Here is a 144,179-nt window from a genome sequence, read left to right on the forward strand (position 1 = left end):
ATAAAGAGAAATGAACGGATGGCAAAAAGAAAAAACAATTAACAGGGGCTATAACCATCCCTTACTCTATCCAAAATGGGAAAAAAAAGTGTTGCCTATAGTTCTACTTTAAGCACAAATTTCTGCTAAATTTATGGAGGACTAAGAGGATATAACCATGCTAGTATTGCAGCAGAAAACATGTAGCACAGTGATGGAGGTACAGTATGTGGTCCAGGCAGTGAGCAAAGGAAGGATCGGGGGTCAGGAACAAATAAATCCATCTGTTTATTTTTCTCATCAGCAATCAACAGAAATAAAATTAGGATTCCCCAGTATGTACAACTGACACAAGCAAAGGATTGCAGGCGAGTCCTACTACCTACCTGCCAGGTTTAGGTGACTCTGTCAGTGTCCCTTGTGTTTGCACCATCCCTATCATACTGGCAGAAGTGTGGCTGCTTTATGGGGGCACCAGACCGATTTGTCTTTGTGGCCCAGTCCACCTCATAAGACTAGCGCTGCACTAAAAGTGTATTGCAAGCCGGCGGGGACTCTTTTCATACTGCCCCCCTGTAAAGTCCAGCCCTAGGCCTGGGCCTTGTTGGCCTAGGGCCAAGATACAGCAGGTGCAGTCAGCTGTGGAAGAGGAAGAAGCTCTGTAGATATATTGGGCCAAATTCTCAAAAGAGATACGCAGGCGGAACTGCTGTTCAGTCTGTGCCTAACTTTGGAAACGATCCTCAAAAGGCTTTTTCCAAAGTTAGGCAGAAAATCTGACATTTAGACGGTCAGATCTTAGGATGCAGTACCGCATCCGCCGCTGGGGGCATTTCTCATTGAAATGCCGCTTTGAGTATGCAAATGAGGACTTAAGCAGATCCACAACGCTTTTCAGCATTATGATTTCTGCGTAAGTTCCGATTTGCTTGCGCAAAACTAGGGCTGGTTTTACAATGTGTAAAATTAGTCACACCTTGTAAAAGCCCATTCAAGCGACGGCATTTGGTATGCATTCCCGAGGGAGAACTCCACAGCAATTTGTAAAATCAAAACCGGCATGGGTTCCCCCCCCAGGAGCATACCAGGCCCTTAGGTCTGGTATGGGTTGTAAGGAGACCCCCCCTACGCCGAAAAATCGACGTAGGGGGTCCCCCTACAATCCATACCAGACCCGTATCCAAAGCACGCTACCCGGCCGGTCAGGAAAGGGAGTGGGGACGAGCAAACGCCCCCCCCCTCCTGAGCCGTGCCAGGCCGCATGCCCTCAACATGGGGGGGTTGGGTGCTCTGGGGCAGGGGGGCGCACTGCGGGCCCCCCCACCCCAGAGCACCCTGTCCCCATGTTGATGAGGACAGGACCTCTTCCCGACAACCCTTGCCGTTGGTTGTCGGGGTCTGCGGGCGGGGGCTTATCGGAATCTGGGAGTCCCCTCAAATAAGGGGGCCCCCAGATACCGGCCCCCCACCCTAAGTGAATGGATATGGGGTACATCGTACCCCTACCCATTCACCTGGAGGCAAAAAGTTAAAGTTATTAAACACACAACACAAGGGTTTTTAAAATAATTTATTAGTCTGCTCCGGAGGCCCCCCCTGTCTTCTTTATTAGCTCTAATACCAGGGGGGGCTTCTTCTTCCGCTCTCCGGGGGGGGCTTCTCCGCTCTCCGGGGGGGGTTTCTTCTTCCGCTCTCCGGGGGGGGGTCTTCTCCGCTCTCCGGGGGTCTTCTCCGCTCTCCGGGGGTCTTCTTCTATCTTCGCCGCTCTCCGCTGTTGACTCGGCCCACCCCGGTTCTCCGGTAGGTATCCACGTGGTGGGTGCCTACCCACGTGCACCCACCACGTGGGTACCTACCGGAGCATGATGGGACGGTGATGCCTATATAAATGGGATGAAAGGCGCGCTTCCATCATTGCAATGAGAAGAGGCGACGTGTCAACATCGGAAGAAGGGAGAAGAAGAACATGACGTCACAGAAGACCGCGCTGGCTGCCTGTTAGTAATTGAGCTAACACACGAAGATAGCAGGCAGCCAGCGCTGAAGAAGAAGGCACCGGACAGCTGCAGAAGAACCGGGGTGCGCCGAGTCAACAGCGGAGAGCGGCGAAGATAGAAGAAGACCCCCGGAGAGCGGAGAAGGCCCCCCCCCGGAGAGCGGAAGAAGAAACCCCCCCCGGAGAGCGGAGAAGACCCCCGGAGAGTGGAAGAAGAAGCCCCCCCTGGTATTAGAGCTAATAAAGAAGACAGGGGGGCCTCCGGAGCAGACTAATAAATTATTTTAAAAACCCTTGTGTTGTGTGTTTAATAACTTTAACTTTTTGCCTCCAGGTGAATGGTAGGGGTACGATGTACCCCATATCCATTCACTTAGGGTGGGGGGCCGGTATCTGGGGGCCTCCTATTTGAGGGGACTCCCAGATTCCGATAAGCCCCCGCCCGCAGACCCCGACAACCAACGGCAAGAGTTGTCGGGAAGAGGTCCTGTCCTCATCAACATGGGGACAGGGTGCTCTGGGGTGGGGGGGCCCGCAGTGCGCCCCCCTGCCCCAGAGCACCCAACCCCCCCATGTTGAGGGCATGCGGCCTGGCACGGCTCAGGAGGGGGGGGGGCGCTCGCTCGTCCCCACTCCCTTTCCTGACCGGCCGGGTAGCGTGCTTTGGATACGGGTCTGGTATGGATTGTAGGGGGACCCCCTACATCAATTTTTCAGCGTAGGGGGGGTCTCCTTACAACCCATACCAGACCTAAGGGCCTGGTATGCTCCTGGGGGGGGGGACCCATGCCGGTTTTTTCTTTGAAAATTGGCATGGAGTTCTCCCTCTCAGGAATGCATGCCGAGCGACGCTGTCAATTTTTTTTTTAATTATTTGTTTTCCCGGCGCGTATATTTTTTTTCAGCCGTCGCAACTTTAGTGTCCCGTCGCAATCCACAAAGCCCGGCGTAAATTACGTTCGCGCGCTGCACGTCGGGAAAATTACGTCACACGCATGCGCAGTACGGCCGGCGCGGGAGCGCGCCTCATTTAAATTTTAAACGCCCCCCTGGAGAGGAGGACCGCCTTGCGACGGAGGCACTTAAGTTACACGGCGTGTAATTTCTAGGTAAGTGCTTTGTGGATCAGGCACTTAGGTAGAAATTTTAAGTCAGTGTAACTTAACTGCTGAAAGTTAAGTTAGGCAGCTTTTTTGGGAATTTGGCCCCTAATGTGGAGAACAGCAATGCTCATCTGAGTGCATTATATTAAAATGATTAATGATGAGTTCATCAAGATAAAAATTTAAATAAGAATTAACTTACAGGGTAAGGGTTAAAGGCTAGTCACAAGGGGAGGCTCACTGTGTAGTCCTGATCCAGATAGCTGGCAGAGTCATCTCAGCCTGAAGAAAGAGCATGCATGCTCCAAATGCGCGCCTGTGACGTCAAAGCCGATGGGGAGATGACTGCCAGCTTGACTTGGAGCCTTGGAAACTCCTGCAGCTAGAGAGACAGCAGCAGCACCCCACACTGCCGGCTTTCTGGATCAGGACTACACAGAGAGCCTCCCCTTGTGACTAACCTTTTTAACCCTTACCCTGTGCATATCAGGTTGAGATCAGGACTCTGTGGAGGCCAGTCACGTTTTTTTTGGCGGGGGAGCGGGTACCCGGCGGACATCGCGGTCGCCAGGTACACGCATCGGCTTCCCAGCGATGCGCCGGGACAGTGTTTACCCGCTGCCCGCCCCCCCTGCGGCGCATGCGGGTAATGTAAACAATAGGACGTCTAAAGACGTCCACTCGGCACTTCAGGTCCGCGCTGCAGACGTCTTTTGTCTATAGTGCGGATCTGTAGTGGTTAAAGGAGGTGAGCGAGCATTGCATGAGGTGGTGGGAGCACTCCGTTCATGAAGGTTGTTTGAAGACATCACAAAAGCTTGTTTTTGTTTTGTGTTTGTTTGCACAACGTGGATTCATTAATTTTATGTTTCTGGACTTTTTTCTTATTATTGCAATATCAGTGTTTATCACCATAATTGTTTATTTCACTTTTACAGCGCTGTCACACCCTTAGAGTCGGTTCACACAGCAGCGGCACGACTTCGGGGGCGACTCTGCAAGTTGTCCTGAGGACGACTTCAGAGGCGATTTGCAAAACGTCTTCTGTATAGAAGTCAATGCAGGTCGCCCCGAGCCACCCCCGAGGTCGTACAGGAACCTTTTTCTAACTCGGAGCGACTTGCGTCGCTCCTATTAGAACGGTTCCATTGCATTGAATGGAACGCGACACGTCAGGCGGCTGAGCCGCCTGTCGTGTCGCCCCAGTGTGAACCGGGTCTTATTGTTTTTTATTGATTTCTGTGGGAGCACATTAGTGACAGCTGCAGTAAAAAGTTATCACCACTATAAGTTTTACATTGCATACCATATTAGCACGCAACTACCTCTATTTTCATTTGCACTCTTTACCTTGTTTTGTGTGTTACTTACTCCTGACCTCTGCACTCTACACTTAATGTTGTACTTTTCATAGTCCTGACCAAAGTGTTCATTGTCCAGGGGCCGACTGACTATTGGGACTCTCGGGCACTGCCCGAGGGCCCCATGCCACTAGGGGGCCCCATCAGGGTTGCCAGGCTCAATAAAACCAGGGACAGTATGTAAAAATCTGTGTTTTTTACATCTGTCCCTGATATGTCCAAAACCCACATGCTTTTGATGTGAAAATTCTGAGATTTTAGCTGCCCCGCCTATGCAATGCCTCCTGGCGTGGTGGCCATCTGTAAGCCTGGGGGCCCCATAATCTTCTATTGCCCGGGGGCCCCATGAGTTGTCAGTCCGCCCCTGTCATTGTCCCAACATTTGCTGGTTATATTTGAAGTTCTTCTTTAAGGTAGGCTCAGACAAAGGGGGAGATTTACTAAAACTGGTAGTAGTAACCAATCAGCTTATAACTTCAGCTTTGACAATAAAACCTGGAAGCTGATTGGTTACTATGTACAGTTGCATCTGCATTTTCTCATTTGTGATTTCTATTACAAAACAGCAAATAATTGCTGTCTAGTGTACCCAGTAACAGGGAGAAGAACGAAAAATAATAGCTAATTACTAAAGTGTGTATAAACAATAAAGTTTTGGTGATTTGTACCTTGAATTTTCTTGTCCCTGGAACTGCTAATACTTTGCTCTAAGCAAATAAGGGGAATGTGTATAGTCCCACTGGTACTCAGGAACGGGGTGCTGGCTAAAAACATCACCATCCAGTAGTGTATTGCATACTTAGAAAAAGCGCTGCTCAACCCAATCCAGTCTATGTGGTAAACGTGTGTAAGATGGCCTCAGCCTTGCACCACTCCACAAGCCATACCCTTTGACATGTTTTTCCCTACCCACTGGGGCTTAGTCATAAAAGAAGACTTCTATGACTAAGCCCCGGTGGGTGGGGTGAAACATGTCAGAGGGTATGGCTTGTGGAGTGGTGCAAGGCTGAGGCCATCTTACACCCATTTACCACATAGACTGGATTGGGTTAAGCGACAAACTTTTTAAGTATTCTTGTCCCTGGATTTTTTCTCAATTAAGTTATGGCTTTTTGGAAAATTACATGAAATTCTTACCTCATTTTGAGTTGCACTAGCCCTGACTATGGTATAAGGCCAGATTCACATATTCGTGGTGCAATGCTGCATGCTTGCTATTTATTGTGCCTTTGTAAAACTCAGATGGGGTACACACACACGGTCGGAATATCTGATGAAAAAATTCCATCTGAATTTTTCCATTGGAAATTCCGATCGTGTGTACAAGGCATTAGGGAATAAACCCCTGTGTCGCAAGAAAATGCACTGAAAGACTATGAATCCTCTTCTCCTCTCCATAACGTAAAATTGAGGTAATTTTAGTCCACAGAGAGAACTGGGAACAATGCTAAATGATAACATCTATCAGTCATCTTTTCTGAACTTATCAGATATAACAAAAAACGTAGGGTTTATTTAACAGATGAAAACGGAGCAAATAAGGAAAATTAGGGTTCATATACATTGTAATGGCTACAAAAGTTTATCTTGAAATTATAGGGTATGAACAGAGAGGGGCTGTTTACGGTTCTGTTGGAGCAGAACCCATAATTCTGTAAGAAGTTGTGAATTTATCTACTGTATTCTATATTTTAAACAGGTCTGAATTGATATAGAGCCTGTCATCTGAGGCCTATGGCTTGCTTATGAATGATTTCATTGTTTTTTTACGTCAGTAAAACCTTTACTAGAATAAATATTTTCTTATCGTGTGCTGAGGCTGTTGCTTGCTTGCAGTGATAACATATCAGTAATAACTGGTTGGGTGATATGAGAACAAAGACTTTTGAAAAGTCTGCTGCCCAGAAAAATCACACAATAAAAAGCTTTTTTTTTCTCTATAGTGTACTTTTAAAAGGCTGACCACAAATGGAGATACTGTATGTCTTAACAACTTAGAGTGGTTGTACCCTAAAAATAAAAAGATCCTGTTCCTTTAAGGCATGACTATAGCACAGTACCGGTGCTGTGTTATTTTTCCCTTTCTATGTTGTAATATACCTGGTTGATCCTGTCTGTTCTTGTGTCTCCCTGTGTGTGCTGACCATGGTAATCATGGCTGCTGAGCCATGATACCATGGTCAATTTATGTGCTTCTGTCATCCCGCTCTTTGTGCTAGTTTCTCCCCCTTCCTGCCTGTAAGTGTGAGAGCTGATCTCCCGCCAGCAAATAGAGACAATAATAGATAATAGACAAAAGAAACCACACCTAGCCACCTGAGACTCAGATCGAGGTTTTGTTTATTTTGTCTATTATATAAGCGGTGAGTCAGCATGCCACCCATACCCCAGGACAACGTCAGCTTGTGATGAAACACGCCAGGCCGAGAGACGTGCTGACGTCACCACTTTGCTACGATCCTGAAAGGATGGGTGGTCTATGCGAGCCGGCCGGCTTTTTACTAATGCTCTTTATTGTACTCACAGTTAAGGGCTTACTGAAAAGTCAAACCACTACTGTATATCAATGGCAACTTATTGAAGAATGTATATTTTACTGATTGAACATCAGCAATTTGGAATCTGATTGGTTATAGTGGGTTCTACACTATTCATGCAACACTATTACTGCCCATTAAAACATTTATCCTAAAAATCTTATTTTTCTGTTAAAACCCCAGAAGGCTATTTTTATTAAAAAAATAAAAAGTATTGTCAATATTTAAAGTGTGATAGTACTAAAATAATTGTAGTCAGAACAGTGAAAATGTATTTATTTTGACTGGCTCATACAGATTACTGGCCTTCTTTTAGTGATTTTTGCCTTATTCAAGCAGAGTTCCACCCAAGCGAAAGCTCTGCTTATCTGTCTCCTCACCCTCCCCCCTTCCGATGCCACATCTGTTTTTGACAGGCCCCTCTTTTTCCTCCTTCCCCCCGCTGTCAGGCCAGTAAGAGAGCGCAGCGTGCTCCTTGCATGCACAGTAGGGAACCGGCTGTGAAGCCGCAAGGCTTCACTGCCGGTTTCCCCAACCGGCTATAGCGGTGGCAGCACCCCAGAGCCGATGGAAACATCAGCTGGGGTGCCAACATCGCTGGATTTAGGAATTTAGGTAAGTGTCCTATTATTAAAAGTCAGTATGTGTAACTGCTGACTTTAAATTTTTTCGTGCGGGGACAGAACACCACTTTAAGTAGTCCAAACTGTGTTTTGATGGGCTTTAATCAAAATGCTGTAAAGGAGAGCCACAGATAGGCCATTTCTGTATTTCGTCCAAGACGCAAACAATCATTATGTAATAATTGAATGATTTCTCAAAAGTCATTAATCATGCTGATCATACTGAATGTGCAACTCATGTAACATGTTTTACTTCCCAGCAATTCTATTTCTTACCACTCTTTCTATGTTTGTAAAAAAGAAAAAAAAACATCCCATTTAATGTAAAGCCTAATGTACTGTATCAGAATAATTGAACTAATGTATATAAAAAAAAATAAAGCAGCATCGTGTTTTTTTTTGTTATTTTTTTTTTAGGAAATGTGTATAATACAGATTATACTGCAAACATGTCAGCCATGCGTGGAAGACACAAAGGGATACCTGAAAATGGTGGTGAAAAGGCGAAAGCTTTTACAACAAAACAAGAAAAGAGACAGCAATAGACTGTTTTGACAGTTCAAAAAGAAATTCCACATTTTTATACAGAGGTAACATTGTTCTCTTGTTGGGGGCTAGAATGTATCCTTCCTTTTCTTACATTGTTTTTTTTTAACAGTGAAGGGTTTCATGTCAACCGTCACCAACAGTGTTATTTGAAATGATCCATTTCTTGTAAACTCAGCTACTTCCTTTGGTTGAAGAAAAATAAAGAAGTAGAATAATCCAGTAGTGACTACATGTAATCTTAGGCAGACAAGAAGAATAGAGGGCCACATGTATGGCGCGTTGGTAATATTTGTGACCTCATTTAGGAAAAGCTCCTGCGGACTTCCCTTTTTATTAATGTTCTTCTCCAATTGTAGGTGACCCTGAAAGACATACAAGTTACTAATAAATTGCATGAAAAAACAGTTATCATCTACATCACAATTCAATTAATTTGCTTGTAAAATCTGTTTCTTGGAGTACAGTACAGGACACAGAGTCATATGCCGCGTACAGACGGTTGTTTTTTGTGATGAAAAAAAAACGACGTTTTAAAAAACGTCATTTAAAATGATCGTGTGTGGGCAAAACGTCGTTTTATGTCTTCAAAAAAACGACCAAAAAAAAAATTCGAACATGCTTGAATTTTTTGTGTCGTTTTTCAAAACGTTGTTTTTTGTTTCACAGAAATTGACCGTGTGTAGCAAAAAACGACATTTAAAACAACGTTTTTAAACCCGCGCATGCGCAGAAGCTAGTTATGAAGCGAGCTTCAATGGAAAAAAGTGGTGAACGTAACCTCGCTTTGCTAGAGCATTGTGAAAAAACGATGGTGTGTAGACATCGTCGTTTTTGAAAATGAAGTTTCAAAAACTTCGTTTTATTTCATGATTTAAAACGTCGTTTTTTTTCATCACAAAAAACGACCGTCTGTACGCGGCATTAGACGATTGGGTTATTTGATCACACCTGGAAGTGATTGGACACTGGAAAAGCAGGATCTGGGCTTCAACAGCAAAGCTGACAGCTAGTGACTTGTGCCCCGTACACACGATCCGAAAATCGCACGAAAAATGCCGCTTTCGAAACGATCGTACGATAATCGGATCGTTAGTACAGAGCTTCCGAGAGCTGATCAGGACAGTTCATCCGATTTTATTCTATCGGAGATGCACGGAATTTTTTTTCGTACGATGCCAGATCGTACGATTTTTGTTTAATCAGTACAGCTGTCGTTCGAAAATGCAATACAAATGCATTACAACACATGACATCACTTCCGATTTTTTATTCTGCCGTACGAGAATTTTCGTGACTTTAGTAAACTCATCAGATTCGACGTGAGATTAGCATACAAAAAAAAAAACGATCATTCGTCCGATAATCGGATCGTGTGTACCAGGCATAAGTAACAATATGGAGGACCAGTCTTGCGACAGAAGATCTAGGAAGTCCAAAAGCAGCAGCACAGTGTCAGGATATAAGTTAGATCTGAGTATCGCACTTTTTTGAGCCGAATTTGGGCCACGAAGATCACTGGAAAGCCCTCACATAGATCCCTGGACCTAGTTTGGTGTTGAACCAGGATGCTAGAAGGCCAATGTCCACCATTCCCACCTGTAACAGAGGTCTTGCAACACCCTGAAGTGATGGAACCACTCCCCTGGGACCAGCCAATGTCAGTTGAGATATAAATTCATGAATGTGCATGGCAGTCAGGGCTGAAACATGTTGTGTTGCCTAGGTCAAAATCAGATCTGCCTCAGTTTAAGCTGTGCAACTTCTGGTGCTTTGGTGGTGGTTGACGAAGGCAGTGTGAAGTCTGCCTTCATCCTCATTGGGAGCCCTTAAAGCTTAGGCACCTGACATTAAAGGGATAGTTAAATAGCAAGAGTTCAGCAGAGGAACTAGATTGTATCTGGAGGAAGAAAGACCCAAGCCTAGTTTGTGTACTATAAACAGGCTGCAGTACAAAGTCTGGAAAGTTTTTCTCGATGGGTACAGAAACAATGACCCCAAAGGCAAGAAGCTGTTGCAACGCAGTTGGCTGGTCTCCTAGCCACTACAGGGAAGAGGGCAGACTGGATGCCAAAAAACAGGGTGGAGAAAGAGAACAAACTCCAGCTTGTACCCCTAGGAGATGACTTTCTGAACCTAAAGTTCCAGGATGTCTCAGACCCAGAAAGCTGCAAATGATGACAGATGTCCCCTACTTGAAGAAGTTGGGGCACCCCATCACTGTGAGGGAGGCTTAGAGCTGAACTTAGCTAGCTTGAAAGCCCAGTGTTTGTGACAAGACTGGGTGTCAGAGACTGGACCAGAGGCAGTACTTAGAAGTAGAGACTGCGACATTGCGGTGGGCAGATCGGACACTTTTTTGGGACCAGTGACATTTATACAGCGATCAGTGCTATAAAAATGCACTGATAACTGTATAAATGACATTGGCAGGGAAGGGGTTAACACTAGGGGTGATCAAGGGGTTAAATGTGTTCCCTGAGAGGTGTTTCTAATGCTGCGGGGAGGGGACTGACTGGGAGTATAGAGAGATCGCTGTTCCTAATCACTAGGAACATACGATCACTCTGTACTTCCCTGTCAGAACAGGGATCTGTTTGTTTACATTGACAGATCCCTGTTCGGGCTCTCTGTGGAGCGATTGTGGGTGACCGGCAGACATTGTGGCCTCCGGCCACGTGCATAAGCTCTTCCCTGGTGCATTGGCGTGCGCGCGCCTAGCTGTTAAAGGGACCGGCGTACAGCTGCGGCGATTTGCGGGAACGAGCCGACCTGTCACAGTATAATGATGGCAGCTGGTCTGCAAGCGGTTAAAATATGTTTTCCTCCTTTTTCCACTTTCAATACAGTTTTCTCTACTGGTACAGATAAATAATGGCACACCCATCATCATAGGTGAACTAAATCACTCTTGCAGTTCTAATGAACTAAAACTAGAGGAGAAAAAACTTTTTGGGTGGAGTTGAACTTTAGAAACCACAAATGTATCGTATCAGGCACCAATAGTATCAGTTACCTAGGATGTTGTTCTCCGTGCTATCACCTGCCACAAGTGCAGTTCGCTCTCGGCTGCCACAATCGGTTGTTGGTTATGTAAGTGGTAGGAAATTAAATGACTGATACTCTCAAAGAGCACATCTTTGGTCCGGACCTGCAAAACACCAGAAAATGAATGGTGTAAATTTTCAGTTCTTGACAAGTGTGACAAAATACAAATAAAACTGTTACAATACATTGTTATTTAGCACTACACTATTAAAATTACCAAAAACTATTTTGGGGTAGATTTTTCGGCTCCCATGCCAGGACAAGGTGGATAAATGAGAAAGTACCTGTACTGTAGTCTTATTCCTACCAATCTTGTCACTCTCCTGTTAATCAAAAACACGCAATCAATCACAGTATTGCCAAGTGCCATTGACAATAACAGCAGATGGCCTTTTTTCTCCAGAAAAAAAATTATACTACGTGGTTGCTTTACTAAATGTAAATATGCTTTTCATTTTGCAAGGGAAATTTCAATTAGCTTAGTGAATGTAGTGAAAATGTGTTTTGCAAAGAATACCCAATGACATGCAAGAAAAAATAAAGTATTTTGCTTGCACATGATTGGAATATGGAAGTCAACCAATCCTCAGCTCAAATTAAAATTCATACAGTCAGGGCATAAGCTAAATTTCCAGTTTGGTTTATGTGTACATTAAAGTGTTTACATATTCTAAACAAGCCGTAAAATAGGATTTTTTAATACAGCTTACCTGTAAAATCATTTTCTTGGGAATACATCACGGAACACAAAGCCTTAATTACTTAATGGGTTATGTAGTCACTACACGTGATTGGACACTGGTTAACCCAATTAAAATTGAGTTCCTCCCCTATATAACCCCTCTCAAATGGAGAGTACCTCAGTTTTGTAGCAAAGCAATACGTTTTCCATGTTTAACTCCGAAGAGGGGCGGGAGCTCTGTGTCCCGTGATGTATTCCCAAGAAAAGGATTTTACAGGTAAGCTGTATTAAAAAATCCTATTTTCTTGATCATACATCACGGCACACAGAGCCTTAATTACTTAATGGGATGTCCCATAGCAATGCTAAATTTGAGGGGAGGGAGACACAGATCAGAAATAACACCGCCATCGGGCCAGAGGATGTATACTGCTGCCTGCAGCACACTACGCGCGAAGGCGGCATCCTTATACCCTCTCACATCTACCTGGAAGAACTTAGTAAATGTATGGACTCAAGACCAGCAGCCTTACAGATCTGAGCCCTGGAGGCCTGGTGATGCACTGCCCATGAAGCATTAACTGCTCTAGTCGAGTGCGCCTTCACCTAAAAAGGAGGAATCTTCTTTTCTAACCATAGGCCTGAGTATTGACTTGTCGAATCCAACATGCAATAGTAGATTTTGACGCTGCCTGGCCATTCCGTATGCCCTGGCAGAATAAACAGACAATCAGTCTTTCGTATCTGAGCCGTAGCTTGCAGATAAACTTCCACCGCTCTTACAACATCTAGAGAGTGTAGACCTTCTTCCTCTGCAGACTGCGGATCTGGAAAAAACAAAAAAGAAAAAAAAACGGTAGGACTATCTTGATTCGGGTAAAATCCTGAAACCACCTTAGGTAAAAAAGTTGGGTGAGGACTCAGCACCACCCTGTCATCATGAATAATCATATACGCTTCTTTACATGTAAAAGCCGGCAATTCCGATACCCTCCTTGCCGAGAATATGGCTACAAGAAAAAACTTTCTTTGTCAAAAGACTTAAGAAGCATGATGTAATGGTTCAAAAGGTAGCTTCTGTAAAACAGATAATACCAAATTCAAATCCCATTGGCACACGGGAGACTTAACCAGTGGAATTCAAGCGCAGTGCTACCTGAACAAGGCCTGCACTAGGGAATGAGAGGCAATCGGTTTTTGAAAGAATACCGACAAGGCCGAGATCTGGCCCTTGATAGTGCTCAAGGCCAACTTCATATTTAAGCCCAACTGAAGAAGGGCAAGAATTCTATTAATGGCATACTTCCTAGGATGCCCCCTTCTGGGTTCACAGCATGAAAAATATGCCTTCCAGATTCTTTAGTAGATGAGCCTGGAGGCTGGCTTCCTAGCATTAACCAGTGGATAGGACTGGACCTGAGAGCCCACGTTTCATCAGAATGTGGGTCTCAACAGCCAAACCGTCAAATTTAGACTTTGTAAGGCAGGATGGAATATTGGACCCTGTGATAGTAGGTCCGAGCGCAGTGGGAGAACCCAAGGTCTACCTACTGCCATCATTACGATTTCTACGTACCAGGGTCTCCTGGGCCAAGCTGGGGGGATCAAAATCACTGCCTTTCCTTCTCTGTTGATTCTCTGAAGGAACCGTGGGAGAAGCAGAACTGGAGGGAATGCATAATCAGAGAATAACGATCCAATGAGATTGTCAGGGCATCTGACCCTTGTCCAGCTTTGCGTTGAACTGGGAAGCCAACAGGTCCGCATTTGGGGTACCCCATTTTTGACATATGATTTGAAATATGTCGGGGTGTAGAGACCATTCTCCTGGACTCAGCTGCTGGTGGGTTAAAAAATCCGCCTGCCAATTTTCTGCCCCTGGGATGAAGACTGCAGACAGGCGAGGAATATGCCTTTCTGCCCAGGCTAGGATGTGATTCACCTATCTTTGGGCATCCATACTTCTGGTGCCTCCTTGGTGATTGATATAGGCCACGGCTGTAGCATTGTTGGACTGAATCTGAACAGGCCAACCCTGCAGTCTGTAAGACCAAACTCTGAGGGCCAGATGAATTGCCTGAATCTCCAGAATGTTGATTAGTAGGAGCTTTTCAGCCCTGGACCACTCCCCCTGGGCAGATGCTTCTTCTAGAACTGCCCCCCCCCCCCCCAGCCAAGAAGGCTGGTGTCTGTGGTTACCAATTTCCAGATAACCAGAGTGAAAGATTTTCCTTCTGACAGACTTCGGGGGAGCAACCACCAATTGAGTCTCTGGTGAACCTTTGGAGATAAGATCATAGGAAGGTCCAGGGCCTGAACATCTTTGTTCCAAGCTGACAGAATTCTGCCCTGTAACGGCCTTGAGTGAAACTGGGCGTAAGGAACAGTCTCTGTAATCTATAATGTATGTCTATAATCATGCCCAAGTACTCCAGCCTTCCAGGCTGCAAGGAGGATTTTTCCAGATTAAGGACCCAGCCTAAATATTCTAAACATTCCACTGTGCTGTGCACATTGTGGCCCAAGCATGCAGCGGACTGATCTATGATCAACAGATCATCCAGATAGGCTGTTACTGCTATGCCCCCTGCCCTTAGCCTTGCCAGGGTCGGGGCCAGTATTTTTGTGAACACTTGAGGTGCTGTAGCCAGCCCGAAAAGGAAGGGCCACAAACTGAAAGTGGCGCTGATCCACCGCAAACCTTAGAAACTTTTGGTGAGCGGGAAATATTGGCATATGCATTTCTGATGTCTATTGATGCCAGAAACTCTCCTCCCTGAAGGATGGAAACAACTGAATGGACAGACTCCATGTGAAAGGAGAGAATGTTCAGAAACTGATTCAGGCCTTTCAGATCCAGGATAGGTCTGACATCCCCGTTTGGTTTTGGAACTGTGAAAAGTAAAACCCTGATCTCTGATGCTCTGGGGCTAACTCCATGATTACCCCTTGGGACAACAGGAGTTCCAAGGCCAACAGCAAAAGCATTATTTTTCCTGGATTTTTGGCAACTCTTGATCTCAGAAAACGGGGTGGCGGAAGTTCTGAATTCTAGCTTGTAGCCCGAGAACAACGTGGAGATGAACCACTTGTCCTGAACTTTGTTCCGCCAGGCGTTTGCAAATTGCAGCAGCCTTCCCCCCACTCTTTTAACCGGCAACAGAGTAGACTTTTGGATGTATTTATCCAGGTCATCCCCAAACAGGCGTCTTCCGCCAAGGGGGAGTGCTGCCAAATATCTTTTACAAGAAACCTCGGCCTCCCAATGTTTTAACCAAAGGGACCTGCGCATGTGTACCTGCAGGAAATTCAAGCGGGATGCTTGTTGAACATAATCGCAGTCCACAGTCCATAATCGCATCAATCGCAAAACACAAGGCCTTAAGAAGGTCCTCATGAACCTCAATCTCCTCTGTAGGGAGGAGGTTAACCATCTGCTTATTTTTTTCCTTGAGGAACTGACATACATCAATAGTTGCAACTGCAGGTTGTACTACAGCCCCAGCCATGGAGCAGGAGGCTTTCAATAGGGTCTCCAGCTTTTTATCAGTTGGATTCTTAAACCCTGAATATTGTCTAAAGGACAGGTCAGGCTTTTGTTTGCACAAGAAATATCTGCATAAATAGCAGGTACCCCCCATTTCTTAATGAAACCTTCCTCCATAGGATAAAGGAGGGACAACTGTTTAGGAGGAGAAAACTGTTTATCTGGGTAAACCCAGTCATCATACATCAGTTTATCCAGCAAGGGATGAACTGGAAAGGAGCATGCAGCCTGCAGGGACTTCCGAGATCCCAAAGAGGAAACAAAGGACAAGTGGCACGCACCTTGCACCTGCATCTTTAGCGACTGAGAGGTAGCAAGAATCCTCTCATCGTCTGAGTCCTCAGACTGCACATGATCCTCATCTCCAGAGAAGGATTTTTCACCCTCAGAAGGCTCATCTGATGAGAGAGCCAGAGCAGATGAAGGGGATCTACCCCGTTTTCTGCTATCTTTCAAGGAGGATGCGATTATAGTCGCAATCCTTCCTTCTAAGCCATCCAAAGCAACTTCTAAATTGTCCTCAGTGACGCATACAGGATCTGCATAGGAGAAGCTGCAGAACCAGACAGGGGCTCATCCTGTGAGGCTGCTATCAGGCTGACAGAGGGGGATGGTAAACTGCAGGCAAGCTCAGATTTCTTAGCCATAAGCGGGGATCTTCTGCTGCCTCTTTACCTTACCAGCCCTTGTCCTCTTCTCTGGGACATAGTCCTTACTGTAAGCAAAGGTACTATCCACAAAAAATGCAATTACTGTTGTGTTATAGTCTTACAATACACATATATTAGCTCACTGTACAACCTGATGCCGAGTAGGAGTCTTGGTTTGCCTGGTTCAAAACCACAGGGATGCTTACAGCCCACAGCTCTGTGTCCGCTTACAGAAGGCTTCTGGCGTGCTGGATTTTAAATCAGCCTCTTGGCGCCTGCACACAGGTGTGCTGTGTCTGCGCACGGGCACGCGCAACCACGGCTCCCCCCCTCTCCATCTACCCATTAGACAGCATAAAGCGCACTCCTGGTGCGCGTGCGCACACGCCACTGTCATGGTGGTGCCCAGGGCGATTAGGAAAAGGGGGAGAGATTACTGGGGCATCATCGGGGGACCCCTGTATGCATTTTGTGGCAGAGCCTGCAGCGGATGAGTGAGTGGCGTTTTTTATTTGACCGACTTCCCTGAGCTTGTTCCTGGATGGCTATGTAAGAATACACCAGGTATACACTTACTTCCTCCAGTGGTGAAAACCAGGAAAGACATCCTACTCACAGAAGATAATACAAAATAAATTATCCTCTTCTTACCTTATCCACGCCGCAGGAAAAACTACTAAAAGTAGTTCCAGCATTCACCCATCACGGCGGGCAAGTTGTGCCAACCTTCAGGTTTACCAAGGGTTCCATTAGAGAAACCTCATACCTGGACCTGTAGAAGACTCTGTCAGAAACTTTTCGTGCCACAGATTTATTAGTACACCAAAGTCTGGATCCCAGAACCCAGACCTCCGCAGAGAGACATTACAGGCAAACCTTGTTTCTTCTTTACACGAGGCCCGGGTATCAGCCATCTTAGGCTTTTGATATCGGCCCGAGGTATGGATCCAGTTATAGCTCCTAGGTCTCCGCAGCCAGACCATCAAAAGAGCATTTTTCTTCTTAGCACATGTTGAACGTGATCAACTGGCGAAAAAACTGCACTCTCCATTTGGGAGGGGTTATATAGGGGAGGAACTCAATTGTAATTGAGTTAACCAGTGTCCAATCACCTGTGGTGACTATATAACCCATTAAGTAATTAAGGCTCTGTGTCCTGTGATGTATGATCAAGAAAGGTACTTTAAAATAAGCCTTATTCACATCTGTAGCTAGAGGCATTGTGGAGAAAAGTATCTTTAAAATCATAACTGAAGCACCGAAAGCTTTAGCTTTTTTCCTATTACTGTGTACTGCACCAGAATCTTGTCCGTTTGCCAGCCTTTATTGTCACCACATTCTAGACCACAGATGTCAAACACAAGACCCGCCAGGCCATTTCATGTGGCCCTCGCAGCTCCAGCCCTCCTCTGGTCCTCCTCCAGACCCCTTTTTTCTGCTTTCAAGAAATGCATCCAGCTTCTTCCCAGCAGCAGCATAAGGAAATGGATTGCACTGTGATGTAAGGGAGAGTGGGGGACTCAACTTCTGATGGTGGGGTGGCTCTTGACATCTAATGTAAAGGGGAGGGGAATGCGCTGGACATCTAATCATAGGCCCCGTACACACGTCCGAGAAACTCGACGGGCAAAACACATCGTTTTGCTCGTCGAGTTCCTTGTGAAGCCGCCGAGGATCTCGGCACGCCGAAATTTCCCATTGAACAACGAGGAAATAGAGAACATATTCTCTATTTGGCCCGACGAGATCTTCGACGGCTTCCTCGGCCAAAAGTGTACACACGACCGGGTTTCTCGGCAGAATACGGCTCCGATCGAGTTTCTGGCTGAATTCTGCCGAGAAATTTGGTCGTGTGTACGGGGCTTTACAGATACACCTTTTGAGGACAATCATAATGCTGATGCGGCCCACAATGAAATTAAGTTTGACACCCCTGTTCTAGACTTTCTAACAGTGTTTTTGTGATCTTTGTAGATTTTGAGAAGATTATGTAAATATATGTCCATAGTCTCAAGACAGGTGCACTTTAAGAAATATTTCTTAAATATATGTTAACCTTAGTAACCAAGTAGATTCCATCTTGTAAAGGTCTGATTTCAATGGTAGAGTTTGTATTATTTGCTCTGGGTTACTGGACTTAAAAATTACTATTATGCATAAGAACCCTTTAATTTACTGAGGCAAACAGAGTAACTGAGGGCGTATTGCAGGCGCTATAGCGTTGAAAATAGTGCCTACAATCCGCCCTCAAACAGCTGCACCATTGTCTCCAGTGTGAAAGCCCTCAGGATAAAACCGCCCACTAGCAGCCGAAATGCGCCGCAAATCCGCCCATAGCGTCGGCAGTAATAATAGCAGAGTTTTAACGCGGATGCTATGAGCGGCTCAGTGTGAAAAGGGGTCTTTGTGTATGCAACAGAAAATAGTTAAAAAATAAAAATAACTGGATTATATACGAATAATACTAAATAATCAATGATTGTTCACAGCAGTAACCACATATCACTAAAATATCAGTTTTGAATGAACTAACCCTTTAAAATCACAGCATCGGTTTGTCTTGACTGTGGAATTGTGTCAGTCTACCAAATGATACAGGAACTCTTCTTCGCAAGAATTATAGGTGTCAATAAAACACCAGTAAACACAGTGAGTGATAACCTTTTGCTATAACTGTTTCCAATACACTAACACACCCTAGTGACCAATTAGTGTTGGATATCACAAAATGATACTTACTAAAGTATATGACCATCATCCAACTGTTTCAAATATCAGTAGTTTGATTAACCTCTTGGCGCCGTCAGTATGTATATATGCAGCCTCTTGGCAGGTGGGCCTTAATGCTGAGGGGTTGCATATATGACAGCATATACCATTGCCACAAAAAGTATGTGAACCCTTTTAGAATGATATGGATTTCTGCACAAATTGGTCATTAAATGTAATCTGATCTTCATCTAAGTCACAACAATAGACAATCACAATCTGCTTAAACTAATAACACACAAATAATTAAATGTTACCATGTTTTTATTGAACACGCCATGTAAACATTTACAGTGCAGGCGGAGAAAGTATGTGAACCCCTAGACTAATGACATCTCCAAGAGCTAATTGGAGTGAGGTGTCAGCCAACTGGAGTCCAATCAATGAGATGAGATTGGAGGTGTTGGTTACAGCTGCCCTGCCCTATAAAAAATACATACCAGTTCTGGGTTTGCTTTTCACAAGAAGCATTGCCTGATGTGAACGATGCCTCGCACAAAAGAACACTCAGAAGACCTACAATTAAGAATTGTTGACTTGCATAAAGCTGGAAAGGGTTATTAAAGTATCTCCAAAAGCCTTGCTTTTCAACTGTCCACGGTAAGACAAATTGTCTATAAATGGAGAAAGTTCAGCACTGCTGTTTCTCTCCCTAGGAGTGGCCGTCCTGTAAAGATGACTTCAAGAGCACAGCGCAGACTGCTCAATGAGGTGAAGAAGAATCCTAGAGTGTCAGCTAAAGACAAAAGTCTCTGGCATATGCTAACATCCCTGTTAGCGAATCTACGATACGTAAAATACTAAACAAGAATGGATTTCATGGGAGGATACCACAGAGGAAGCCACTGCTGTCCAAAAAAACATTGCTGCATGTTTACAGTTTGCACAAGAGCACCTGGATGTTCCACAGCAGTACTGGCAAAATATTCTGTGGACAGATGAAACCAAAGTTGAGTTGTTTGGAAGAAACACACAACTCTATGTGTTGAGAAAATGAGGCACAGCACACCAACATTAAAACCTCATCCCAACTGTGAAGTATGGTGGTGGGGGCATCATGGTTTGGGGCTGCTTTGCTGCGTCAGGGCCTGGACGGATTGCTATCATTGAAGGAAAAATGAATTCCCAAGTTTATCAAGACGTTTTGCAGGAGAACTTAAAGGGGTTGTAAAGGTTCGTCTTTTATTTTCTAAATTGGTTCCTTTAAGCTAGTGCATTGTTGGTTCACTTACCTTTTCCTTCAATTTCCCTTCTAAATGTTTTTTTTCTTTGTTTTCTTTGTCTGAATTTCTCACTTCCTGTTCCTCCTCAGTATGCTGTTAAGTTAGCTGTTCTAAATGACTTTCCACCGCTCGGATGATGGTGGAAAGCTTACTAAAGTAGAAACAGGAAGTGAGAAATTCAAACAAAGAAAAAAAACATTTAGAAGGGAAATCAAAGGAAAAGGTAAGTGAACCAACAATGCACTAGCTTAAAGGAACCAATTTAGAAAATAAAAGACGAACCTTTACAACCCCTTTTAAGGCCATCTGTCCACCAGCTGAAGCTCAACAGAAGATGGGTGTTACAACAGGACAACAACCCTAAGAATAGACATAAATCAACAACAGAATGGCCTAAACAGAAGAAAATACGCCTTCTGGAGTGGCCCAGTCAGAGTCCTGACCTCAACCCGATTGAGATGCTGTGGCATGACCTCAAGAAAGCGATTCACACCAGACATCCCAAGAATATTGTAGAACTGAAACAGTTCTGTAAAGAGGAATGGTCAAGAATTACTCCTGACCGTTGTGCACGTCTGATCTGCAACTACAGGAAACGTTTGGTTGAAGTTATTGCTGCCAAAGGAGGTTCATCCAGTTATTAAATCCAAGGGTTCATATACTTTTTCCACCTGCACTGTGAATGTTTACATGGTGTGTTCAATAAAAACATGGTAAGGGCTCTTTCACACGTCCGTTCAGTTCGTCCGTTTTTTGGACGTCCGTTAACGGACCGCAATGCTTCCCTATGGGTTAACGTCCGTTAGCGGATGAGCATCCGCTAACGTCCGTTAGCATCCGTCTGCGTTAAGTTCCGTTTTTTTGGACGGAAGAAAACCCTATTTTTCTTCCGTCAAAAAAAACGGAACGGACGTTAGCGGATGATCCGTTTACCATCCGATCCGCTAACATCCGTTTTTCATCAAAATATGTAAAAAGCCCCCAAAAAAATAAATAAAAAAAGGATGAAAAAACGGATGGAAAAACTGATGGAAAAACTGATGAAAAACTGACGGAAAACGGACAAAAAACGGACGAAAAACTGATGGAAAAACGGATCAACTGATGAAAAAAAAACTCATCTAAAAAACTGAGCTGACGTGTGAAAGAGCCCTAACATTTAATTATTTGTGTGTTATTAGTTTAAGCAGACTGTGATTGTCTATTGTTGTGACTTAGATGAAGATCAGATCACATTTTATGACCAATTTGTGCAGAAATCCATATCATTCCAAAAGGTTTCACAAACTTTTTGTGGCAACTGTATGCTAACTGCACGCTCCCAGCACCGTCGCTATGCTCCCGATGCATACTTGCGATTGGGAGCTTTCCAATCATGTGATCGCTTTACTGTGAATTCAAGTCGCATTAAAGTCATTGGGGTTGATTTACTAAAGATACATAGACTATGCACTTTGCAAGCGCAGTAGCCCCAGAGCTTAATAAATGAGTACCATCATCCAATCATGTGCAAGCAAAAATTCATTTATTTTTTATTTTTTTGCACGTGATTGGGTATTCTTTGCAACATGAAGGTTTACCTCATTTACTAAGCTCTGTGAGCATCTGCACGTACAAATTGCACAGTCTATTTGCCTTTAGTAAACCAACCCCACTGTATAATAAAAGGCTTCATATCTCAATGATAATAGTAATATTTAACATTACAAAGAGTCTAGAAGCTTGGGAACTGTAGTTCCAACATATGTTCTAATCTCAATAAAGGTTCTTACCACTCCCTCTGGATCCACCAATAACAGATGTTTGGGCTGTCCATTGTGCATTCCTGTTAACACATATTGTCCTGGGTTGGTGATGCTGTCCCTCACTAGAAAGTCTCCATCTTTTTGAAGAAGTTTCTCTGCTTCCCTTCTGCTCATTTTTCCTTGGTACCATGGCTCTCCTTTGAGTTGCTCTTCTGTAGGTGCAACAGGAGCTCTTCTGGTTGGAGGACTTGGCCATTGATCCACCTTTTGGGTAACTGAGAGGCTGGACTCATGGAGTTTCAAAGCATCTTCAAATGGTCCTAACACCAAATGATATTAGTTAATTGCATACTGGCTGGATATTGTGTTTATCTACAGACCATATAGCCCTAGTCACACAGTTCAAACCTTGCTGACACTATCACATATTGCCACATTACACTGCACCGCATCTGCCCTTGTACAGTTGCCCTTGTTTACTGATGTTTTCATATTCTATTATGATATAGGAAAAGACACTGTGTTCAGTTATGTTATGTATGCACTAATAAATTGACATACAGTAAATGCAGATAGAAATGAAAGTTGCCTGGAGAAAATGTGAAACGGGGAAAATAAGTAGAATTTGTTTTATTCTGAAACTTGTGTTCCAGTGTTGTGCTGTAAATTGTCCTTAAACAATATTTTTATTTGTTTTACAAAGGCATTGAATTCATTCATATCTTGTGACAACTGTACTCTTTTTATGTGTACAACAACTGCTTTTTCACCTTTGTGTTTCCTGAGAAACTCCCTAGGTATATATATTGTACAATGAGATATGTGGCTAATGCCGATAATGAATAGTTATTTGCGCATTAGCTAAGGACGCAGTTACATTATAAGTGTATTGGCTGTTCCATTCTGTTTGTTTCAAAAGTAACACACACAGCACAATCATTTTCTAGTTGCATGTTACAGGCCATAAAGTTGTAAGTTTCAGAGCCATCATCTCAGTGGCCATATTCATCATTTCTAAATCCAATATTGTTAAGTGGAGGAAGCATCATATGAATAGAGTATAATAATATCACGTGGGCATCATCCCACTACATTTAACAAACAAAAGCAAAACCAAAACATGAGACTTTAATTAAGCATATGAGAAAACAATCACAAAAATGTTGCTAAAGGTATATTGTTTTTATAACAGCCATAATTTCTCTCATTGAAAATGCAGAGGGAGTTATAGAGCAAAGATGAACATAGGAAGGCATGTTTGAGGATGTTGCATAGACATGTTTCTAAGAGAAAATAAATAGGAAAAAATAAAAAGAAACACATGCAGCCACCCGGTCTAAGGACTGGTGAGCCGCAAGATTTTTTTTTTTTTATGGCGGGGGGGGTTTAAATACAGTTTAAGTTAGGGGTTGACAAATTTGCTTGGAATCTAGGAGCCAGCTAAAAAAGTTAGGAGCCAGAAAACACGCCCCGTCCCGACGAGCTTGCGCGCAGAAGCGAACACATACGTGAGCAGCGCCCGCATATGTAAACGGTGTTCAAACCACACATGTGAGGTATCGCCGCGATTGGTAGAGCGAGAGCAATAATTCTAGCCCTAGACCTCCTCTGTAACTCAAAACATGCAACCTGTAGAATTTTTTAAACAACGCCTATGGAGATTTTAAAGGGTAAAGGTTTGTCGCCATTCCACGAGCGGACGTAATTTTGAAGCGTGACATGTTGGGTATCAATTTACTCGGCGTAACATTATCTTTTATAATATTTAAAAAAATGGGGATAACTTTACTGTTGTCTTATTTTTTTATTTAAAAAAGTGTAATTTTTTCCCAAAAAAGTGCGCTTGTAAGACCGCTGCGCAAATACGGCGTGACAGAAAGTATTGCAACGATCGCCATTTTATTCTCTAGGGTGTTAGGATAAAATATATATATAATGTTTGGGGGTTCTAATTAGAGGGAAGAAGATGGCAGTGAAAATAGTGAAAAAATTACATTAGAATTGCTGTTTAACTTGTAATGCTTAACTTGTAATACCAACGGCCACCACCAGATGGCGCCAGCTCACAAAAAAAGCCAAGACGCCAGGACCCTATTTCTAGTCGCCATGGCGACCTGGCGACCGGGATTTGTCGAGCCCTGGTTTAAGTTATGAACTTGGTTCATCGAAATAACTACTGTATAGTTTAGTCTAATGTACACCCTAGAATACCGTACCAGGCCCAGGTTATTCATTTGCAATTAGTTTTGTGGTGAAAAAAGAAGGTAAGCTAACAGAATCAATTTTTTTTTTATTATATGCAATCATGCATGTATTATATAAACACGTTATCCGATTCTGGCCATACACAGAAAACCTATTCTCAATCCATTCGCAAAGCACCACATAAAAGGCTCATATTTTCAGTGCACACCAGCCTAAGGCAATCTATTTTCAACTGGGTGACTGCAATTTTTAAATGTTTTTGGACATTTAACACAGTTTTTACATGTGACACATTATTCCTAAAACATTATAGACTTTACATTTAGAAATAGCAGTAGCTGTATGCCTCCTTCAGACTGTATACCCCTTTCTCAGATTAAAACTTAGTGTTAAGCTGTTTCTCACAAGGAAGGGATGAGTCTTTAATCTGATTCTCTTTGTTTATAAATTTCATCTTAAAAGGGGTTGTAAAGGTAAAAAATGTTTCCCTAAATAGCTTCCTTTACCTTAGTGCAGTCCTCCTTCACTTACCTCATCCTTCCATTTTGCTTTTAAATGTCCTTATTTCTTCTGAGAAATCCTCACTTCCGGTTCTTCTGTCTGTAACTCCACACAGTAATGCAAGGCTTTCTCCCTGGTGTGGAGTGTCGTGCTCGCCCCCTCCCTTGGACTACAGGAGAGTCAGGACGCTCTTTATGTTGCAGATAGAGAAAGCAGCTGTGTGTTAGTGGGCGTCCTGACTCTCCTGTAGTCCAAGGGAGGGGGCGAGCACAACACTCCACACCAGGGAGAAAGCCTTGCATTACTGTGTGAAAATTGTACCTTTACAACCCCTTTAAGCTACTGAGCTCTGTAAACAGCAGGATTTTGTTAGCAAACATATTCAATAAGTATAGTAAAAATTAACTCAAGGCTCCACCTGCAGACTGCAAATGAGAAAAACTATTCATGTACAACATTTCATATTTACCTAATTGAAAACAATAAAATCATTTTTGAATTTGTACTTTTTAGCCCCGACCATGATAAATAAAATTATACAAAGTCATCCTACATTCCCTTTAAACATGTGGTGATCCACAGACAACTTTTATTTTTAATCTACATTTTTACAGTTATTGGACATCAATTTAAATTCCATAAGTTTACCTACTCATGTCAAACAGATCTTTCTTTGGACTGTCCTCTGGGATCATATAGGGCTCTTTGTCCACATTGAGTACATCGAAGCTCTGTGTATTGACATACATGTGTTCCTCATAGTCTCGAAGTCCCGGAGCACGTCCATTTGACCCTTGGAAAACATCATTAGCTGTTCCTGATACAGAAAAGTGATGTAAATCAGTAAATAAGTAGCCCATGCACCTCAAGGTTTTATTTACAGTTGCAATAAAAAGTATGTGAACCCTTTTGGAATGATATGGATTTCTGCACAAATTGGTCATAAAATGTGATCTGATCTTCATCTAAGTCACAACAATAGACAATCACAGTCTGCTTAAACTAATAACACACAAAGAATAAAATGTTACCATGTTTCTATTGAACACACCATGCAAACATTCACAGTGCAGGTGGAAAAAGTATGTGAACCCTTGGATTTAATAATTGTTGAACCTCCTTTGGCAGCAATAACTTCAACCAAACGTTTCCTGTAGTTGCAGATCAGACGTGCACAACGGTCAGGAGTAATTCTTGACCATTAGCATATGCCAGAGACTTTTGTAAGTCTTTAGCTGACACTCTAGGATTCTTCTTCACCGTATTGAGCAATCTGCGCTGGGCTCTTGCAGTCATCTTTACAGGATGGCCACTCCTAGGGAGAGTAGCAGCAGTGCTGAACTTTTTCCATTTATAGACAATTTGTCTTATGGTGGACTGATGAACAGCAAGGCTTTTGGAGATGCTTTTATAACCCTTTCCAGCTTTATGCAAATCAACAATTCTTAATCTTAGGTCTTCTGAGAGCTCTTTTGTGCGAGGCATCATTCACATCAGAGAAATATAAATATGAGTCTATTTGTGTATATCATGTGTGGTAAGTCAGTGTTTCAGTCCTTTGCTGCATATATATTGGAAGCATTCTGGTCAAAGAGGACCGAAAAAACAAGAAGGACTATTATGTGACATACACATCTATAACAATATACAATATAGATGTGTATGTCACAGTGTTAGTCTGATTAATACCCGCACGGGTTCAGATTTCACTGCAACTATTTTTAGCCCCTGTTCATAAATTTTCTTCCTATCATGTGTAATACATATATTTAATACATTTTGTACTTTTGGATAAACCATATAGTCAGTATATTCATAATAGTCCTTCTTGTTTTTTCGTTCCTCTTTGACCTGAATAATCAGGCAATGCTTCTTGTGAAAAGCAAACCCAGAACTGGTGTGTGTTTTTTATAGGGCAGGGCAGCTGTAACCAACACCTCCAATCTCATCTCATTGATTGGACTCCAGTTGGCTGACACCTCACTCCAATTAGCTCTTGGAGATGTCATTAGTCTAGGGGTTCACATACTTTTTCCACCTGTACTGTGAATGTTTACTTGGTATGTTCAATAAAAACATGGTAACATTTAATTCTTTGTGTGTTATTAGTTTAAGCAGACTGTGATTGCCTATTGTTGTGACTTAGATGAAGATCAGATCACATTTTATGACCAATTTGTGCAGAAATCCATATCATTCCAAAAGGGTTCACATACTTTTTATTGCAACTGTATATAATGCATTCTACCTTAAAGAAAACACATGCCCCAAACAAGGAAATTTCAATTCCTTTTCCAAATGTAAAAATGAAACATAAATGCCTTGAAGATAGTAGTATACTGCTCAAATTATTTTCCTCTTGGAACTTTATTACAGAACCATGTGCGTTTGATTTCCTCCAGGAGAGACAGGGGTGTGTGATAGATGTCAATAATTGGTAAACAAAAATATATAGCTAAATATATAACTCGCACTAGAAGTACATATAAAATGTAATAAAAAAAATTGAATGTGTGAGGCCTCGTACACACGACCGAGAAACTCGTCGTAAATGAAACATTGTTTTCCTCGACGAGTTCCTTGTCAGGCTTGTCGAGAATATTGTCAAGCTTTCTTTGCGTACACACTGTCAAGACAAAATCTCGTCGATCTCAAACGCGGTGACGTACAACACAAACAACGGCACTATAAAGGGGAAGTTTGATTCCACTGGCACAACCCTTGGGGCTGCTTTTGCTAATCTCATGTTACTGCGTGTTAAGTAAAAGTTTGGTAAGAGACGATTTGCACTTTTCAGTCTGTTACAGCGTGACGAATGTGCTATCTCCATTACGAACGCTACTTTTTCCGAAGGTGCGCTCCCGTCTCATACTTTGTTCTGAGCATGCGCGGGTTTCTAAGCATACACACAAACGTGTTTCTCATCGTAAACCAGCCCGACAAGAAACACGACAAGGAAATTGAGACTCCCGACGAGAAAAAAGAGAACTTGTTCTCTTTTTTTCTCGTCGAGTTCCACGACAGTTTTCTCGACGAAAAACATACACACAACCGTTTTCCTCTGCAAAAAAGCTCTGCCACCAAGTTTCTTGATGGATTCTGTTGAGGAAAACGGTCGTGTGTACGAGGCCTGACATGTGAAGTTGCAGCTGCTGCACACAAAGTGCTAACACTTGACAAATGGATAACTGAAAAGAATTATAGCGCTCGCAAATAAGTATATAAAATGCAGAAATCAAATGAAAACAATTCATAAAACAACCGATGAAAGTCCAGAAAAAAATTGTGAATGATGTGCTCCAATATTAAAGTGCAGTCGCGCTCCAAATCTCAAGGTGCGACACACTCCCTCCTGTGTCCCCACTCACCAGATGAAATGGACCCCTAGCTTTTCAGTTTGGGGGTTAAAAATAGGTATGGATTCAGCAACAGTTAAAAAACAGCAAGCAAACGCCGTCACTGCGCATTCCAACCGAAAACCGAAAGTGACGTCTCGTGGATTAGGAACTGTAAATTCCGTCAATGTTAAATGCTCAATCCATGCCTATTTTTAACCTACAGTTTGTAAGCACCTGTCCACTTGCGCAATAAATTCTTTGGTAAACAGTACTTCACTATGGTCCCTTTTATTTTTATTATTTTGGGCATCATGATCCACATGTAATGGTTATAAATACTGGAGATCTTCTTGGTACATTAATGAGACTCAGCCATCCCTGGCCAACATCTCAAAGCCTGAACGACCCCCAGGCTGAAAAGCTAGGGGTCCATTCCGTGAGTGGGGACACAGGAGGGAGTGTGACACACCTTGAGATTTGGAGTACGACTGCACTTTATTATTGAAGCACATCATTCACAATTTTTTTGGGGACTTTCACCAATTGTCTATGTACTGTTTTCATTTGATGTTTGCATTTTATTTACTTATTTGCGAACACTGGAATTCTTTTTAGTTATCCAGTTGTCAATCATTGCCCACACTCTCTACATCCCATATCTTGATTGTTTATAGCCCGAGTACCTGGAAGCGGTAGTAGTGACCATGTGCCTGGCATGGGTGAGGGGGCAAGGGGTATGATTGCGGGCAGAATTAAGTGGGTGGGTCAAAGTTTAATGTAAAGCTGGGTGGGACTGGCCTGTCAATCAAACCACGTTAAGTTAGTAGGTACTACACAGGTCAAACCATGAGTCTGAGACTCCTGGGTTCTCTAAATACAACGCACAGTGGTATATTTACATTGCTACTCATTTATGAATGTAAATACACAGAGGGTAGGATTTATCTGTGGTTGGATGGCTGCATAGAAATACATTAATATATTGCTGTAAGGTAAGAACTTACCTATCCAAATTTTTGGGGAAAAATGATGCCTAGGGTTCAGCTTTACTGTGTTTATGCATATCATTTACCTGTAAGGCCCCGTACACACGGCCGAGGAACTCGACGTGCCAAACACGTCGAGTTCCTCGGTGAGTTCAGGGATGAAGCCGCCGAGGAGCTCGGCGGGACGCCTTCTCCCATAGAACAACGAGAAAATAGAGAACATGTTCTCTATTTTCTCGACGAGTTCCTCGGCGGCTCCATCGGGCCAAAAGTGTACAGGCGACAGAGTTTCTCGGCAGAATCCGGGTTTGACCGAGTTTCTCTGTGAATTCTGCCGAGAAACTCTGTTGTGTGTACGAGGCCTGAAAGTCTCCATTTTGTAGGCATCCAAAAACCTTGAGACTGCTTCTGAACGTTGCCATCTTGGATGTCGGCAGACTCAGAGCTGTCATTGTAATGTTTCTTAAAATATGGGTAAGGACCCATGGTTTGTAATGGGTGACCACTCAACTGTGTAGCCTCACAGTCAGCAGCTACATAAAAATGATTGTAGGTAAGTGTGTGGAGGGGTGGAGGACTTGGGCTAGCACAAAGAGTAATTAGACACTACCAATAGAGAAGAGGGCTATTATGCAGGAAAAGGGAGTGGGCTATTGCATGGAAATTGACTCCTCCTAGGGTAGTCAAATTGTCTGGCAAGTTCAGTGGCACATTGCTGCAAGTAAGTATTTAAAGTGGTTGTAAACCCTCTTTTTAAACTTTATGCTACAGGTAAACCTATAATAAGGCTTACCTGTAGCTAACCAGGATATCTCCTATACCTGCACGGTTTAGGAGATATCCCCTGTCCCCTGCATGTGCTGATGACATTGGCACATGTGCACTAAAGCAAACTGACGCAATGGCACCTTTGTGCCGCTGCATCAGGCTTGCATGCTGTTACCGGCGTCTCCCCCAGATGTCTGCGGCCTGAGGGGGAGATGAGGACGGCTTCGGGGGCTTCGATCTAAGGTAAGTAATTCGTAATGAGCTAGTATGCTATGCATACTAGCTCATTATGCCCTTGTTTTTTTGTGTGTGGGGGGGGGGGGGGATAAAAAAGTTTACTTCCTCTTTAAGATAATGTTTAAGTGCTTTTACCTGCAATCTGATGACGAGGTCTCTTAAGTAAACACACAGCCAGAGCAGATCAATGTGTTCCCTTGTTCTACCCTCAGGGAGGGTGCATAAGACTATAAGAAGACAGATACATTTGCAGCATTACAGATAAAAGGGAAAGTGGGTGATATTAGCAGGTTAGGCAGAGAGAGTGACTTGAATTGAAGTTGCTCTGGCTGATAAATTACATATTGAATAACTTCTCTTGTTTCTGCATCGTTTGAAATCAGGGAGTGTTTGTTTGAGATGTACTTTTGTGCTTGTTAAATAAATGAAATGAGTTTGCCCGCTTGTTCACTTTAAGGCTAGAGACCTGCAGTATATTATGCTTACCTTGATCTTCTAGCTCCCACTGGGATCCTGAATGTGATACTGGTGGCCTTCTGGCAGGAGATCCCACCTACAAAGAGTACAATTTAAGTAATTTATAACATACCAAGAAGAACTATGGAAATTTTTTTGGTTATATAGAAAAGTGTCTAGAAATAAAACAATGACACCTAAAAGGTAAAACTAACTTGAGTCGTAAAGTTTAATGGGACCCCTAAAATAATGCCAGAATTCCTATCTCCCCCTACTTAGCCAATACCAGTTCGCCTGACCCTGAACTTCAACCTAACCGTAACCTTTAAAGATAGGAAAGTATATCATATTTTTATTTATTTTTTACAAACAAAGGGCTAGATTCAGGTACGGCGGCGCTTCTTTAGGTCGGCGTAGCGCATCCCCTTTGCACTACGCCGACGTAAGATAGTGAGGCAAGTACTGTATTCACAAAGCATTTGCCTCCTAAGTCACGTCGGTGTAGCGCAAATGGCCCGGCGTAACCCCGCCTAATTCAAAATAGGCAGGTAGGGGGCATGTTGTATAGTAATTAATTCATGATTCATTACCATACATGTAAATGAAGCGCCGATCGTATGGCGCATGCTCAGTATCACGTCGCAAATACTCAATGCTTTCGACGTGAACGTAACTTACACCCAGCCCCATTCACGGACGACTTACGCAAACGACGTAAAACGTGGAATATTCAACGCTGATCCGACGTCCATACTTAACATTGGCTGCGCCATCTTTTTGGTGGTTTATCTTTACGCCTGAAAATGCCTTACGTAAACGGCGTATCTTACATGCGACGGGCGTGCGTACGTTCGTGAATAGGTGTATCTTGATCATTTGCACATTCTCGGCGTAAATCGACGTACACGCCCCTAGCTGCCAGCGTAATAATGCAGCTAAGATACGACGGCGTAAGAGACTTACGCCGGTCGTATCTTAGCAAGATTTAAGCGTATCTCAGTTTGAGAATACGCTTAAAGATACGACGGCGCAGATTCGGACTTACGACGGCGTATCTGGTGATACGCCGTCGTAAGTCTTTGTGAATCTAGCCCAATCTCTTTATTTGAGAAGAGCATAGGTGAGACAGCATAACAAATATACAACATGATGTACACAATTACAAAAAAAAACAATCAAACGTAAAAACAAACAGAGGGGCACATGGAGCTCATAACATTCGATATATATAATATTCGATATATAGATTTACATATGTAAAAGGCACAAATGAAAAGGACACCCCAGGGTTCGCTAACTTGTACAGTCACCCAGAGCATTACAATAGTTATATCTATAGCATAACCATGAGCACCACACATGTGTCCTTCCTGTAGTAAATAAGATTTGTAGCAGTTTGTCTACACATCAGCACTATCCTGTCCCATATTTTGTTTAATTTGTCGGGGCACCCTCTGTGAGCATACAGTCATTTTTTGTAGGGTAAGGTGGCGTTAACAGCGGCCATCCATTCACGGATAGTCAGAGGCAATGCCTAAAACACTTTTGGGCAATTAACATTCTGCCCATGAATAGGGACTCTTGCAGAAAAATAGGTATAACATATTTACTTGTTTTAAACTTTTTTTTTGTTGTTTACATTTCTTCAGTTACTTTCTGATTTCTGATAACATACATCCCAGGAGTCTTCAGGAGCGCAGGAGAGAAGGAGGATTTTTCTCAGCTAAGCACACTCTCTTGAATACATGCTTGAGCTAAGGGCAGATGGGTTCCAGGAAGTAAATGCTACATGAATAATTTGCCCTTGCTCAAGATGGTCATGGCCTAGAAATGCTATGTTTTTTAAAGTGATTTTTGAACAAAATAAAGTAAAAAATGGAGAAATGGATGGATGTGGACGTTTGCTATTTAATTAATTAAATTGCGTTTTTGGTTTGTGGTGCTCAGATGCAGTGAAGATCTGCTTTAACCTAACTTAATTTAATCTAACTTTTAGCCCCAAGAATCCTAACTCTAAATGTAACTCCAAAAGAGCCATTTACATGACATCCATTGGGCATTGAGTTTTTGATCAACATAGGCCCAATGCAAGGACAGGCTGAAATCTATTTTTTCCAATTGGCACACTTGAATGCGCTGTTTATGTTTACTCACTGAAAATGATACATGCTGCATTTAAACACAGCAAAATACACTGCACCATACATTGAGAGCCGGTTCACACTGCGGCGGCACGACTTTGGGGGCGACTCTGCAAGTCGTCCTGAAGACGACTTCAGAGGCGATTAGCAAAATGACTTCTGTAAAGAAGTCAATGCAAATCGTCCCGAGCCGCCCCCAAAGTTGTACAGGAACCTTTTTCTAAGTCGGAGCGACTTGCGTCGCTCCTATTAGAACGGTTCTATTGCATAGAATGGGACGCGACTCGTCAGGCGGCTGAGCCGCCTGACGAGTCGCCACAGTGTGAACTGGCTCTTAGTCACAGTGGGCTGAAGTGCAGAAAAACAAAATAATGTATTTTGGCTTTGGCATTATAAAAAAAAAGTACATCAACGCAATGCTACAAGTATTAGCTCTGAATACCACCAGTCCCATGTTAAATAGTGTTGACACCGGGAGCCCAACAGTGTCTTACCTGTGCCCAATGTCCATTGGCAATCATCTGAGTGTTGGCATGGTTTATTGTACTTGGATCTCTCACCCTGCAGTCCTGTATCCCACCAAGAGGGGGCTCTTTGCCTGGGATACTATTGTAATAGTTGTGTTCTGAGTTGTGATCATCCTCAGCACCCCACGTAAGCTCTTCACTCCCAATAACCACCCTGTTGGAAAATAAAAGCAGAGAAAAAAATGTAGGTACACACAAACTGCGAACAAAAATATACAGTATCTCACAAAAGTGAGCACACCCCTCACATTTTTGTAAATATTTTATTATATCTTTTCATGTGACAACACTGAAGAAATGACACTTTGCTACAATGTAAAGTAGTGAGTGTACAGCTTGTGAAAACAGTGTACATTTGCTGTCCCCTCAAAATAACTCAACACACAGCCATTAATGTCTAAACCGCTGGCAACAAAAGTGAGTACACTCCTAAGTAAAAATGTCCAAATTGGGCACGATTAGCCATTTATCCTTCCCGGTGTCATGTGACTCGTTAGTGTTACAAGGTCCCAGGTGTGAATGGGGAGCAGGTGTGTTAAATTTGGTGTTATCGCTCTCACTCTTTCATACTGATCACTGGAAGTTCAACATGGCACCTCATGGCAAAGAACTCTCTGGGGATCTGAAAAAAATACTTTTTTCTCTACATAAATATGGCCTAGGCTATAAGAAGATTGCCAAGACCCTGAAACTGAGCTGCAGCATGATGGCCAAGACCATACAGCGGTTTAACAGGAGAGGTTCCACTCAGAACAGGCCTCGCCATGGTCTACCAAATAAGTTGAGTGCATGTGCTCAGTGTCATATCCAGAGGTTGTCTTTTGGGAAATAGATGTATGAGTGCTGCCAGCATTGCTGCAGAGATTGAGGGGGTCAGCCTGTCAGTGCTCAGTGCATCAAACATGGATGTCATCCCAGAATAAAGCCTCTTCTAAAGATGATGCAAGAAAGCCCACAAAAGTTTGCTGAAAACAAGCTGACTAAGGACATGGATTACTGGAACAATGTCCTGTGGTCTGATGAGACCAAGATAAAATTATTTGGTTCAGATGGTGTCAAGCATGTGTGGCAGCAACCAGGTGAGGAGTACAAAGACAAATGTCTATTGCCTACAGTCAAGCATGGTGGTGGGAGTGTCATGGTCCTGAGGCTGCATGATGCTACCAACACTGGGGAGCTACAGTTCATCGAAGGAACCATGAATACCAACATTTAGTGTAACATACTTAAGCAGAGCATGATCCCCTCCCTTCGGAGACTTGGCCACAGGGCAGTATTTCAACATGATAATGACCCCAAACACACTTCCAAGACGACCACTGTCTTGATAAAGAAGCTGAGGGTTAAGGTGATGGACTGGCCAAGAATGTCTCCAGACCTAAACCCAATTAAATATCTGTGGGTCATCCTCAAACGGAAGGTGGAGGAGTGCATGGTCTCTAACATCCACCAGCTCCGTGATGTCGTCATGGAGGAGTGGAAGAGGAATCCAGTGGTAACCTGTGAAGCTCTGGTGAACTTCATGCCCAAGAGGGCTAAGGCAGTGCTGGAAATAATGGTGACCACACAAAATATTGACACTTTTGGCCCAATTTGGACATTTTCACTTAGGGGTGTACTCACTTTTGTTTCCAGCGGCTTAGACATTAATGGCTGTGTGTTGAGTTATTTTGATGGGACAGCAAATTTACACTGTTATACAAGCTGTACACTCACTACTTTACATTGTAGCAAAGTGTAATTTCTTCAGTGTTGTCACATGAAAATATAGAATAAAATATTTACAAAAATGTGAGGGGTGAAATCACTTTTGTGAGACACTGTATATTTAATTTACATGATTAGAAACTGAAGAAATTCTGAAAGTTTGTTACAAATCTAAGGTAATATAATAAATGACATGCAAGTTATTTCTTAATGTGTAGTTGTTGTTTACTTAGCTATACTCTGGGGAGAATAAAATAGGATTGGAGGTGAAGGTCAGAAGCAACCAGCCAATACCTTCTTTATTTTCTTATGCTACTTAATAACAGCTTGGATATGACTGCTTTGGGGAACATAGATGTGTTCCTTTTTTTATAAATCATCTACAAATAATCTAAGCAATAATAGGTATCAGTGTAAAGACAGAGCCTTGCCTTTTTTCTAAATATTTCATTTTAATCTCTTTAAATCTCCAGTACAAGTATACCACCAAAATAATGTGATATGACTCTATGCAGAATAAGAACTCATTACATCTTTAAAATTCACAACAATGTTTGGTTTAAAGGCTAACATTAAAAAAAGTGAGTGGGTTAAGCTTTGTTCTCAGCATACCTGTCTGGGGGTGCTGCCACTTTGGGGGGGCTGTGCAGGAACTGTTTGAACCTCAACTCAAAGGCTTGTCCTACAGTGCTGATCACACTTTGGGCCAACCCTTCACAGCACTCCAGAATGTGACAGGCTGCGGATGATTTAGGGACACCATGGGAAAGATGGGAAGACAAGGATGGTTCAAAGTAGGACAGCAAGGGGTATAGCAAGAGACAAAAACACACATTAACACAAGAATGAAATCCACAAATGGTTTGAAGAATGAAAAAAGGAAAGGAATAATGGACAGACTTTTTAATGTTAACCATTATCAGTTTTTAGACCATATCAGATGAGCAGAATAACTAAATATACCATTATTTTTTTAACCCTCTCTTTCATGTAATTTTTTCTGATTACCTATCAGTCTCTGCAGCTATCTCTTTACAGTTGGGAGGCAGGAAATGTCTTTTTACATGAACGACTTCTAAAATATCGTCTAAATTTCACAAAAAAAAAAGGATAATTTTACGTAACAAGCACTCATTCTTTACATTGCCACTGCATTGATAAATAAACAGTTTATCAACAGTCATGGTTTCTGATGGAAAAGTATGTGAATCCTTATATTAGTTACCCTATGGAACTTTCCTTTTTAGCAATAACTACCATACTGTACCTACTAACTAGACTTCTAGAACTACGGATTAGACACGTGCAGAGGTTTCTTTTTTAGCACTACCTCTGTAGATTTTTCTATTTGTCTTTCTTAGAGAGCCTTCTTGAGGTCACCAAAATGAAACTGAAGTCATGACAAGGTCTTTCTAATGATAGAAGTTTTTTTAGTTTGAGCCTCCCTGTTGTTAATTTAATCCTGTGTGTTTTTTATCATCATTATGCTGCAGAAGCAAACTTATATTAATTTAAATCTTTGCAACCTTAGTATTCTGCTTTATAATTTCCCAATACAGCTTAATTATTGATTTCCTCAATAAATTCAAGTACTTTGTTCTATGGAGGCAGCAGGAAGTCCTCCACTGGTGAGGATTCACTTCTAAAGCCTCGTACACACGACCGAGTTTCTCGGCAAAAACCAGCAAGAAACTTGCTGGGAGATATTTTTTTGCCGAGAAAACCGGTCGTGTGTACATTTTCGTCAAGGAAACTGTCAAGAAACTCAACGAGCCAAAAAGAGAGCAAGTTCTGTATTTCTTCGACGGGAGTCTCAAATTGGCTCGTCAAATTCCTGGTCAGGCTGGTTTCCGACGAGAAACTCGAGCGTGTGTATGCTAAGAAACGCTCACATGCTCAGAATAAAGTATGAGACGGGAGTAAAAGTAGCATTTGCAATGGAGATGACACATTTTTCAAGCTGTAACAGACTGAAAAGTGTCTCTTAACAAACTTTTACTTAACACGCAAACACATGAGATTAGCAAAACCAGCCCCAAGAGTTTAGCCAGTGGAATCGAACTTCCCCTGCCGTTGTATGTGTTGTACGTCACCGCGTTTGAGAAAGAGGAGATTTTGTCTTGACAGTGTGTACGCAAAGCAAGCTTGTCGAGTTCCTCGACAAGCCTAACAAGGAACTCGACGAAGAAAACGATGTGTTTCGCCCGTCGAGTTCCTCGGTCGTGTGTACGAGGCTTAACACTGGTGCTGAATCTCTTCAACCAGTCAGAGATCTACCTGATTTCAGACTGATGGAGGCAAAAGTGTTTAAAAATGGGTGGGTAATGCTTCACAACTGCATGAGCTTTCAGAGACCCTTTTCTAACACCCTCTGAAATCTCTTTCAATGGGGTTCAGTGCTTTTATCATAGAGGATTCATGAACACACATAGCCCAGTAGGTGCCTACAGATCTTTAAGGCCCCGTACACACGACCGGATCTGTCTGCTGATATTTGTCCGGCGGACAGTTTCAGCGGACAGATCCGGTCGTGTGTAGGCCCGACCAGACAATTGTCCGGCGGATCGGACAGTTTCCAGCGGACTAAAATTTCCTAGCATGCTAAGAAATCTGTCCGCTGGAAACCTGTCCATCGGACGTGTTCGGTCGTCTGTACAGACTCACCGGACATGTCCGACCGACCGCCATCCCTCGTATGCGTCGTACTGATTCAACGCATGCGTGGAAGCTTTGAACTTCAAGGCCACCCACGTCGCCACGTCATCCTCACGGCGCGGCCACGTCCCCGCGTATTGTTTACGCGCGGATTTCTGTCTGATGGTGTGTACAACCATCAGACAGAAATCTCCGGGCGGACCGTTTTCAGCGGACTGTCCGTCCGTGTGTACGGGGCCTAAGGTTCCTTTCACATCTAGGTGTCCTGGACTTCCGGATCCCATGCAGAATTGCTGTGATTTTGCCCGCGATCCCCATCACTTCCAATGGCACCTCGATCATAATGCAATTTTGCCACGATTTGTCGCCCAACGAATCGTGGTAAAATCGATTTATACTTGTGGTCTGTTTACAGTATGTGTTGATTGCACCCGCATAGTGGCACTAGCAGCAGATATAGCAACCAACTTGGGGATTGTCCAATGAAGGCACCATAGTGTTGCTTTAAGTGGCTGTTGATTATGTGAACAGTAGTTGCCGTTAACAAATAAGAACGTTTTTGTTGAGCCCCTTCTCAAACTTTGTACCAAGACCCAACTGAGTATGCAAAGAAGAGAGTTTTGCATTATCTGCAGCAGTCACTGTGTAAACCCTAAGGACACTACTGGCTCTTTGCCCCCCCTACTCTACATTATTCTGCTGTCTTACATTCATCATTGGATCTCACCTCCTTATCCAGGCATGTGCTCGATCTCCATGCTCCCTTCCACAGTCTTTGATTAGCACTGCCATTGGAATTCCCCTTCTTCATCTGCTGCTCTCTGCACTACTCCCAGCATCTTCCTCTGAATTCACAGGAGCCGGAACTACAGAGGAGGCATGGGATATCAATGCACGCTGACAGTATTGACTGTCAGCGCACATTGAGAACAACACTGGAAACAACAGTGGGCGGTATACAATGTTGATTTGCGGCAGAACCCCTGGGGACCACCAACATTTTCTGGTGGACCATCAGTGGTACTTTTATACTTTTATACTCTCACCTTTTTTGCATCTTAGTGCTGCTCATCTCCTACATTCCTTTTCAACCACTCCCTGCCTACATGCATGAGCTCCAGTGATAGCTGCATATCTGATGGTAACAATGGTGGACCATGCCTGTGGTTTTCACATCAGCAAGCCACTACTAGTCTCTGAAGGAAGCACAATACAGGAGCACAATTAGGGGACAGGGAGGGACAGAGTGTTGTCACCGTATAACAGAAGGTGCTTGAACAAAAATCTTCAAGGCAGGATTATTAGATATTATTTTCATGAAAGCATTATATATATTGATATACAAATATTTAAAAAATTCCTTTTTAAATTACATTAACACGATGAAGATTATATGATATTTTAGTGATTAGGTGTACATCTACATTTAGGTTCACTTGTCATATGTATAAAACAGAACATATTTACAAGATGTTCCCTTTATAGTCTGCAAATAAGCACTACATCTTCATCTGTATGTGCTGTTTAATCTCAATGTATGGAACAGTTGCTGAGCTATAAATATTAATGAGTATAGAAGTTGGTATTCTGGCAGGAAAAGAGTGTTCCTCCTACAACAGGGATATGCAATTAGCGGACCTCCAGCTGTTGCAAAACTACAAGTCCCATCATGCCTCTACCTATAGGTGTCATGCTTGTGGCTGTCAGAGTCTTGCTATGCCTCATGGGATTTGTAGTTCTGCAATAGATGGAGGTCTGCCAATTGCATATCCCTATCCTACAACAATAAAGTGGCAGATTTTTATTGGTGGCTGCTTTGCGGTATTATAAAACAGTTTTGTGAACCAAAAATTAAAGAAAACCAGAGGTATATATCATAAAGGGATCTTTTCAAGAAGCTAGGTCCCCTACTAACCACAGCCATGACACAGCTTGCTCAACATGTTATCAAGTAATAATGTTCCCTGCTATCTGTTCTGTCCTCCATGGACCATGAAATGGTGATGCTGCAGCTTAGCCTAGAACCAGACTAGATGTTTCACTTTGCTACTGCGAATTATATCATCATCCAACTATTTTCTTAAAGTGGAACTTCACTCTCGCAATCAACATTGACTATTTTGAATCTATATGCTGCTAGCATTAGTAAAAATATAGAAAAGTATATCATATTTATTTGTTTTAAACTGTTTTTTTTTTACATTTCTTTAGTTACTTACTGGTTTCCATGCCTAGGCACATTATGTCATACATACCAGGAGTCTTCAAGAGGGTAAGTTAAACACACCTTCCTGCCTGCATGCCTGAATTATTGAGGGCAGATGGATTCCAGGAAGTAAATGCTACATGAATCCTTTGTCATTACTCAAGATGGCCACGGCCAGAAATGCAAGGGGTGTTTTTTTCAAACAAATATAGAATGGAGACATGGATGGATGGGGGAGATTGCTTTGGATATTAAAAATGAATGAAATAGCGCTTTTGGTTTGTAGTGCTCAGATACAGTGTAGATCCGCTTGGGTTGAAGTGCAACTTCAACCCAAACCTTTTTTATCAAGTTTAGGATAGAATGTGGGAGGGCTGGAAATTGTGTTGGTTATTTATGCTGTGGTCGCATTTGGAAGAATTCCCCATTACTTCATGTACCAGTGATACGAGTGAGAAAAAATGGCCAAGATTTAGCTGAAACCTTTGAGTTGTCATTGGAACGGTCACCACTGGCAAATACATTTTTCCCCTTTTCTAAAGTTGACCATATGAACATATCCAAAATTAAGGGAATCTCACTAAAAAGCCAACAGCATAGTTGCCAACAGTCCCAAATTTCCCGGGAAAAAATTCCGGTCTTACCAATACCCAGGAAATATCACTGGAAATTGTCGTTTCCCAATTTTGAAATGGATCTGCTTTTATTACCACCCAGGCTCCGCCTCTTGTGTCTTCCCTTCAGCTTCCACGAGAGCTTGTCTTCTGTAAATGGCACAGAGACCAAATCACCAATACAGAGCAGAATGGACTAGCTGCATCTGTGGTGACTAGTGCACTATATCTGAGGTGACAAGCTGTATCTGTGGTAAGAAGTGACAAGCTGTATCTGTGGTGACAAGTGACAAGCTGTATCTGTGGTGACAAGTGCGCTGCATCTGTGGTGACAAGTTACAAGCAGCATCTGTGGTAACAAGTTACAAGCAGCATCTGTGGTGACAAGTGACACGCTGTATCTGTGGTGACAAGCTGCATCTGTGGTGACAAATGTGCTGCATCTGTGGTGACAAGTGACAAGCTGTATCTGTGGTGACAAATGTGCTGCATCTGTGGTGACTAGTGCACTATATCTGAGGTGACAAGCTGTATCTGTGGTAAGAAGTGACAAGCTGTATCTGTGGTGACAAATGTGCTGCATCTGTGGTGACTAGTGCACTATATCTGAGGTGACAAGCTGTATCTGTGGTAAGAAGTGACAAGCTGTATCTGTGGTGACAAATGTGCTGCATCTGTGGTGACTAGTGCACTATATCTGAGGTGACAAGCTGTATCTGTGGTAAGAAGTGACAAGCTGTATCTGTGGTGACAAGTGACAAGCTGTATCTGTGGTGACAAGTGCGCTGCATCTGTGGTGACAAATTACAAGCAGCATCTGTGGTAACAAGTTACAAGCAGCATCTGTGGTGACAAGTTACACGCTGTATCTGTGGTGACAAGCTGCATCTGTGGTGACAAATGTGCTGCATCTGTGGTGACAAGCTGTATCTGTGGTGACAAATGTGCTGCATCTGTGGTGACAAGTGACAAGCTGTATCTGTGGTGACAAGTTGTATCTGTGGTGACACGTGACACACTGTATCTGTGGCAACAGGTGACACACTATATCTGTGGTGACAACTGCACTGCATCTGTGGTGACAAGTGACACGCTGCATATGTGTTGACAAGGGACATGCTGCATCTGTGGTGACATGCTGTATCTGTGGTGACAAGTGAGCGCTGCATCAGTGGTGACAAGTGACACGCTGTATCTGTGGTGACAAGTGAGCGCTGCATCTGTGGTGACAAGTGACACGCTGCATCTGGGGTGACAAGTGACACGCTGCATATGTGGTAACATGCTGTGTCTGTGGTGACAAGTGACACGCTGCATCGGTGGTGACCAATGACACAAACTGCATCTGGTGAAAATTGAGCCAAGCTGCATCTGGTAGCAGGCAACGTGGCAAGTGACACTGTCCCCTAATTATAATAAGACTCCGTCTACAGATGAAAAAGTGTCCCTATAAAGTTTTTGAGAATGTTGGCAACTATGCAACAGACAGTAAACAAAATAACTGGCAGAAGTAAAACCCATTCCCATTTTATTCAAAACAAATAAAGGTTAAAGCGGTGGTTCACCCTCCTTAACATCATTATACCATTACATTCGGCATCGTAGCACGAGCTACGGTATGCCGGTCTTAAATTTTTAATCCCCGTACTCACTGTGCTATCGATCATTGAAGTTTCCGACTCCCGCGGGGAATGGGCGTGCCTATGGAGAGGGAGGATGATTGACGGCCGGCTCTGGCACGTCACGCTCCCCGAAGACAGCCGGAGTAGGTCTCGGCTCTTCACGGCGCCTGCGCACAGGTTATGCGCAGGCGCCGTGAAGAGCCAAGCCTATTTCGGCTATTTCCGGAGGAGCGTGACGTGCCAGGGCCGGCCGTCAATCACCTTCTCTCACCATAGGAACGCCCATTCCCCGGAATCTTCAATGATCCATAGCACAGTGAGTACGGGGATAAAAAATGTAAGACCGGCATACTGTAGCTCGCGCTACGATGCCGAATGTAATGGTATAATAAAAAAAAAAAAAAACTTTAATAGGGTGAACCCCCGCTTTAAGCTAGACCCAATTTTGAAGAGATGGGGTTAATATAGCTATGCCAGAACACCAACCTGTAACTACAGATATAACAAAACACGGGTAAGAACAATACACAGTAATTCATAAAACCATAGTATACACAAAAGCCAATTTGTAATATACTGTATATATAATGGCCCCAAAGCTGAACTCCTGAAAATCATCTGAATACACTTTCAAACTGAGTCAGTGGTAGCTGTTATACCAGCTAAAGGATTTGTAGTTCTATGTAGACAGTCTTTTGCTCTAGACACCTCTGCCAGACAACAAAGCCAGATAATTTATCTCCACTACAGCACCAGCTTGGTTTGATCAAGAACTTAACCTCAGCTTGCTCATTGACCAATGAGGAAGCAATGGCACACTTGTGAAGGCTTCCCTCTGTTCATACTGCTTTTCTCTCTTTTCAGAATGTTCTTACACAGTGGTGGCTGGTGCTAAACTTTTTTTGGGGGGGTGGCAAATAAGCCCCCCCCCCAGGTCTGAACTCACCCCTCCACAGTCCCCCCGCACTTACCCCTCCATGGCACAGCCCCCCTGCACTCGCCTCTTCATGGCGCTGTCCCCCCGCACTCACCCATCCACTACGTGGGCCCCTCCGTACACTCAGCACCTTTGCGTCTACCTCAGCTTCTCCTCCCAGCCAACTCGATCGGCCTCCTATCCTGATTGGCCGGGAGGAGAAGCTGGAAGACAAGTGGGTGGGTGGGTGGGTGGGTTCACTGCACCCCGAGCCCAACCTTTTTCAACCAATTAGAGCCTCAGGATCTAATCTTGTGGATTAAGAAAAAAAACTCATACAAACCGCACCTGTTCCTACAGTTGATATGAATATGCCATTAGTGTTCACTACACTGTGCATGTTCCAAAGACAATGCACAAAATAACAATTTAGGAAAAATTGCATTTTTTTTTAAAGCTTTTTTCTACCCTTTATTTTTACATAGCGCTCCCGTGAGTATGTTGGTTATTTTTTAATATTAAACCAAGCTGTCCAGCAAAAGTGGAAGTTAGAGGGTTGAGGTAAACCATTTACCACTGGGGTTACAATGGTCAGCTTTTATTAATTTATGTAAAACCTTTATCCCCCCCAAAAAAAACAGTTTGCTGTAACTGCTTATCTGGAGTTTTGTTTTAAAGCGTATTTGTTACCCCAACACTTCATATTCCTGATATGTGCCTGCTGTACCATGTACTTATTTGAGAAAGTATCCTGTTCTCTTTATATTGCTTCCTTTATGAGAAATCCCTGGTGTTCCTGCCAGTCCCTATGCTTTCCTATTAAAAACTGACCACACTAAGCAGGAGAACACACTGTGGTCAGCTCTCTAGCTATGCTGGGAACTCAGCCTGTTCTCTTCCAATGATCAGACTTGTCCTGATATGCCCCCTTGCACAGCCATTTACTGAAAAGCTCAGTGTGCTGCTGCTTCTCCTCCCCCTAGCTCTTATGCAGCTGAGAACAGAGGGAATGTGATCACTTTAAAGAGAAAAAAGGGTAAAGTAGAACCTCAGATTGCGAGTAACGCGGTTAATGAGTGTTTCGCAATACCAGCACACTGTATTTTTAAAAATCGTAACTCGGTTTGCGATTGTTGTCTCGCAATATGAGCACGATTCAGGCCAAAGCGGTGTGCAGTAGGCTGCAATAAATTGAAGTTTTGTTTTTGGGTTTAATAGCACTTAGATCTAAATGCATCATAGAGCAACAATACAATCAAATACCTACCATAAAAATAGTTTGACATAAATATGTACACAGAAAACATTATATTATTGTTTAAGAACAGAAGAAAACTTTGGATTGTCACTGATTTTATTTACTGTATTTACTGTAATTGTTATAGTGTAAAAACAATTTATTATGTATGCCAGGCTACAGAAAAATGTGTAAAGTCGTGATATTCATTTGTACATTTCTAAATTCTTCACATATTTTTTTCAACAGGCTGGCTGGTAAACACAGTTGGGGCAGATCCACAAAGAGAGTACGCCGGTGTATCTACTGATACGCCGGAGTACTTTCAAATTTCCCACGTCATATCTTTGTTTTGAATCCTCAAAACAAGATACGACAGCATCTGGGTTAGATCCGACAGGCGTACGTCTTCGTACGCCTTCGGATCTTAGATGCAATACTTCGGCGTCCGCTGGGTGTCGTTCCCGTCGTTTTCCGCATCGAGTATGCAAATTAGATATTTCCGACAATCCACGAACGTACGAGCGGCCATCGCATTTTTTTACGTCGTCTCTAGTCGGCTTTTTTCGGCGTATAGTTAAAGCTGCTATTTGGTGGCATACTCAATGTTAAGTATGGCCGTCGTTCCCGCGTATAATTTAAAAAAAATAATTTTGTTTGCGTAAGTCGTCCGTGAAACGGGCTGGACGTAATTAACGTCCACGTAAAAAAAATGATGTCCTTGCGACGTCATTTAGCGCAATGCACGGCGGGAAATTTAGGAACAGAGCATGCGCAGTTTGTTCTAGGCGGGGACGCGCTTCATTTAAATGAAACACGCCCCCTACTCGCCGATTTGAATTCCGCGCCGTTACGCCGCGAGAGATACACTACACCGCCGTAACTTACAGCGCAAATTCTTTCTGGATTCGAAGCAACAAAAAGTAAGTTACAGCGGTGTAGCGTATCTCACATACGCTGCGCCCATCCAATTCTACGTGAATCTGCCCCAGTTGGATTTAGTGAGAGAAGCAGAGAGCAGAAATCTCTTTCCTGTGGCTGTTTATTGATTTATTTTACTAAAGTAGGAGTTACTTTTGCTCCATATATTAGAACTGTCAGGAGCATCAAAGATAAACAGGTACAGTAAATTCAATATTTCTAATCCAGCTTGTAGTTTACACAAAAATGGGGCTCTTGTGAACAACATTTAGACAAATAAAATGTTTATTCAGAAAGGATTGAGAAGATTTTAGAGATTCAATCTATCCCCAACTCTTAATAAATTACCAACATAAGTGGAGGATAAATTATAAGGGAGAGTAATCATTTACTGTTTTAAAGAAGAAATGTTCAGAGTTTTTGGACAAGTCCTTGCCAGTAATATTATTTCAAAATACGTTTAGCAGAAGAATCTCTGTATAATTCAAGGCTGGCTCTTGTCAAAGTTATCATCGATACAAAACACTTAAGTGCCTTATCCTAGGACAAAAAATGAAATAAAATTACCTCTCTGATTTATTGGGTCCTTGGCCACATATGCTACATAGTCTGCGGTGTCCTGTTAGAGAACAGAAAAGTATCACTGACCTTATTCATATTCTAACCCAGGAATGAGCAAAATATTAGTAAGCCTTACCACATCCCCTCCTGATGCAAAGGAGATAGCTTGCATGTGATGATTAGCGATAACCTGCACATAAAACATAATATACACATTGCAGTCATTTTACACATATCTACAAGGACATTATTGACAGATCTGTGCTTTCAGGCATACAAAAGTATAGGTTTACAATGCCAGATTAAGATGAAATTTAAATTAAATTAGATTTTATTAGATTAGATTAGAATTAGATTAAATTGCATATAGCAAGACTAATAGCATACATAATTGACACATCTGTGCATGGTGACAAATGGTGTAAATGCAGAAATGAACTGGTCTCTGGACATACAGAGAGAATTACAGTTTGCATCAGGAAGAATGCATAGATTCACATTTTGGCTTACACTTACTTGCCGGGTGGTTGGGATACTAAGATTGAGTCCTTCAATGGATATATTTACAGCGATACTAATTCCTGCAAAACGAAGGTTACTTCGACCCAAGATAGTTGCTAAGGGTTTATTTGGTGCCTAAGAAAAACAACAAACTATGATGAATATCAGGTTGTAGTACTGTGACTAGAATGTACAGTAGTAGAATGCATGAACTCAATGGCATTCTGATGCTTATTTGTTTATACAATCCCTGGCAAAAAGCATGGAATCACCACTCTTGGAAAATTGCTGGCTTTCTCTGGGCGCTGTTGCTGTGTTTGGTTTACCCTTTGGTAAGATGCTTTTCTGCGTTCAGGTATATTACTACTTTTTCTTCTCAAATCAATTTTTGAATGTCCCTTATTGAACTTTTACAGACTCGGAGTGCCTGGATTACATCCATATGGCTCTTATGTTTGGCGGCTGACTGAGGCACCTTTTTGAGCTCTTTTTCAGCTTGGGCTTATATAACCCCATATTGACTTTATACATATGTAAGTTTTTAGTTTTATTTTCACGTTATGTGTTACCTAAGTATTATGTTGATTCATTGAGAATCTTTATCTAACAAGCTTTAAATGAATTACGTTATTTAGATCTATTTGATCTGAATCATCATCACAGCGCCCCGTCTTGTTTAATTGCTTCACCACAGGTCCCCTGGTATGCATTTGAGACCTTTGGCCCTTTGATAAATATGTTGATATATAAAAACTCTCTTTTGGGCTCTTCCATTTCTCTGGGGCCCTTTGTCTCTGTATTTGATTTTGGTCTCTCTTGTCGCCCTCTACAGCCATGCTTTGGGCTTTACTGGTTTGACGCTCAACCCCCTTTGGGGGGGTCCATTGCTCCTCTGATTGACCCCGTCAGGGATTTGGGGTAGGTTTGAACTTAAAGTGATTGTAAACCCCCGGATATAACATTATTTAAAAAATTAGCACTTATCACAGGCAGCTGATCGCTGCCTGTGAAAGTGTACTCACTGCCGTCATAAGCTCTAAAATCTTATTTTTAGTTTTGATGACGTCACCGCGCTTGCGCATTGTAGCCCCGCAAAACCGGCATCTGAAGTTTGCCGGTTTTCATTTTCATTCTTTCCGGCACTGAAAGTGAGCTTCCCCTCTGTCCGCAGAGGAGAAGTCTTGCGATGTTATAGTCCTCCTGTTCCTGATACTCCCCCTCCCGTGTGACTGAACATTCATTGGCGTGTATCATGGTTGCTGCGGTAACAGCAATCGACATTGAGGCTTGGTTACGGCGCTACGACGCATGCGCGAGATTTAGAACAGGGAATCGGGAAGGGCGGAAGTGTCGTCAGATAAGAATTCACTCAGCAGCACTGAGGCCCCGTACACACGGTCGGACAAAACCGATGAGAATGGTCCGACGGACCGTTTTCATCGGTTCACCGCTGAAGTGGCCTGATGTGTGTACACACCATCGTTCCAAAAACCGATCGGGTCAGAACGCGGTGACGTCAAACACACGACGTGCTGAATAAAACAAATTTCAATGCTTCCAAGCATGTGTCGACTTGATTCTGAGCATGTTTTGAACCGATGCTTTTCTGTACTAACCATCGGTTTGGACCGATCGGGGAGCGGTCCATCGGTTCGGTTTTGAAGCATGTTTTAAAATTTTGGACCGAAGGAAAACAGACCGATGGGCTATACACACCGTCGGTTTGGACCGATGAAACTGAACCTCGGTCCATTCTCATCGGTTTTGTCCGACCGTGTGTACGGGGCCTTACAATGGCGATTTCTATGTCCGGAAGGAGAGAAAAAAACAACGGTTGATAAAAGGTATTTGCGGGCCTTGTTTTTCACAATCTTATATGTAATGTGCATTGCCATGCCCTTGTGCAACATACTATTTCAATAATAGAAAAAATATCGGCCAGGGTTTACTTCCTCTTTAATTACATTCTGTTAGGGGTTAAAACGCAGAGCATGCGTGTTGTGTCTCTGGGGGGGGGGGGGTGGATCCCCGGGATGTGCTTTTGGACGTTAGGCTTTACTGTCCAGCCATTTATCCTTGCCATATTATTTAAATATTAGAGGTATAATGTTTAACTCTGTTCTTTGTCACTCTATAGTTATACTCAAATTGGTCACGTCGTAATCCCCTGATGAAGCCAATGGTTTGGTGAAACTAGTCAGGAGGACTTGACCGCTACATATGAGACCTTTTGCTCCCTTACCAGTATTTTTATGAATCATCTATACTGTTTTGTATATGAATTTTAAACAATTTTTTCCTCTGTAATTAATAAATATGTTGTATGAATATTATCTTGGTACAATTTTTTCTGTGGCACCATGATAATCCAACTTCTCCTACCTCTTTCTGTGTGCCAGTGTATCCAGCTCTGTAGTTGTCTGTTTAGGTAAGTCAGAAGGTGGCAACCTGAGAGCATTCCTTCAAAAAAGCCTATCATCCATTGCAGCGTGCTCTGGTTAAAATCATCAGCTCCTGCTGGCCTCTGTGTCTCTATTGCCTTCTACCAATCTGTAGCCCTAGCCTGGAAGTGTCCCCTTAGTGACCCTCATGGAGCCCATATCTTTCGCTGTTTCCTGGACCCTGAGCCTCCTTGCAGCATCAGTTACAACCACCTTCCTGGTTAGACCTGGCAGACATGGACTCCCATGCATGACACACTCTTTATAATCTGGCTCCACAATCTCCTTTAGATTCTTTTAGACCAACAACTTTATAATGCAAGGACCTGCCTGATTGGATACATTTTAAATTCAGGGGAGTAACTTTAGAGGTCACAAAGGTGACCAGGCCCAATGCTCCAGGGGGGCACATGCTACTCCCCTGTACAACTGGATAGGAGGGGTGGCGGGGGCGGCATTTAGAGGAACCCATCCCCTCTATTTTCTTCCTGCAGCCACTAAAAGCTGCTTCTCCTCCACTCCCTCCTGCAGGAGGAAAATGGTGGCCGCCAGTTTGTGAATGAACACTAAGCTCTGTACAGAGCTGTTCCTGTCCATGCATTCTGTGCAGCTAAGGCTACAGAGAAAGAGGTTGAGGGCTGTATATTCAATCACCTTTCTCTGTCTCTAAGGTGAAACACCAGAGTTCTGTTTGAACCCCTGATATTTCACCAAAGCCCTTCAATGGCACACACCTAAAAATGTTTTTAAAATAAATAAAATTGTAAAAAAAAATAAAAAATACTAAAACTACCAAAGTCGAATAGGTCACACTTGCGACCGGCCCTGGCGTTTCACCACTGTGAGGGGCCCCAAGGCAGCAGGATGGGTGTCTGCTGCAGAACATGTCAAAGGGTCCTGCTGCAGGACCATAATAAAGGGCCCCATGATGGGAGTAAAGGGTCCCAGGCTTGGGAGGGAAGGGCCCCTTCATGATTTCTTGCACTGTGGTCCTAAAGGTTCTAGTTACGCCTTTGTTGAATGGATAATTTAGGTAGGTATATTACATAGTTTGATATATGGTATATATTTTTTTATAAATTCTGTATTTTAGTTTTTCTTTCACAAAGATATTAATACACCATTCATACAATAAATCTATACAACAGTTCTGTTATTTTAAGCATAACATCTTCTTTTCCTTAACATTAGTTACTCTTTCACCAACAATAACAGTTTTTCGGTTCTACTTCAACTATCTCATCATTTTAATCACACTTTTATATAGGTCTACTATAGTCCCATATCTTTGTTCTATTTTCATATTATCCTGTTCCCCACCCTAGTTATCCTCCAATACAAGAAGAAAGAGTATTATAGAAATTAAAACGTAGAACATAAATATAGAAAGATAAGAAAAAGAGAGAAAGGAAAAGTTATATTATCTGATGAGCTTTTGTCCCCTTCCTCACCTTTTTTTTCCAGGTTCCCCTTACTCCTGGGACAGCTTCATATAATCTGTTGATAGCCTCTCTGTTGCAAAAAAAAAGACAGAAGTCAATCAGTAGATCTAGTTCTGTACAACCAGGGTGCCCCTACATGGATTGAAAATGTTCCTGGTCCCTGCTGAACCAGGTGAATTTTGATCCATTTATGGCCACCTTAAGAGTAATTTAATGACATGTTTTGGAATGCTGTATCCTCTTTAGCCGGACACCTCCAATGCTTAAAGCGGGGGTTCACCCTAAAAAAAACTTCTAACATTGCATGGAGCGTGATTGACCTGCTTCCGACTGCGCATACTGCGCGTCACGAAAAGAAGCCGAACGCCGGTGCGGCTCTATACGGCGCCTGCGCACCGACGTTCAGCTTCTTTCGGCAACTCGTGACGCGCAGTATGCGCCGGTTGGAAGCACGTCAATCACAGCCTGTGATTAGGAACGCCCACTCCCGCGGGGAAGCCGGGGATGAAAATAGCCCTAAAATGGTATGTATGCAAGAAAAATAAAAAAAACAGCATACTGTCGGTCTCATAGGTCGGCTCCATGCAATGTTAGAATTTTTTTTTAGGGTGAACCCCCGCTTTAATTTCTTTTATTTTGAGGAATATATGTATATGGCAACTTATACCAAAAAAACTGTACCCAAATGTAATACATGTTTGTCACTCACCTTGTCACTTGGGTTCTTGTGTTAAAGTCCAGGGATCTCATGGAACGAAGAACCTCAATGCAACCCATGTACTGACATGTGAAAGAGAGATTAAGAAAGCACAATACAATTTCAGAAACCAGTAAAAAAATATCCATTACTTTAAATGAGAAAATTAAAAACTTGGCATAGTTGCCTGTAGGGATGAGCTTTGTGTTCGACTCGAACGTATGTTCAACTCGAACATTGTCTGTTCGTACGTTCGACGAAATTGGAACAAAATTGGTCGTTCCCGCCAAATTCGAGTGACGCGCAACGGCCCATAATTCACTGCGGCATTGCGCGCTGATGATTGGTCAAGCATGCACTATGACCCTGCATGCTTGGCCAATCACAGCGCGCAAAAAACGGAGAGCCATAATTGGCCAAAGCCAGGGTTGCTTTGGCCAATCATGGCTCAGGGGGTTAAGTACACGCCCCACACTATATAAGGCCGCCTGCAAGTCGGCCGCGTGTAGTGTGTTGCGGCGTTGTTAAAGAACAGATCAGGCAGTCAGTCAGTTAGAGAGAGAGAGAGAGAGAGACAGTGTCTTTTCTACTAGATAGATAGATAGATAGATAGATAGATAGATAGATAGATAGATAGATAGATAGATAGATAGAGCAGGCAGGCTAAAAAGTTTAGTTACATTTACAGTGTGTAGAGGATATATATTAGGGCTGTTACTGATTAAAATGTTCGTGTTTGATTAATGATTTTTTTTTTATCGATTAATCGACTAATTTTGATTAATTATAACGCACATACAGATCCAACTACTTTTAGCTGATCTCCTTGCATTGCAACTCTGCATTAGTCAGTGGTAAATGTGATATACGCTATATAAAATCACCCGACATTAGTTCGTTTCCACAATCCATGACTCTACTTCACAGTTTACACAAATACTTTTCAAATTCAAAATGTAGCACTGGCAAGTAATTTTTTCTTATTAAACTTTAAGAAAAACTTAGAACGTTAGTTTAACTTTAATTTTAAAACGTATCTAGTATATTGACTGTCAGTCACTTTATAGTAGGCAAGTAGGCATCACTTTAGCCAGTCACACAGACATACCAGAGTGTTTACATTTTCTGGAAGCAGACATAATCACATTTTATTGACAATATACCCTGAAGAACTGAACAGTCTTTCGCACGGAACAGATGTTGCCGATACACAAAGAATTGTCTGCACAAAACTGCTTAGGACAGGAAAGCAATGGTTATTTTTGCCCCCTTCTCCTGATGGAGCCTGCTCAACAGATGCAAAGGTACCTCAATCCAATTGGTGCAGTTTGCTCGCATCCAGCAGGGTAAGTCTCACTGTCCAGGCTGTCCGGTGACGTCAAGAATTTTGATCGATCAAAAGAATTTTGATTGATCAAAAGAATTAAAGATTAATCAAAGAATTAATCTTTAATTTCCCGAGCCCTAATATATACAGTATACATCCTAGGAGTTGTACATATATTTATACACTGTATAGCTTAGCTATATCAGCTATTCCTATTTGGCAGGCAGTAGATTGTGCTAGCTGCAGTGCTCTAACGTGTTGTATTGCCTGTGTGCGGGGAAACGTGCAGAGCTTCTCACATGCGCAGTGTATAGAGGGATATTGCGTGAGTGAGAACGTCGTTCACAGTCGGTAGAAAACATCGGAAAAACAATCGTGCAGTACGACGATACGAAACTTGATTTTGGACTTCATGATCAGTGGATGAGTTTGTGGGTTAGATATGGGGAGAAAGGTAAGGCTTGACTGACATTAGCTTTTTTTGCTTAATTTTGACTTGCAGAAATAATGGAGGCCTTCAGAGAACAGGAGTTCTTCACAGAACCCTAAAATAATCGACATATTGTTGCCACACAGCACGTGCGCTTTGGGGGACCAAGCCTGCATGGACAGTCTCACGGGCCACCACCACTGGAACATCAGTGGCCTCATCAGGCACAAGTGTCATGTAGTTTGTTGAGGGTCTCTTTAGGAAATAGTGCAATATGCAGCAGCAAAGTCTGACATGGTTCAGATTCTACTTAACAAACCTACAGTCCTTATCTTGTTTGCACCGCCTGTATACTGCTGTTCAAAGTATATAGGGCCAAAGGGTCTTGTCAGGGCCGATCCTCCCTATAGGCGCACTGTGCAAGCCGCTTAGGGCCCCGCAAAGCTGCGAAGGACCCCCCAAATTACTAGAGGCCCCTGCCTGGTGAGAAGTAATTTTCGCCCCCTTACCCCGCTTCTAAACTCACTGGCTGAGTAATTTCCGACAGCAGAACACCCCCTCCCCCCGCTTCTCAACTTTTTTTAATGTGACATGTCACTGTCGTCAGCGCCCTTCGCTTCTCATTTTTAATGTGCCAGTTCATTTTGCTTCGGGCCACAGGGAGGTCAGGATCGGCACTGGGTCTTGTAAATGACCTGGAGGGAATGGTGGCGGGGAAACTCATGCTATTTTTTTTCAATGATTTTTATCCATATTGCAGGGACCAAACATTACATTAAAGCCGCAAGCAGTATTAAATTTATTTTTTCTTATAGTAATCTCATGTTGTGCAGGGACATTTCTAAACACGTGCCACTACTATAGACACCCATAAGGTACGATATTTTTTTTTTTTATTCACTTTAAGCATCATTAAAATCGCTGCTCCAGAAAAAAATACAGTTTTTAAAACTTTTTTTTCCATTGATACATGTTCCCTGGGGCAAGACCCGGGTTCTTAAAGACGTTTTCCAACAATAACTTGCATATTGGGCTTTAAAATGAGCACTTTTGAATTTGAACGTTTGAGTCCCATAGACTTCAATGGGGTTCTAAATGTTCGCGCGAACGTTCGGTCCGTTCGAAAGTTCTGGTGCGAACCGAACGCGGGTATGTTCGGCTCATCCCTAGTTGCCTGTAGACTTAAGTAATATTCAACAATAATGCCAGTGATTTCAAGCCTGATATGAGCATTAAAGGTAAAGACAGCAATCATTCCATTTTAAAAGTGTTTTAAAACAGTTCATTTAGCATTGCTGTAATAGTGACTGTCAAGCTCGTACCAGCTACCTAATTCTACAGAATGATCTGCATACAGGGCCAGTGCCAGCATATAGGCAAGTCAAGCAGCTGCCTTAGGTGCCAGGATGGTGGGGGGTGGGGAAATCGAAACAAACAAAGTACCCAGGCTAAAAGGAGCCTCTAACTCTAGCATAAAAAAAAGAACGTTTATTATTTTATTTTATTATTAACAGAAACTAAATGCACTTAGAAAAGGAGAAGCTATAAAGCATTAAAGAAAGCTGTGTGGAAAATGACACACTGCTCCGGGATCACAGCCTGAACTGGTCGGATTAGGTAACAGAAGTGGCGTTCCTTCATCTGTGCATGCATTCCACTGCTACCAGGTTTGCTCATCTGAAAGAACACCTGCAGTCAGAAGAAGGCAGCGGACATCTTACTACACCCAGCTACGTCTTGAATTTCACAGTAATTTTAGCAATAAAGTGAGCGTATATAAATAAATATAGTGTATTGACATCTGTGATGCTGTTTGGATGTTAAATTTTGAAGGCCTAAAAGGTTTTGCGCTGAGCAGTGCAGGGTGTACCAACATGGCCTCTGCCACCATCCTACTGCTGGTGTCCAGCTTCTTTCAAAATATAACATCCAAGCAGCATCGCAGATGTCAATATACTATATTTTTTTATATACGCTCACTTTATTGCTAACATTACTCAAGACGTCCCTGAATGCAGGTGTTCTGTCAGATTAGCAAACTTGGTAGCGGTGGATGCAGCTGACGGAACGTCACTTCCATTACCTAATCTGGCGGGTCGCCGATTCTGACAGAACACCACTGTCAAACAATGTCCCCGCCTCCTGGATCCCCTCCTATGATAGATGGCACATTGTGTCACGCCGTGTCCGGGATTTGATCCTGGGACCTGGTGTTCTGTTGACAGTTTCCTATTGCCTGAACCCCTTGTTTTAAGGTAGAATTCTTGTTATGTTCTGCTCCTTGAGTTTGGACGTTGGCTCCACCCTGGGACCAGCTGTTGGTAGTCACCTGATCAGTGACCTTATAAATCATCACTTCCCCTTCCTGTGTTTGCCCTAGTATTGTTATGACCCTGAAAATGATAAGACTCTACTTAATGTTTAGACCGCAGGTGTAGAGGCTTATCAGAAATCAACCACCACTTCACTCTCACAGAACAATAAGAGTTTGGGGTATTATCATCATATCCTCTAATGAAGGTAACACATAAAAGTAGTAGCTTAATTCCTCTTAAGCTTAATTGATAGACACAACCCAGATACTGTAATCGTAAATCTAATTTAGGTATTTGCATCAAATAAAGGTAGTAGAAATTACTGGTATTGTAGTATCTCACCACACACATATGAATAGTATGAAGTACTCTGCTGTATCTGGTGCTAGTATATAGTAATAAGTATAGAGTCTAGGATATAGTTCAGGCATATACTAGCAATCACTATTAGCAACAAGCTGGTATTACATATACTTGCGGTTTAGGAGGTGGTCTGTACCAGGAAAGTCCGCACAGGTGTTGATGGTACCTTATACAGCAGTAATGTGGTTTAGATATACTTGCGGTTTAGGAGGTGGTTTGTACCAGGAAAGTCCGCACAGGTGGTGGTGGTATCTAGCCTGTAGTGAGCAATGGTGGTGAATCTCCAGCAGAAGCTAGTGATGTCTTGGGTCTCTGAACAGGTGCGCTGTGAAGACAGGTGCTACAGGGACTCTGTAGCTCGTTCTGGGTTCCCAGGTGGCGGCAGGGTCCAACAGGAATATCCGAACACCCTGCCGCCATTCCCGGGAGTTTAAATAGCCCGGGCAGTGGCTGAGCTGAGCGCCGCACGTTGGAACGCACTTCCGCGTTCCAACGTGGAGCGCAGACGTCCGCGCACCGGAAGTGACGCGGACGTGTATCTGAATGGAGCGCAACTGTCATAAGTGACAAGTCTGCGCTCCATGTGGAAGGAGTAACGCTGACGGCGTTACATACCCCCCTCCTCAAGGGGGCACCTCCGGAGCGCCCAGTGAGACATGGTTTATCAGGATATTTATGATGAAACTGCTTAATGAGCCGAGGAGCATGAATATTTGAAGAACATTCCCAGGAATCATCTGTGGGAGAATAGCCTTTCCAACGAATCAAATATTGAATAGAGGATCCTCTTTTCCTAGAATCAAGAATCTTCTCTACCTGATATTCAGTTTCACCAAAAACTTGAATTGGAGGAGGAGGTTGTGGATCTCTATTTGGAAAGGGGTTAGATTTATAAGGCTTGATTAGTGAAACATGAAAAGATGGATGAATCTTCCAATCTGGAGGTAGAAGTAATCTAACAGCATTTTTATTTATTACATGAGAAATTGAGAAAGGTCCTGTATATTGACGACCAAGTTTCTTTGAAGGAATATTAAGTCGTAAATTCCGAGTGGATAACCATACCAAATCTCCAATCTTGTATGGAGGTGATATTGTTCTATGAGAGTCGTAATATTTCTTTTGTCTAATTTGAGCAGTCTTTAGATTAGAACGAAGAGTGTTTAGAGTGTTTTTTATGGTTGATAAGAAATTCTCAACAGCCGGAACATTACTTGGAGAAACAGTAGAAGGTAAACTATTAGGATGAAACCCATAATTTGCGTAAAAGGGTGAAAACTGAGAAGATGAATTGGAAGCATTGTTATATGCAAACTCTGCATGTGGAAGTAAGTCAACCCAGTCATCTTGAAGATGGGTGCAATAACAACGCAAATATTGCTCAAGAGTTTGGTTAACACGTTCCGTTTGCCCATTTGTTTGGGGATGATAAGCAGTAGATCTACGATGATCTATTTGTAAGGTTTGGCAAAGGGCTCTCCAAAACTTGGAAATAAACTGTGACCCACGATCCGAAATGATTTGGGATGGAAGGCCATGCAATTTAAGAATATTAGATACAAAAGCCCTTGCTGTTTCTTGAGAAGTAGGTAACTTTTTCAAAGGTACAAAATGGGCCATCTTGGTTAATATGTCAACAGTGACCATGATGGTGTTAAATCCATTTGATCTAGGAAGGTCTACTATGAAATCCATGGATATAACATCCCAAGGTCTGTCAGGTATTGGGATGGAGGTTAATAACCCATAGGGTGGTTTCCTCGAATGTTTGTTGATTGCACAAGTGTGGCAAGAACTCACATAGTCATGAACAGTCTTTGTCATATGGGGCCACCAATAACTTCTCTTCAGTAAAAGAATGGTTTTACTAATACCAGGATGACCTGCAAGTGGGGCATCGTGGAGTTGTTTTAATAGTGTGAGTTGTAAACTTGGTGGAACGTAGATCTTGTCGTTGAAAGTAAATAGTCCATTAGACTGCTGTTGTAGACCTTTAGGGAGTTGAGATTTATCTTTAGAAAGAGTTTGAATGAGCAATTTATCGAATGTCAAAGTTGTTCCAATAATTCGGTTGGAAGGAATAATGGAAAGTGGTGGAATGTCCATGGATTGATCTTCATTCATACGAGATAGAGAATCTGCTTTGATATTTTGAGTACCAGGGAGGTATGAGATGACAAAATCAAAACGATCAAAAAATAAACTCCATCTGACTTGACGGGCAGAAAGAGTTTTACAAGTTTTGAGATGCTGTAAATTACGATGGTCAGTGAGGATAGTGATAGGGTGTGTAGAACCCTCCAGAAGGTGTCTCCAGTTTGCGAGAGCGTCCTTTATTGCTAACAGTTCCTTTTCTCCAATCGGATAGTTCTTTTCAGCTGGTGATAAAGTTCTGGAATAAAAGGCAACAGGATGTAGTGGGTGTGATAATGTGGGTCGTTGGGAAAGTACAGCACCCAAGGCAAAATGTGAAGCATCAACTTCCAACGTAAAATGAAACATTGGATTGGGAAGTTGGAGAATGGGAGCTGAAGAGTAACTAAGCTTAAGTGTTTCAAATGATTTCTGTGCTTCCTTGGACCAAATGAAAGGTATCTTAGAACTGGTTAGACTAGTAAGTGGTCTCACAATTGATGAGAAATTTTTAATGAATTTTCTATAATAATTAGAAAATCCAAGGAATCTCTGAAGGGCCTTTCTGGACTGGGGAGAAGGCCAAGACAAAATGCAATCCACTTTAGTATGGTCCATCTGAACTCCATCTGGAGTGATTTGATAACCAAGAAAGGAGATAGTAGTCTGACTGAAGACGCACTTCTCAAGTTTTGCATATAGAGAGTGAATTCTGAGTCTCTCCAGAATCCAACGCACATGTTTGTGATGTTCCTCGAGAGTATCAGAATAAATTAATATGTCATCTAAGTAGATAACAACACAAATGTCAAGCAGATCATGAAAAATATCGTTAATAAACCACTGAAAAGTTGCTGGGGCATTACATAAGCCGAAAGGCATTACACAGTACTCGAAAAGCCCGTATCGAGTTTTAAAAGCAGTTTTCCACTCATCTCCAGAGCGAATCCTTATAAGATTATAAGCACCTCTGAGGTCCAGCTTTGTGTAGATCTTAGCTGTCTGTAACCTTTCAATAAGCTCTGGAATGAGTGGTAATGGATATCTATTCTTTACTGTGATGTTATTGAGGGATCGATAATCTATTATCGGTCGAAGTGATCCATCCTTATTTTTTACAAAAAATAGAGCTGCACTGGCAGAAGAAGTGGAGGGCCTTATAAATCCTTTTTTAAGGTTCTCATCCAAGTAAACTTTTAGGTGTATAAGCTCTGGTTGTGAAAGGGGGTAGATCCGAGCGGTAGGGATAGGACTGTCAGGAATTAAGTCAATAGGACAATCGTAAATCCTATGTGGAGGGAGTTTCTCCGCGTTAGTCTTACTGAACACATCAGCAAAATCTTGTAAGTAATCTGGTAAATTAGTAGGATGAATCTCTGAGAAGGAGATGATACATGGAGGATGACAAAATTCTGTACAGTAAGTAGACTGTAAAGAAAGAGATCTTGTGGGCCAAAGAATAGTAGGCTGATGAAGATGCAACCATGGTAAACCTAAAACTATAGGGAAAACTGGAGATGAAATAATATCAAAATTGAGAGTCTCTGTGTGGCCATTGGCACAAGAAACTATTAAAGGAACTGTCTGAGATGTAACTGGACCGAAAGAAGAGTTAGATCCATCAATAAATGTGAGTGACACTGGAATCTGCTTTAACACACTGGGAATTTTATTTGCTTTTACAACATTTGAGTCAATGAAGTTGCCACATGCCCCGCTGTCGACCATTGCTTCAATGGAAATCTTTCCTTGATCCCACTGTAGGGTGAGAGGAACAAAAATATAATGATTAGATATGGTTCCGGGTGAATTTAATTTATTAATGTGGGAGAAATTATCTTCTGAATTCTTCTTGAGAAGAGGGCAGGTGGAAACGATGTGGTCAGGAGCAGAACAATATAGGCAAAGATTGTTAGCTCTGCGACGCTGTTTCTCTGCAGAGGTTAAAGGTCCTTTAATAACACTAAGATCCATTGGAGAATCTTTGGGAGGTGATCTAGATCTCCTGAAGGGAGTGACAGAATAGGTAGTGGCACGTTCGGTCTTTCTTTCGCGAAGGCGACGATCAATAGTGACTGAGAGGTGCATAAGATCTTCCAAAGTAGTGGGTAGGTCAACACGAGCTAACTCATCCTTCATAGCTTCAGATAAACCCAAACGGAACTGGTTTCTGAGAGAAATATCAGACCATTGAGTTTCTCTGCACCAACATTTGAATTCTGAAATAAAATCTTCAACAGGACGCCTTCCCTGTCTAAGACTCCTGATTGAATTCTCAGCTGTTAACTGTTTGTTGGGATCTTCGTATAACAAAGACATCTCATCAAGAAATGTGTCAAAATCTCCTAAGAGATCTCCGTGTTCTTCTACATAGGTGTCAGCCCATACCCTGGGCTCACCTCTAAGAAAAGAAATTAATGTAAGGATCTTTATCCTATCAGAATGATAAGTACGTGGCTGTAGTTCAAACATCAGTCGACATGAACTAATAAATTGTCTGTAATTTTTTCTATCTCCAAAAAATGGTTCCGGTGAACAGGCCTTTGGTTCAGGTCTTTGCCTGGCTTGTGCCAAATTTTGATCTCTTAAAGCATCATTCTGCATACGTAACTCATTCATGTTGTTAGTAAGATTATCAACTCTTTGAGAGAGTGCAACTAAATGATTTGCAAGGTCAGCTGGATCCATTTAAAAGATATATGTAATTATATCCTTTATCTTTTTGGGTTCGGATATTATGTTATGACCCTGAAAATGATAAGACTCTACTTAATGTTTAGACCGCAGGTGTAGAGGCTTATCAGAAATCAACCACCACTTCACTCTCACAGAACAATAAGAGTTTGGGGTATTATCATCATATCCTCTAATGAAGGTAACACATAAAAGTAGTAGCTTAATTCCTGTTAAGCTTAATTGATAGACACAACCCAGATACTGTAATCGTAAATCTAATTTAGGTATTTGCATCAAATAAAGGTAGTAGAAATTACTGGTATTGTAGTATCTCACCACACACATATGAATAGTATGAAGTACTCTGCTGTATCTGGTGCTAGTATATAGTAATAAGTATAGAGTCTAGGATATAGTTCAGGCATATACTAGCAATCACTGTTAGCAACAAGCTGGTATTACATATACTTGCGGTTTAGGAGGTGGTCTGTACCAGGAAAGTCCGCACAGGTGTTGATGGTACCTTATACAGCAGTAATGTGGTTTAGATATACTTGCGGTTTAGGAGGTGGTTTGTACCAGGAAAGTCCGCACAGGTGGTGGTGGTATCTAGCCTGTAGTGAGCAATGGTGGTGAATCTCCAGCAGAAGCTAGTGATGTCTTGGGTCTCTGAACAGGTGCGCTGTGAAGACAGGTGCTACAGGGACTCTGTAGCTCGTTCTGGGTTCCCAGGTGGCGGCAGGGTCCAACAGGAATATCCGAACACCCTGCCGCCATTCCCGGGAGTTTAAATAGCCCGGGCAGTGGCTGAGCTGAGCGCCGCACGTTGGAACGCACTTCCGCGTTCCAACGTGGAGCGCAGACGTCCGCGCACCGGAAGTGACGCGGACGTGTATCTGAATGGAGCGCAACTGTCATAAGTGACAAGTCTGCGCTCCATGTGGAAGGAGTAACGCTGACGGCGTTACAAGTATAGGTTTCTGTTTGTGCTTGTTGGTGTATATTAATGTATTTCCGGTTGCTGACTTTGCTGGTTCACCTCTGTGTACCTCTGCCTTGGTCCGCTACTTGGATCGTTTAGGATTGTCCTTTCTCCCACCTGGTTTCTGTCTTTGGCCTCTACTAAACGTGAGTTGTTTGCTAGTGGTTCCTAGTTAGGCTGTTTGCACCATCTATTGTGATTCCTCATTCTGGCTGCAGGATCTCAACAGTCCCTCCACCTGATACTGGGATAAGAAAACTACCAAAGTAACGGTTGAAATCTCCTGGCAGACTTGGCACACTGGTCCAATGCCGGGAAATTGAATCAGTATGACATCCATCATAGTAGTCAATCTGGGAAGTGGGACCTTGTTTGATAGCGGTTGGTATCTTCTCTCCAAGCAGTGTGAGTCACAGCGGGAGATACGCTGTCTGTCTGCTCCAGTCAGTTCTCCTCTCGATTCAGGCCTTGATCCCAAAGCAGTGTGTCATCTTCTGCACAACTTTGACTGATCTCGTCTCCTTTTGTGAGTGCATGTAGATCTTGTTTTTAATACCAATTCTTTGTTTTTCTGCTACACTTACCTTTTGTGCTGGGTTCTTTGTGTAGCACCTGGGTACTTTATAATACTGGTGCTAGTTAAATTTACAGGGAGATCAGAGTGTAGTTAAACTCTGATCCAAATTGTTATGTGTAAAACAGGGTCTCTGTCTCAGCTCGGCTGTGCTGTAGGCTATTCTGTTGCACTGGGGTGTTCTTCCAACCCCGGTGCTGCCGGTGGCAGCAGTGGAGTCAAGGTTTGGGTGCTCTATCCCAGCAGCCAATCAGGAGGGTTTGGCCTCACTGTGCATGCTTGTGGAGGGGTATTTATGGGGCAGACGCCATTGGTTCTGGGTCTTCTTCTTCTTCGAGTGTGGCACCCACCTTTAGGGTGACCACATCACGGCGCCCCAGCGTTATGGCCTACCTGGCCAGGGCGTGCGTGCCACGCGGTGTTCCTGGTTCCGAGACCATGTTGGCCCGGAGCATCTGAACAGCAAAGGGGACCCAGTGAGCGACTGGGTTCCCATCTTTGAGGATTCCAAGCTGTATTGCTGTTCGGTGGGGAGTCCGTCTGAGGAGCGCCATTGAGAGGCTGGCGGTCCAAAAGGGCCTCGACAAACCACCGGGGATCAAGGTAGCCGGACACTGAAGGATTAATCACCTGTCAGTCAGTACCTGGGCGACAAGTTGAAGGAGATCCAGGCGTAATTCATCTAAGGAGGATTATCTCCGTAACTACAAATTTAGAGAGGGCCTGTGGCAAAGGTGTCTTTCTGAAGTTCACCAAGGAGGGTCTGTGGCAGAGACTTTATCCTACAAATGTTCGAGTGATACTCCGGCATCCAGGTCAGTGAGAGAGGCCTGTCCGAGTACGCTAAACCCACTTACATAGGAGTGGCGCAGAAAAGTGTTACGCTTGGGAGCAGGACTGTTTCCCTATCATCACGCCTAAATCTGCTGTTCTCCTTTCTTCTTCAACTTTACTTTCCTCACCACAAGTTTATTGTTTTTACCCGGCTGGGTAATAAAGAGCACAGCAAAGAGCACCTGTTGCGGACATTCCTTTACTTCTACCAAATGCAATGCGCATCATCCACCCCTAGGAATTCGGGGGAGCCATGAGGTAAATGTGCCACCCAAAACAACCAGCAGCTCCTCCGGGGGTAGTGCTACATTTGTTTTTCACATCTTGAGAGCCCATTCACACAGGAATGATTCCTGTGCAATTCACATGCAATCCGGGTGTAGTGCAGCCTATTCATTTGCATGCACTACTTTTTGAAATACACTGCAAATGGATCGCATAGCACTTCTGTAACATGGGATATGGTGAAGGCAAACACACTGCGTTTGTGACATGCATTTGGGGTGTCATTATCATTGCACTGACACCAGTTTTCTAGTTTGAATGGGCCTTCACAGAGTTCCCTGCTCCCCCATCCCGAGCTGCATAGGACTGCTTCACAGTTTTAGCCCAGGTTCAAACATATGTAATGCAGGAAACACAGTGATCCCTGTGCTTTTTCCACATTGCATTAAAAGCACACTGTGTTTTACTGCGGGGTCAATTCAGAGTTAAGATCACCCTAAAAGTAGGTCGCAAATGCAGTGCAATCCAGCTCCAACAGATGAATTTTTTTAAGCAATGTGGTGCTGATGGTGTATTGAGGGGGGGTGGGGGGGTTGTAGCAAAATGCACCTTTGCCTGAGTAGACAAAAATCCTTACACCGGCCCTGTCTGCATATGCAACAGTATCATGCTCAGAACTCTCCCCACAGTTTCAACCTGCTTTGTGGTGTGACTATGGTAGAGGGTGTAACAGAATGGCCGGGACACCCAGAGACTTTTGAAGTTGTTCTAAACTCAACAGGTCAATAGGCTCCTGAAAGACATTCCATTGTCCATTGTGTGATGCTGTGATGCTAATACTGTGTTGTGTCTATTGTACTGATTAATTCTGGAAGGTCAGATGTCTCCTTTCAGGGGTAGGGAATTAGCATGTCAATTATGTTTAGTAAAGGAATGTGGTTGTGTGAAAAGTCTATTGATGATACTATGTGATAGGAATAGCAGGTGAGAGTCATAACATCTGACTTCTCAGGTGTAGTAATTAGGTCATGTTAAATCGGTGCCAAAACGTCTGACATAGAAATGTGTATTATGCAGGTGAATCACTTAGTATCGGAGTCCGGAGGTCTGGGGAATAATTAACTTCTCTGAATGTCATTATCTAAAAGAATGTGATTGAAGCCCCATTGTGTGATGTGTGGGTGGAGAGTTCCTTTGTTCCTTTGATTACTGTAACATATATGTACTGTATATAAGAAAGCTAAGGAACCATTAAAGTTCATTCATACATTTTGAAACCAAAGAACAGAGCTGTGCATGTCTCGTTCATTCTGGGAAATGGGGTGGATCGTGTCTGCTAGATTGTGGAGTGTCAGATAAGCTGTCTTGGGTTGATGGAATGGGAATATCGTAAATGGTGGTGACCGTTACAGTGGTGGCACAGCAGTGGGATGGTTCCATCGCCAGAAGAACAGCTACAAGGACACAGGACAATGGAGACACAGTATGAACGGCTGAAGTTCTCTTCCCTCATGGACTTACTGGAGAGCCGGGGCAGACCGGCCAGCAACCGTAAGAAAAGGGACATTATTGCAGAACTTGTCAAAATGGATAGAGCTGAAAGGCCCGCCGTAACAGACAGGACACCCGAGGAAGAAAGTTTTGATCGGGCTGTTAAAACGAGGACTGGCACAGTATGGTCCTAATCCTCCACCGGAGATCATAGACTTGGTTATAGCGGCTGTGGATGCCACTTGGCTACATCAAAGAGGTGCTGCAGCAGCAGAAGTCACAGCAGAACCAACTGAAGAGAGCGGAGAGGTACAGATACCAGTCTCCATGGAAGAGGAATTCAGAAGGAGGTTACAAGGGATGAGGATACAGCACAGAGGACCAGTATCAGAGGAGGCCCTGCTGGGATGGTCGGATGTGATTCATTGCCAACTCTGGAAGGAAGCGCTAGCTCTTGAGCAGCAACACCAGAGGAAGGTTCTCCCCTCCATCCATGTAAGGTACTGGCCGCAGTATGACGCACGAATGCCGTTATTGGGGGAACAACCGAAGCAGGAGTGGACAGCTGAGTTAAGCAGGCTGATCCGGGCAGAGATGCGGTTGGACGAGAGCTACAGAGCCCTCCGGTGGTATGTAGCCCAAGAGTGCCCGTGGTCAGCGGATGACAGCCCCACGGAAGGCTTTGACTATGATGGCCTGGGACTATTGTATTGGAGGATGTCCAGTGATCCTGACTTCGGGGATGATGGGGAGTGGCGATTGGAGGACATAATGGAGCACAGAGAGCAAAAACTGAATGTCTCGGAAGGCCACTGGTTGCAGGAAGATTTGGAGTTTCTGGCCATTCAGGAATGGGAGCTGGAGATCGCCTATAGACAGCTGCTAGACTCTGCTCAGCAGCATGGTGGGGCTCCCGTTGCCTGGGACTATGAGGAAATTTCAGATGACAGCTCTGAAATCCTGGCTGATGAATCGGCAGTGGAAAATATGGAGATTTCCATCCCTAAAGCCGAAGCGGATGGTGGGAAGTTCCAGGGAGCTGGGGCAGTTGGCCCCTCTCTCCAGCAACAAGCTGAGGTGGTAAAGCTTTTACTCCCAGCTGAATCACTGGCAGCAGGGCAAGATGCTACTGGCCGCTGCACACAACTACAGCTTGAGCTGATATCGGGGGATGGGACTGTGGTCTCCCCTCACAGCAACCCAGCAGAAGAGCTGGCAACAGAGCAGAGTGCCACAAGCCTCTGCTCTCAACTAGCAGGAGAGCAGATCCCCAACAGCATGATGGACTGAGCCCAGTCACCCTGTCTTCTCTCCAGCAGCTGAAAGGACTCCAGGGAGAAGGGTCAGTCCAGGCCTCTCCCCAGCGGCAGGCATGTTCTCTGAGAGAGGCAGAGGTTGGCTGGGTAAGTAATGCTCTGTTTGGAGAAATTTATTTGGGGTACGGTATGGATACCAGCATTGGAGGATTGGAACTACTGACTAACTTCGGAGTCAACCCGTTTGGGGTTCCCTCCTGTGTCAGTCTCCAATCGAAAGCGGAGAGATGTAACAGAATGGCCCGGGACACCCAGAGACTTTTGGAGGATGTGGGGTACTCCTGTGCCAGCGTCACTATTGACTCTTGGGTTTAGGGTCATCCTGTGCCCCTTTTGGGCATAGGGTGACTGAGAAATATTAATTATAAATTACATGAGATGGGACATTACTGATAATTCATGTATTGCAGGATATCTTGAAATATTACAAGTTGTTCTGAACTCAACAGGTCAATAGGCTCCTGAAAGACATTCAATTGTCCATTGTGTGATGCTGTGATGCTAATACTGTGTTGTGTCTATTGTACTGATTAATTCTAGAAGGTCAGATGTCTCCTTTCAGGGGTAGGGAATTAGCATGTCAATTATGTTTAGTAAAGGAATGTGGTTGTGTGAAAAGTCTATTGATGATACTATGTGATAGGAATAGCAGGTGAGAGTCATAACGCCTGACTTCTCAGGTGTAGTAATTAGGTCATGTTAAATCGGTGCCAAAACGTCTGACATAGAAATGTGGATCACTTAGTATCGGAGTCCAGACATCTGGGGAATAATTAACTTCTCTGAATGTCATTATCTAAAAGAATGTGATTGAAGCCCCATTGTGTGATGTGTGGGTGGAGAGTTCCTTTGTTCCTTTGATTACTGTAACATATATGTACTGTATATAAGAAAGCTAAGGAACCATTAAAGTTCATTCATACATTTTGAAACCAAAGAACAGAGCTGTGCATGTCTCGTTCATTCTGGGAAATGGGGTGGATCGTGTCTGCTAGATTGTGGAGTGTCAGATAAGCTGTCTTGGGTTGATGGAATGGGAATATCGTAAACGGTGGTGACCGTTACAGTGGTGGCACAGCAGTGGGATGGTTCCATCGCCAGAAGAACAGCTACAAGGACACAGGACAATGGAGACACAGTATGAACGGCTGAAGCTCTCTTCCCTCATGGACTTACTGGAGAGCCGGGGCAGACCGGCCAGCAACCGTAAGAAAAGGGACATTATTGCAGAACTTGTCAAAATGGATAGAGCTGAAAGGCCCGCCGTAACAGACAGGACACCCGAGGAAGAAAGTTTTGATCGGGCTGTTAAAACGAGGACTGGCACAGTATGGTCCTAATCCTCCACCGGAGATCATAGACTTGGTTATAGCGGCTGTGGATGCCACTTGGCTACATCAAAGAGGTGCTGCAGCAGCAGAAGTCACAGCAGCACCAACTGAAGAGAGCGGAGAAAGTTCATTCATACATTTTGAAACCAGAGAACAGAGCTGTGCATTCTGGGAAATGGGATGGATCGTGTCTGCTAGATTGTGGAGTGTCAGATAAGCTGTCTTGGGTTGATGGAATGGGAATATCGTAAACGGTGGTCACCGTTACAGAGGGCTTGTGACTTGCTCTAACAGCTGCAGTTGCGATCTTCATCACTTATCATAAACGCATAGCAGCCACAGTTTTTTCCATTAAACATGACTAATACTCATCACTTGTCTTTTTTTATAAAATATTTGTTGGTAGCTACCAATGCTCTTTTCAACCTCACTGTGGCATGGAATTGCTGATTTGAACTGTCATTCTTGATATACAAGAGCTATTTTTACTTTTCACTCTTGCCAAGCTACTGTGGGTATAAGGAGGAAAATTAGGATGCCAACATTCTGTTACTTCACTTAGTATGACAGACACCAGAGGGCAAATATACCTTAGACTTAGGTATGTCTCTGTGTATAAAAAGAGAAAATAGATAATTATGTCTAGGAAGTAATGTAAAAATGCTATCTCGTCTCATCATTGTAGGATTAGCAGCTAAAAGATCCCAAAGAACAAATACCACTCTTTGTTCATCTTGCTCACCCTGCTCCTGAAGGTTCCACCATATATGAAGTGAAGATATAAAAATATTTCTGCCTTTTCCATTTCACTTACAGCATTGGTCACTGCACAGGGTACTGAACATTCATTTTACATAATGCTATTTTGCACAGTAAAGGCTCATTTACACTTGCTTCGACTTTAATACATTAAAGCTCAAATGCCCTGTGTCTGATTTTCGATTTGTTTTAACCACTTGCCGACCAGCCGCCGTCATAATACTGCAGAAGGTTGGTTCTATTGCGTGAACCGCCGTAGCTGTACGTCGGATCGTGCAATAGATACAGTGGGCACGGCGCTGGATGCTGCGATGTCCGCGGTAACCCGCAATCGATCCACAGAGAGTCAATGTAAACAAACAGATCCCCATTCTGATAGGGGAGCAGATAGATTGTCTGTTCCTAGTGATCAGGAACAGCGATCTCTCTCCTCCTCCAGTCAGTACACTCCCCCACAGTTTGAAAAACCTCCCAGGGAACACATTTAACCCCTTGTTTTAACCCCTTCCCTGTCAGTGTCATTTATACAGTAATCTGTGCATTTTTAAAGCACTGATCGCTGCATGAATGTCACTGGTCCCAAAAAAGTGTCAAGTGTCCGATATGTCGCAGTCCCGCAAAAAATTGCTAATCATCGCCATTACTAGTCCCTTCCCCCATGTTGAGAACCACTAGCGTAGACCCAAAACAAACCAGCAGCTCCTCCGGGGGTAGTGCTACATATATATATATATATATATATATATATATATATAGATATAGATAGATAGATAGATAGATAGATAGATAGATAGATAGATAGATAGATAGATAGATAGATAGATAGAGATAGATATATTACAATTAAATGATTAAAACTGTAAATACAGGCATCCATGACTTTGGTGCCACACAGCATTATGTGTAAGCTTGAAGATTGAAAGCTCTCAGAATTCTTTGATTTCCTCAGAAAAACAATTGCTTTTTTGTAAAATAAATATGGGTTCCTGGTATGCAGGATTTAGTAGTAAGGTAAACAATGACGCTTTGCAACCTAGTAATCACAGAGAACCAAAATAGAGACTGTACAAAATATCACATAGCAAACTCTGCTAATTCACACTTCTGTAGACAAGTATAGAACATTTTCCCAAAACTTAAGTCATATCAGGTTATATTTTGCCTTTCCTAGTTCCTCCTTTCACCTCTCATCAACATGCAAATGACATGTTTATAAAAAAAAACTTTCTGCTATCATTACATACCATCATCACTGGGTCTTTATATTTGTTTACACATTAATATGTAGACAGATCTAGTTACTATGTAACTATGTAAGATCGTGGCTGGTGGGAGGGGTAAGCAGGATACAGTACTCAGGACAAGAGCCCTCAGCCTTGATGCAGACATTATGGTGGTTTTTCAGAGGATTAATGCAAATATCATAATGCCTTGATGGATGGTTATTATTCTTAATAAATGTGCATTCCAAAACAAATTGAATTTGCATGTAGACTGCCCCAGGGAACACCCACATTGGATGCTGAGCCTCCATGATTGAAAGAACGGAAATCCAAAGAATGAAAAGGGGTGGGCCATGGACAGTAAGACTGGGAAGTAAATGGCTAGATGATGCTGAATATCTTCAGCCAGGAAAAAGGAGGAATCTATTTGATTTGCTGCAGCTTCTAAGACACCATACAACGCAGTCTTTTTGAGGGGATTACTGGTCCTGTGTTTATTTGTAGGCACAGTTTATTTGTAGGCATAGCAATTCTGCTATTAGTACAGGCTATAGCTACATAAATACATATAGTAAATACATATAGTACGTGCTTGCCCATTATACCTTAAGCCGGCCATAGATGGTTCGAAATTTGTCCGCAGTTCAGCAGGGACCTACCGAAATTCGATCCATCTATGGGCAGGCTAATTGTACCCAAGTTGATCCATAGGTACAACCAGCATGTTGGATTTTTAGCATGTATACGAGAGTGGAGGCACTCGGTGTGTCTTGTCCAAGATGTACCGAGCTGGTACAGCCCTTCATCCGAAGCACGAGATGCAGGGAATTTCTTTTTGAAGTGGAGCAGCCCACAGAATCGCTCTGCGCATACAGGGTCGACTGGATTACAGGGACTGTCACTGAGGAGGAGGTCGCTCCCTGGCCTGCTGCCACCACTACGACTGCTAATGCTGCCGCTACTACTGTTGTGTCTTCGTTCGCCACAACGGTGGTGTTGCCCACCGTAAGTGACTGTGATGCCAGTGAGAGAGATGTGCCTACTGCGAAAGTGGATGCTGCCACGGAGACCGCATACATGGCGATAGTGCCCACGTGTCTCGCCCTCAAGAAGGTGGGATATGTCAATGGCTCCCACGGCTGTGGTCGAGGTTTTCTCCTGCGCATACCCGGATCAGGCTCCAGGGAGGATGTTGCCCCTGTCGAGGCCAAGAGGATGCCTGGTAAGCAGGGCAGGGACAGTAAAGCAAAGATTGTTCGTACTTGTTTGCCCGCGGAGAAGTATGCTAGCTCTGAGATCGACTCTTCTTCTGACGCGGGTGATGACCATTGGTTCGAGCCGGAGCTGCCCGAGTAAAAATGGAGCTAGGGGACCGGTGCTACAATCACCCACAATTCCAGAGAATGCTCCCCGATGGATTCAGGGGATACCATTCCACGGGCGGATATCCCGCAAACAAGTTGGGAGGTCATTAAATGAGTTGCTGTACCTCAAGCTGACTTGCCTGTTCTGAAAAGGGCCCCCAATACCCATGTCATGCCGGGACTTGGACACTCCTGCGCGCTACCAAAGCTTGCACGGTTGCAAAGGATTCTTATGAAAAAGGTAGCCCTTGAATATGGGTGGGAGTTTCCCTATGTGCCTAATGATCTCATGCAAGAGATCGAAAAGATGTGTGAGGAATGGTGCAAAGACGCCATCTGGGACTATTTAAATGTGCCGAAGCCCGCCCGCAATACTGACTATTCCTTTATTCGTGTCTACCACCGGTTTGAGGGTTGTTTGGAGGAATGGAGCTATGGCCGGCACATATACCACGATCGGGTGGTCATCAAAAGCCCCGGAAAGATTGATCGGGTTTACTCGGTCACCACGCTAGATGATCGAGGGAACAGTGTCACTTTGCCCAATCCTAGATTTTACCTGTGAGCCCAAAACAGAAGAACTCACTCACAGTGTGTTTGCTGCTTAAAAGAAGTTTCCGAACAGGAACTATTTTCTTTTTTTCCTCTCCACATTTGCGGTGATGTGTTTGACTTTGGGGGGGAAATATAAATGTTTAGACAACTAGCTAGTCTAGGGTTCCTGGAAGACTTCATGGCTCAAGCAGTTAAGAGGGGAGTTGTTGTTGTTTTTTTCTCTCCTCTCCTTCTCTGTAGAAGTGTCTCAAGTTTATTCAGCAGTGTGGTGCAAATTTTGAACAGGGGCATCGCCGCTAGGTGCAGTGTTCTGCAACTTTTCTTTTGCTTTTTGCTGAAAGAGACTGTTTCTTTTTTTTTGTCTTGAGGACTTTCACAACAGCCCAGCATTTAGTTCTTTAAATGCTCCCAAAGGGGAGGAAGGAGGTTTCGCCTTTGTCACAGGATGGTGCAGCTTCATTCACCCCTAGGGAATGTAGATATGTTGATATTGCAAGTGTGTTTTTTCTTTATTTTATTCTGTTTTTCAGGTCCTGTTGATCTTCTATCAAGACTGCTTTTTTTGTTCTTGTGTTCCTGTGCCCATTCTCCAGTGGTTGGCGGCCGTACTGGGTATCGTACATCTCACTTTCACAGATTGGACTGTGCCTTGCTTCACATTGTTGCAGCGCCATAAAGGGACTTTGTTTTTGTCAGACTAGATAGTTAGGGATATTGATGTAAGATTTACTGATATGTAAATTTAAACATTGTTATATTTTATTCTCTATCTCTTCTCCTTCACTCTTACTTCACTATTAAGGACGGGTTCAGGTCGGCACTCAGGATTGAGATGCCAACAGTTTGACACTGAGGACAATGTCTAGTTCAGTGGGGGGAGTGTGTAGTGGCTGGCTACTTTCATGGCAGGTGCTATTGTAAATTTAGAAGGGGGTAAGAGAGTAAGGCTGGGTTCACACTACGGTTTTCCCGTCCGTCAGCCGCATACGATTTATATGTAAAACCGTATGCGGCTGAAACGGACGGGAACGTATGGAACCGCACATATGTACGTTTTCCATTGACATTAATGTTAAAGGAAAACGTATGCGGTTGCCATACTGTTTTAAAAACGACCGCAAAACCGTGGTTGAACACGGTTTTGCGTACGTTTAAAAAACGTTTTGCCAGCAAATCGTACGCACCCGGATGCATCTGAGTGCATACGATTTGCAATGCATTCTCTATCTATACGTTTTCCCGTCCGTGCCCGTACGTTTTCAATACTGAAATCGTATGCGGCTGACGGACGGGAAAACCGTAGTGTGAACCCAGCCTAAATTGGCTTTGACCATGTTAATTTGGCCAAATTTTATAGGCTTCTGTTCCAGCCCTGGCTGTGCTGTGTGCCAGGGCTGGAACATAAGCCCATAAAAGGCTATAAAAGCCTATAAAAGGCTATGCCACTGTTGCCAGCTGTGAGAATGCCCATTGGCTACTTTTGATTGGATGCAGCTGCTGTTTTCCGCTTGGCTTCTTCAGTTTTTTAATTGAAGCATGTCAAACGGCAGGCTGCCAACAGGGACACCCACAAAGTGAAATGTAATTAGTGTATGGCCAGCTTTAGGGCTAACAGAAGTGGTTCCCACACTCTGTTTAGCTTTTAGATGAGTTCATTGTGGCTATACAGGGAAAACTATTTGGAAATAGATATAACTGTAGCACATGGCTACTTTTATGGCAGGTGCTATTGTAAATTTAGAAGGGGGTTAGAGAGTTAATTGGCTTTGACCATGTTAATTTGGCCAAATTTTATAGGCTTCTGTTCCAGCCCTGGCTCTGCTGTGTGCCTATCCTTTTGTCTGGGGACTCCCGTCACCCCCAGATGGCAGGGGGCAGCAGTAGAATCAGGGTAGTGTGGATTCTTCTCCTCGGCAGCCAATCAGGAGGGTTGATCGCCTCGCTGTGCATGCTGGAGAGGGGTATTTTAGGGGCAGACGCCATTGGTTCGAGGTCGTCGCCTCACGCCTTCCACCTGGGCAGTCATCCCACCACCGCCGTGTGTGGCCCTCCTGGCCGGGGTGTGTGTAAATGTTGCTGTGTTCCTGGCTCCGGGACCACGTTGGTCTGGAGCGCCAATTTACCTCGTAGGCTCACTAAGCAGACTGGGTCTACAGATTTACAAGTGGTCCTGTGCTGTCCGTCCAAAGTGGAGGAAGTCAGTCCATGGATAACCTGTCTGAGGGACACCGAGCACGAGGCTGGTGTCGCAGGAGAGGCCTAGCTGCTCATCCAAGGACACTTCGTACCTGAAAGGCTGGACGGTGGTCGCCTGTCAGTTATTGATGCAATTGAAGCTGTTTTGAAGGAGAACCGGGTGCTGAATCCAGGTAAGAGGGATTTCGGCCCGAGATTATCTCCACCTTAGGGAGGGTCTGTGGCAGAGACTTTAACCTAAAGTTCAGAGTGACACTCTGGCTGCTAGGCTGGTGAGAGAGGCCTATCCAGATGCACTGTACCCACTCTGGCTAGAGTGGTGAAGAAGTTTTTCCTATCGGAAGCAGGACTGTTTCCGCACCAGTTACCCTGAATCCGCCATTTTAATTTTTTCTATCACTTCACCTATTTCTACTTTTATCGTTTTTACCCGGCTGGGTAATAAAAGCAATGTAGACAAGGGGCCAGATTCAGATAGGAGATACGCCGTCGTATCTCCAAGGCCGGCCGGTCGTATCTATGCGACTGATTCATAGAATCAGTTACGCATAGATATCCCTAAGATCTGACAGGTGTAAGTGAGTTACACTGTCGGATCTTAGGCTGCAATTCCAGGCCGGCCGCTAGGTGGCGCTTCCGTGTCTTTTACGCGTCAAATATGCTAATGAGCATTTACGCCGATTCAGAAACGAACGACTGCCCGGCGCTTTTTTTTTACGTTGTTTGCGTTCGGCTTTTTCCAGCGGAAAGTTACCCCTATAGCAGGGGTAAGTGCGGCGTATCCTATGTTAAGTATGGCCGTCGTTCCCGCGCCAAGTTTTTAATTTTTACGTCGTTTGCGTAAGTCGTTCGCGAATACGGCCGGACGTAATTTACGTAAACGTTGAAACCAATGACGTCCTTGCGACGTCATTTGGAGCAATGCACGCTGGGAAAATTTCCGGACGGCGCATGCGCTGTTCGATCGGCGCGGGGATGCGCCTGATTTGAATAGTACACTTTAAAAAAGTAATTAGTTACAGTTACAAATTACTTCTTCGAAAAAGTAATTGCGTTACTGACTTTTTTTTATATTCTACAATGCAATTACGTTCTATAACATCTTTAAAATCAAAGATGTTTATATTAACTGATTGAAGAATAAAAACACTATATACAGTATAGTATACAGGGGTGTGGCGTGTATGGAGGTGGGTGGTATGTAGATGAGAGGGGTGCGGAATGTATGGAGGTGGGTGGTATGTACATGAGAGGGGTGCGGCGTGTATATAGGTGGGTGGTATGTAAATAAGAGGGGTGCGGAGTGTATGAGGTGGGTGGTATGTTCATGAGAGGGGTGCGGAGTGTATGGGAGTTGGGCAGTATGAAATACACCATTGGTCACTGATGCATTGGTGACCAGTGGCATGTAATTAACCCCTTTGTGCTGCATTAGTGACACCAGCATCAGTGTTTATGAACCCTTTCATTCTGCACCATATAGGGGTTCACCTTGTATAAACAGAGAAGATTTGTATTTAATTTTAAAGCGTGCCATACAAGTACTGTACTAAAACCAAGAATATGGAATGGTGGAGAAAATGTATGTAAATCTGTACTCAGGGGCCTGCATGAAAAGCAAAGTGATAAGTTCCTTAGTGCCTATCTGTCGATCTATCTTTATTTCTCATACAGTCCTCAGCTTACCACTGGTATTCCCAGAATTTTCTGTGCAAATATTGACTTTCTTGAAGTGGTAGTAAACTCTGCATACCAAATTGTACCTACAGGTAAGTTTTCAAAGGGGCTTACCTGTAGTTACAATGAACATCTCCTAAACATGCAACATGTAGGAGCTATTCATATTGGAAATAGACAATGAGGTTGTCCTACATGTGCAGTGGTGCTTTGCATTCACAGCACACAGAGTGTGCCATGAAATGCAAACACTTTGCTCCGTTTGTGACTCCAACACATGGATGTGGAAGTAATATCATCACAGGCCAGCCATTCAAACGGCCAAAGCGGTGCACACTAGTACATTATCACACAAACCTGCAGGGGGCCCAGATTTTTTTTTCACGTTTACTACTTTTACTACTGCTTTACTACTGCTTTAAGCCAGTAATTCCACATGCATAGGCGCATGTCCCCAAAATAACAATCCTTAAGCTAGTGTAGCACTATCCTAGATAGGTGCTAGGCAGTGCTGGGACAAGGCCATTTGGTGCCCAGGGCGAAGATGGCAAACTGCGCCCCCCCCCCCCCCCATTTTTAAGAAATGCTGGCATTTGATGGGGCAAACTGGCAGCACACTGGCGGCAATTGATGGGGCAAACTGGCAGCACACTGGCGGCAATTGATGGGCACACTGGCGGCAATTGATGGGCACACTGGCAGCAATTGATGGGGCAAACTGGCAGCACACTGGCGGTAATTGATGGGGCACACTGGTGGCAATTGATGGGCACACTGGTGGCAATTGATGGGCACACACTGGCAGCAATTGATGGGGCACACTGGAAGCAATTGATGGTTACAGTGGCTTTGTTTGATGGCACAGTGGCTGCATTTGATGGGCACAGTGGCGACAATTGATGGCACAGTGGCTGCGTGTGATGGGCACAGTTTCTGCATGTGATGGGCACAGTGGCTCTGTTTGATGGCACAGTGGCTGCATTTGATGGGCACAGTGGCTGCGTGTGTTGGCACAGTGGCTGCGTTTGATGGGCACAGTGGCTGCGTTTGATGGGCATAGTGGCTGCTTTTGATGGGCACAGTGGCTGCGTGTGATGGGCACAGTTTCTGCGTGTGATGGGCACAGTGGCTGCGTTTGACGGCACAGTGGCTGCGTTTGATGGCACAGTGGCTGCATTTGATGGGCACAGTGACTGCGTTTGATGGGCACAGTGGCTGCGTGTGTTGACACAGTGGCTGCGTGTGTTGACACAGTGGCTGCGTTTGATGGGCACAGTGGCGACAATTGATGGCACAGTGGCTGCGTGTAATGGGCACAGTTTCTGCATGTGATGGGCACAGTGGCTGGGTTTGATGGCACAGTGGCTACGTGTGATGGGCACAGTTTCTGCATATGATGGGCACAGTGGCTGTGTGTGTTGGCACAGTGGCTGCGTGTGTTGGCACAGTGGCTGCGTGTGATGGGCACAGTGGCTGCGTTTGATGGGCACAGTGGCTGCGTTTGATGGGCACAGTGGCTGCTTTTGATGGGCACAGTGGCGACAATTGATGGCACAGTGGCTGCGTGTGATGGGCACAGTTTCTACGTGTGATGGGCACAGTGGCTGCATTTGATGGGCACAGGACTGCGTTTGATGGGCACAGCGACTGCGTTTGATGTGCACAGTGGCTGCTTTTGATGGGCACAGTGGATGCTTTTGATGGAAACAGTGGCTGCTTTTGATGGGCACAGTGGATGCTTTTGATGGGCACAGTGGATGCTTTTGATGGGAACAGTGGCTGCTTTTGATGGGCACAGTGAATGCTTTTGATGGGCACACTGGCTGCTTTCGATGGGTACAGTGGCTGCTTTTGATGGGCACACTGGCTGCTTTCGATGGGTACAGTGGCTGCTTTTGATGGGCACAGTGGATGCTTTTGATGGGAACAGTGGATGCTTTCGATGGGCACAGTGGCTGCTTTCGATGGGTACAGTTGCTGCTTTTGATAGGTTGCATGGCTCATTTAAAATAACACAAAAAAAAAAAATGATCTGACATTTTTTATTAATAAGTTCTGGTCACCTCACCTCAGTCAGCCCCTCAAGAGCCCCCCCCCCCCTCTTAGCCATTTTATTATCTGCTTACTTTACAGTTCAGAAGTCCGTTTTGTAGCAGACACAGGTTCCAGCTTGAGCCAGGCAGGCTCCTCGTCCTCGTCGGCGGCTCCTCCTCTCTAGCTCCCAGGCTGTGAGTCACATCACAGGCAGCGCCGACACAGCTCCCTGCGCAGCCCTCGGAGTCCTCCATCTCCCCCCTCGCCTCCGGCCGTGATTGGTGTGACGTCACGCCGCTGGCAGGGAGGGACTAAGACTCCTCCGTAGGGGGAGTAAGCAGACAGGGAAGGGAGCAGGGGCGGGAGGTGGCGGACCCGGATACAGGAGTGGCGAGCGGCGCGTACACGGCAGTCGGCACGCTGGCAATGACACACAGGTCACTTCACCTGCGGCTGCGCCCCCCCCCTCCTTTACAAAATGGTAGCGCCCAGGGCACTGGACCCTTCTGCCTCTGCCTTGTACCGGCCCTGGTGCTAGGATTAGTTACACTTAGTGCTGGCTCACTGTGTTCAGTGGAGCTGGGTGTGTTTTGTTAGGTTAATTTAGTTTGCCTCACTGTAATCAGTGTGGGTGTATTTGTTGTGTCAGGCAAATCTAGCTGTGCTCGCTGTATCCAGTGCAGCGGATTAGGTCAGTTCAGTGTTCTCAGCTGCTGCTAGTCCAAATGCTGCCTTCCAGAGAGCTGTAGAACATAGATAGTTACATAGATAGTTACGGAGCTATGCAGATGGCAATATGCAGGGCTTCTTTTCTCAGAGAAGAGGTACAGGAACTCACTCCCCCCCATCCCCACTACGCTCTCTGGACATGTGTCATAGGGTGTGTTTGGCCAAATTGCACCAGTGGGAGGGTCTTTAAGGGGCATTATTAGGTAAAGACAGGAGTGCATAACACTCAAGTTCAGTGTTCAGGAGTGCGTATGCAAACAGTGTAGGGTTCAGTGCATTATGCTCAGAATGCATGGTATGGGAGTGTGTTACACACAAAATGCAGAGATTAGGCATGCATTACGCTCGGAATGAAGTGTTCAGAAATGCGTTACGCTCAGCATGAATTGTTCAACAGTGCATTACACTCAAAATGCAGGGTTTAGGAGTGCGTTATGCTCAGAATACAGGGTTCTGGACTGCGTTATGTTCAGAATGAGGAGTACAGAAGTATGCTTTGTGCAAGGTTCAGGAGTGCATTACACTCAGAATGCAAGGTTCTGTGGTACACTACGTATAGAGTGCAGGAATGTGTTACACTCAGAATGCAGGAATCAGGAGTACACTATGCATAGAATGCATCGTTTTATGCGTTATGCAGAAAGTGCAGGGTTCAGGAGTGTGTTTATGCAGAATTCAGGGTTCATGAGTGCATTTATTCAGGAGAGCGTTATGCAAAAAGTGCAGGGTTCAGGAGTGCATTTATGCAGAGTGCTTACTGCATTGCATGTTTTAAGGTAAGAAATGTTTAGGCATTGGTTTTGGCCCCTCCCCCTTTTACTAACCTGAGCCCTCATTGGACCCAGCGCTGTGCACGTCTTCAGCTCTTCTCTCCTCTTACTTCGATGTTTCAGTGGCTTTGCCAGGGAACTGGAAGCCATTGGCTCCCACTGCTGTCAATCAAAGCCAGTGATGACAGAGTCCCACTGTCTGAGTCAATGGATGCAGCAGCGAGCTTGGGAGTGAGCACGTACAAGTGCCCCCATGGAAGGCACCTTCCAATGGGGGCACTGGACAGAGAGGAGGGGACAGAAGCACCAGCGGGGGACCCAAAAAGAGGAGGTTTGTGTAATTCAATTGCACAGAGCAGATAAGTATAGAGATGTTTGCTAATTTTTTTTAAGTATTTCCTTTATAATCACTTTAAGCTCTGTAGCCATCTTCTTTAGCTCTGATCTCTCTTCACCTTTGCACAGACGATCCTCCCCACCCCTTCAATGTCCCCATTTGCTCACCTCTCAGTAGCCACTTGGCTACTGTGCTGTTTTTCGGTTCCTCCTCTTCCCCAGTGGCCAGCACCTGTTGAACGGTAGCAAGATCAACCAGAAGGACCAGTGGGGGCATTAGTATCTGGACGCGAGGGTGAAGCTCAGCATGAGATAGCCTCCCCTGAAAGCCTGTATTACACTGTAGGCTATCAGCTGTCCCTCTCATGTCCCCGGTCTGATTCCCGGGCAGGGAGCGTTCTGTTTAGAGATGGCAAGAGAAGAGCGTTGTCACTTGTAACACAGAAGCTGGGCTTCTGTGTTTCAAGTGAGAGTAAATAGCGGTGTGCACAGGGCTACTGCCAGGGGGCTTTGGTTGATGTCCTGAAGAGATCAGTCTATCTGATTGTGACAGGACTCTGCTCTTGGTGCTCTAAAGAAAGAAGTCTGCCTTTAACTGTTTCCACTACAAAGCCAAGTCCGAGTTTTCCCACTCAATTCCCTCAACTCTATCCATGTTCTCCAAAAATAAAAACAACAAAAAGAACACTCCCCCAGCCTGGTTTTTGAAGAGAAGAGTGACTGGAAGCATGTGCCTGACTGCGGGGAAATCCACTGGGAAAGAACCTGGGCAATTTCCATTGCCTCCTTCTGGAGTAAGTGATATACTAGGAATTATAACCACCAACCCTTGCTATGTTGGAATCAAAATGGGATGTGCCTAATCTCCCTTAGTAAGAAGTGGTGCTCTGGGGACGGTATTATGGCTATAACAAACATATTTTACATAAGCTTTATGTATGAAAAACATAAACTGTTATGTGTGTTATTGTTAAAGGGGTTGTAAAGGTAAATGTTTTTTCACCTTAATGCATCCTATGCATTAATGTGAAAAAACATCCGACGGTAAACCCCCCCCCCCCGAACCCCCGTTTTACTAACATTACCCCTCGAAAGTCCCGCGCGCGTCCCCGTGATCCTCTTTGGTTCCCAGCCTGGCCGTGGATTGGCTAGGCTGGACAGATTGATAGCAGCGCAGCCATTTGCTGGCACTGCTGTCAATCACATCCGATGAAGCAGTGCGCCGGGGCCGAGTGATACAGTTGGCGGCTATGCCCGCCGCTGTATCACGGGAGCGCGCCCGCAAAAGCTTTCCCCCATGCTCGCTCGCTCGCATGAAGGTGGAAAGCTCTTGCGAGGAGGAGCCGAGACAGCCGCCGAGGAACCCCAAAAGACAGGGCTCGGGGACACTCTGTGCAAAACGAGCTGCACAGTGGAAGTAAGTATAACATGTTTGGTATTTTACAAAAAAATTTTTTTTAACTTTAGTGTTTCTTTAAATAATTCTGTCTTAATATTCTGACTTGAATTTTAAGCTGTTTGTGCATATTTCCAGGACATGCCTAAGGCCGGGTTCACACTGGTACAACAAATGCTCCGACATTGGGAGCTCATGTTGCATGACGTGTGAAAATCAATGTTTCCCTATGGGACACAAGTCTGCGGGCGGGGGGCTTAGGTCACCGGATGCCCGTCCCTTATGACGTCAATGTCCATCATGCCCTGGGCAGTGACATCATAAGGGGCGGGAGCCCCTGATGACGTCACGCGCTGACCCCGCCCCATGCCAATATAAGTAGTGGCACACCGGGCATTAGAGCGGGGGAGAGAGCATTGTGTCAACATCGGAAGAAGAGCAGAGGACAGAAGACAAGAAGACTGGGCAAGGTGCAAGCAAAAGATCAGAAGATAGCAGAGGAAACCTGGCAGAAGACAGAGGGAGAAGAACAGGAGAGAGAGCGGACAAGAGCTGGAGAAGGAGGAAGTCAGAATAGACCCCTGGAGCTACCTAATAAATTACTTTAAAAACCTGTGTAGTGTGTTTTACTTTTGACACTTTTCCAAGCAATGGGTAGGGGTAAAATGTACCCCATACTCATTCACATAGAGTGAGGGCTATGATCTGAGGGCCACCTTATTAAAGGGGGGCTCCCAGATTCCGATAAGCCCCCCCGCTCGCAGACCCTGGCAACCAATTGCCAGGGCTGTCGGGAAGAGACCCTTGTCCTCATCAACATAGGGACAAGGTGCTCTGGGGTGGGGGTGTAGCGCCCCCCCTGCCCCAAAGCACCCACCCTCCATGTTGAGGGCATGCAGCCTGGTACAGTTCAGGAGGGGGGCGCTCGCTCATCCCCACCCCCTTTCATGACTGGCCAGACTGCATGCTCAGATAAGGGTCTGGTATTGATTTTGGGGGGCCCCCATGCTGTTTTTTTAGACGTAGGGTTTCCCCTTAAAATCCACACCATGCCGTTTTTTTTTTTATTTGGCATGGAGTTCCCCTCAAGATTCATACCAGACACAGTGCCTGTTATTGTTGGGGAATCGAAGTTGGATCCCTGTTCATTGAATTCGGACGCATGTCGTATTTCAAGTCGCAGAGCAAAGTCGGGTCCAAAGTAATATGACTGTCATGTCATACCAGTGTGAACCCGGCTCAAGGGTACACAAACTTTCTGACAGCTGTCATTTATTGATGATAATTGATCTTGTATTGTTTTTGGGTAAATATGTGGTACATGTTGCCTATACCAACCACTCGAGTGCTTTAACCTGCATATCTGTTAATTGCCCCAATTTACGTCAGTCAAGGTTTTGAAGTTTTGTTTTTCGAAATGTGGATGATTATTAAAATTCATCAAAAGGTACCTATTTTCAGAACTTAAAGGGATATTAAAGGTCATTGTTTGTCTAAAAATACTGCACAAAGAGGTCCCTTACCATGTCTTTGCCACTGTCTGCTCCTTCTTCCAAATTTGCTCCCTTAGAAATCCATGTGCTCGCTGGGATTTGTGTGTCCACGACACACACATTGTTGATAAGCCACACCTCCACTCCCTCATCACAGGAGTTTGACTGACAGCAGCAGGAGCCTATGGCCCCCACTGCCCTCAGTGGTTCTAAAGCCAAGACATTTTTTTTACCTTAATGTATTCCCTGCATTAAGGTAAAAAATGTCCTAGTAGCGGTATCGTCCTTTCACTCCCCCTAAACGCTTACCTGAGTCCTCCTTTAAACCAACTCCTGTGCCAGTCTGCAACAGCACCCTCCCTTCACCCTGCATTGGCTCCTATTGCTGTCAAACAAATACTGTGAGCAGAGTGTGAGGCGAGGCAGAGCTGTGTTGTTTGTGTCATATGGACGCACACAGCCTGGATCAAGAGTGAGTCTGCATGTCTGTGGTATTCACTACAGTGATTGCCGCTGGCTTCTGGGTCATGTGGTGAATGGTTGCCTCACTGCTTAGTGAATGCGAGAGGTTGCTTGCTCAGCACACAGTGTAAATATTTGCCAGCACACCACAGATCTTTAGGAAAAATCGGAAAGTTTTTTTATTGAAAAAAAATCACATCACAAACAAAAAAGTGCAACATTTTGGATCCATGCAGAACCCTTTCATCAGACGTGTGTTTGCTTAGCACAGACACCATCCAGAGATAATTTTGCATTTTCCCCAATGTATACAAAGTATTCTCTGATTGGATGAGGTGAAAGATGGTAGGTGACGTCACTATATCCACCTTGTCCAATCAGAGAACACTTTGCGTTCATTGCAAGAAAGTGTTCTCTGAATAGCACCTTGCCGAGCGAGCAACTCTGTTTTCACCAAGCAGTAGTGCAGCTGCTCAGCATGGGACCCAGAAGCAAGTGGCAATCACTATAGAAGAGGTGCCAGGTATGGCACATACATACCTACATTGGTTCAGACTGGGTCAATGTAACTATGCAAAAATAGAAATTTAGGGGATAAAAATTGAGAGAATGAAGATGATTTACAAAATAAATTGATATTCTTCACAGAAAAAATTGCTGACCCCCATTTTTCTCCTTACATTTTATACCCACACTGCTATATCCTCTAAAAGGTGGAGGTACTCTCGTTCAACTGTCAGACATTTAGTATGCAAGGCTTTGTCATCCTCAAAGGAAAGTCAAGTCCCTCATGAAAAAGTGAAACTAGAGCAAAGAGGTAAACAAAGTAAAATCTCATAGCTCACATATTCATACCTACCAACGTTCTGAGAGGGGAATGAGGGACACCTATTAGCAAAAGTATGTAGGCATAAGACACGCCCACTGCCACGCCCCCTTAAAGGAGTATTGTACAAAAGAAAAAGATTGGTTAAACCCACAATTGCTTTTTTACCACTACTATTCCTTTATATTGGCTTTTGGAATTTATAAATGCAGCCATTTACAACTATATAAATGAGACCAAAATGAGTTGAGGAACAAATGAGGAGATATGAGGGACTTTGTTCCAAATCAGGGATAGTCCCTCGAAATCAGGGACAGTTGGGAGCTATGCATATTTTTTGCACTTTGTCGTGCCCTTTCTTAGGCAGATCATTTATTGTTAAAAGTTAAAAATGCCTGACAGATTTACAAGCAAACTTTGTTTAACTATGAAAAAAATATACCCCGTTGAAAGACATGTAGCCAGATTCAGATAGACTGGCTTAATTTTGAGGCGGCGTAGCGTATCGCATATACGCTACGCCGCCGTAAGTCAGAGAGGCAAGTGCTGTATTCACAAAGCACTTGCCTCCTAAGTTACGGCAGCATAGCGTAAATGGGCCAGCGTAAGCGCGCCTAATTCAAATGATGAACAGGGGGGCGTGTTTTATGTTAATAACTAGTGACCCGACGTGATTGACGTTTTTAACATATGGACATATCCCAGTGTGCATTGCTCCAAAGTACGCCGCAAGGACGTATTGGTTTAGACGTGAACGTAAATTACGTCCAGCCCCATTCACGGACGACTTACGCAAACGACGTAAACATTTCAAAATTTGACGCGGGAAAGACGTCCATACTTAACATTGGCTAGGCCAGCTATTTGTTCGACTAACTTTACGCCGGAAAAAGCCTTACGTAAACGACGTAAAAAAATGCGCCGGGCGCACGTACGTTTCTGAATCGGTGTATCTAGCTCATTTGCATATTCTACGCTGAAATTAACGGAAGCGCCACCTAGCGGCCAGCGTAAATATGCACCCAAAGATGCGACGGCGTAGGAGACTTACGCCGCTCGTATCTTAGCCTAATTTAAGCGTATCTGGTTTCCAGAATACGCTTAAATTTACGACGGCGTAGATTCAGAGTTACGACGGCGTATCTACTGATACGCCGGCGTAACTGTCTCTGAATCTAGCTAATGGAGTCCAACTGATATTTGCATCTTTAGCCTTCCTGCATTTTGGGCCTTTGGGACAGCTGATGAAAATAAAGCAGGCATGTGCAGGTAACTGATTTATCCTTATTGGATCAGCTTTTGTAGAGGTTAAATCTATGACAGTTTTCCAATTTGGAAACTATTGTTTGGTTGTGCTGTCAACTTGTCAAAGTAATCTAGGAATATATGATCACAAATTCACTGTAGATTTTCTTTATGTGTTGTTATTGTTCCACTGTTTTAGGCCAGCTCAAAGGGCATAATCATATGTGCTTGGCCATCGTGGTTATGCATGTTTATTCCAGGACTGTGCGAAATACTAATATTGTTAGTTAGGTCTTCCAACCACCATATAATGTCTATATTTACCTTTACTAGAATTCTCTGATCTTAGGGCCTGATCTGCTTTTCATGAGGAGTGCTAGCCTATATGAAAACAATGACCTAATGCAATCTGTTGGAAGCTGTTTGTAATAGGGATATTGCTGGGAAAAAAACTCACTCTTTCTATAAATTATAAATGTACGTACAATGATTAATGTAAAAGCACAAGATTTTTAAAAGATGCAATTCCCCTTATGTAAACATCTACATTTTTGTTTATGACCTTCTTGCATGCCTTAGACATTATCTGACAAATGCTTTTCTCTATTCATTTTTCTCCTTATTCCTTGCTTATTATAAATAAATGCACTTGAGTCACAACCAAAATGTACAACAGTCCAGAATGGATGACAGAAGGAGGCCACTCCTTGGTTTAGATGATTACCCCTGGGAAAGACAGGAGAAAATGCAGACCTACTTTACAGAAACTGAATATTGCATAAAAACACAGCAGAGGAGGTAAGGCAATTAAGGGGAAGGAGGCTTTAGATCACTTTCCACTTTAGATGTCAACCTAATTCTCTACTGAAGCAAAAGAGTATTAAGCCCTTGGCAAAATTTTGACACCTCACCATTACCTTAAGAAAATCTCTTACTCTCTATCTATCTCTCTTTAATTATGCATATATCTATATCTAACACATCTGTATTAAAATTAGATAACCATACAGATGTGTACCTCCATGCAAAATTCAAAGCTGTATAGAACGTATGCAAACAAACAGCAGTTATATAATGAATGCAATAGTTTTGCAAATTTGCACTAGAATGGTCCTTAGTTTTAGACATATATAAGGGATTGCTACATCTCAAACATACATTTCTCTTTTTACCCCCAAAACAATTGGATGCAAATGATATTCTCCCTTCATTTGGCAGTACTGGTGACACAGATAATGGCCTTCTAAGACTGTTTAAGAACAACTGTTCTAGAAGGTAATATGGTTACAGTATCATCAGCAAAGCCCTTCCTTAGTTCCTTCAAAACAAAGAAGTCTTTAGCCAATCAGTGCTCAGCAAAACAAAGAAAAACATTGCGTCAGCACTTTTACAAATCAGCACCAGGCAAGAGAAAATAGCCAATCAGGTAACAGGACAGAACACCCTGCGCGCTGCTGTTACTGCGCCGAGCCATTAGTTAAAGAGGCATGCACATAATTGTGGTAAGACAGGGTGTATCATTGAAAGTGTGTTGAGCCAGGATGAAAAGGAGTTAATGTGATTTATTAGACAGCTGTTCGGAGCAAAAAGCTATTTATTTGTTTTTGTTTTCTGCAATCCTTGTGTTTAACGTACCCAGTGCAAATGATAAGCTCTTTAGCTTCCATCCATAATTTATTTTGGTATAATGCTGCATCTTCATTATTTGCAGAAAGGCTGCCCCACCCAAAATTCTTTCATTTTTTGATTGCTCACACATGCTTCTATTAATTCTTGTTGCAACGTGACTTACCCTTACAATATAAGAAACCCCAGGACCCTGCAGCCGGTCATCAGGATGAAGCCATCCCTGAGATGGTTTACTGATAAAATTTCCTTTACGGGTCCATTCCTCTCCAGACAGTTTAAATGTCTCTGCTCTTGAAGTCTTTCTACCTCCTCCCGACGCACCCCCTCGCAACCGGTTTATCACCTGCAGAGTACAAGGTGTGGAACAAACTGGATCACAAGCTCCAAACACTGATCCCAGTCCCCCAGAAGCCCCAGATTTCTCCAGTGAAAGCTCCTTGCTAGCTCCAGAGGGAGATCGGCTCAGGAAAGCCGCAGGACTCGAGAATTTCCACTGCCCCATTCGGGGTATCATCATGCAGAAGGTGGTAGCCACATCCTGTTCTTCTGGGCATTGCGACTCAGCAAATGGCTGACCCAGTGCCGGCGATGTGGATGGGGAATTTGGGGCCACTTGTCCACTCATAGCTTCAGCTGCCAGAGGTATCTGCTCCTCTGCAGAAGTTATGGAGTCATTGCGAAAGCGATCATACTTGGAGTCAGCCAGCATGCCGTGTGCTGGGATCCATCCAGAGCTTTCAGAGTGATTGCTCCTTTCTCTCATCCCCTCCTCTTGCTTACCCCTTCTCCCTAGGGAGGATCCACTCTCACAAGATGATGTCATTCTCATATTACTCATGTACCCCCACCGCACACATCATCCCAGCTCAGGTCAGCAGAACCTGCCTCCTTATCAACACATCCCCCCAGCCCTCGAAATAAAGGCACAGGGCGATTGTTTATAAAAGAGGTAGTTTAAGTTCAAGATCCTCTTGTGCTGTAAAGTATTGGTCTTACATGCACGGCTTAAATTAAGGAACTGATTTATCTTTCTCCTGCACTGTTTCTAAGCAACCACTTTAAAAGGATGCAAAGCTGTCCAGCCAAAAAATTAAGCAAAGTGGCTTATCTGAACAAGAAGCTAGCATCCTGACATCAGGGAATTACAATGACATACAAAACTGTACATTAGAGGTGTACATATATCTGTATTATGAACAAGAGAACATTTTTCCTAAATTGATTATTAAAACAAAAAAGCTTTAACATTACAAAATTAGGATATTGGTAAGTGTAAATACTGTATTTTAAGAGAATGTAATGCAAGGTACTGTATGTATTTCAATGCCTGTTATTTCTTATAACTGTGCCAAAGGAATACAATAACATTGATATAGCTGGATTTGTTAATTAGGAGAGGTATGTATCTCATCACTGTAATTGAAAGTGTCATGATGCTAGTAGAATAATAAGATGGATACTCTGCAGAAGGGTAGGGAATATTCTTCCATATACATTTCAAGGGTGGATGCAGGTCATATCACGCTGCATTTTTTTATTTATTTTTTGTAGAAAAACAATGAATCCTGCATTGTGCTGAACTGTGACCTAGGATCCACATACATGACTGTTTGTTACTACTGATTAAAATGCAGGCTGCAGAAACATAAGTGCAGAGCAAGAAACAGGGGTGTATTGAATTTGAAGAGACCATTTGCTAGGCTTATTAGCGAAACAGTGAAAAAAACGACATCTTAAAAGTTATGATTTCTGTAAGTTTAAGAGGTTGTAAAGGTTCGTTTTTTATTTTCTAAATAGGTTCCTTTAAGCTAGTGCATTGTTGGTTCACTTACCTTTTCCTTCGATTTCCCTTCTAAATGTTTTTTTCTTTGTTTTCTTTTTCTGAATTTCTCATTTCCTGTTCCTCCACAGTAAGCTGTTCAGTAAGCTGTTCTAAATGACTTTCCACCGCTCGGATGATGGTGGAAAGCTTACTGAGGAGAAACAGGAAGTGAAAAATTCAAACAAAGAAAAAAAACATTTAGAAGGGAAATCGAAGGAAAAGGTAAGTGAACCAACAATGCACTAGCTTAACCACTTCCCGACTGCCACATGTATATGTACGTCCACATAATGGCACGTACAGGCAAATGGGCATTACAGGTAGGTCCTTGCCTTCTAGCGGGTGGGGGGTCCGATCGCGACCCCCCCCGCTACATGCGGCGGTCGGATTCCCGCGGGGAGCGATCCGGGACGACGGCGCGGCTATTCGTTTATAGCCGCTCCGTCGCGATCGCTCCCCGGAGCTGAAGAACGGGGAGAGCCGTATGTAAACACGGCTTCCCCGTGCTTCACTATGGCGCTGCATCGATCGAGTCATCCCTTATGTAGGGAGACTCGATCGATGACGTCAGTCCTACAGCCACACCCCCCTACAGTTGTAAACACACACTAAGTGAACACTAACTCCTACAGCGCCCCCTGTGGTTAACTCCCAAACTGCAAATGTCATTTTCACAATAAACAATGCAATTTAAATGCATTTTTTGCTGTGAAAATGACAATGGTCACAAAAATGTGTCAAAATTGTCCGAAGTGTCCGCCATATTGTCGCAGTCACGAAAAAAATCGCTGATCGCCGCCATTAGTAGTAAAACAAAAAAATTGATAAAAATGCAATAAAACTATCCCCTATTTTGTAAACGCTATACATTTTGCGCAAACCAATCGATAAACACCACCAATTGCGATTTGTTTTTACCAAAAATAGGTAGAAGAATACGTATCGGCCTAAACTGAGGAAAACATTTTTTTTTATATATGTTTTTGGGGGATATTTATTATAGCAAAAAGTAAAAAATATTGAATTTTTTTCAAAATTGTCGCTCTATTTTTGTTTATAGCGCAAAAAATAAAAACCGCAGAGGTGATCAAATACCACCAAAATAAAGCTCTATTTGTGGGGAAAAAAGGACGCCAATTTTGTTTGGGAGCCACGTCGCACGACCGCGCAATTGTCTGTTAAAGCGACACAGTGCCGAATCGCAAAACCTGGCCTGGGCATTTAGCTGCCTAAAGGTCCGGGGCTTAAGTGGTTAAAGGAACCAATTTAGAAATTAAAAGACAAACCTTTACAACCCCTTTAAAGTAAAGGCCAGCCAAGTATGGCAAAAGAAGAGTAATCCACCATATAATTAGGAGCAAATGCCACACTTCAGGTTCAGCTTCAAACTTGTTTTTTACATTTGGATGGCAGGTCCGCACTTAGCCCCACTTTAGGGTCTTCATTCTTTTACACATTTTGCTTAAAAAGAGCTTACTCTTGCCTAAGGTGGATAGCTGATATTTAAGAATGGGCTTTGGAGTAATATTGTTACAGTAACTGTGTGCTGAGTGCAAACTGGAGAAAAGCGGCAACGGGGGTGCATACTCGTCACATACTAGTAGATTGGCATTTGATGACTGGACGAATGTCATTCAACAGTACTTTAACCACTTGACAACTGGGCACTTAAACACCCTTAATAACCAGACCAATTTTCAGCTTTCGGTGCTCTCACATTTTGAATGACAATAACTCAGTCATACAACACTGTAACTAAATGAAATTTTTGTCCTTTTTTTCCCACAAATAGAGCTTTCTTTTGGTGGTATTTGATCACCTCTGCGGTTTTTATTTTTTCCGCTATAAATGAAAAAAGAAAGAAAATTTTGTAAAAAAAATGAATTTTTCTTCATTTCTATTATAACATTTTGCAAAAAAGTATTTTTTTTCATAAATTTGGCCTAAAATGTATACTGCTACATATCTTTGGTAAAAAAAAAAAAAAAAAATTGGGTTATTATTTAGTCTGGGTGAAAGTTATAGGGTCTACAAGCTATGGTACCAATTACTGAAAATTGATCAATTTGATCACATCTGATGTACTGACAGCCTCTCTCATTTCTTGAGACCCTAACATGCCAGAAAAGTACAAATACCCCCCAAATGACCCCTTTTTGGAAAGAAGACATTCCAAGGTATTTAGAAAGAGGCATGGTGAGTTTTTAGAAGTTGTAATTTTTTCCCACAATTCTTTGCAAAATCAAGATTTTTTTTTTTTTCACAAAATGTTCATATTCGCCGGTTATTTCTCACACACAGCATATGCATAACACTAATTACACCCCAAAACACATTCTGCTATTCCTCCGGAGTATGCCGATACCAAATGTGTGAGACTTTTACACAGCGTGGCCACATACAGAGGCCCGACATGCAGGGAGCACCATCAGGCGTTCTGGAGCACCCAGACCAATTCTGACATTCCTCTCCTACATGGAAAAATCATCATTTATTTGCTAGAAAATTACATAGAACCCCAAAACATTATATATGCTTTTTTAGCAAAAACCCTAGAGAATACAATGGCGGTCGTTGCAACTTTTTATCGCGCACGTTATTTTCGCAGCAATTGTTCGAATGTGTTTTTTTGGAAATAAAACGGTTTTGTGCTTTTAAAAAAAACAAAAACATTAAAGTTAGCCCAATGTTTTTGCATAATATGAAAGATGAAGTTACGCCGAGTCAATAGATACCCAACATGTCACCCTTCAAAATTGCACACGCTTGTGGAATGGCGCCAAACTTCGCTACTTAAAAATCCCCATAGGCGACGCTTTAAATATTTTTACTGGTTACATCTTTTTAGTTGGAGAAGAGCTCTAGGGCCAAAAGTATTGCTCTCGCTCTAACGTTCGCAGCGATACCTCACATGTGTGGTTTGAACACCGTTTTCATATGTGGGCGGGACTTACGTGTGCGGTCGCTTCTGTATACGAGCACGCAGGAACAGGGGCGCTTTAAAAAAAAAAATATTTTTATTGTTCATTTCACTTTATTTATTTTAGTTTGATACGTTTTTCCCCAAAAATAAATGTTTTGATCACTTTTATTCCTATTACAAGGAATGTAAACATCCCTTGTAATAGGAATATAGCATGACAGGTCCTCTTTACAGTGAGATGTGGGGTCAATAAGACCCCACATCTCACCTCTAGGCTGGGAAGCCTGAAAAAAAATAAAAAAAAATAAAACGATCCTGGTTTCGATCGTAGCGGTGAGTCAGAAGAGGCACCGGAGGGAGAAGGGAGGGGAGACGTCCCCTTTCGCCTTCGGTAAGAACAATCAAGAGGTGGAACAGCCGACATGATTGTTCTTATGGTGTAGGGAATCGCTGGCTGAAAAAAATGATATCTGAATGATGCCTGTAGCTGCAGGCATCATTCAGATATCCCTGCACAAAGTCAAGGACGTCATGACGGCCGGCGGGCGGGAAGTGGTTAAAACGCATTTTTTCCCAGAGTATTTTCTGGGTACTGCAGAGTATTAGCCGGGGTATTGCAGAGTATTGGTGTTGGGGTATTGCAGAGTATTGGTGCGGGGGTATTGCAGAGTATTGGTGCGGGGGTATTGCAGAGTATTGGTGCGGGGGGTATTGCAGAGTAATTGTGCAGGGGTATTGCAGAGTATTGCCGGGGAGTAATGCAGAGTATTGCCGGGGAGTAATGCAGAGTATTGCGCAGGGGAGTAATGCAGAGTATTGCGCAGGGGAGTAATGCAGAGTATTGCGCAGGGGAGTAATGCAGAGTATTGCGCAGGGGGGGTATGCAGAGTATTGCGCAGGGGGTGGTATGCAGAGTATTGCGCAGGGGGGTATGCAGAGTATTGCGCAGGGGGTATGCAGAGTATTGCGCAGGGGGGTATGCAGAGTATTGCGCAGGGGGGTATGCAGAGTATTGCGAAGGGGGGTATGCAGAGTATTGCGCAGGGGAGGTATGCAGAGTATTTCGCAGGGGGTATGCAGAGTATTGCGCAGGGGGGTATGCAGAGTATTGCGCAGGGGGGGGTATGCAGAGTATTGCGCAGGGGGGGTATGCAGAGTATTTCACAGGGCGGGTATGCAGAGTATTTCGCAGGGGGGGGGGTATGCAGAGTATTTCGCAGGGGGATATGCAGAGTATTGCGCAGGGGGGTATGCAGAGTATTGCGCAGGGGGGTATGCAGAGTATTGCGCAGGGGGGTATGCAGAGTATTGCGCAGGGGGGTATGCAGAGTATTGCACAGGGGGGTATGCAGAGTATTGCGCAGGGGGGTATGCAGAGTATTGCGCAGGGGGGTATGCAGAGTATTGCGCAGGGGGGTATGCAGAGTATTGCGCAGGGGGATATGCAGAGTATTGCGCAGGGGGATATGCAGAGTATTGCGCAGGGGGGTATGCAGAGTATTGCGCAGGGGGGTATGCAGAGTATTGCGCAGGGGGGTATGCAGAGTATTGCGCAGGGGGGTATGCAGAGTATTGCGCAGGGGGGTATGCAGAGTATTGCCGGGGGTATGCAGAGTATTGCGCAGGGGGGGTATTGCAGAGTATTGTAGGGGGGGTATTGCACAGTATTGTAGGGGGGGTATTGCACAGTATTGCAGGGGGTTTCAGGGATGGCTGAGCAGGGATGGATGGATCTGTGACTGCAATAGTCACAGATCCATCCACAGCGCTGCTGACACCCGCGCTCCCCCCTCTCACACTGTACCGCTCGGTACAGAGAGAGGAGGGAGGAACCGGCGTCATCAAAAGACGCCGGTTTGTTTACATGTGATCGCTCCGTCGCTATCAGCGGCCGTTTACCGCGATTCGTGATCGGCCGGGTCCTCTGGACCCGGCGGTCACGGATGTTCCCGTGTGCGCGCCCCAGGGGACGCGCGGGAGACAGACTCTGGGAGGACGTACATTGACGCCCTCCTAGAGTTAACCACCCGCCCTGTAGACGTATATTGTCTATGGGGCGGTTACCAAGTGGTTAAAATTGTGTTTGATTGGAATGAATGTCATTTCCCAAACAAAAACTGCATTCTCTGTAAGAAATGAATTAATTCAAGAAAAGTTTTTCATCCTGCTCCCTAGAATTTTCTGCTTTGAACATCAATGTCACCACACGAACAATGAAAAAAATCAAACATTTTAAAAATTTACATTTTTAAACAAAATTCTTAGAGCTTTACTCCAATACACACCCCGTACACCCTGTACACACAATCGGAAATTCCTACAGCAAAAGTCCAATGTGAGCTTTTGAATGGAAATTCCGACCGTGTGTATACTACATCGGACTTTTACTGTCGGAATTTTCGCCAACAAAAGATTGAGCGCTGGTTCTCAAATTTCCAGACGGAAAAAAATCCTATTGAAAATCTGATCGTCTGTAGAAATTTCAATGTGCAAAATTCCGACGCATTCTCAGAAACAATTAGACGCATGCTCGGAAGTAGGGCTGAGCTTCGAGTTCAAGTCAAACTCATGTTCGACTCAAACATTGCCTGTTTGCCTGTTCGGCGAACAACGAACAATTTGAGGTGTTCGCGGCAAATTCGAAAAGCCACGGAACACCCTGTTAAAGTCTATGGGAGAAATCTAAAGTACTAATTTTAAAGGCTAATATGCAAGTTATTGTCCTAAAAAGTGTTTTGGGGACCTGGGTCCTGTCCCAGGGGACATGTATCAATGCAAAAAAAAAAGTTTTTAAAAAGGCAGTTTTTTCGGGAGCAGTGAATTTAATAATGCTTAGAGTGAAACAAAAAAAGTGAAATATTCCTTTAAATTTCGTACCTAGGGGGGGTGTAAAGTTAGCATGTGAAAAAGCGCATGTTTCCAGTACTAAGAACTGTCACTGCACAAAGTGTCATTTCTGAAAGAAATAAAGTCATTTAACCACTTCCCTACCGGCCCATAGTAAAATGACGTCCACAAAGAACCTCTGCCGTTCAGAGTGGACGTCATATGACGTCCTGGGCTTTGTGGGGGGGATATCTGAATGATGCCTGCAGCTAGAGGCATCATTCAGATATCCTTCTAAACTGCCGGCGATTCTGCACAACGTAAGAACGATCATAGCGGCGGTTCCGGCGCTAGATCGTTCTTACAGGCGGCGGGAGGGGACATCCCCCCCCTCCCACCGCCATCCGGTGCTTCTCCGGGCTCTCCCGTGCCATCGGGGGCCCGGAGAACGAATCGTCCGGCGCGCGCAGGAAGCATAGAGATGACTGGTGACCAGATGGTCACCAGTCATCTCTATGACCGTCGGAGGACCCGGGCGCGATGTGATGATGTCACGCCCGGGTCCCCGTAAGTAAACAAAGCCGCGATTGCGGCTGCTAAGCAACAGCAAGCATGAGATCGGTGAATTTTTTTTCACCAATTTCATGCTTTCCAGCCTGGAGGAGAGATGTGGGGTCTTATTGACCCCGCATCTCTCCATAAAGAGTACCTGTCACACACATTCCTATTACAAGGGATGTTTACATTCCTTGTAATAGGAATAAAAGTGATCAAAAAAAAAAAAATTAAAAAAAAAAGTGTCAAAAAAGAAATAAATATATATATAAAAAAAAAAAGAAATAACATTTATTTTTTTAACGCCCCTGTCCCAGGTAGCTTGCGCGCAGAAGCGAAAGCACACGCAAGTCCCGCCGACATATGTAAACGCCGTTTAAACCACATATGTGAGGTATCGCCGCGTGCGTTAGAGTGCCAGCAACAATTCTAGCACTAGATCTCCTCTGTAAATCTAAACTGGTAACCTGTAAAAAATTTCAAATCGTTGCCTATGGAGATTTTTAAGTACCGAAGTTTGGCGCCATTCCATGAGTGTGCGCAATTTTAAAGCGTGACATGTTAGGTATCTATTTACTCGGTGTAACATCATCTTTCCTATTTTACAAAAAAATTGGGCTAACTTTACCGTTTTTTAATTTTTTTAATTCATGAAACAATTTTTTTCCAAAAAAAAGGCGTTTGAAAAATTATTGCGCAAATACCGTGCAAGATAAAAGGTTTCAATGACCGTCGTTTTATTCCCTAGGGTGTCTGCTAAAAAAACATATATAATGTTTGGGGGTTCTGCGTAATTTTCTAGCAAAAAAATTATGATTTGTACATGTAGGAGAGAAGTGCCAGAATAGGCCTGGTATGGAAGTGTGTATAACTGCCCTGTATGGAAGAGGTTAAAACTGGACTTGCAGCTATAATGAATTGTCGGCTCCCGGCAATTCAGAGAGGATTCATTCATACAAAAAAAAAATAGCGTGGGGGTCCCCCCAAATTCAATTACCAGGCCCTTCAGGTCTGATTTGGATTTTAGGGGAACCCCGCCGTCAATTAAAAAAAAAATGATGTGGGGGTTCCCCCCAAATATCCATTTCAGACCCTTCAGGTCTGGTGTGGATTTTAAGGGGAACTCTACCCCAATTTTTTTTTTAAAATGGCGTCGAGTTCCCCCAAAAATCCACACCAGACCCCTTATCCGAGCACGTTAACCTGGCCGGCCGCAGAAAAGAGGGGCTGACAGAGTGCGGCCTCCCCCTCTCCTGGACCGTACCAGGCCACATCCCCTAAACATGGGAAGGATGTCCCCATGTTGATGGGACAAGGGCCTCATCCCCACAACCCTTGCCCCGGGTTGTGGGGGTCTGCGGGCGGGGGCTTATCAGAATCTGAAAGACCCCTTTAACAAAGGGGACCCCCAGATCCTGGCCCCCCCTATGTGAATTGGTAATGGGGTACATTGTACCCCTACCATTTCATGAAGGAAGTGTAAATAATTGTAAAAAACACACACACACACCATAGAAAAAAGTCCTTTATTATTAAAAAAAAAAAAATCCAGCGGTGGTAATCCACTCGGTCCGGCTCCCTGCTCCAACGTTGTCTGTATCCAGCGACGGGTGATCCCCTCTCCGGTCCAGCGATGAGAAGATCATCCGGGATCCAGAGCGCAGCGTCGCCCGCCTCCTCTCTCCCCTGGACACAGCCCAGCAAATGACGCGGGTGAAGCTGTGACATTTCTTTTATTGGTGAGGCGGGGCCACCCGTCACATGACCCCGCCCCCTCTGACGCAAGGGGGAAGCCAGGCTTCCCCAGTAACGTAGCAGAGGGTGTGTCAGAGGGGGACGGGGTCACGTGACGGGTGGCCCCGCCTCACTAATAAAAGAAATGTCACAGCTTCAGCCGCGTCATCCGCCGAGCTGTGTCTGGCGGAGAGAGGAGGCGGGGGATTCTGCGCTTTGGATCCCGGAAGATTTTCTCATCGCTGGACAGGAGAGGAGATCACCCGTCGCTGGATACAGACAATGTTGGAGCAGGGAGCCGGGACCAAGTGGATTACCATCGCTGGATTTTTTCTCTTTTTTTTATTAATAAAGGACTTTTTTCTACGGTGTGTGTGTGTGTTTTTTACAATAATTTACACTTCCTTCGTGAAATGGTAGAGGTACAATGTACCCCATTACCAATTCACATAGGGGGGGGCAGCATCTGGGGGTCCCCTTTGATAAAGGGGTCTTCCAGATTCTGATAAGCCCCCCGCCCGCAGACCCCCACAACCACCGGGCAAGGGTTGTGGGGATGAGGCCCTTGTCCCCATCAACATGGGGACATCCTCCCCATGTTGAGGGCATGTGGCCTGGTACGGTTTAGGAGAGGGGGGTGCACTCTGTCCCCCCTCTTTTCTGCGGCCGACCAGGTTAACGTTCTCGGATAAGGGGTCTGGTGTGGATTTTTGGGGGAATTCCACGCCATTTTTTTAAAACAATTTAGGGTGGAGTTCCCCTTAAAATCCACACCAGACCTGAAGGGTCTGGAATGGATATTTGGGGGGAACCCCACGTAATTATTTTTTTAAATTGACGGTGGGGTTCCCCTTAATATCCATACCAGACCTGAAGGGCCTGGTAATAGAATTTGGGGGGACCCCCACACTATTTTTTTTTTTATGAATGAATCCTCTCTGAATTGCCGGGAGCCGACAATTCATTATAGCCGCAAGTCCCGTTTTAAATGTCTTTTTGTGCAGTGACAGTTCTAAGTACGGGAAACATGCGCTATTTCACATGCTAACTTTACATCCCCCCTAGGTATGAAATTTAAAGGAATATTTCACTTTTATTGTTTCACTTTTAGCATTAATAAATGCGCTGATCCCGAAAAAACTGCCGTTTCTAAAACGTTTTTTTGCATTGATACATGTCCCCTGGGGCAGGACCCAGGTCCCCAATCACTTTTTAGGACAATAACTTGCATATTAGCCTTTAAAATTAGCACCTTAGATTTTAAACGTTCGAGTCCTATAGACTTTAATAGGGTTCTAAAGTTCACATGAACATTTGGTGTGTTCGCAAGTTCTGGTGCGAACCGAACAAGGGGGTGTTCGGCTCATCCCTACTTATTATATGAATATTCACTGTTTCTATTTTGACTTTATTAATTGTGTTTTTAGATTTTGCACGAGAATCCTTTATATTTATTTTAGCTTGTGTGCATTGTAATCATCATTAGTTTTTGCTGCAATTTCACTATAGTCACTGTTGACATTTATTACTCGCAGTCGCGCAAAGGACACTAGTTATTCACTGACACCTGCGTGTTGCTGAGTGGTCTTTCAGCTAGTGCCTGTTTACCTGATCTGTTCCAGCTTCCAGTGTCTTGACCCTGCTTCACCTGAACCTTCTCCTTGACCTCCGCCTGCCTACCTGATCCCGGCTTGTGCTTGACGCTGCTTCTGCTTGATGTTTCTGTACCTTTCTGCCGGCATGTGTCCCGTCTCTGTCTCTGCCTCTCGCCTCAGTACCTGCTCTGTCCGGCTGTTGATGACCTCCTGGCTTACATCCTTGGCTACGCCTCCATCTGCTGACCCAGTGAAACAGAGCTCAAGTTCCCAGAGCCTGCCCAGCGCTCTTCAGCCACCTGGTTCCTGCCAAGGCCCAGCCAGCGCCATCCACTACATCGGCCCTCGTGCCACTCTGTGTCCTTCACTCCCTGTCATCACTACCAGGGGTGTCGGATAGGAGGTGCAAGAGAAGCCCCCTCTCCAGCTCGATCTCCACCAGATACGTGTCGGGACCATTAAGGTAAGTACTCACCGAGGCCGAGATGCTGAGGGCGGCTCACCTTTGCGACCCTGTGCAGACCACTCCCTGGAGTTAGAACAGAGGAGGGACGGCACAAGGAGGCACCGGTGCCGGGAACTGGTAGGCAGACTTGGTGCAGCTGACGAAAACAGGGCAGGTGCAGAGGACTGGAGACAGTCGTTGATCAGGCAGGAACAGGCAGGTAAGTCCAGAAGGGACCAACAGGAAACAAAGGCAAATCCGGGTCACTGGCCGTGGGTCAGGAGTTGGAGAGATCAGAGGAAGTCCGTGAGAGCAAGCCAAGGTCAAGGGGCAGGAGACAACAGCAAATCCGATAAGCAGGCAGGGGTCAAGTGTAGGAGACGGCAGAGAATAGTCAAGGTCCAATCCGGGTCAAACAGGTCAGGGTATTCAGGTTTCAAGGTTCTCTCACAGGGTAAAGCTGACAACGAACCAGCAATTAGCAAAGGGGAAGGGGCTGGCTTAAATAGGCCACACTGGCCACTGATTGGTCCTCAGGAAGTACAGGTTCAGCACCAGGCTCAAATGGATAGCACACAGGATAGCACTGAGCAGTGGCTCAAAGACAAAGAGCTGGACCTGAAACGGCGAGATCCCAGGTTCAACTCCATCCAGAACCAACTGGGGAAAGTGACCGCAAAAGTGTCTGTGCCCTGACAGTGCCCCCCCCCCCCTAGGGGCGAACTCCGGACGCCCAAACTGTCCACTAGTTCTGGATGCTCCTGATGGATCAAACAGGGAGCATGTAGATCTTTACTTTTTCTTTTTGGGCTTAGTTGATCCTGAAGTTCTGGTAGGGGGTGCCCTCCTCGCTTGTAAAGCTCGTTCAAATATCTCCAGATCCCGTTTACAAACCATGGTACCATTTGAGGCATATGTGCAGTCTGGAGGGAGAACTTCACTTGGGGAGATATGATCTGGAATTTCAACTGGGGACACAGGAACTGAAGACACTGGAACTGGGGACACAGGAACCGAAGACACTGGAACTGGGGACACAGGAACTGAAGACACTGGAACTGGGGACACAGGAACTGAAGACACTGGAACTGGGGACACAGGAACCGAAGACACTGGAACTGGGGACACAGGAACCGAAGACACTGGAACTGGGGACACAGGAACCGAAGACACTGGAACTGGGGACACAGGAACCGAAGACACTGGAACTGGGGACACAGGAACCAAAGACACTGGAACTGGGGACACAGGAACCGAAGACACTGGAACTGGAGACACAGGAACCGAAGACACTGGAACTGCAGACACAGGAACTGAAGACACTGGAACTGGGGACACTGGAACTGGGGACACTGGAACTGAAGACACTGGAACTGAAGACACTGGAACTGAAGACACTGGAGCCGGAACTGGGGACACTGGAGAGGTAGGTACAGATTCTGAGGCATAGAAAAAACTCCCAATAGTACCCAGCTGAAGAAGCTTTGGCCGAGGTGGGCGAGTTGGGCAGAGCGATATAAGGTGCCCGCTAGCACCACAATAAAAGCAAAGTCCATAGCCTCTCCTCCGCTCTCTTTCTACCTCAGATAGGCTGGACCGGATGGCCCCGATCTGCATGGGTTCTTCCTCCTCCAAGATAGGCGTGTGTGCATCCACAGAAATGTCAAGACCTTGTGATGGGGAAACTTCCAGGCTGGGCACATACGGAGTCTCATAATTTGGCACACACTGGGCTGGCTGGAGGTCATAACCGTACTGGGGCTTCCTATCCTTGGGTACCCGTAGGCCCCGTGAACTAAGAGCAGACCTGGGAGTGCTGGTCCTCATGGAAGCAGGGATATATGAGTCCAGAGCAGACATGAACGTCTCCCAGCTGTCCAAGACTGGACTTTTTTCCTGCAGCAGCAGGTGAGCCCCCGATTTGACCTGCCCTGTTAGCAAGTTGACGGAGGCTCTAACCTTAATATAGTCCGTGGCATAGGTCCTAGGTTTAAGGGTGAACAATAGCTCACAGTCGGTTTTAAAGCACAAGAAGGATGCACGGCTACCATCAAATTTTTCTGGCATGACAACAAAAGGTTCATAACATGCTGGTTCCGGGGCTGGGCGTGTTGTCCCTTTAAATTTTTGGACTTCTTATTGTAGTTCCTGAATAGTATGGTTTAGGCTGGAGACTTGCAGAGCCAGGGAGGTGAGCATCTTGTACAAGTCTGCGGACTCCATATTATTAGTTAGTCCATTATGTAAGGGTTTACCTTCTTGCAATTTTTGAACGGCAACCGTCAAAACAGACACCTGTTGACACAGGTTTTCAAGGGGTGAGCATGCCCTGTCGGCCTCAGACATAATGGCTGGTTCGTACTGTCGGGACCATTAAGGTAAGTACTCACCGAGGCCGAGATGCTGAGGGCGGCTCACCTTTGCGACCCTGTGCAGACCACTCCCTGGAGTTAGAACAGAGGAGGGACGGCACAAGGAGGCACCGGTGCCGGGAACTGGTAGGCAGACTTGGTGCAGCTGACGAAAACAGGGCAGGTGCAGAGGACTGGAGACAGTCGTTGATCAGGCAGGAACAGGCAGGTAAGTCCAGAAGGGACCAACAGGAAACAAAGGCAAATCCGGGTCACTGGCCGTGGGTCAGGAGTTGGAGAGATCAGAGGAAGTCCGTGAGAGCAAGCCAAGGTCAAGGGGCAGGAGACAACAGCAAATCCGATAAGCAGGCAGGGGTCAAGTGTAGGAGACGGCAGAGAATAGTCAAGGTCCAATCCGGGTCAAACAGGTCAGGGTATTCAGGTTTCAAGGTTCTCTCACAGGGTAAAGCTGACAACGAACCAGCAATTAGCAAAGGGGAAGGGGCTGGCTTAAATAGGCCACACTGGCCACTGATTGGTCCTCAGGAAGTACAGGTTCAGCACCAGGCTCAAATGGATAGCACACAGGATAGCACTGAGCAGTGGCTCAAAGACAAAGAGCTGGACCTGAAACGGCGAGATCCCAGGTTCAACTCCATCCAGAACCAACTGGGGAAAGTGACCGCAAAAGGTCTGTGCCCTGACAGTACCACTCAGCTGATGTCAGAGATTGAGAGAGGGGCTTCGCCTCAAGAATCGCTACGCTTGCAACTTTCTCACCCAGACAGTCTGCACCATGCAAAAGAACTAACAGCAGCTGGAGGATCACATTTAACTCATGGCTCCTACTTTGGCAACTCCCGCACCTGCTAATGCACCTGGCTGCTCCTCGTCTGAACAGACTTTTTTCACATCCATGGAAACTTTGCCACCACCTGAACCCCGAGTTCCTGCACCAGAGCGATTCACTGGCGACCGGCACAAATTCCAAACTCTTGTGAGCTTTACTTTGCCCTACAGCCGAGAACCTTCTCACTAGAAACCACCAAGGTGGGGTTTGCCATATCACTACTTCTCGGAGACTTACAGTCTTGGGCTCATCAGCTCCTGGAACAGAACAGCGCAATCTTTTACTCCCTCTCTTCATTCTTTAAAGAAATGGCTCAGCTCTATATGACGACCCTCAGCACACAACCACTGCAAAGTCAACCCTTCATGCTATACGCTAGACCTGTGCAATTAGTTTAGTTACGAATAACAAATTTTAACAAATTTTGACAAATTAGTTAATTCCAAAATTTCCGAATTTTTTTATTTCTGAATTTTCAGATTTCCGAATTTTGGAATGTCTGAAATTTTGAATTTCCGAATTTTTAAATTTCGGAAATTTTGAATTTTGGAAATTTGGAAATTCGGAATTTGAAAATTCTAAATTTTGGAATTTCGAAAATTTGAAATTGCAAAATTCCAAATTCGGAAATTGGAAAATTTGAATCTCGAATTTTGGGAAATATCAAAAATTTGAAAATTCGAAAATCCAAAACGCGGAAATTTGAAAATTTGAAGTTAGGAAATTCGAAAGTCGGAAATTCAAAAATTTGAAAAATCGAAATTCGAAAATTGGAGAATTTGAAGTTAGGAAATTGTTAGGGTGTTAGGGGTTAGGAGTTAGGGCTAGGGTTAGGGCTTAGGGTTAGCAGTTGGGGTTAGGGTTAGGGTTAGAGGGTTAGGGGGTTATGGGGTTATGGTTAGGAGTTAGAGTTGGGGGTTAGGGCTAGGGTTAGGGCTTTGGCTAGGGTTTAGGGTTAGGGTTGGGGATTAGGGGTTAGGGCTAGTGTTATGGTTGGGATTAGGGTTAGGGGAAGGTTTAGGGGTTGAGGCTAGGAGTTAGGGTTAAGAATTGGGGTTAGGGTTAGCAGTTAGGGTTAGGAGTTAGGGGTTGCGTTTAGGGTTAGCTATTAGGGGTTAGGTTTTGGTTAAGGTTAGGGTTAGGGTTATAGGGTGAGGGTTAGGGGGTTGGGGTTAGGGTTAGAGGGTTAAGTTAGGGCTAAGGCTAGGGTTTAGGTTGGGGTTAGGGCTAGGGTTGGGGGTTAAGGTTAGGGCTTAGGGTTAGCAGTTAGGGATTATGGTTAGGGTTAGGGATGGGATTAGGGTCAGGGCCAGGGTTTAGGGGTTAGGGTTAGTGTTAGAGGAATGAACAAGTCAGAATACCAAAATTTTAGGAAACTTCAAAAATTAGGAAATTCTATATTTTGGAAATTTGGAGATTAGGTATTGAAATTTCCTTTCAAATTTGGCTGTTAGTGAACATAACGAATACAAATTAATGCGAAATTATGAATTATCCAAAATGAATGGAACGTAATGATCTAATAATAATAAATAATTATAATAAAAACTTTTTATTATTATTATTATTATTATTATTATTATTAATTATTTTGTTCCATTTTTTATTGGTTTAGATGTTCCATTTGTTATTTTGGATAATTCGTAACTTCAGATAAATTTGTATTCGTTACATTCACTAGCAGCCAAATTTGAAAGGAAATTCCAATACCTGTAATTTAATAGTTATTATTAGTTAGTTATTTTGAATTTTACTGTTTTTTTTTTCATTTCTTTCAGATTTTCAAAAATTCGAAATTCCAAAATTCCAAAATCAGAAATTAGAAAATTAGAAATTTGGAAAATTAGATTTTCGAATTTCCGAATTTCCAAATTTAGAATTTACGAATTTTAGAATTTACGAATTTTAGAATTACAAATTTTTTACATTTCTGAATTCCTAATTTCTAAATTTCCAAATTCCGCTTTTTTCCAATTTCCTGAATTTCCCCCAAAAAAAGCAAAAAAACGAATGAAACGAAAATGAAAAAAACTAATTTTTCGGCAGTGCACATGTCTACTATACGCCAGGGTCAACGACCCGCTGAAGACTATGTGGCAGAATTCCGCCCTGTGGGCCTCTGATACAGGCTGGAATGATGCAGCCTTGGCCTGTCCGGAGGGCTCAAGGATGAGCTTGCTCGTGTGGGAGTCCCCAGTTCCCTTGAAAACCTCATTAACCTTTCCATCCAGCTTGATCAGAGATTCAGAGAGAGGAAAGCAGAGTTGGCTGGTATCTCCATTGCCCCAACGAATCGGCAGGCATGTCCCATGCAACTTGAACTTTTGTATTCTCCACTCTCTAGTGAGGAAAGGTTGCGAAGACGACGGGAGGATTTGTGTCTATACTGTGGGGAAGCGGTAACTGCCCTGTGAGACCTACCAGAACCAAGACCATACCCTCCACCTATCTTGCCAACTATTCCATAAGGAGTGGAGCTAGGCATAATACTCTGTCACTTTACATTCCTGGGAAGGACATCCAAGTATCAGCCATAATCGATTCCGGAGCCTGCAGCTGTCTTATGGACTTTGCCCTATGTCATCAAATCCCTTCACAAGCAAAGACACGCCTGTTGTCCATCCATCTGGCTGATGGATCCTATCTCAGGTCTGGGCCTATAACACATGAGACTTACCCACTACTGGCTGTATCAGATACCGGTCACCGGGAATACTTGCGCTTGGACATCATTCCTTCCCCTCTGTTTCCCGTTATCCTGGGCATCCCCTGGTTGCAAGTCCACAACCGCAGATAAACTGGGAATCAAGCGAACTGACTTTTGCATCTGCCTACTGCCAGCAGTCCTGCCTTTACCCCATTCCCCTGAAACCTGCACCCCTACATGTACAAGTACAGGTACATACTGACTCTCCTGTGTCACAACTCATACCAGCCGCCTATCATGAATTCCTGGAAGTTTTTGATAAACATAACACAGACATCCTAGCACCCAACCCCCCCCCCCCCCCATATGACTGCCCAATTGAACTGTTGCCAGGTGCAGAAATCCCTTTTGGGCGCATCTTTCCCCTCTCTGAACTAGAACTTAAAGTACTGCATCAGTATATCGATGAAAACTTGGAGAGGGGTTTTATCCATTCCACATCTCCCATGGGTGCTGGGATATTTTTTGTAGAAAAAAAGAACCATACCCTGTGCCCCTGCGTTGACTACCGGGAATTAAACAAGATCACCATCAAAAACAGATATCCTTCGCCCCTGGTTCCTAAACTATTCCAGCGCTTCAAGGCGTCCACAGTGTTCACAAATCTTGACTTACGGGGCGCATATAAAACTTAGTTCGGACGAATGGAAGATGACTTTCCGCACTAGATTTGGACACTATGGGGTTTATTTACTAAAGGAAAATCCACTTTGCACTACAAGTGCACTGCAAGTGCACTTGGAAGTGCAGTCATTGTAGATCTGAGGGGGAAAATAAAAACAAGCATTTTTGCTTGAACATGATTGGATGATAGAAATCAGCAGAGCTTTCCCTCATTTCGATCTTCCCCTCAGATCTACAGCGACTGCACTTCCAAGTGTGCTTGCAGTGCAAAGTGGGTTCGGGTTGTGCAATGCCCCGTCAACATTTTGTCAATGACATTTTTAGAGATTTCCTTGTTCTGTACCCAGGGGCGTACCAATAGGGTGGCGGCGGGGGCGGTCCGCCCCAGGTACCACACATTGAAGGGGTGTCAGTGGCCGAGTGACTTCGCTATGTGGGGTGCACTCCATACCCAAGTCGGGTGATACTGTCTAATCATCCCAAGGCATCCCTGCTGGGTCTGGCTGCTCCATTTCCCTTTAGGTGTTTTTTTAGAACACCCCCATCGCCGCGGCCGCAATGGACTAGTCCAGATTGTCCACTTGTTTTATTGACTGAATTCCCTCCTGCTAGCTCCGCCTCCACCCACCACTGCGGCCTCAGCCTGTGTCTGTCATCTCTCTCCGCTGGGGCGGCTCGGCTGCTGCTTTCACATACAGACACAGGCAGTGAGGCAGGATCAGGAATCAAATCCATCTGGACCTCCCAAGTTACTCCCTAGCAGAGGCTGAGTCTGAGAGCCTGAGGCTGGACAACAGTGGTGAGGGGGGGGTGTTGTATGAAGAAGAGCCTGGAGGAGTGTGTCTGCCTGCTCTGCCACCCTGTGTGTGCTGACCTGATTTGGGGGGAGGGGGACCCCCCTGCCATGTGCACAACTAGCACTGTATGTAGCTGACTTGATTTAGGGGGTTGATTGGTGTGCCTACCACCCCCTGCCATGTGTACAACTAGAACTGTATGTAGCTGACTTGATTTGGGTGGGGGGTGATTGATATGTCCACCACCCCCTGCCATGTGTACAACTTTCACTGTATGTAGCTGACTTGATTTGGGGGGGGGGGGGTGATGTGTCCACCACCCCCTGCCATGTGCACAACTAGAACTGTATGTAGCTGACTTAATTTAGGGGGGGTTGATTGATGTGCCCACCACCCCCTGCCATGTGTACAACTAGCACTGTATGTAGCTGACTTGATTTGTGTGGGGGGGGGGGGTGATTGATGTGTCCGCCACCCCCTGCCATGTGTACTAGCACTGTATGTAGCTGACCTGATTTGGGGGGGGGTTGGGGTGGGGTGATTACTGTGTCTGCCACCCCCTGCCATGTGTACTAGCACTGTATGTAGCTGACCTGATTTGGGGGGGGGGGGTTGGGGTGGGGTGATTACTGTGTCTGCCACCCCCTGCCATGTATACTAGCACAGTATGTAGCTGACCTGATTGGGGGGGGGTGATTGCTGTGTCTGCCACCCCCTGCCATGTGTACTAGCACAGTATGTAGCTGACCTGATTTGGGGGGGGGGGTGATTGCTGTGTCCGCCACCCCCTGCCATGTGTACTAGCACTGTATGTAGCTGACCTGATTTGGGGGGGGTGATTACTGTGTCTGCCACCCCCTGCCATGTGTACTAGCACAGTATGTAGCTGACCTGATTTGGGGGGGGTGATTACTGTGTCCACCACCCCCTGTCATGTGTACTAGCACAGTATGTAGCTGACCTGATTTGGGGGGGTGATTACTGTGTCCGCCACCCCCTGCCATGTGTACTAGCACAGTATGTAGCTGACCTGATTTGGGGGGGTGATTACTGTGTCTGCCACCCCCTGCCATGTGTACTAGCACAGTATGTAACTGACCTGATTTGGGGGGGGTGATTGCTGTGTCCGCCACCCCCTGCCATGTGTACTAGCACTGTATGTAGCTGACCTGATTTGGGAGGGGGGGGTGATTGCTGTGTCCGCCACCCCCTGCCATGTGTACTAGCACAGTATGTAGCTGACCTGATTTGGGGGGGTGATTGCTGTGTCCGTCACCCCCTGCCATGTGTACTAGCACAGTATGTAGCTGACCTGATTTGGGGGGGTGATTGCTGTGTCCGCCACCCCCTGCCATGTGTACTAGCACAGTATGTAGCTGACCTGATTTGGGGGGTGATTGCTGTGTCCGTCACCCCCTGCCATGCGTACTAGCACAGTATGTAGCTGACCTGATTTGGGGGGGTGATTGCTGTGTCCGCCACCCCCTGCCATGTGTACTAGCACAGTATGTAGCTGACTTGATTTGGGGGGGGGGTGATTACTGTGTCCGCCACCCCCTGCCATGTGTACTAGCACAGTATGTAGCTGACCTGATTTGGGGGGGTGATTGCTGTGTCCGCCACCCCCTGCCATGTGTACTAGCACTGTATGTAGCTGACCTGATTTGGGGGGGGGTGATTACTGTGACCGCCACCCCCTGCCATGTGTACTAGCACAGTATGTAGCTGACCTGATTTGGGGGGGTGATTGCTGTGTCCGCCACCCCCTGCCATGTGTACTAGCACAGTATGTAGCTGACCTGATTTGGGGGGGGGGTGATTGCTGTGTCCGCCACCCCCTGCCATGTGTACTAGCACTGTATGTAGCTGACCTGATTTGGGGGGGTGATTGCTGTGTCCGTCACCCCCTGCCATGTGTACTAGCACAGTATGTAGCTGACCTGATTTGGGGGGGGGGGTGATTGCTGTGTCCGCCACCCCCTGCCATGTGTACTAGCACTGTATGTAGCTGACCTGATTTGGGGGGGGTGATTGCTGTGTCCGTCACCCCCTGCCATGTGTACTAGCACAGTATGTAGCTGACCTGATTTGGGGGAGTGATTGCTGTGTCCGTCACCCCCTGCCATGTGTACTAGCACAGTATGTAGCTGACCTGATTTGGGGGGGGGTGATTACTGTGTCCGCCACCCCCTGCCATGTGTACTAGCACTGTATGTAGCTGACCTGATTTGGGGGGGGGGGGTGATTACTGTGACCGCCACCCCCTGCCATGTGTACTAGCACAGTATGTAGCTGACCTGATTTGGGGGGGTGATTGCTGTGTCCGCCACCCCCTGCCATGTGTACTAGCACAGTATGTAGCTGACCTGATTTGGGGGGGTGATTGCTGTGTCCGCCACCCCCTGCCATGTGTACTAGCACTGTATGTAGCTGACCTGATTTGGGGGGGTGATTGCTGTGTCCGTCACCCCCTGCCATATGTACTAGCACAGTATGTAGCTGGCCTGATTTGGGGGGGTGATTGCTGTGTCCGCCACCTTCTGCCATGTGTACTAGCACAGTATGTAGCTGACCTGATTTGGGGGGGGGTGATTACTGTGTCCGCCACCCCCTGCCATGTGTACTAGCACAGTATGTAGCTGACCTGATTTGGGGGGGTGATTGCTGTGTCCGCCACCCCCTGCCATGTGTACTAGCACTGTATGTAGCTGACCTGATTTGGGGGGGGGGGTGATTACTGTGACCGCCACCCCCTGCCATGTGTACTAGCACAGTATGTAGCTGACCTGATTTGGGGGGGTGATTGTTGTGTCCGCCACCCCCTGCCATGTGTACTAGCACTGTATGTAGCTGACCTGATTTGGGGGGGGGGGGGTGATTACTGTGACCGCCACCCCCTGCCATGTGTACTAGCACAGTATGTAGCTGACCTGATTTGGGGGGGTGATTGCTGTGTTCGTCACCCCCTGCCATGTGTACTAGCACTGTATGTAGCTGACCTGATTTGGGGGGGCTGATTGCTGTGTCCGTCACCCCCCTGCCATGTGTACTAGCACAGTATGTAGCTGACCTGATTTGGGGGGGGGGGTGATTACTGTGTCCGCCACCCCCTGCCATGTGTACTAGCACTGTATGTAGCTGACCTGATTTGGGGGGGTGATTACTGTGTCCACCACCCCCTGCCATGTGTACTAGCACTGTATGTAGCTGCCCCAGGGCTGTCTTAATGAGAGAGCACACTGGGCACTGCCCAGGGGCCCCAGTTGCATGGGGGCCCCTGCTCTTTCCCCAAAGCAGCTGTTCCTTGGGCCCCGGGCTGCCCCTCTACATCCCAGATATCCCTCCAGCACTCTGACCCCTCTACACCCTAGATATCCCCTACCGCCTACCTACTTGATGTCTGTTTACCCTGCACTGTCTCCATTGTAGGGGCCCCAGAGCATTGCTTTGCCCAGGGGCCCATGATGCTATTAAGACGGCCCTGATTTGGGGCCCCCTGCCATGTGTATAGTGTAACACTGTAGCTGACCTGATTGGGAGGGTTGCAGAATGTAGGCATATGCGATTTACAGTGTGCAGAATGTAGACATGTGCGATTTACAGTGTGCAGAATCCAGGCGTTTGCTATGCTATGGTTTTGTTAAAAAAAAAAAGCAGTATTATCTGTTGAGTAAATGTTATAAATAATTGAAATGGGTTTAAGTAAGTTAATAACTTATTTTCCAATGTTTTTTTTTTTTTTTTAAGTTGATGTAAAGTTTACAAATTCGTGCAATAAATGTTCTTGAGAACATGAAAAAAAATTGTGGGTGTTTTTCCAGGTAAACGTTGGGGGGGGGGGGTGCCAGATGTAGGATCAGCCCCGGGTGCCAAATGCTCTAGGTACGCCCCTGTCTGTACCTGATTGTCTACTTAGACGACATCCTGATTTTCTCCAATTCCCTCTCTGCACACCGTGAACATGTGAAGAAGGTCCTCGGCTGGCAATAGGATCATGGGCTATTTGCAAAAGCTGAAACATGCAAATTTGAAAAAGAAACAATTCAGTTCCTAGGACTTATTTTTTCCACCACAGGCATCTCCACGGATGCCCAAAAAGTTAAATCTATCCTCGAATGGCCCACTCCTACAGACAGGAAGAGCACACAGAGATTCATAGGATTTGCCAATTTCTATCACAAATTTATTAAAATTTTCTCTGCCATCATCTCTCCTATCACCTAGCTTACAGGACAGAACACCAGTTTTGAACACCTGCAGCACAAGCCGTTTTTGACCAGTTAAAGACTTTGTTCACCTCAGCACCCATTCTGCAGCACCCAGACTCCACATCACCTTACATCCTCGAGGTGGACGCTTTGGAAAATGCCGTGGGAGCCGTCCTGTCTCAGCATCGAGGAACGAAGTCCATGTTGCATCCCATCGCCTTCTTCTCAAGGAAAGTCAGTCCCGCGGAGAAGAACTACGATGTGGGTGACCAAGAATTACTAGCCATAAAAACAGCCCTAGAAGAATCACTGGAAGGAGCGGCGCACCCCATTTTAATTTTTACAGATCACAAAAACCTTGAATATCTTAGAACTGCCAGGCGATTGAGGCCACGTCAAGCCCAGTTGGCACTGTTCTTTTCCCGTTTCTCTTTCCACATAGTAGTTCTTCTCTGCGGGACTGAGTTTCCTTGAGAAGAAACATGGACTTCGTTCCTCGACGCTGAGACAGGATGGCTCCCACGGCATTTTCTAAATCCTTAGCTGATTGTGGTTTATCCGGATCAGAGCTGATCATGGTAAAATAGCCCAGTACAAGAGGCAGATCCCATTTGGGGAACCTTGGTTTTCTCTGGGGTCTAAGCCGGATGGCACCCTTGAAGAACTGGCGAACCAAGGGATGATTGGCCCAAGAGATTCCAGTAAATCCAGAGATCTGGGAGAGGCTGAGATTTGCACTCGGAGTGAACTGATTGCTAAAGGTAAGTCCAAACCTGTTTGTAAAAAAAAAACTGAGTATATCTTGGACCTCTGGGAAACTGCAAGGGTTAGCTCTGGAAGACATATGATCTGTAAATTTTGACCAGATACGCTCGTAAACTTTGTTATTACTATTTCTTCTAGAGTTTGAAATGGCTTCTTCTGAACATCCTAATGCTTCAAGCCTTCCCCTCAAGAACCACACCCTGAGGTGCAGATGAGCTGGACATGGGTGCAACATTGTGCCTTGAGAGAGGAGATCTGGTCTGAGGGGAAGAGGGATCGAGTCACGGTAACTGAGAAGCGTTAGGAGGGAAAACCATGGCCTGTTGGGCCAAAATGGAATCACTGCTAGGATTTCTACATCCTCTGATCTGAATCGGTGAAGAAACTGAAGAATTACAGGTATTGGTGGAAAGGCATATGCTATGCTGAATTTCCATCGATCTGTGAGAGAGTCTATCCCATAGGCTTGGGAATCCCGGAACCTCGAATAATACTTGATCAACTTGAGGTTGTATGGGGATGCAAACAGATCCACTTCTGGGGACACTCCCAGTGTTAGAAGCCAATTGAACACTTCTATGTGCAGAGACCATTCACTGTTGTTCAATTAGATTTGTGATAGAAAGTCCACTTGAACATTCTGGACCCCCGGAATGTACACTGCCAAGATGTTGGCTAGGTTCTTCTGGGCCCAATTCATAATGGGCTCCACCTCTCGGAGTAAGGACCAGCTGCGGGTTCCACCCTGCTTCCTTATGTAAGCAACAGCGGTTGTGTTGTCCAGCCTGAGCATCACAGAGGAATCCATTAATAGATGGCGGAAGGATATGAGCGCCTGAAAGGCAGCTCACAGCTCCAGTATGTTGGATACAGTTCCTTGAGAAGGTGTGCTCCACCTGCCTTGGGCTATTTCTGTCAGGCAATGAGCGCCCCAGCCCTGATTGCTGGCATCTGAGGTTATTGTAACCCAAGTGATGGGACAGATCGAATGACAGTTGCAGAGATTCTTCCCCTGAAGCCACCACAGAAGAGACTTTCTCATGGGTTGAGTGAGCATGATGCGTTGACTCTTGCTGGGGAAGTCCCATTGCTGGAGAAACCCTTTTGGAATGGGTGAGTGTGTCACTGATCCCACTTCACCATAGGAATGGTGGCTGCCATGGTGCCAATCACCTTCAAAACATTGAAGAGCAGATAGGTGAGGAGCAGCAAGTGTTGCGCGTATCCAGTCCCAGATTGATGCAATTTTCTCTTCGGGCAATGAAATGGTGCCTTCTATTGTGTTGAAGAGGGCACCTAGAAATATCAGAGATTGTGTTGGAACAAGATGACTCTTCTCCAAATTCAATAGCCATCCAAATTCTTGGAGAGTGGCAATTACTAGGTCCCTGTGTTCCAGGAGGTGACTTCTGTCTTGAGCTAGAAGTAAGAGATCGTCAAGGTAGTGATGAAGACAAACTCCTTTCTCTCGGAGGAGAGCCACAACGGCTAACAGAATTTTACTTTTGATAGTCTGCCGCCACTGGAATGTGGAAGTATGCGTCTTTCAGGTATATTGACGCTAACCAATCTCCTGGATGGACTGACTGCTGGATTGTCAATAGTGACTCCATTTTAAATATCTTTCCGAATAAATCGGTTGAGATGAGTCAGGTCTATTACTGGTCTCCAGGTACTGTTCTTTTCTGTACCATGAACAAAGGGGAGTACATGCCTTCGTCTCGTTCGTCCTCTGGAACAGTAATGGCTGCGCCTTGAGTTACTAAAGGGCTTACATAAGCCAATAGGATTTGTTTCTTTTCTTCTGTACATGGAAGATTTGTAGGCATGAATCTGAGCCTGGGGTTGCTGTTGAAAACCCAGGTGTGGCCTGAAGAGACCGTCTTGATGGTCCAAAAATCTCGAATTGACGCCGCCCAAATCTCTCTAACCTCTTGCTGTGAGATGAGGGGGGGGTGAGGAGTATCCTTACTGGGATGTCCGGATTTAGAAGAATTATGGTGTCTAGAAGATGAGTGCCGGTGGTGCGATTTAGAGGACCCGCTGCGTCTGCGGGACTCGCTGTGATGTTGGTCAGACCTAGAAGGGCTGAAAAAAGAAGAATAGAGAGAGAGAGAGAGAGAGAGACAAGCATAGACATGACAATGCCCTATACTCCACTCTCTTCCCCCCCAACAGGAAAAGAAAAACACAGGCCCAGATTCACAGAGAGCGGGCGCACATTACGCCGCCGTAGCGCAAATAATTTACGCTACGGCGACGCAGCGCAGAAAGGTAAGCATGAAATTCACAAAGCCAGTGCTCTCAAAACAGCCAGACACACGTCCAATGTAAACAAGGTAAAATACGCCGGCTTGAGTTTCCTGGTGCAGACCTTTGCATGTCTGCTGCTGGGTTACACCTACTTTATGGGGCTTAACTTTACGCCGGACGTACAACTTACGCGCACATCGCGTAGCCTGCGTCGGGCGCAAGTACGTTCGTGAATCGCCGTATTTCCCTCATTTGCATATTTGAAAGGCAAATCAATGGGAGCGCCACATGCGTCCAGCCTAAATGTACACCCACGCTACGCCGGCGTAGGCAAGTTACGTCGGCGGGATTAAGCCTATTTTTAGGCGCATCTTGGTTTGTGGGTCTGTCACACAGATACGCCGGCGCATATTTGCACTTACGTGGCGTATCTTGAGATAAGTCGGCGCAAGTGCTTTGTGAATCCGGGCCATAGTTTCCAATCTTACCTAGGGGCAATGAAGCATCCATAGTAGAACAGACACATAGCAGGTGGGAGAATCAAACATCAGATCTCAAACGACTAAAACACATGCTAAATCCGCCCATTATGAACGAGCACTTACCTGGGGTAGTCTCTGTAAATGCACCGGGAAACCGTCGTTTCGAACGATCGATCCCGAACTTCACAGATTTCCCCGATACTCGCGCGCATGTGCGAACCAAACCTTGCTTTCATTTTCGGGTCCGTCCGTTCGTAGAAAGCAGACGGAAACCCGGAAGTAAGAGGGGGCGGCGGCTGGAACGCACGGGAACCAGACGCTCACTGGGCATGATGCAATCATGAAAAAACAGCATATTGAAAAAAAACAGAGAAACAAACATAAACACTGCTGCCATGAAGGCGATACCGCTTACCACCACCTACGATCGATTCGGCCAGGGACACCGCATCCATACACACACCAGGCTTTCAGCAGATAATGGCCACCTGCACATTGCTAGGTATTCAGGCCTGTGCGCGCTCGTCTCTCCAGTGGAAGACATAATCCAGCTCTTCAGCGCTACTCTGCAATACACTCCATACCCTGCTTAACAATCAAGGCTTATCGGAGGGATGAGACACCATATCATCAGCCGATCTTGATCGTAGAAACAATTGCCTTCAGGTAGGAGAACCAAAAACACATGGTCCTACGGAGGAGGACAAAAAAGGAACACGGATGAGAGCCCACAGCTGAAATTTATAGGGAGGGGTCCTATTGGGTAGTTATGGAGGGGGGGGGGGCCAACCCACACGTATGCTGCCATGGAGCAAGTCAGGAAAACAATGTTTTTCCAACTTCATAATTAAAACAACATTGCCCACACACCATAGTTTTTAAAAAATGCTCTAGCAAAGCGCGGTGACGTACAACACGTACGACGGCACTATAAAGGGGAAATTCCATGCAAATGACGCCATCATTGGGGCTGCTTTAGCTGATTCCGTGTTAGTAAAAGACGATTCACGCTTTTCTGTCTGTTGCAGCGTGATGAATGTGCTTACTCCATTATGAACGGTAGTTTTACCAGAACAAGCGCTCCCGTCTCATAACTTGCTTCTGAGCATGCCCAGGTTTTTAACGTCGTTTTAGCCCACACACGATAATTTTTTACAACCCAAAAAACGACATTGTTTAAAACGTTGTTAAAAAATGCAGCATGTTCGAAAAAAATAATTGTTGTTTTTCAGAACCCGAAAAATGATGTGAAGCCCACACACGATCATTTTAACCACTTCCCGACCTCCTCATGTACATTTACGTCGGCAGAATGGCACGGACAGGCACAATCACGTACCTGTACGTCCTCTGCTAGACGTGGGTGGGGGGTCCGATCGGGACCCCCCCCCCGGTACATGCGGAGGTCGGGTCCGCTCGGGGAGCGATCCGGGACGACGGCGCGGCTATTTGTTTATAGCCGCTCCGTCGCGATCGCTCCCCGGAGCTGAAGAACGGGGAGAGCCGTGTGTAAACACGGCTTCCCCGTGCTTCACTGTGTCGGCACATCGATCGCGTCATCCCCTTTATAGGGGAGACACGATCAATGACGTCATTCCTACAGCCAGACACCCCTACACTAGTAAACACATACACAGTGATCCCTAATAGTGTTGAGCAGAATATGCCATATTCGATTTCGCGATATATCTCGAATATATATTCGAATATTCGAGATATATTCGCTAAATTCGAATATTCGTGATATTTTATCGAAATTAATTGAATGCGATTTTTCGCTATTGCGAATGCGAAAATAATTGCGATTTTTTTAATAACTGCGGTAGGAGCGCTCTGATTGGCTTAGAATATTCGTGATATTTTATCGAAATATCGCAACATGCGAATGCGATATTTATTGCGGAATTTCGAGATATGCTGGAGGAGCGCTCTGATTGGCTTAGAATATTCGTGATATTTTATCGAAATATCGCAACATGCGAATGCGATATTTATTGCGGAATTTCGAGATATGCTGGAGGAGCGCTCTGATTGGCTCAGAATATTCGTGATATTTTATCGAAATATCGCAACATGCGAATGCGATATTTATTGCGGAATTTCGAGATATGCTGGAGGAGCGCTCTGATTGGCTCAGAATATTCGTGATATTTTATCGAAATATCGCAACATGCGAATGCGATATTTATTGCGCAATTTCGAGATATGCTGGAGGAGCGCTCTGATTGGCTCAGAATATTCCTGATATTTTATCGAAATATCGCAACATGCGAATGCGAAATTGATTGCAGATATTTCGAAAACTGCTGTAGCAGCACTCTGAAATCGAATATGTATGATATTTTAACCAAAATACATATTGCGATTGCGATTTTTCGATCGCGCATGCGCAATTGCGCGAACAACACGCGACCATTTCCTGGAGCCTTGCCAGTTTCCAACTTATGATCGCAGCGCAATCACACAGCAACATGGTTGGAAGCAATTTCACTAAGTCTGAGGAAAAGTTGCTGATTTGTGTAAGTATTTTGACCACTGTTATTTCATCATCTTCAACTGCATTTAAGTCTAGTTTAAAAGTTAGTATATATGATCAGATATTAGTATTTCACAAAAAATGTGTCTCCTGCTTTTACAAAACTACAAGTCCCAGCATGCCTGGACAGCTGCAGACACCCTGGTTGGCAAATGTGTATTTAGGCACTTTTCCTTGTTATTTAGCATAATGAATTTAACATTTTATTGGACATAGGACGTATGCGAACGTCCTGACTTCAGTGTCCTCAAGGCCCAAGGACGTTCGAATACATATTGCCCTTTAGATGTTGCAGAACTACAACTTCCAGCATGCCTGGGAATGCTGGCACTTCTAGTATTGTAAGTTCTGCAGGCCCCCATTTTTCAGGCCTTTATGCACGGGTCTCTAAACTGTGGCACCCTAGATGCAGCAAAAGTAAAATTCTTAGCATGCACTGACAGACCGTGGCTGATGGGAGTAGTAGTTTTGCAACAGCTGGAGTTGGACTGGTCTTGAAACCCAGAGTTAGGTAACAAACCCGTAGTGTTTTGCAACCATTCTGCCTCCAGCTGGTTATTTTCTGTTGAAAAGCCTGTGGCGTGCAAAACACAACCCAAAAACTCTACCCGGTGCAAGGAAAAATTTGCACACACCTAAAGAGTGACATCACAAAAAACTGCGACGGTTGCATACGTCAGTGGTCCTCCGAAAAGGTCCCGTCTCTGACCCCCCGGGGCGTTAGGCTCCTGACAGGGAAAAGAGTTACTGTGGTCCATACAGCCGAAGCCATATGGACCCATCTCGGTCCAAGCAGCGCAATCAACACGCGAACAACACGCGACCATTTCCTGGACCCTTGCCAGTTTCCAACTTTATGATCGCAACGCAATCGCAGAGCAAGATGGTTGGAAGTAATTTCACTGTATCTGAGGAAAAGTTGCTGATTTGTGTAAGTATTTTGACCACTGTTATTTCATTATCTTCAACTGCATTTTAGTCTAGTTTAAAAGTTAGTATATATTCATAATTATGCAAATGATAATGGCTGCTATATTTATGTAAAAAAGGTGGCGACGGAAATGGCAGTATATAAAATCTGTCATGTTACCCCTGTCATTGATTAATAAGGCGAGAATGCTTCCAATTGTTGAATAGCATACATTTATGTCATATATCCATAAGGCTGTCAACAAAAGTATTACAATATACTTTGTTCTTCATCTTGCAGAAGTTCCTGGAAACAGGATACGATGAGCTGCGGAGGCAGCAAGAAAAACAGGGAGTTATAAGCTCCCTGATTGAGGAACTAGGCGAAGAACACACTCGCATGGCGATCCTCAAAAAGTGGTCCGACCTGAAGAGGCGCCAGATGAACCGGGTCAGGCGTATCCGGAATAAATATCATCCTGGTAAGTTATTGGTCACAGTTATGTTTTTTTTCCCTAAAGTGTATTTTGTGCGTGTACTCGAGAGAGGAGCCGGACTGCAGGAGTTGGGAGTAGGCAGGCCTCCCCCAGAGGTAATCTGCCACCTTTCTCCATGCCCCGGGTGGCAATGGCGGGTGTGAGGGGGTCCTCCCACACAGACCTTCCTACCTGCTCCGCTTCGAAGCCCCACGGGGCAGAGGGACTCCCTATAAGGGAGTGAGAGGATTTGCCCGCTCAACCAGCCCCGTTAGTCCTTCGCCTCTCTTTTTAGAGACCGCATGGTCAGAGTGCGTGCATGTTAACCCAATTGCGAGTGCGTGTGTAAGTGTGGTGGTTTTTGTGGGAGGGAGGTGGGCATACTAAGCGCAGGCTTACCTCGCATAGCACACCCACCGGGGGCCGAGCTGAGACCACCAAACTCAATTCACATGTAGCCGAGAGCGGGATCCGAACCCCTAGCTGCAGAGGTGAATGGCTTGTCAGCGCAGTGGCAATCGCGTTGAGCCAGCCCGGGTCCCTTGGGGACAGTTATGTAAGGTCATATGTAATTAATGTAAGGTCAGATGTTGTTAACCAAGACGCCATGTTGTTGTAACATATATCACCACCAGCCAAGGTATTCATAGTACTGTTGGAAAAAAACATGGGACAGCAGACAGGAACACAGAAGTTATGTGGGAACATACTTTTCCCATTGCTTTGCATGGGACTTTAAACAAAAAGCCCGACCCTCACCAATGGGGTTAGTTAAGGGATAAATTAACGATCCTATACTTTAAGTGGACGTATAGATAACATGTGACCAAGTGTTATCGAAATATCTACAGCTGTTATGAAATAACATGTATTTCCCATAGAGTTGAATGGGACTTTAAAGAAAAACCCTGACCAAGGCAAATGGGGGTGGGTATGGGTTAAACCACCAATCCTATATTTGTGGCTGACATATAAGTAACCTGTGTGCCAAGTTTCATGTAAATATCTTTAGCCGTTTGGACGTGATGGTGGAACATACATACATACATGCACACACACGTTGAGTTTTATATATATAGATTCCCACTAAATTCCTGTGTTAGGCGTGGGGTTGTTATAGTAATCCTGTGTACTCCATCAAGTACTTTTTTTTAACATGAGATCGTCTGAACAAAACAAAGGAGACAAAAACAGCTCATTTTACCATGGTGGCAGCCCAGCTCACGCTCAGTCCCCTGTAGTGCCCACAAGACCCTTTAATATAACATTGTCCCATTGGTTAACTGTCTATATAAATTAATTTGTATTCATATACAATACAGTAGAGTACACAGAATTTGCATACGTCATTAGAAAACATTTTTATAATATATGAACATTGTGTTATTATAGGAGCTCCGCTACCAACTGTGCGCCCCAAGCGCACAAGGCGACAGGCCGCAGAGGAGGAGCAGGAGGAGGATGTGGAAGAGGAGGAGAGGGATGAGGAGGAGCAGCCAGGGCCATCCACATCACCACCCCCAGTTCCTGTGGAGGAGCAAGAGGAGGAGCTGCACCCCCCCCCCGAAACTTCTGGTGGAGTAGTGGGTGACGAGGAAGAGGAGCAGGATGAGACGGTTAATTATACCGTCAATCAGGAGGGTAAATATGTGCACATATATTAATAAAATTTCAACAATAAAATGTAGCTCTAAAAATGGACAGCATTTAAAGCAGGGCTGTGGAGTCGGTAGATAAATTTTTCGACTCCGACTCCTCAGTTTTATGTACTTCAGACTCCGACTCCCCGACTCCCCGACTCCGACTCCTCTGTATTAATATGCGAATGTATTTTATAGATTCCTTGAGGGAAAGAAACGCAAACTACCACAGGACTACTGGCTGGGAAGCCAACAGTCTACTGTATTGCACAGTTTAAGCAAAAGACAAACACAATGAAAACAATCAAGTGACTGGATAGTAGCAGCAGGCTTAAACATCAGGAACATGATCTTTAACAGTTCAAAAATACAGACCACATTATTTGGCTGTTTTAGAACCAAAACAAAGCTTATCTATAATGAACCCAAAAAAAAAATATGAAAAACCTAGAAATGGTTTATATTAATCTTGAAATGTAGTTCTAGGCTTAGCAAATGCAAATAAATGCAATGTAGAGTTCTAAGGAAGAGAATTGCCTCTGCCAGATCCTCTTTCATAGAGTCTCTTAAGTCAGACTTTATTATTTTTATGGCTGAAAATAATCTTTCGTAACGGTCTTTGAAATCCAAATGTTTTTTTCTTATATCCTAACAGTTCTAAAAAAGCTAGAGGTGAAACAAGCTGCCATGAAAAACCTCACGAAGAGAGTAATGGCAAATGAGCAGCAGATACTGTTTTTGATGCGCCAAAATCAACAACTGGTGCAACAACTGGCGAAAAACATGGATGAGGTGACAGAGCTTCAGAAGTTAATGTCCTAATTTTTTTTTTTTTTTTTTTAATAAAAAATGTTATATTTTGCAAAGGTTTCATTTCTTATTGAAATTGTTAGTTTTTTAAACACATCTAACTTCACATCTAACTTCACATCTAACACATCAACATCAACATCAACACATCTAGCTTAATAATAACCGAAAACATTTTATACTATTACTAGCTGAATACCCGGCGTTGCCCGGTCTTCCTATCTTAACCTTTTGGGGAGGAAAATCATAGTAATATAAATATACCCATCTTTTATATAAGGGTGTTGGTAAGGGTTAATTTAACTGTTATATATTTTTATTTGGCATATAAGTAATATGTATAGCGGGTATTATTGAAATATCTCCAGGCGTACAGAAGTTATGTGGGAACATACATTTTCCATTGATTTGCATGGGACTTTAAAGGAAAACCCCGACCCTCACAAATGGGGGTAGTTAAGGGATAAATTAACTATCAGTGGTATCAGTGAACAGCAGTGGTAATAGGAGTATATATAGAGTGGGAATTAACTTTTTACATAGGTGTCTTGACAGAGCAGCAGCAGCAGCAGTAGTAGTAGTAGTAGTAGATACAGAGTCATATCACTTGGGCAGGAGGTGCCATGATGAACAGCAGTGGTAATAGGAGTATATAGAGTGGGAAATTACTTTTGACATAGTTGTCTTGACTGAGCAGCAGCAGCAGCAGCAGCAGCAGTAGTAGTATTAGCAGTAGTAGTTGATACAGAGTCATATCACTTGGGCAGGAGTTGCCATGATGAACAGCAGTAGGAATAAGAGTATATAGAGTGTGAAACAACTGCTGACATAGGTGTATTGACTGGGCGGCAGCAGCAACAGCAGAAGCAGCAGTAGTAGTATTAACAGTAGTAGTTGATACAGAGTCATATCACATGGGCAGGAGTTGCCATGATGTACAGCAGTCTTAATAAGAGTATATAGAGTGTGAAATAACTGCTGACATAGGTGTATTGACTGGGCGGCAGCAGCAGCAGAAGCAGCAGTAGTAGTATTAACAGTAGTAGTTGATACAGAGTCATATCACATGGGCAGGAGTTGCCATGATGTACAGCAGTCTTAATAAGAGTATATAGAGTGTGAAATAACTGCTGACATAGGTGTATTGACTGGGCGGCAGCAGCAGCAGAAGCAGCAGTAGTAGTATTAACAGTAGTAGTTGATACAGAGTCATATCACATGGGCAGGAGTTGCCATGATGTACAGCAGTCTTAATAAGAGTATATAGAGTGTGAAATAACTGCTGACATAGGTGTATTGACTGGGCGGCAGCAGCAGCAGCAGAAGCAGCAGTAGTAGTATTAACAGTAGTAGTTGATACAGAGTCATATCACATGGGCAGGAGTTGCCATGATGTACAGCAGTCTTAATAAGAGTATATAGAGTGTGAAATAACTGCTGACATAGGTGTATTGACTGGGCGGCAGCAGCAGCAGAAGCAGCAGTAGTAGTATTAACAGTAGTAGTTGATACAGAGTCATATCACATGGGCAGGAGTTGCCATGATGTACAGCAGTCTTAATAAGAGTATATAGAGTGTGAAATAACTGCTGACATAGGTGTATTGACTGGGCGGCAGCAGCAGCAGAAGCAGCAGTAGTAGTATTAACAGTAGTAGTTGATACAGAGTCATATCACATGGGCAGGAGTTGCCATGATGTACAGCAGTCTTAATAAGAGTATATAGAGTGTGAAATAACTGCTGACATAGGTGTATTGACTGGGCGGCAGCAGCAGCAGCAGAAGCAGCAGTAGTAGTATTAACAGTAGTAGTTGATACAGAGTCATATCACATGGGCAGGAGTTGCCATGATGTACAGCAGTCTTAATAAGAGTATATAGAGTGTGAAATAACTGCTGACATAGGTGTATTGACTGGGCGGCAGCAGCAGCAGCAGAAGCAGCAGTAGTAGTATTAACAGTAGTAGTTGATACAGAGTCATATCACATGGGCAGGAGTTGCCATGATGTACAGCAGTCTTAATAAGAGTATATAGGGTGTGAAATAACTGCTGACATAATTGTCTTGACTGATCCAAAGGAGTCATGGGAGAAAATCATGTGGTCAGATGAGACTATAATATAATTTTTTGATCATAATTTCACTAACCGTGTTCGGAGGAAGAATAATGATGAGTACCATGCCAAGAACGCCATCCCTAATGTGAAGCATGGGGGTGGTAGCATCATGCTTTGGTGGTGTTTTTCTGCACATGGGACAGGGTGACTGCACTGTATTAAGGAGAGGATGACCGGGGCCATGTATTGCAAGATTTTGGGCAACAACCTCCTTCCCTGAGTTAGAGCTTTGAAGATGGGTCGAGGCTGGGTCTTCCAACATGAGAATGACCCAAAGCACACAGCCAGGATAACCAAGGATTGGCTCTGTAAGGAGCATATCAAGGTTCTGGCGTGGCCTAGCCAGTCTCCAGACCTAAACCCAATAGAGAATCTTTGGAGGGAGCTCAAACTCCGTGTTTCTCAGCGATAGCCCAGAAACATGACTGATGTAGAGAAGATCTGTGTGGAGGAGTGGGCCAAAATCCCTCCTCCAGTGTGTGCAAAGTTGGTGTAAAACTACAAGAAATGTTTGACCGCTGTAATTGCAAAGAAAGCCTACTGTACCAAATATTAACATTGATTTTCTCTGATGTTGAAATAGTTATATTCAGCACTGTAAATACATCAGGTCCGGGGCTTCATCAGGGAATGCATGGCAAGGGACCCTTCAGCGCCCTGAACCGACGACGGGTGCCAGAAAGTCACCGCCGATCCAGGACTCATTCATCTTTATGAATGTGAGTCTGTCCACGGAGTCTGTGGACAGACGGGTCCTCTTGTCCGTGACCACCCCACCTGCCGCGCTGAATGTCCGCTCAGATAGTACGCTGGAGGGGGGGCAAGACAATAACTCCAGCGCATACTGAGCGAGCTCGCGGCAGGTGTCCAATCTGGCAACCCAGTACTCCATGGGGTCGTCGGTGCTCATACTGTCAGAAGCACCGACGGACGCCATGTAGTCTGCCACCATGTGGGCCAGCCGCTGGTGGTGACTGCTGCTGCTGCTGCTGGTGGTGGTACTGGGTCGCTCGGTTTGGAAGAACATCCTCATCTCTTCCATTAGGTCCCCTGCTCGGCTGCAGCTGGGTGCAGCCACCTGCTGGGTGAGATGAGGGGGGACAACTGGAGGCCGGGGAGTTGCCTGCTCCAACCGTCTGACAATGGCTGCCTGCAGTTCCTCCATCCGGTGCTGCCTCCGGCTGGCTGGGATGAACTGCTCCAGTTTCCCCTTGCACCTGGGATCCAAAAGGGTGGCCATCCAGAAATCATCCCTCGTCTTGATGGTCTTAACCCGGGGGTCCCTCCTGAGGCATCTCAGCATGTGGGCAGCCATGGGGAAGAGCACAGCCCGCTGTGACTCCTCAATGCTGGCCAGGTGAATGAGGTGCGACTCTTCTTCCCTGAGGCGCTGCTGGTCAAACTCAGACATGCCCAACCCCCGGACTATCGGTGCCCCCAACACCGGCTCTCCCTCCTGACCAGGCCCTGACTCCGGGACGACACCAGCAACCACCTCCTCCTCCTCTTCATCATCATCCTCCTCCTCCTCCTCCTCCTCCTGGTCCTGGCCCTGGTCTCGGTGGAGCATTGCTGACTCCTCCTGCTCCACCAAGGCACTCTCCCCAGCCTCGAGCAGGCGATCTAGTGTCCTCTCCAGCATGAACAGTATTGGCAGCACGCTATTGAGGCCAATTTGCTCACTGCTGACCATCTTGGTCGCCTGCTCGAAGGAGGACAACACTTGGCAGACCTGGTTTATCTGCCCCCACTCCGCACAGGCGATGAAAGGGAGTTGTGGTGAAGCCCTCTCAGTGCCTAGTTCCATCAGGTACTCCCTCACCGCCCTTTGCTGCTCCCACAACCTCTTCAGCATGTGGAGGGTGGAGTTCCACCGCGTCACACTGTCCACAATCAGCCTGTGAAGGGGCAGATTGTACTTCCGCTGCAATTTGGACAGGGACGCGGTAGCGGTTGGGGAGCGCCTGAAGTGGCTGGCAATCCTACGCGCCTTTGCCACAATGTCACTCAACCCTGGATAAGTGCGCAGGAACTTCTGCACCACCAGGTTGAGGACATGTGCCAGACAGGGCACGTGCGTCAGACTGCCAGCATGGAGGGCGGCGAGTAGGTTGCTGCCGTTATCGCAGACAACCATACCTGGCTGGAGCCTTCGGGGTGTCAGCCACTTCTGGACCTGAGCTTGAAGTGCTTTCAGCACTTCTTCTGCAGTGTGTCTCCGGTCCCCTAAACTAACAAGCTGGAGCACGGCCTGACAGCGCACGTGCCCCACACTTGAGTAGCTACGGGGGCGCTTGCTGGGAGGCTCAGCAGCTGCGGAGACAGTGGCTTGAGGGAGACCAGCAGTTCTCCCCTGGACACCCCGGGGCGGCACCACAAGATCGGTTGCCGACGATCCCTCACCGACGCCTCGGAGGGAAACCCAATGGGCCGTGAAGCTGATGTAGCGTCCCTGCCCATGCCTGCTGGTCCAGCCATCCATTGTCAGATGAACCCTGTCGCTGACAGCGTGATCCAGCGACAGGGTTACATTCTGCACAATGTGCTGGTGTAGGGCAGGGACACCAGTCCTGGCAAAGAAATGGCGGCTGGGGACACGCCATTGGGGTTGGGCCTGCTCCAACATCTGCCTGAAGGGGTTGCTGTCAACTATGTTGAAGGGCAGCAGATGTTGGGCAATAACCCTTGCCAGGAGCCCATTGAGGGAACGCACACGTCGGTCTCCAGGGGGGAAGGGAGTGGTGCGGTCAAAGGCGTCTGAAATCGACGCCTGGCGCCGGACGGCAGTGCGGGACACAGACGTGGAGGGTGCTGTGGAAGTAGAGGTCTGGCTGCCGGTACCAGTACCTCTACTAGAGGGAGCGGGGGGGCATGACCTGCTGGAAACAGATGAAGATGTGGCAGGGGCTGCTGTACCCTGCTCACTTGTGGTGGTGGCGCTGCTACCACCACCACGCTTCATCTCGTCATACAACGCCCAGTGGTTTATCCTCAGGTGCTGGTTCAGGGCTGTGGTACCCACCCGAGCCAAACACTTCCCTCTCTTCACCCTCACTTTACAAATCCGGCAGATGGCCACGGTAGGGTTGTCTGCCACCAGGGTAAAGAAATTCCAGACAGGTGACTTCAGCACCGCCCTCCTGTCAGATGGGGTGACGCTTACTTGCACCTGCTGGGATTCGGTGCGCACAGGTGGAGCTGCCTGCTGCTGCTGCTGCTGCTGCTGCTCCTCCTCCTGACACCTCCTGCTGCCATCACCAGTGGAGACCCTGACGATGGTCTCCCTGGTGGTGACCTGGCGCACCGTTTCACCAGGGTGCCTACCTTCCCCGTCGTCACTGACGTAGTGAGCCGACGCGTCAGATGGCAACCATGATGGGTCACCCTCTTCGCCCCCAGAGATGTCAGACCAAGGGCTGAGATGTGTTGGTCTGAGGGAACCACGTGACATGGAGCCTCTAGCCTGGCTCCGCTGTCCCCTCACCCACGCCTGGGTCTGACTAGGTGCTGCTGTTTCCTGCACCAAAACAGCAGCACCAGTTTGAAGGGATGTCTCTGGGATACTGCCAGCAGGTATCCCATCCTCCTCATCCATCCCTTCAAAAAGGTCCTGACCATCAGGACAGAGCTGGAGGTCTGCCTGATGCATGGCCTCCCCCAAGAGATCCCTATCACTGTCGCTGTCGAACAGTAAGATGCTGGACTCTTGGGGGCTGGGGGGGGGGTAGTACAGGCAACGGTGTAATGGTGGTACTACTGTGAGTCGGGACCGACGACTCAGTGGCACTGCTGTGCCCCATGTAGTCCACCACTACTTGAGCCTGAGATGGCAATATCGGGCGGCTGCCCGATGGGAAGAACTCCCGGATCAGGCGTACTCCCCTTGCACCCGATCCTCTACCACTAGTAGGGGCACGAGAGGTACCCCGTGCTGGCAGCGATCCAGCACTGGGAGTAACTCCCCTACCCCTGCTGCCACGGCCACGGATGCCGCTCATTATTGCTGATATGTGTGTGGGGGGGTTAAACTTTATTGGGGGGGAAAATGTGAACAAAATGTGTTTTTGTGTTTTTTTTACAAGACAGGCACGCAGACAAAGACGTACACAGACAGCTACTAAACTATAAGAAAAGTAGTACACCAGACAAGGACTACAAAATTAAAGAAAAAAAAAAAAAGCACTAAACAAACACTAACTTTTTTTTTTTTTTTTTTTTTTAAACACAAAACACAGACACTAAACACACACTAAGCTAAGCTAGATGAAATAAATGTACACTAACAGTGTGTACACTTACTACACAAAATTTAACTAAACTGAACACAAAACTTAGCTTTTATAAAAGCTCTTTAGGGAAAACTAAACAAAATTTGAACTGAGATGCCTATCAAATATCACTGAACAGCGAACCTGCAAGATCTAACAGTAACACAAGATGAACAAAACTTAGCTTTTAGAAAAGCTCTTTTATAAAGCTCAGCAAAATGTGTTCTGAAATCTCTTGCAAATATAACTGAACAGGGAGGATTGCAGGATCAAACAGTAACACAAATGAAAAAAACAGCACAAAACAGCACAAAACGTAGCTTTGAAAAAAGCTCTTGGGTCTATTGCTTTGAAAAAAGCAGTTGATATACTGGAAAAGATCCACTGGAATCACTAAATAGCAATGCTGGTGATGATCTAAATCAATCAAGAACAAAGACACAGGAAACCAGGAACACAGAAACAGCCTCCACACTCTATAGCCAGCTTCTGAATCTGCAATGAAATGGTGCTGGGAGTGAGCTTATATAATGTCCATGCAGGCAGGTTCCTATTGGTTGCTAACCTGTGACGAGTGTGGAAGGAGAACTCTGATTGGCTCTGATGCAAAAGGGCGGAGCAAATAATCGCGCAATATTCCTATTGCCGAATATTCGCATTGCGAATATTCGGCAATATAAAATGATCGCTTCAGCTACTCGGCCCAATGGCTCTAATCATACCAGCAATGCTTTCAGACGTCTATGGAGATCACTAGGATGTGATCTGTTTTAAAAATGAAACTGTAAAAATCGCTCTGATGCGGAAGATCGGGGCGAGGAAAATAATCGCGCGATATTGCGTTTGCCGAATAATCGCATTGCGATCTTTCTGGAAAATTCAATGAACGCTTCAGCTACTCGGCCCAGGGTCTCTAATGATACCAGCAATGCTTTTAGACGTCGATGGAGATATCTAGGATGTGATCTGATTCAAAAAAAAAATTGTAAAAAATCGAATATTCGGAATTGCGAATATTCACCGCGAATTTCGAAATATAGCGCGATTTCTCGAATATGCTATATTCGAGTCGAATATTCGCAATGCGAATATTCGTGAGCAACACTAATCCCTAACTCCTACAGCGCCCCCTGTGTTTAACTCCCAAACTGCAACTGTCATTTTCACAATAAAGAATGCAATTTAAATGCATTTTTTGCTGTGAAAATGACAATTGTCCCAAAAATGTGTCAAAATTGTCCGAAGTGTCCGCCATAATGTCGCAGTCACGAAAAAAATCGCTGATCGCCGCCATTAGTAGTAAAAAAATAATAATAAATAAAAATGCAAAAAAACTATCCCCTATTTTGTAAACGCTATAAATTTTGCGCAAACCAACCGATAAACGATTATTGCGATTTTTTTACCAAAAATGGGTAGAAGAATATGTATCGGCCTAAACTGAGGAAAAAAAAACATTTTATATATGTTTTTGGGGGATATTTATTACAGCAAAAAGTAAAAAATATTGAATTTTTTTCAAAATTGTCGCTCTATTTTTGTTTATAGCGCAAAAAATAAAAACCGCAGAGGTGATCAAATACCACCAAAAGAAAGCTCTATTTGTGGGGAAAAAAAGACGCCAATTTTGTTTGGGAGCCACGTCGCACGACCGCGCAATTGTCTGTTAAAGCGACGCAGTCCCGAACTGTAAAAACCCCTTGGGTCTTTAGGCAGCATTTTGGTCCGGGGCTTAAGTGGTTAAATTACATTTTTTAAAAATAAAGTTTTTTTCATGCCGAAAAATTATCATGTGTACGCGCCATTATGGTTTGCATGGATTGATTTTTCTACCTCAGCTACACTGCTACCCTTCCTTGGTTAAACAAAAGATCCAAATCCATCCTCCTGTCTGGCTTGGTCAACACCTCCTGTCAGTCACCCTTCTACTTCCCCTTTCCTTTTTTTCTTACCCCTTTCCCTTTCACCTGTCCCTCTCTCCCCTTTACAAATATTGGCGCTCCACCGTGGATTTAGGCTCCATTTACACTAATGCTTTTTTTGGTGCATTTTGCAGAAATGCAAGGAAATTTTTTAACATGTTTTCCTATGGAACATTTTCACATCAATGCTTTTTTGTGCCTCTGCGTTTTTGGAAAGGGTCGGGGACTTTTTTTCCAGCAAAAAGCAGCGTTTTGCATGCAATAGAATTCAATGGACCTGCATCCAAAACGCATTTTGCCGCGATTTTGCCGCGATTTGCGTTTTTTTTTTTCAACCTGTTCATAGCCTTAAAGGAAATGTAAAAAAATAAAAATTACTGGCTAAAAAAGAAAAACGCAAATCGCAGTAAAATCGCGGTAAAAACGCACGTCAAAAAACTCAGCAAGCACCGCAAAAAGCATTGCAAAAATGCTCAAAAGCAACATGCATAGGTGTAAATCGAGCCTTAAACCTTTTTTTACTGAAAAAAATTGAATTTTCATTTAGGTCTGGTTCACACCTATGCATTTTTTAGTGCTTTTTCCATTTTGCAGAAACACACTACAGTCCATTTAACATGGTTTCCTATGGGTCACGTTCACATCTGTGCATTTTATGGAAAGGGCCAGGGATTTTTTTTTGTTTTTGGTTCCATAGACTTCAATTGATCAAAAACGTGTATTTAGGCTCGATTCACACCTATGCATGTTGCTTTTGAGCGTTTTTGCAATGCTTTTTGCAGTGCTTGCTGCGTTTTTTGACGTGCGTTTTTACCGCGATTTTACCGCGATTTGCGTTTTGCGTTTCTTTTTTTTTTTTTTTGCCAGCAATTTTTCTTTTTTTTACATTTCCTTTAACAACCAGCTATAAACAGGTAAAAAAAAACGCAAATCGCGGCAAAATCGCGGTACTTGCGTTTTGGATGCAGGTCAATTGAATTCTATTGCATGCAAAACGCTGCTTTTTGCAGGAAAAAAGTCCCTGACCCTTTCCAAAAACGCAGAGGCACAAAAAAGCATTGATGTGAACATGTTCCATAGGAAACCATGTTAAAAAAATTTCCTGCATTTCTGCAAACTGCATTAAAAAAAATTCAAAACTCGACGCGGGAACGACGTCCATACTTAACATTAGCTACGCCTCATATAGCAGGGGTAACTTTACGCCGAAAAAAGCCGTAAAAGCCGTAAACTACGTAAAAAAATGCGCCGGCCGGACGTACATTTCTGAATCGGCGTAAATACCTAATTAGCATATTCATTGCGTAACTATACGGAAGCGCCACCTAGCGGCCAGCATAAATATGCAGCCTAAGATACGATGGTATAAGACACTTACACCGGTCGGATCTTAGGGAAATCTATGCGGAACTGATTCTGTGAATCAGGCGCATAGATACGACCACGCACACTCAGGCCGTGTACACACCAGCAAACATGTACGATGAAACCGGTCCGCCGGACCGTTTTCACCGTACATGTCTGCCCGGGGCTTTCTGTACGATGGCTGTACTAACCATCGTACAGAAAGCCGCGCGTAAACAATACGCGGGGCGTGTCCGCGGTGTCGCCGCGTCGATGACGCGGTGTTGCCGCGACAATGACGTGGCGACGTGGGCGGGCCTGCCAGTTAAATGCTTCCACGCATGCGTTGAAGTCATTCGACGCATGCGAGGGATGGCGGGCGCTCGGACATGTACGGTAGGTCTGTACAGACGACCGAACATGTCCGAGCGGGCAGGATTCCAGCGGACTGTTTTAAAACAAGTCCAGGAATATTTGTCCGCTGGGAAAAGGCCCGGCGGGCAAATGTTTGCTGGAATCCTGCACGCTCGGGCCTACACACGACCGAACATGTCTGCTGAAACTGGCCCGCAGACCAGTTTCAGCAGACATGTTTGGTCGTCTGTACGGGGCCTTAGACCCCATACACACGAGAGGATCCATCCGCTGGAATTGATCCGCGGACCAGCTCCAGTGGATAGATCCCCTGGTGTGTACAATCCAGCGGATCTTTTTCCGCAGATTTTTATCCCCTGGGATGGATTTCCAGCGGATAAAAATTTGAAGACATGCTTTCAAATCTATCCGCTTGAATCCATCCCAACGGATTGATCCGCTGGTCTGTACAGACTCACCGGATCAATCCGTCCGAATCAATCCCCCGCATGCGTCGTAATGATTCGACGCATGCGTGGAATTCCTTATATGACAGCGTCGCGCACGTCGCCGCGTCATCATCGCGGCGACGGCGCGACACGTCATCGCGATGGGATTTCGGCGCGGATTTTGATCCGATGGTGAGTACACTCCATCGGATCAAAATCCTCGAAAATCCTCGAGAGGATTTATCCGCGGAAACGGTCCGGTGGACCGTATCCGCGGATAAATCCTCTCGTGTGTATGGGGCCCAAGAGATACGCCGTCGAACCTCCGTTCTGAATCTAGCCCACTGTATATAGCTGATTGCTAAGGAGGGGGCCAGGAAGCTGGCTGCCGGGTCCTTGACAACCGATGAGTCATCAGCTGTCAGCAGGGTTCCCTGCTGACAGCGGAATGTAAAAAAAAAATTCGCCAAAAAAAAGCCATGGGTCCTCCCCAGGTCCAAACCAGGCCCAGGTCTAGTATGGATTCGGAGGAGAAAATGCCAAAGTTTAAAAAAAAATGTATTGGGGTCCCCCAAAGTCCATAACAGACCCTTATTCGAGCACGCCCCCTTACCCGAGCATGCCTCGCCCCCTTCCTAACCTGCCGGGCTGCATGCTCGGATAAGGGTCTAGTATAGATTTATTTTATAGTTTCCGTTTGTCATTTTTTTTGCAATTTTTTTTTTTTTAGTCAGTGATTTTTTTTTAATCCGCCATCAGCTGCGGCCGACTTCCTGGCCTCCTTCTTAGAAACCAGCTATATACAGTGTTTTAAACTGAAAATGCAAAACTAAAACACATCAAAAATCGCATCACAAATACTTGCGTTTCTGGTGTGATTCCTTTGAAATCTATTACGCACAAAATGCGGAAAAAAGTCCCCGACCCTTTCCGAAAATGCGGGTTCCAATCCAAGGTGGGTGTTACAAAATGTTACATTTTTAACAATTAAAGAGTTTTTTTAACTTTTTTTTTTTGTACATCTGTTTATTGAATTTTAAAACATTCAACAAAAAGAAGAAAACAACAGACATTGGTCATGACAAAAATTGGTACATACAGAAATATGATACGAGGCAATCTGATTACATAAAATAAGGTGGGGAGCTCAAGTCATCACAGTGGTCTCAGCGGGCCATCATTCACGGGTAGGACAACTCTGGACAAAAAAAAAAAAAAGGAGGACAACCCCCCCCCCCCCCCGCAGCTCAGAGACACATGATATATTACAGTCGTAGAATCCTATACAACAGCAGGGAACAAAGAATTAAGTGGAGTTTGGGTCTGCGGCTGTGGAAGGATCCGTCAGCCATTTGGACCAAACCTTATCATATTTTTGAGGGCAACCCCTATTAGCATAGCAATCCTTGTAAAGAGGCAGGCTGTTGTTGACCAATTGCTTCCACAGGGAGAGAGGAGGAGGAGTAGGTTTACGCCAGCTAAGGGCTATGGCCTTCCGGGCATAAAAGAGAAGCAACCCGACCAGAGTGCGACCTGCCACAGTGGGAATCAGTTTTTCCATCAGACCTAACATACACACTGCTATGGAGGGTTGAAGCGATATAGTGATGATCTGCGTAATGACCCGTAGTATCTCCTTCCAGTAATCGACAATGGCTGGGCAGGTCCAAAAATGTGGGTAAAGTCACCTGGTACTGTACCACAACGCCAACACCCCGGGGGGAGGCGGGGTTCATTTTGTGCAACCTGTGCGGGGTAAAGTATGCACGGTGAGCCATCTTGAACTGTATTAGTCGGTCTCTCAGGGAGACCAGGGATCTGAAAGGGAAGTCCCATATGTCATCCCAATCGTCATTGTCAAAGTCAGGAATGTCGTTTAGCCATTTGTTTCTGAGTTTTTCCAGAGTAGGGAGGGAGGTCATTATTAAGTGAGAGTACAGTCGCGAGGTGGGTTTGTCTGCACACCCTGACCTGAGGAGGGTCTCTAATGAGGACTGAACGATCTGAAGGGGAGAACTGGAGAATTGACGACCGAAGGCATGGGAGAGTTGTAAATATCTAAAAAAATAACTCCGCGGGATGTTGAAGTCCAAAATTAGTTTGGGGAGTGGGGCCAGAGATTGATTGGAGACCACCTGGGCCACTGTTTTTACACCAAATTTGGTCCAAGCGTGGGGTTCAGGCAATTTGTAAATGTGCTCAAGGGTGGGGTTCAACCACAAGGGGGCAGCTGGAGAAAGTGCATTTTTAGGGTATCTTTCAATTCTAAGTCCCACCCCCCAAGCACGAAGCGTGGTGCGCATGGAGGGGGTCAATGAGTATGGGGCCTTGGGACGAGTTTTTTAAACTTTAATACACTATGTGGCCCTCCGTTTTTTTTCTGATTGGCCACACGTGACTCTGATTCCTGTTCTGGGAGAATACCCCTGGTGGACTCTGACTGGTGGAGGATTGGAGACCAGCCGAGGCAAACCATTGGATTACCCCATACCTTTGAGCGCAACACCCCCACCTGGATTGGAACCCACTATTAATACAATCAACCTATTGGGCAGCGCCAATACCCCTCATCATATATTACATTTAATCCTATACCCCTTCTCCCGGGGGCATCTTAGGGGGGCAGCAGCCTATTCCTCCTTACACCTTAGCACAGATTTTATTTATCGATACCTCATTCAAACACACCTTGTGTGTGTGCTTTCTTCTGCAGCTATGGATATTTTTGGTTATATGAGTAATAGAAATATAGATGTAGGAGGCATCTTTAATCAGGAGCAGGCTAGTATTAAACAGGATATGGAAGGATTGCTTAGACAACTAAAGCATACACTTGAAAAACAGCTGAGAGTATGGTGGGACATAGCCACTCTAGAAACATATGTGAGAGAAAAGATGACACCTCTGAGGTTAAGATGGGATATTCACCCCAATGATCATTTGAATGAACCTTCATTGATGGAGAAATGGTATCAGTTTTTCAACAAATGTGAAAGTGACCTACTACAAACTATTATTAAAAGAAGACAGTTTAAGTTAAGTGGAATAGAAACGCACATTGTAGAGCTTCAGAATTCATTACTGCCTTTTATAAAAAAAAGACTATAAAGAAAAAAAAACGCAATTGCAGGAATCTATCAAGAAATACCATATAGAAGTACAAACAAAAAAACAGAAGAAATTCAAACGAGACACCCTTGATTATAAAAACAACAAAGTTTATAAGTGGCAAACTGAAGATGATGGTTTTCTGGAGATTGATGAAGCATTCAATGAAGATAGCTCTAGTGAAGAATTTGAAGACCTGGAAATCGAAGAGGGTAACTTTAGATCACGCCTGAGATTTGAGGTCATCCCCGAATTTAGAACATCATCAAAGTACACCAATCAGACATTACATAGGAGAGATAGAAGTCCGTATAACCATCATTATGAACAGCAACCAGCACATCCCAGGATCACCAATACCCCCAGACCTAATACCCCTAGAAGACAAATAACTCCTCCATATAGGAGAGGGGAAGGAAGGCCTGCACCCTCACATTATAATAGTAGGCAAGAACCAAGGGAGAACAGGGGTTTTATCAAGGTTTGCTTCCATCACAGACCACCAGGATGATGGCAAGCCAAGGCCTCCTACAGGAACCCACATTGGAGGGGTCAAACCTGGAGACGGGGAGGAGGAGCTGGTTGGGAAAATACAAGCAGAGATGTACAAAGGGGTCAAGAACCGATGGAACATCGCACACGCCCCCAAACTCAGGATATGAGTACCAGACAGGGGAGAATCCAGGATTGGGAGAGGACCAATGGACCACAAAACTGAAACACAGAAAGGGGAGACGGACCAGAGGGAAGAGAGGGGGGCAGAAGAAAAAGGCAAAGGGAGTATTAGGAGAAGGCATTTACACTCTGAGCAATGCCACATTCACAGAGGACGAGTGGAAAGCTCTAGATTTGGGCCTCAAATTCGCCCCAGATAAGACACTCAACCATTTTGATACATATATATATTTGCAAAAATTCATCAGAAAACTAAATTTGAAAAAGCACTTTGCAACAAATGTGGATGACCGTACATCTGAAGAACCTATCTATACACAAACTAAATTAAAGAATAACTCCACTTTCAACCCTCAGATCTCAGGTAATCAATGTATAATGGCGTTCAAGAAAATGGTTGTACAAGATATCAGACATATAACACATAAAGAAAGTAGGGGAAAGAAGAACATATGGAAGATTATCAAACAAATTGGGGACAAAAAAGGAGTGTTTATCAGACCAGCAGACAAGGGGGGAGGCCTGGTAATACTAAATAAGAAGGATTATGAAAATGAAATGGAAAATGTATTAAAAGTAGAAAATACTTACAAGAAGTTGAAAGGGAACCCTAAATTGCTATATGATAAAAAATTGAGTGCCTTTGTGAAAACAGGATGTGACATGACTATCCTGAACAAAAAGGAAGCGGAATACCTGGTGTCGGAATCAACAAAAACACCAATTATCTATTAAGTTCTGAAAATCCCCAAAAGGCAAACCAACCCGCCGGGAAGGCCTATTACTAGTGGTATAAATAATGGCCATGATTCAGATACATTGGCGCATATTTACGCGGGCGTAGCGTATCTTTTTTTACACTACGCTGGAGCAGCGCGGAGAGGCATGCAGTGTATTCAGAAAGCCATTACTCACCAAGATGCGCCAGCGTAACGTATTTTCGAAGGCATAGGCCAGCGTAAGTGTAAGTGGGCGTCACCCCATGCAAATGATGGTCCGAGCATGTCGCAGTGGTTTATGTTGGGCGTATCTTAAATGGCGCATGCGCTGTGACGTTGATGTATTGTCCGCACCCATCTGCGCATGCTCACAACTACGCACCGGCGTAACCCCTAAGATACGCCGGCCCACCGCCTACGCCCAGTGCATAAATACGCCCAGACATGCGCCTGTCGAGCGCAAAAGTACACCAGCAGTTTTTGGCGTTAGTACTTTTGTATTTTGAGCCATGTCTGCACCAGTGACTGGGAAGGAGAGGAGGAAGAAAATGTTTAGCCCTGAGGAGAAAACTATCATCATTAATACCATCTCCAAGTACGACGTGTGCCTCCATGGGGCACAGAGTGGCACGACCAGCAAGGTCCAGAAGGAGGAGATCCTGCAGGAGATCACAACGCAGGTCAATGCACAAAAAAAATTGTAATATATTTTTATTTTATTTTTTATTAAAGGGACAATTTTATTTTTTAGGGGTCCGGAGATTCCCAGGCCCCAGGATGACAACCCCCCTTTTTTTATAAAAAAAATCTATTTTCTTATTTATTTATATATATATATATATATATATATATATATATATATATATATATATATATATATATATATATATATATATATATAATTTATTTAGGGCCCAGAGGTTTATTTTTTTTATTTTTATTAAAGGGCCCAGAGGTCCCGGATGGCAACCTAATTTTTTTTATATATATACCTACATTTATATATATATATTTTTTTCATTAAAGGGCCCAGAGGTCCCCAGGGCCCTTTTTTTAAAAAGGGGGTTGCCCTTTTTAAAAAATATATATATATATATATTTTTTATTTATTTTTTCTTTTTATTAAAGGGCCCAGAGGTCCCCAGGGCCCCGGTTGGCTACCTCCCTTTTTTTATATATATTTTTCTTAATTTCTTCCTTTTTTGTAAAGGCCCCCCCCACTTCTTAATTCGCGGCAGCCCCCCCCCAAGTTCTCTGCTCCAGGGGGCCCATGCCTGAAGCTGTGTAAAGGGCCCCATAATTCCTGATGGCGGCCCTCCCCATGTCACTCACCAACCAGCCAGCTGTCCCTGTATACACGTTCTGTTCGAATTCTGTTGGGATGGTGCTTTGACAGTATATGTAGCTGTCGTGGCTGGCCCAGGGGTGTTTGGCATGGACGTGCCATATGAGGCATTGGGCATCGGCTATCACCTGTACGTTGATGGAATGCCAATGCTTACGATTGCGGTACATGTGCTCTGTGGCACGGGGGGCCGTAGTGCCACATGTGTGCAATCAATGGCCACCACGGTGCGTGGGAATCCTGCAATTCTGAAGAAATCCTGCATTGCCTTCTGCCGCAGATGCTCATGGGTGGGTTTGATGATGTGGTGGGACATGCGTGTGAGGATTGCGGGGACAACCTGGTGCACACATCTGCTCATGGTGGATTGTGACATCCCAGCCACGACTCCTCTTGTACGCTGAAAATATCCACTGGCAAGGAAATACCTTGACCAGTGGCTGCACTGCATGTACGCGTTGTGTCTGGCTGGTAATGTCATCATGCAGGACTGTGGCTATTTCCAGGATGGCATCAGGGCTGAATCTGAAGATGCGATACACCTCCGAATCCCCCATGCCAAAGACGTTCATGCGCGTTTGGTAGATCCTCTCCCGTGCCCTCCTCCGTGCCTGTAGATGCAGTAGTGCTATGACCACCGCTGCCCCTGGCATGTTGGCATACAGATGTGTTGTCCTGCAACTGTGGTTGCTCAGCTCATCTGTAACGGTGCTGCTGTAGCTGCTCTCTAGCTGACCTGTGCACGTCTGTTGCTGAGTTACCCCTGCTTTATGAGGGGTAACTTTAGGCCGGACGTACAACTTACGTGCACCGCGCGTAGCCTGCACCGGTCACACGTACGTTTCTGAATCGCCGTGTCTCCCTCATTTGCATATTTGAATAGAAAATCAATGGGAGCGCCAGATGCGTCCAGCGTAAATATGCGCCCACGATACGCCGGCGTAGGAAAGTTACGTTCGGTCGGAAGAAGCCTATTTTCTGGCGTATCTAGTTTTGTGGGTACGGCGCATAGATACGACGGCGCATCCGTGGACTTACGCGGCGTATCAGTAGAAACGTCGGCTTAAGTTCTTTCTGAATCCCGGCCTCTGTATTTTCCAGGCTGGGGGAGTACCTGGATCAGTTTTTGATACCACTGGTCATGAAGGGGCGATCACATTTGAAAGATAGTACACAACTAATAGTAGAATTACAGGGCATAACAGGGGCAGAGAATTATCTGCTAGCCACTATTGATGTATACACCAGTATAATACAAGAGGATGGACTGAATGGTGTGGAAAAGGCCCTACAGGAACTTACTGACATGAGGCAAGAGCAGATCTCTTATATTTTGGAAGGACTCAAGTTGGCGATGGAAAATAACAACTTCTGATACAAAAAGGAATTTTATGTACAAACAAGAGATGTAGCCATGGGGGCACGCTACGCTCCCAGCGTAGCTAATTTATTTATGGACATGTGGGAACAGGAATATATCTACAAAAAGAACACACCTCAGATGAAATTATACAAACGATACATAGATGATGTAATAATCTTGTGGGATGGAACAGCCGAAACGCTGCAAACATTTATGCAAAATCTTAACAACATCAGATATGGCATTACGTTCACGGGAAAATGGCATGAAAATAGCATAGATTATTTAGATCTTCAAATCTTTAAGGATAAGGGGGAACTATGCACCCAAACTTTTTTCAAGAAAACAGATCACAACGGATACATACATACATCAAGCTGCCACCACCCGAAATGGGTGCTGGGCTCTGATAAAGAGGCATAGAGCTTCGAAACGCGTCAGCCGGCGGTGACTCCCTTCACTTTCTCTACGATCGATTGGAGTATGGTTCGAGGTCATCTTTTTGCAGCTTATGTTGATTAAGCTATACTGCGACTTTTTCCATCACACTTGTGAGTAGGCCCTGTATATATTTAATTTTTATTAAAATTTTGTAACTGTAATACACTAGGCTGGTGCACCTTTGTTTTCTTTTCTTTTTGATAAAGCTCTCCCCTGATCCTTCCTATCTTTCTCCCCTTTTGTCCAACAGACTTACTAAAGACTGCACTGCCCACTGTTTACTTTTAGGCTCGATTCACATCTATGCATGTTGCTTTGGATTGTTTTGGCAGTGCTTTTTGCGTGCTTGTCACGTTTTTGGACACACGTTTTGACAGTGATTTTACCGCGATTTGCACTTTGCATTTTTTTTTATTATTTTTTTTTTTTCATTGTATATAGCTGGTTGCTAAGTAGGGGCCGGGAAGCCAGCCACCGCGTCCTTAACAACCTGCTGAATGAAGAAAAAAAAAAGAATTGCCGGCCCCAGGTCCATACCAGGCCCTTGGGTCTAGTATGGATTCAGAGGGGACCCCCATGCAAAAATAAAATCAAAAAATACATACCAGACCCTCATCCGAGCATGCAGCCCGGCAGGCCAGGAAAGAGAGGGGACAAGCGAGCGCCCCCCCTCCTGAACATGGTTGGATGGGTGCTTTGGGGCAGGGGGGCTCTGCGCCCCCCCACCCCAAAGCACCTTCCCCCATGTCGAATGCAGGTCCATTGAATTAATTTACATGCAAACCGCTGCATTTTGCGGAAAAAAAGTCCCCGACCCTTTACAAAAACTTTCACACTGGGGGCTGCAGAAGAGGCAGTTTACAGGTGCTATTTTTAACGCCTGAAAACTGTCTCAGTGTGAAAAGAGTCGTACACACAACCGTTTTTCATGATGTGAATTTTTTTTAAAAATGTTGTCATTAAAAACGATCGTGTGTGGGCTCCAGAGCATTTTTCATGACGTGAAAAATGGGCATTAAAAATTTAGAACATGCTCTATTATAAAATTTTTCCTATGGATAAAAAACCGATCGTCTGTGGGGAAGTCCATCGGTCAAAAATCCACGCATTCTCAGAATCAAGTCGACGCATGCTCGGAAGCATTGAACTTAATTTTTCTCAGCACGTCGTAGTTTTTTTATGTCACCGTGTTGGACACGATCGGATTTTTAACCGATGGTGTGTAGGCAAGACTGATGAAAGTCAGCTTTATCGGATATCCGATAAAAAAATCCATCGGATTAGATTCCATCAGATATCCGATCGTGTGTACAGGGCTTAAGTGATTAGTGATTCATTTCCATTATTACAACTTTTTTTTCAGCCATCTCAAACTTTTTTCCAAATAAATTGCTTTCCTAATTGCCTAATTTTTCATTACAAGTCTGTTTTAAAACTGTTGGTTATGGGTATGGAGGTAACCTTTTGGTTTACAAAGAGACTAAGGCATTTTATACTGTCCATTAGCCTATAAATAGTTAATGATACAACTCCCTAGTATTAATATTGCATACTGAGAACCTCTAATTAACCCGCTAATCACAAGTCCTCAGCTGTTAGCTCTGAACTCAGTCTAAACTAATCAACAATTGAGCTGTATGGTATCAGACATGCTATAATGTCAGAGAAACAATTAACCCATCTAATCTTCACTGTCAGCCAAGTCTATTATGACACCCAATGCTGACTTTTCCATCACTGCTATGGGTGGCTTGCAGCCAAATAACAATGGAAAGCAGTGGCATTTGCATAATTAACCCATTTGGCTTCTGTCTTGTCTCAAGATGAGATACATGGAACATGGCAAGAGGTGCTGTTCTGGGTGAAATTGACTATCAGCCGTCAAAGCATCAGCACAGATGCTTGAAATCTAATAATATTTCTAGAGAGATGTGAAGCTTTGCAAAATGTATTGGTAATGAGTGGAGGCAGGTAGAATCTTATGTAAATGGATGCATGGAAAGATGCTTAGGTGCTGAAGAGAACCAAGAATAGAGATCAGAGAACGGATGGAAGATAACGAAAGGTAAATGGGAAGATAATTAGAAGCAGAAGGGCAAGGAAGATAAAATGCAGAGATGGACACATTGGCTGCCTGCCTTAATCCCATGGCAGGGAGGCAGAACCCTGTAGTCGATGATGAAGATATGACCATTTGTCTTAAAGTGGAAATTCATTTTTTTTTTTAAATAAAAAGAAGATACAAATGCTGTAGCTACTGACTTTTAAAAATTAGGCACCTTCTTATCACCTATGTAGAGCCACCATCTTGCATTTGGGAGGCAGTTGTGACTCCTAGCTGGCTCCCTATTGTGCAGGAGGGAGAGTGTGCAGAGCAGGTAGACTTGCCTTACAGCCTCCTGGGATGTGTGATGGGTCCCAGTAGGCTGCGGCGGGGAGGAGGAGGGGGCAAGTGATGTTATTCTAGCCAAGAAATTAAGAAGCGACTGCAGGCACCCTTCAACAAAGGAACCAACAACAAAGGAAAAACATTCAAAATTGTTATGGGCAGGGTTAGAAGGATAAACAGCACTTTCACTTTTGAGTGAAGGTACAGTTTTATAACATCCAAAGGCTTTCTCCCTGGTGTGGAGAAAGCTTCTTGAGGGGGACGGGGGCGAGCAGGAGTGTCAGGACCAGTGGCCGCCCGTCCATAGGGGACGCCCGGGCTCCGCCCCCCCCCCCTCCTATAGTCACAAAAAAAAAAAAACGGGCCCTTTAAGAATTTTTATTTTGTCATTTTAACTTTAACTGCAGTTCTGGCGGCCGTCTATAGAGCGCGCTGCAGCGTCACCCCCTCTCTTAAATAACATTCATTCATTGCATTGCATGAATGTATGTTATTGTTGGTTGCCAGCTGCCGCAGGTCTATTTAAAAAAACGGACCTTAGGGTGCCGATTACATGAATAACAGCAGCTGGTTGGCTGAGCGGAAGTGCCTATCAGAGCCAGCGGCTCTGATAGGCTTTCTGAGTACAGCCCTCCGGCTCTCAGATGTCTATCCTCGGAACGCAGCCCACCTGCGTTCCTTGGATAAGACTGACGGCCGTTTCAGCTAATCAGGTTCCCGGATTCTGGTTATCGGTAACCTGATTGGCTGAAGCATCACCAAGGAGGCAGGAAAAGACACCTCGACATGGAAGCAGAGAGGTAGGTGCAGCCATGATATCTATGGACACTCTAATGAGATTCAAGGCTGGAGATGATTTTATCCATATTCGTTTTTTGTTGACGGAAAGATATTCATATATATAGCACTGCTTAGCCTATGAGTCTGGTTTGGAGAGAAGAAATGACAGCGCTGCAAGAAGAGGGAAAGTTACAGTAACATAACCTTTCTTTACAATCACCCCCCCCCTCGGCGGCACCGCAATTGATGGGACAGGCACTGCAATTGATGGGGCAGAGGGTGCCATTGATAGGAGAGAGGCTGTAATTGATGGGACAGTCGCTGCAATTGATGGGGCAATCGATGCAATTGATGGGACAGTTGATACAATTGATGCGGCAGTCGCTGCAATTGATGGGGCAGTCGCTGCAATTGATGGGGCAGTCGCTGTAATTGATGAGGCAGTCGCTGCAATTGATGGGGCAGTCGCTGTAATTGATGGGGAAGTCACTGCAATTGATGGGGCAGTCGCTGCAATTGATGGGGCAGCCGCTGCAATTGATGGGGCAGTCGCTGTAATTGATGGGAAAGTTGCTGCAATTGATGGGGCAGTCGCTGCAATTGATGGGGCAGTCGCTGCAATTGATGGGGCAGTCGCTGTAATTGATGGGGAAGTCGCTGCAATTGATACGGCAGTCACTGCAATTGATGGGGCAGTCGCTGCAATTGATGGGGGAGTCACTGCAATTGATGGGGCAGTCGCTGCAATTGATGGGGCAGTCGCTGCAATTGATGGGGCAGTCGCTGCAATTGATGGGGGAGTCACTGCAATTGATGGGGCAGTCGCTGCAATTGATGGGGCAGTCGCTGCAATTGATGAGGCAGTCGCTGTAATTGATGGGGCAGAGGCTGCAATTGATAGGGGCAGAGGCTGCAATTGATAGGGGCAGAGGCTGCAATTGATAGGGGCAGAGGCTGCAATTGATGGGGGCAGAGGGTGCAATTGATGGGGGCAGAGGCTGCAATTGATGGGGCAGAGGCTGCAATTGATGATGGGGGCAGAGGCTGCAATTGATGGGGGCAGAGGCTGCAATTGATGGGGAGAGAGGCTGCATTTGATAGGGAGAGAGGCTGCATTTGATAGGGAGAGAGGCTGAATTTGATGTGACACAGGCTACATTTGATGTGACACAGGGCTGCATGTAAGGAGGGACTCCGCTGTGGGCACCTGATGTAAGGAGGGACTCTGCTGGGGACACGTGATGTAAGGAGGGACTCCATTGGGGACACCTGATGGCATCTGGTGGCAAGCGACACGCTCTGGGCTCCCACTGATTCTGCATTATGGTGAGTTGAATGGTTTCATTTTATATTACAATGTAATAATAGAAATAATGCACTTCAATCATCCTGAGACCATAACAACCATGGTGCCGGGTTGATTGAAGTATCTTTATCTGCTGATTGTTAAACTTTCTAGAATGCACATATTTCTATTGTTGTGTAGGATCTGGGCCTGCTCTCCCTTCATCCCTCGTTCATCTCAGATGCTAACCACACCACCTTAGAGCTACGCCCACTATTTCGATGAAACCACGCCCATTTTCACCAAGTGGGAGGGGTCAAAACGGAAGGGCGGGTTCTGGCACCCCCCCACCCTAAAACGTCACCAGCCGCCACTGGTCAGAACGCCCACTAACACACAGCTCCTTTCTCTATCTGCAAAGTAGAGAGTGTCCTGACTTGCCTGCTCGCCCCCTCACCCCTCAAGAGGCTTTCTCCACACCAGGGAGAAAGCCTCGCATTACGGTGTTGAGTTACAGACAGAAGAACAGGAAGTGAGGATTTCTCAGAAGAAATAAGGACATTTAAAAGCAAAATCGAAGGATGAGGTAAGTGAAGGAGGACTGCACTAAGGTAAAGGAAGCTATTTAGGGAAAACATTTTTTTTTCCTTTACAACCCCTTTAATCCTAAAAACAAAAGTGGAAATACACTAAGACTTTCTAATAGTCTACCAGGCTAGCACTGGTATCCAATTAATCTATTTCCTTCAATCACCTCCAGCTTTCTTCATTGCTGTTGCTCTACTATGCCTATTTCAAACACAGAGATTAGTATATCATATTCCTCAGAGACACTTGTTTGCATAAAACAAAACTAGATTCTGCATAATTCATTTTCTTTACATAGCTGGGGGAAAGGCTGTGTGACGCAAGCAGTGGGGGAAGGTGGGAAATTTTTTTAAGGAGAGTGCTGTACAGCTACAGTATCTGGTAAAATGTACACTGACATAAAGCAAATCAATGCAAAGAATTAATGATGATGTGCAGTAACTAAGTGCAACCAATAAAACATGAGTATACTGTAGTCTGGGCAGAATTTACTATAATTTTACTTTTGGACCAGTGCCTAGGGCAGTGATGGTGAACCTTGGCACCCCAGATGTTTTGGAACTACATTTCCCATGATGCTCAATTACACTGCAGAGTGCAAGGGCATCATGGGAAATGTAGTTTCAAAACATCTGGGGTGCCAAGGTTCGCCATCACTGGCCTAGGGCAACAGGATGAGAGGGGGCAGCACCAAGTCTGCAAATGTAAAAATGATGATACTTCTGTCTGAACATTTATGGCTAATTGGTGACTTGCACAGTTGAATACTTGTGATATTATATATATATATATATATATATATATATATAATGTGTGTGTAGCGCCACCCCCGAAGGAGCCTCTTGGTGAATTTGGATTCTCTGATCTCCGCCTCAACTCCAAGAATGACCTCAGCCCCTCTGACACAGCTGGTTAAATAAAATTACTGCAAACACATGTAGCGGGATATCACCCTTTTATATGATATAAAAGACTACCATCTGCTGATCGAGAAGGATCTCAGCCCCCTCCTGTGGCCGAGTTGTCATATAGCCACCTGCTGTTCGCTTCTTGTCCTGGTACTGCAGAGGATGTTGGGAATTTGGTTGCAGGGAGAAAAGAGACTCCATTTGCGCTGGCTTGTTATGAACTATGTTACCCAGAGAGCAACTGTGCAATCCCAGACTGCTTTGCTTCCCGTACGGCCTGCTGGGGGGAGGTAATTTAAGGGAAGAGATGTGTTTGGCGTGCTCTCTCCGCACCGCCTCTTCAACCCAGGAGGACACCTGTGGAAGTGTCCCACGGAAATCTAGGCTGGAGTTGAGGCCTACATACGCCCGGGCGGAGCGCCACTGATAGAGAGAGACAGAACCCCTGACGGAGTGATCGGATGGGTTCCTATTACCCCAGTGACTTGTCCGAGGACCGGAGGCTGTCATCTTGAAGGATGTGATCGGAGATCGTGGACGAAGTGTTTCGGAAGGACAAGGCCTGAACTGGCTGGGTGAGACAGGCACCAGCCCAGAACCTACTGACTGTGTTGTTGGAGGGTGGATCGTCCACATTAGCCATTCTGGTTCAACTATTTGGTTGTTTTTTTCCACAAGTTTTATTTGCTACCCTATTGGATTACAAATTACCCCTTGCGCGCCACCGCATGACAACGCATCAGTGCACAGACTTTTGGGATAATTTGAACATCTGATCAACCAAACCACACTAGTTAGAAATACTATTTAAAGACTGCCTATTTGGGGCGTGGCCTGGACAGCAATGGAGTAAGCTGCCTTTGAAGTTTGCTCAAACTCCTGTAATACTAACCTGCTGGCATCCTGATAAAATTACGCCATCCTCTGTGTCAGGGGATCTGTTTTGCCACCTCCGGTGTTTTTGGGGTCTGCCGGCCGGCTGGAGCGCCGCCTGAGGCTGCCGTCGAGGGATTTCTTGGATCCCTGCTTCTCTCTTAATACAGGCCGTGGCTTCGGCCTAGTCCCCGGAGTGGTGGGCGTGTTGTTCCGCCCGGTGTCGTCCCTCCGAAAGCTGAACTGATCTGCCGGGTGCTCGGCCCCCTGGAGCGGCATCCGGACTGTCTGCTGCCCCCTCTGCAGCACTCCTGCATTATCCCTGTGCCGTGGGATCGGCTGCGGCTTTGGCCTACATCCCGGCGGCCATATTGCTACACCCGGCGGAGGCCTCGGGGGATTCTACAGGCCTCCCTGCTTGCCCGAGCTGCATCCTCTCTTGGACTGACCTCTGGTCTCCCTGGGGCCCCGCAGCAGCTCATCTACGCCCTCCATCTGTCGTGGGACAGGCCACGGCTTCGGCCTACCTTCCAGAACAACGGGCATCTTGCAAAACCCGGCGGAGGCCTGGGTGAGATATACAGGCCTCCCTGGGGTTTTTGCAGTGGCACATCCACACCCTTCCTCTGCCAAGGGCTGGGCTGCGGAGTCGGCCTACCACTCGGAGCGGCGGCTAACCTGCGGCACCCGGGCGGGGGCCTCGTGAGTTCTGCGGACCTCTCTGGCTGCCCTGGGGCACATCTCCTCCTGGGGGCCGCTCCCA

General features: G+C 44.9%; 1 protein-coding gene across 1 annotated transcript; it reads right to left on the reverse strand.

The window, feature by feature from the left end:
- Window positions 1-5,986: 5,986 nt before the first annotated feature.
- Window positions 5,987-86,035, reverse strand: SHC2 (SHC adaptor protein 2). Its single transcript, XM_040321983.1, has 13 exons — window positions 85,343-86,035; window positions 50,501-50,571; window positions 49,801-49,861; window positions 45,924-46,043; window positions 45,544-45,597; window positions 45,414-45,465; window positions 35,288-35,414; window positions 32,936-33,122; window positions 30,331-30,397; window positions 25,168-25,332; window positions 21,837-22,129; window positions 11,162-11,296; window positions 5,987-8,510 (listed from the first exon to the last, which is right to left on the reverse strand). The coding sequence occupies exons 1-12, from the start codon at window positions 86,015-86,017 to the stop codon at window positions 11,162-11,164; spliced, it is 2,007 nt and encodes a 668-aa protein (XP_040177917.1). The 5' UTR covers window positions 86,018-86,035; the 3' UTR covers window positions 5,987-8,510.
- Window positions 86,036-144,179: the final 58,144 nt, after the last annotated feature.

This window comes from Rana temporaria, chromosome 1 (assembly GCF_905171775.1).
Source record: "Rana temporaria chromosome 1, aRanTem1.1, whole genome shotgun sequence".
In the NCBI taxonomy this organism is placed as follows: Eukaryota; Metazoa; Chordata; class Amphibia; order Anura; family Ranidae; genus Rana; species Rana temporaria.

Excerpts from the sequence above, each read along its gene's own strand:
- SHC2 (XM_040321983.1), bottom strand. The coding sequence starts at position 86,017 with ATGAGTAATATGAGAATGACATCATCTTGTGAGAGTGGATCCTCCCTA. Across the intron at positions 50,572-85,342 it reads GGGTTTCTTATATTGTAAGG|TACATGGGTTGCATTGAGGT; the intron begins GTAAGTCACGTT and ends TTCACATGTCAG. Across the intron at positions 46,044-49,800 it reads GGGGAACCTGGAAAAAAAAG|GCACCAAATAAACCCTTAGC; the intron begins GTGAGGAAGGGG and ends TGTTTTTCTTAG.